The sequence below is a fragment of the Xenopus laevis genome, chromosome 2L (assembly GCF_017654675.1).
Source record: "Xenopus laevis strain J_2021 chromosome 2L, Xenopus_laevis_v10.1, whole genome shotgun sequence".
Lineage (NCBI taxonomy): Eukaryota > Metazoa > Chordata > Amphibia > Anura > Pipidae > Xenopus > Xenopus laevis.
Window position 1 is genome coordinate 140,745,213 of NC_054373.1, and position 144,179 is coordinate 140,889,391.

At 39.0% G+C, this 144,179-nt stretch overlaps 6 protein-coding genes across 8 annotated transcripts; 1 reads left to right on the forward strand and 5 right to left on the reverse strand.

Annotated features, from left to right (window-relative positions):
* Window positions 1-3,220: 3,220 nt before the first annotated feature.
* cpb2.L (carboxypeptidase B2 L homeolog) lies at window positions 3,221-16,076 on the reverse strand. Its single transcript, XM_018247334.2, has 11 exons — window positions 15,953-16,076; window positions 11,342-11,417; window positions 10,960-11,084; window positions 10,754-10,862; window positions 8,789-8,890; window positions 8,594-8,698; window positions 8,022-8,135; window positions 7,308-7,398; window positions 5,444-5,646; window positions 4,866-4,950; window positions 3,221-3,517 (listed from the first exon to the last, which is right to left on the reverse strand). The coding sequence occupies exons 1-11, from the start codon at window positions 16,021-16,023 to the stop codon at window positions 3,333-3,335; spliced, it is 1,266 nt and encodes a 421-aa protein (XP_018102823.1). The 5' UTR covers window positions 16,024-16,076; the 3' UTR covers window positions 3,221-3,332.
* A 3,698-nt stretch (window positions 16,077-19,774) lies between these two features.
* LOC108707736 (type-1 angiotensin II receptor) lies at window positions 19,775-21,142 on the reverse strand. The gene has a single exon (XM_018245721.2). It carries the CDS (start codon window positions 21,126-21,128, stop codon window positions 20,094-20,096), a length of 1,035 nt encoding a protein of 344 aa, XP_018101210.2. The 5' UTR covers window positions 21,129-21,142; the 3' UTR covers window positions 19,775-20,093.
* Window positions 21,143-25,645: 4,503 nt separating this feature from the next.
* lcp1.L (lymphocyte cytosolic protein 1 (L-plastin) L homeolog) lies at window positions 25,646-51,297 on the reverse strand. Its single transcript, XM_018247335.2, has 16 exons — window positions 51,167-51,297; window positions 42,145-42,234; window positions 40,263-40,426; window positions 38,598-38,727; window positions 37,617-37,749; window positions 36,772-36,853; window positions 36,341-36,506; window positions 35,018-35,160; window positions 33,552-33,647; window positions 33,048-33,243; window positions 32,532-32,610; window positions 32,178-32,292; window positions 30,130-30,263; window positions 29,021-29,144; window positions 28,171-28,295; window positions 25,646-26,531 (listed from the first exon to the last, which is right to left on the reverse strand). Exons 2-16 carry the CDS (start codon window positions 42,209-42,211, stop codon window positions 26,402-26,404), a joined length of 1,884 nt encoding a protein of 627 aa, XP_018102824.1. The 5' UTR covers window positions 42,212-42,234; window positions 51,167-51,297; the 3' UTR covers window positions 25,646-26,401.
* A 6,834-nt stretch (window positions 51,298-58,131) lies between these two features.
* On the forward strand, window positions 58,132-72,033 carry LOC108708530 (leucine-rich repeat-containing protein 63). Its single transcript, XM_018247337.2, has 10 exons — window positions 58,132-58,331; window positions 60,194-60,319; window positions 61,009-61,413; window positions 62,739-62,783; window positions 63,128-63,279; window positions 64,166-64,264; window positions 66,517-66,653; window positions 67,683-67,766; window positions 70,107-70,346; window positions 71,513-72,033. Exons 2-10 carry the CDS (start codon window positions 60,196-60,198, stop codon window positions 71,697-71,699), a joined length of 1,473 nt encoding a protein of 490 aa, XP_018102826.1. The 5' UTR covers window positions 58,132-58,331; window positions 60,194-60,195; the 3' UTR covers window positions 71,700-72,033.
* Window positions 72,034-75,595: 3,562 nt separating this feature from the next.
* Window positions 75,596-116,825, reverse strand: rubcnl.L (RUN and cysteine rich domain containing beclin 1 interacting protein like L homeolog). Of its 2 annotated transcripts, XM_018247338.2 has the most exons (16): window positions 116,620-116,825; window positions 104,294-104,387; window positions 103,789-103,863; window positions 101,870-102,433; window positions 100,049-100,134; window positions 98,159-98,366; window positions 96,206-96,592; window positions 95,159-95,222; window positions 94,927-95,059; window positions 94,099-94,235; window positions 92,466-92,530; window positions 89,502-89,740; window positions 88,470-88,531; window positions 86,937-87,090; window positions 79,363-79,453; window positions 75,596-78,782 (listed from the first exon to the last, which is right to left on the reverse strand). In XM_018247338.2, the coding sequence occupies exons 3-16, from the start codon at window positions 103,859-103,861 to the stop codon at window positions 78,658-78,660; spliced, it is 2,388 nt and encodes a 795-aa protein (XP_018102827.1). In that variant the 5' UTR covers window positions 103,862-103,863; window positions 104,294-104,387; window positions 116,620-116,825; the 3' UTR covers window positions 75,596-78,657. The 2 variants fall into 2 exon arrangements, with proteins under 2 accessions (XP_018102827.1, XP_018102828.1); XM_018247339.2 differs by lacking the exon at window positions 104,294-104,387.
* Window positions 116,826-131,305: 14,480 nt separating this feature from the next.
* LOC121400044 lies at window positions 131,306-138,537 on the reverse strand. Of its 2 annotated transcripts, none has more exons than XR_005965505.1 (2): window positions 131,530-138,537; window positions 131,306-131,352 (listed from the first exon to the last, which is right to left on the reverse strand). XR_005965505.1 is itself a non-coding variant. In XM_041582475.1 (2 exons), the coding sequence occupies exon 2, from the start codon at window positions 137,821-137,823 to the stop codon at window positions 133,972-133,974; it is 3,852 nt and encodes a 1,283-aa protein (XP_041438409.1). In that variant the 5' UTR covers window positions 137,824-138,103; window positions 138,281-138,537; the 3' UTR covers window positions 131,306-133,971. The 2 variants fall into 2 exon arrangements, 1 of the variants encoding a protein (XP_041438409.1); XM_041582475.1 differs by having other exon boundaries at window positions 131,306-138,103; window positions 138,281-138,537.
* Between the last annotated feature and the right edge of the window lie 5,642 nt (window positions 138,538-144,179).

Here is a 144,179-nt window from a genome sequence, read left to right on the forward strand (position 1 = left end):
TACCACGGCTTCTTCAGGGGCATAAGTGGCGAGTGCGCGTCCAAAATCAGTTTAAATAGGTATCCATTACCGCTGGTGTAGAAACGCACGTTTGCGTCACTTCCATAACGTCACTTCCGGTTGCGCTTAGTTGCTTCCGGTTGCGCTCAGTAATTCGCCCACATTTGCCTCAAAGCACAACCGCGCATGCGCTGCCCCTACTCTTGCGCAAGGGCGACTTTCCCCATGCTAACTCATCTGCTGGGTTGATCCAATTGTGTGGTAATGCACATGCGCGTCCTCAGACAGTCCCTTCAACTTAAAGCGCAGTAAACCCCCCAGCCTGCACTGCTAGCTGGATGGATCTAACAAAGGGGGATATCCTAGACTAGGCGTGACAATCTGGACACTTATAGGATACCTAAAATAGAGTCTGTTTGACACTGAATGAATTTCTATAATATAAGAAACAGAGTCAAATATTTTAGTATGTATCTGACAGTGCAGAAGTTGGGAAGTTTTTGTACCCCATATCACTAAATTTTATAAACATTTTTAAGGAGTAGGGGAGAGGGTAAAGCCTGCATTCAGGCCATTAACAAACTTTTTACACACATTTTTAAAGAAAGGAGGAGAAGGTAAAACCTTCGTTCAGGCCATTAGGAGCCCTTGTATTAAGCCAATATATCCATTCTCGCTGCAACAATTTTTTATCTATATCCCCGACTCGTAAAGTGGGTTCTATTAGGTCAACTGCTGTGAATTTTAACATTTCCAGGCTACCATTGTGGGTTTCGTTAATGTGTCTAGCTACTGACGTATTTCTCTTATGTTTTACATCTCCCACATGTTCTAGAATTCTTCTCCTGAATTCTCGTTTCCCTAAGAAACATAACAAGGCCCACAAGGCGAACAAGTCCACTAAAATAATAAGATTTATAGGAAATTATTCCTTTGAACATAATGAGATTCGCCAGATACTAACCAACCATTGGCAGATTCTAGAGCAGGACAAAGATTTGTCCAGTGTAATAGGAACTAAACCCACAATCACGTTTAGGCGTAGCAAAAATCTGCGGGATCAACAATTGTTATGCGATGGGCAGTACCTGCGCCCCCACGTACGCGAATAAATACCTAGGATGGTGGGAACACAATTTTGTGTTTCATGTAGCTTTAGTGGAATTTACTGAGAACATTGATTTGTGGTTACGCTACATTGATGATGTAGTTTTGATATGGTCAGGCACCCCAGAAAATTTTTTACAGATTTGTAGACAAACTTAACAGCAACAGCATCAACCTTAAGGTCACGGCAGAAATTAATAGGGATGCAATTAATTTCCTGGATATTCGCATTTATAGAGATAATAACAATGACGTACAAACTACAGTTTTTAGAAAAGATACGGCAACCAACAATTTGCTACATGCTAAAAGCCAGCATCCATCTAGTCTGATACAAGGCATACCCACTGGCCAATACTTAAGGGTGAAAAGGATTTGCAGTACAGAGACGGATTTTAAAAAAGAGGCTGATAAGCTATATCTAAGATTTAAACAGAGAGCTTATAGCCATAATTCCCTCAAGAGAGCATACAAGAGAGCCTTAGGGGCAGATAGGAATCAGCTTTTGATCCCTAAGAAACATAACGAGGCCCACAAGGCGAATAAGTCCACTAAAATAATAAGATTTATAGGAAATTATTCCTTTGAACATAATGAGATTCGCCAGATACTAACCAACCATTGGCAGATTCTAGAGCAGGACAAAGATTTGTCCAGTGTAATAGGAACTAAACCCACAATCACGTTTAGGCGTAGCAAAAATCTGCGGGATCAATTGGTACATAGTCATCTGAATAATAAGGGGAAACCAACACGGTTAGAAAATAAAACTAAAGGTTGCCATAAGTGCGGGAGTTGTCTGGCCTGTCCGTACATTGAAAAGGCTTGGGTATATGTGGGCAGAGATGACAAACCAATATACACTCTAGAGCATTCTATGAACTGTAAGACATCAGGAGTTATATATGTAATGACCTGTCAATGTGGAAAATGCTATGTTGGCAAAACGAAACGAGAATTCAGGAGAAGAATTCTAGAACATGTGGGAGATGTAAAACATAAGAGAAATACGTCAGTAGCTAGACACATTAACGAAACCCACAATGGTAGCCTGGAAATGTTAAAATTCACAGCAGTTGACCTAATAGAACCCACTTTACGAGTCGGGGATATAGATAAAAAATTGTTGCAGCGAGAAGCGCAATGGATATATTGGCTTAATACAAGGGCTCCTAATGGCCTGAACGAAGGTTTTACCTTCTCCCCCTTTCTTTAAATATGTGTGTAAAAAGTTTGTTAATGGCCTGAATGCAGGCTTTACCCTCTCCCCTACTCCTTAAAAATGTTTATAAAATTTAGTGATATGGGGTACAAAAACTTCCCAACTTCTGCACTGTCAGATACATACTAAAATATTTGACTCTGTTTCTTATATTATAGAAATTCATTCAGTGTCAAACAGACTCTATTTTAGGTATCCAACCGGAAGTGACGTTATGGAAGTGACGCAAACGTGCGTTTCTACACCAGCGGTAATGGATACCTATTTAAACTGATTTTGGACGCGCACTCGCCACTTATGCCCCTGAAGAAGCCGTGGTACACGGTGAAACGCGTAGGGCGGGTGACATAGGTGGACAGTGGGCGAATAGCTCCGACTTGTTCCCCACGTAGCTAGGTAGAATTGGGGTTGGGGAATGACTGGAAGGGAGGTGTTGAGAATGGCTACAAATACATGGCTATTACTTTAATTACTACTGTGGTCAGGCGGGAATTGACAACGCTGACTACAATAATTGTCCACTGTTTCACCCTATGCCTTTGATTAAAAGTTATGTTTTAAAATATTTTTTCTTCTATATACTTTTTGGCATGATTCATCTGAACTGGTTAGCTTGGAGATAACAGGGTTATGAAAATTTCCTATTTTCCCTGTTTCTCTGGTGGTTGTTTGGATTTTGTTGGTTCTTTAATGAACACTAAACTGCAGATAAATTAGGTCTGAAACTTGACCACACTCACCTTTGTGAATTTACTCTTTTCATACCTCAGATCATAAAAGCATTGCTGGTTAATTTATCCTGTATTTTTCTGAATTGATCATCAATACATTTCTTGTACAGGTAATTTTAGTTTAAGGCAGGTTTGAAAAAGCCCAGCCGGTACAGTTTACAACAATTTGTACAATGTTTTTATTGCATTCATAATTTCAGTATACAGACTTAACTTTGTAATGCCTTGATTCAAATGACAAGCAATACGCTCCTGAATATATACTGTACATATTACAAATTTTTAACAATATGGGCTGCAATGATTTTTACAGCAGTTATAGCTTCACTGCATGTTGGCTTTATTAGTTGTGGAGGAAGTAGAAACCCATATGCCCCTCTGTCCCGTAGTTCAAATGTAAAGGAATACTTGATCCCCAAATCATAAGCCCAGTCATCGGATCCTCCAGGAGCCAAATCTGTCAAATTTCAAGAGAGTTAAATGAATATTTTACTAAAAGCAAACTGGCTATACACAGAATGATTTACTTCTTTGGTGAGGTCACAAAACAAGCAGATCTTTGCCTGATTTGGCCACCCAGGTGATGATGGGTTCAAGTCACAGCGCAAACCACAGGGAATATTTTATTGTATCTTTTTATAGATTTTATAAGATTTATATTATAAAAGCAGAGTTACTTCCACTATACAGACAGCAATCATAGTGAGCAAAGTTAAAGCAGGGCACATGTGCAGAATGAAAACCATGCAGGAATTCTATATACTGCACATACTTATATACCATATATTTTTGTTCTGTTGGTTTTGTTTGTTATTTTATGTTTTCTTCCTCTCCATTTCCTAAACTTTTTTGGAAATTATAGTCTGTGTAAACATTGTCTGGTTCAATTTCATCAGTAGCCAGTTAATTCTGAATCAAACTCAGGATGCGCTTTTGGCTCATCACCCAGTTTGTTTTATTACCTAAGGTTTCCATTAAAGGAGAAGGAAAGCTCCAAACCAAAGGGGGTGCCACCCAAGGATTGTGATGACTTACCTGATACCCTGGACTGGTGCTCCTGTTAGCAGAAAACTGCACTGCCAGGGGCACTTGCAAGCGAGTACAGGCCCAGGTTTCAGATAAGTCATTACAATTACATTTGGTAGCCCCTTTGAATAGGAGCTTTGTTTTTACTTTAAGCATGAATCATACAGGATTTAAAATGCTACTGAAATATAAGTTGAAACTGTCTCTAACCCATGATTTAAACGTGTAAATGCAAAATGCAATTTCGGACACATTTTCCCTTGCTTTTTTCATATAATGCAGCATTTTCCCATATTTCCAATGTATTTGTGGCTGTGAGGAGTTTTGCTTAGTGCAGTTGCGTCCAATGCATCAAAACACATGCAGGTGCACTTGCATTCTGACACAGATTGGACACAATTATGCTGAAAATTGTGTGAATTGGGATGGTGTCATGTTTAGCCCTCAGCTTCAAAATCTGTGTGTCATTTTTTTGCACACATTGATGCAGCCTGCAGTCCCAGCTTGAAAGTGGAAGTAGCTTCACGGTTCCCCTGTATCAATAGGTGCATTTACATGCTATTTGTAACAGGAGGCGGGACTGAGGTCTCTTTGCAACTATAGAGAGGTGCAAGAAGGGTTATTTGCAGACAAATTCCTTCAATGAAAGTGGGCACAAAAACAGTATCCATTTTAGTGTGGATGTAAATGAGCCCTATTAAGTTTTGCACTGTATGGGTTGCTTTGTCTTCATTTGCAAAAACATTTGTCAAATGTGGATGTTTATAAGAATTACTTACAAATGGTTTCTGCTCCTGGACCATATATATATTTATTTCTAGATGTTGACCTAATTCCTTCAGCAACCTTTTTTGACAGGAGTAGCTAAAAAAATAAAAAAACAATTATACAATTCTACTATTCAAAAAGAAAAAAAAATTAATTGCATGTGCATACTAGTTGCCACTAGTATTTCCCCAACTTAGTCAGTGAAACGCCAGTGAAGGCTGGTATTTTGACCATTAAATTTGTAGAATTGTAATTACCCAGCCCGAATTCTGCTTCTAGGTCTGCCTCTTCTCTCCTGCCCCTCTGTATTCCCTCCCAACTCACCAAAGTTTTGTCAGATTATTCCAGGTTTGCCCCATCACATCACAGAACTGGCCCATTAAGTAATCTCTCCGACCCTTTAATAACGTCACTTTCCCAAGATATACAATTTCACACCCCCCCCTCCACTGTAGACGCCACCAGAAGTTTTCACTGAGAAAAGGGGCAAACTTAATCACAGGATGCACATCACCGTATTGCCTCATATATTCAGTATTTCTGGGCTTCTAGTTTACCTAGGGGCAATATTGTATAATTAATATCTTACCAGCTCATCATGGTCTTTTGATTTCTCTTTTGTATATGAATATGGAAAAAGCACCATTTGGGAGTAAGAGTGTACAGTTATATAGCCCTTGACAACATCTTTATGCTTTTTTATAAAATTGACAACAGCTACCACTTCTGGCTCAGATTCAGGATAAGGTCCACAGTATATTTGTTGGCAGGGATCATTGGAAGCACCAATACCTGAGGAACAAGAATAGCCAAAGTGAAGATTGTACAGTATTCTCTGATCTGATGACTAGTCTCATGAGGCTCATTGATACAGTAAGATCTGTTTGTTTGACAAAGGGGTCATTCCCAAAACATGTTGTGTAGAATGGCACAATAAATGCACATTGGCAAGGAATGAAGTCCAGCTGCTGAGCCTGCTTTTGTTCCTACTGCTTTTCCTGTGTTGCAATAACCATTCTGGTGGTAGGGGTAAAGAAACTACAACTTTGGCTTTCGACTTGACTGCAAGTAAGACTGCGTTATTCCTTTTGTCTGAAAGGACAGATAACTTACGAGTGCCCTTACATAGAGCTATATTTATCAAACAGTGAAGTTAGAGATCGCCACAGTCCTCTAGAATGAAATTCTGCCACCCTCCATTCATTTCTATGGGATTTTTAAAAGAGTATACAGTATTCAGTGGGTGAAAGTGAAAGTTCATCCTTTGATAAATACGTCTTTCAAAATCCCATAGAAATGAATGGAGAGAGTGGAATTTCATTCTAGAGGACTGTGGCAATCTCTAACTTCACTCTTTGATATATATACCCATAGTCTTGGCCAACTTTAAAGGGGTGGTTCGCTTTTAAGTTAACTTTTAGTATGTATACTAAATACTCAATAAATATTTTAGTATTCTATAATTCTATTTTCAGTTTATTTTCAACTGACCCTAGGGTCAGACTGGAGGGACAGGACGCTGGTAAAAAACCCGGTGAACCCTCATAAACCTGCGCCAGCCCAGACCTGCTCCCCAAAGCGGCTAATTATTTGTTGTTTTGCGTCTTTCCAGCATGTGCATAGTGCCGCATCTTTTGCGCATGCGAGTGGCATGAGTTTAGAGGTTGGCAGGGGCCCCCGGGGACTACCAGGAGGGACCTTTGCTTTGCAGCCCCGGTGGGCCACCAATGCTCCAGTCCGACCCTGACTGTCCCCATCTAAAAAAGAAATGGTCTGTGAAGCTACACATTTATTGGCATTGCAACTTTGTATTATGCATTAATAAAGTATATTAATATCCCAGTCTCTTATTCAAATCAATGCATGGTTGTTAAGGGTAATTTGAGCCCTAACCTCCAGATTGCTGAAATTGCAAACTGGAGAGCTGCTGAATTAAAAGCTAAATAATTATAAGTGCAAATAATGAAATGTGAAAACCAATTGCAAATTGTCTCACAATATCACTCTCTACATAATAATATAAGTTAATTTAAAGGTGAACAACCCCATTAATTGCTCTGTTTGTTCTCTGGAAATAAATACTGACCTTTCTGTATTTTTATCTGTCTTCCCTATTATTGACTTTGCATTTTAAAAAACGACCTTAATAGGAAGTGAAGAAGACCTGTAGCTCCTCCTCCTTACTTCGTTATCTGCCAATGTACTGTGCACTTGCCGACAAGGCACATCTGCAGATGACAATATTAATCATGAGATCTGGATAGATAGTCTGTTAAAACTGAGCTCTAATGGGCAGGCAGTTGAAATCTCAGAAACAGTCCTACTAAATCTAGGCAAGTATGCCAGACAGTTATGTTCTGTTTCATACACACAATACTGTAATGAGCTCTTGCCTAAAATAAATTACTGCCTTTTAATGCATTTAGGCCAAAGTGTGGTTAGTAACTACTTACCACACCAGCCAGCATCAAAGTTCCTGTTTAGATCAGTTCCGATGCAGTTACTGTTAGCGTATTTAGAGCGATTCTTCCTCCACATTCGGTTCTGCATGAATCAAAAGAAGCAAAAAGTGAAAGGTATGCAACATAGCAATAAAATGGGAAGAGCTGCTTTATTTGGTTATTTATAATTCAATTCAAAATTCACCCCATACAATTAATATTTGTACTGCCTTGACTGAGGCACTTCCCATACTAGGTATATATGCGACATTAACAGCCCCTCCTACTGGTCATAAATATAATCGGGCTAATGTGTACAGGAACTAGTTAACAATAGCAAATAAATAGTCTACTAAAAGCAAATGTGCTATTGAGAACCACATATTGGCATCATTTAGCACTTGCATTTCCTGTTCTTCCTGGTCTTCAGTAAATTCCTAAATTGAAGCAGACTATATGGAAACTTACCCCAATATGTATTAAACATGTAAATTAAAGAATGCATAGAAGAAATGATCAACCAGCACACCAAGCTTCTTTTTCATTTTTGACTGTTTATTAAAGGTAAATTATTGGTTCATAAAATGTTGGTCTGACTACATAAAGGTCAGTTATAAGTGGTTTGGGCCAGAAATACTCCTTCTACACCTTTATATGTAATGTAATATTAAGTTCAGCAGTCCAGGAAGTATGCCAATAAACATAATGGCATCATAATGTACTCACTTTAGCTGACCAAGAAAAGTGATATCCATCCACATTCATCACAGGAAGGATATAGAAATCAAGATAGCGGAGCAATTTTGTCATGGACAGATCCACTCCATAGTATTCAACAGCCTGGGCAGCACAAAGAAACAGTAAGTTATGATCACAGCAAGCTACACATATTAACAAACAGAGCCTTTATATCACAACTTGGATTTACAAAGTAATATGTAAAGATTTTTAAAAGTTAAAACAGTCTAACTTTTCTGTATACATTAATTAAAGAATAATTATTAATTTAACTAATGGTTAGAGTTGTACTTGCTGTGCTATATTCTCTGCCTTTTTATTCTTTGTACTGCTGTTCTGACTCTTGAAACAATGTAGCAGAAGCCAGCTCCACCCCGACTGCAGGCGGAAAAGTAAGTATAAAATATATGGTGTAGCCCTGGTTTTCCTGGACACCCCATTACAACTAGACATGTATTATTGAACTATATAAGACATATATTTCACCTGCTATTATAGCTGTAAAAGAACTACAGTTAGGCTATTCTGAATGGAAGGGGGACTGTTTAGATGTTACGCACATGTCCAACAAACCATAAACAGAATGCAGGAGAAATCCACTCCCGTGCATGTATCCCGCAGTCAATCCATACTGCATGCTTTGCTGTCTTCTCTTTTCCTGACACCTAAGAGTCAACTCACAAATAATTAGAAAAGAATCCCTATGCACAAAATACACATTTGTTACAGTCATTAAAACCAGGCTAAAACTGTACCTTCAACACATAAAGAGGACGATTTTCGAATGAATATCCAATGTTAATCATTTGCAGCATGTCTGAGTGCTTCTCTACAATGTGTTCCATCCAATAGTATATCTGATGAGAAAACAAATCTACGTGGGAATTCTCTGTGGTTTGCTTAGTCTTTGTGCTCTAGTAGCACATATGCAATCAAAAACTGTTGCCTTGCTCTCTGCTATACGCAAAACATCAGCAACATCAACATATACGAACCATATACAGGTATGGGATCCATCATCTAGAAACCTATTATCCTGAAAGATCCAAATTATGTGAAGGAAGTCTCCCATAGATTCCATTTTAATCAAATAATTAAAAGTTTTTTTTAAATTATTTCCTTTATCTCTGTAAAAAAAAACAGTAGCTTGAACTTGATCCCAACTAAGATATACTTAATCCTAATTGGTGGTAACATAATCCTATTGGGTTTTATTAATGTTTAAATGATTTTTTAGCAGACTTAAAGTTTAGAGATCCAAATTATGGAAAGATCTCTCATCCAGAAAACCCCAGGTCCCAAGCATTCTGGATAATAGATCCTATGCCTGTATAACCATGGGTCAAAATTAATAAACCCACTTTAAAAAACATAAGGATTGATAACTATTTACAAGTAATTTTCCACTTATACAGAAAACCCCAGGTCCTGAGCTAAATAACAGGTCCCATACCTGTATATCAATACTTATACTAACTAACCGTATATCTTAAAGGAGATATATAGGATTAGTGACCCCCAATCTCGTATGTTGCTAGTTTTACTTTGGGATAAAAATCAGTATTACCTTTAAAAATTGCCCCTTTATTGAAGCTCCCTATAGATCTGCTACAACCTGTATCCGTGATTAAATGAGAGGTGAATGTGTCCTAACAAACCCTGCCAGAAACACAGTAGGAGGGGGATAGCCAATCACAGCTCTGCAGTCACATAAATAGGCAAAGTAAGGGTCCATCTCCCTATCGGTTCCACCTAGCTGTTGACTGGTTCCTAACCTACAAGTGCAGTGTGCTGAGTGCCGCTTGCTCCCCTGCACAACTGGATAATTCAGCCAGCAGGAAGCAGAACAGATGGGCAGGACTAGTGGGATTTTGGAGGAACTTTTCGATAAATCTGCCTGAAATATATTTTTCAAATAATCCTTCTATATTTAAAAGAGTATAATTTACTGACACATTCTTGTGTTTTCACACAATATGTCTCAGTCACTATCACAAGAGCCTTGGATATTATGCTTTCGATTAGTTAAATTAAGCATTCTCAGTGTATATAAATGCTTATAAAAACAAACCTCTCAGCAAAAAAAGATCAACATGACCTATAGGTAACTTATAATGTACATTCATATTTTAAAAATTAGTTTTTTAGTGTCAGTATCACTTTAAGAGGTCACTCTAGGCGTGACAGATAGTTAGGCTATTTAGCCAAGCAGCTTGAGGCTCCTCCAAGGAGTTGAGTGGGATGCTGGGTACTAATTGCCCAGATGTAGGGACTAAGTGTTCAGATCTAGGGATGTAGAGATTCCCCTTAGGTTCCACTTAGGAAAAGGGCTAAAAGCTGGGGTACCGTCTTGCTGCTGTACATGTTCTCTTTCCTGGGGGACTGATACTGACCAAAGGTGCTGTGAGCATATACCTATGCACTGTTGCTGTATGATCTGCTTGCTCTATATGTACACTCCATTGTGGATGATCCTGTTCAATAAATACTGTATATCCTTTGGTTAAGTTATAAGAACCACTGGCGCCCAATTATTGCACTCTGCACAAAGTTACAGTTATACTACACCCTGCCTCCACACCATTGTGAGGGCTTACCCCTGAATAATTAAGGTCTCACCCGGAGCATAGTATAGGGGTGAAGCCTATAGATAGAGAACAGTGCACTCTATTTACTATAGCGCTACATAACATAAGCAGATAAAAAATGATTATGCTTACATCATCAAGTGCATGGTATTGCTCATAAAATGACTTAGCACTGCGTTGATTGCTTGTATCATTAAATGTCTGCTGTTCAATAAGTTCTTGGGCATCGTTAACCAAAACCCTAATGACAAAAAACAAAATGCAATCATAACAAGTCTTATGAATTAGATTTATCAAATGACAATGTTAAATCACAAGAGAAGCTATGTATGACTTACATGTATGTGATTGAAGATTGATTCAGCTGTTGCTTCACCGTGTCTACGAAGGATACATTCACATAAAAGTGAACTTCTTTATTTTTCATTATGTGTTCAGAAGAATCAGGCTTCCACAGAACAACCTAAGATAAAATGATTAGTGTGCCCACATGGATTTATTCCTAAAGAAATTTCGGGCAGTTATTCTCTGTTCCAGGCAATTCAAATCAAAATGTATTGTAACAATAGCACCTGTGATTGTGGGCTGAATCTGCATTAAAACCCCAAAATGTATTGTACTACCATTTATTGTTTGCCTCCACCCTTACCAGACCCCCTAGCTCCAAGATGAAGGGAGCAAATAAGGTGACTTCTGACACAAATATAACAACATTTTTACCTCTGGCTGAGAAGTTATATTCTTCAAAACTTCAGCCTGTTTGTCAGTTCGTGGAAGGACATATATCACCTGGTCACTGTAAAAACAAAAATGTCTCACAAACAAACCACAAACTTTAAGGGGGTGGTTGGGATATTCCATAGATTGTACCATTTATTTCCTGCAGACTGAAATAACAACATCCCTAATAGTTATATATGAATCTCTTTTTCTATCATTGCTAAGCCATCATCTCCCTTTGTATTCTTAAGAGGCCTCTCTTAGGTATCTCTTAACACTTGAAGGCAAATACTCTGTTACTAAATCTTTTTGGATTGTTGTTAAGGTTTTTGAAATGTTACTTTTTGTATATTGTAATTTTTGTATAATTAACTTTTTATTTTTTTCTAGATTATATGATTCATGGGACAACAGGCTTACAATCTGTTTTGGGCTCACAAACAAGAGATGGCTTTATCAATCTATGATTCAATTTTGCATAGTGACATGTGATATGATATATGATTATTATGTATCCACGACAGTAAACAGACATGATGCTTAGAGTCTGGGTAGTAACAATATGGATTCATATATGTGTGCTAATGGAGGATACTTATGTGGGACGCAACCTTTTTTGAATATTCTGCGAGTTAAAAGCGCTGTTTTTGAATATATAAAGAATGCGCATGCGCATAAGTGATTGGAATGCATGTCCGTTCCACACAAGTATTTTTTGCGCACACTTCCTGTCATGGCCTGCAACTAGGCGGAAATGACGTCACACGCCGAACATCGATTGTTTGTGAGCTTTCTCAACATGCCTTAACTTATTTAAACTGCACAGCACATGCAATCTTTCTGCCTTTTTGATCCACTTTGTATTGAGAAGTTTTTTTGCCCCTGATGAAGACCACTGCGTTGGTCAAAGCGCGTCAGGTTTTCTGCAATGTTGTACTTTTTTACTGAGATGATATAATAAATTTTGACTTTTTATACAAGTCTGATGTGCAATCCATATATTTATTTATTTACATGATACCTATCAGGAGGCTGTGATTGGGCAGCCCCCCTTGGATTAGCACCTCAGCATGGCCCTCAGGGTGTGCGCCTTCCAAATTCTAATGGGTTAATACTTGAAGGCCACTGTTTCATGAACTGATCCTTGGTTCATGGCACCACATGGCACATGGCACCACAATGGAAAGGATATATGAAACTGCTTGCACACCCAGGCCTTCCAAAATTACTAGCCTGGTGCACGGTGGTAGATGGCACCCTCCTAATCCAATAGATCAAAGAATTTCACTGGCACTCAAAGACAAATGCAAGCAGGGATGAGTCCTTCTATGTTTTTTGCAGTTGGGCAACGTTGACAAACATGACATAGGGGTACAAACCTGAAACGTTCCACGACTGCAAAAAACACACAAGGGCTCGTCCCTTCTTGCATTTGCCTTTGAGTGCCAGTGAATTTCTTAGACCACAATATTCTTTGCCAAACCATCTGCCATTGACACTGCTGGTCCAGGCAAGTTTAAGACGAAGATCACTAGTCAGGTTTATTTCCATTCTAATCAGTAACAGATGACATGGCCAGGTTCAGATATTGTTTTCTCTAAATCACTTTTCCTTAACAATAATATTTTTCCATACCTACTTTGCAACCCATGAAATCCACTTTATCTTAAATTCCTTGTTTCTCACCATTAGTAGAATGAAATTCTAGAAATCTGACCTGGACATGAACAGAGGTGCTTCAAATGAACAATAAGATGATAATAATGTGCACTGGTTATGTTTTTGAACCACTGTGCTTTAGAATGTTTTTGTAAAGCTGTTTATCAGGGATGGTCAACTTGTGCCTCTTTTGCTAAAGCAAGCAAATGTATGCCTTGAGTGAATAATGGAGAAGCATAAGATAAAGCAGGACAGCTGTCACATCATCTGCAGAAAGTGAACAGCGATGGAGTTTTGTAGTTTCCTGGACAAGATTTGGTCCAGTTTAAGAAAGCCAACTGTTCATTTTCTGCTTCAGGTTACTGGACCAGGGCAGTACGACCAGAACTATGGGTAGACAGAAAAGACATGTGTCTGGATTGCAAAAGAGGGGTGAGAGCTAAGCATGTAGCTCTTCTGCCTGCCTGCCCCGAATTCCGGACATACTCTAGCTCGTCACTGCTTCCTCCTGCTCCTCCCCCTGACACAACTACGCTTCTGTAGCGTGGGTATCATTGCATTGGGAGAAATCAGGAAAGTTCATTACACAGGGCGAATGGGGAGACAAGTGGGTGGTAGATGTGATGAACAAGGGACGGTGAGAAGACAAATGTTTACCGTGACTAGCTTTCCCAGAAAGAAAATAACCAACTTGTCCTGAGTACTAGGTGACTCTTTTATCAACCATATCCCTTTAATGCTTACTGTTTTGACAGCTTATCTTCTGGACTAAGAATTGCTTAACATCATCTGGTTAAATATTTACATATTAACTCATATGTCCGAAAACAAGTTATTTAAGACATACAGGGCCAGATTCAATGCAGTGAGAAAAGGTTATCTCACGGTTTACCACGTGAAAAAACTTTTCTCCAAAATCACTTCCAGTTTTTTCCCCATAGACTTCAATAGAATTTTCCCGTAAACCGTGAGAAAAGTTTTTCTGAATTGAATTTCATCTCAAATTGAATCATGTCTATGACCTTTCACGTGATAAACCTTTTTCTGGCACCATAATGTGAAATGTTGTGTCATTTGTAGATTTATACAATTTACATATTGATATATTTTATATTTACTTTGTATTATTTTATATATTTACTATTTTATTTTGTATTTATAAATCTCATTTTCAAAAATAACTTAGCAATATGTGTAGAAAATTGTGTTTGCTGGCTGATTTCAGAGTAAGAGCTAACTTAAGCTGGCCATAAAACCAAAGATAGTATTGTACGAAACAAAGGTTTGTACGATTTTCAGACTGTGTGTGGAGTGTCCCGACATTTTTAGTACCATGGCAATTGGTTGTTCAGTTTATCGTACAGGTTAAAAGATTTATATCAACTATCGATAAGATCTCTGCATGTAATGCCTATATGACTATATCAATGGGACAGTGGCGTAACTACTGGGGGAGCAGGGGGTGCGATTGGGCCAGGGCCCGCACCCCCTCAGGGCCGCCCGGCAGCTCGCGCCACTGACTCCCAGGGGGGCTGGGGGCCCAGCTGCAGGTCCCATGCCAGGGCCCGCCCCCCTCTAGTTACGTTACTGCAATGGGAGTCACTTCTATTTGTCGGACATAACTTTGCTTTCTGTCAATTAATGGTCTGAGCATTGTGTGAGTTATTCTCTTTACTACTTTATATTAATATGAATGGTTAGCTACAGGTTGGAAGATTGGAACGGAAATTCGTTCATCCGACAGGGGCAAATTCACTAAAGGGTAAATTTTCACCTTCAAAGGTTTCGCCACATTTTGCGCCACTTTGTCAGGTGCAAATTCGCTACCACTATGCTAATTCACAAAAATGCGAAGTTGTATATTAGCAGCCGAACGCTAGCGCAGTTTCGCTTGCATAAATTCGTCGGCGCAAGCTTTCATATCGAACTTTCTCTAATGTTTATTTCTGCCTAGCGAAACTTTGTTAGTACACTGTATGCTTAGGTCAATTTGTATAGGGCAGGTGCATATAGGTCGTATAGATGTCATTATTAGTGGCCACTTGTTAAAAATGTTCAAGGAAGCAAAATAAAGACAACAGGGATTCTCTAATGTCCTAGACATGAGCCCACCCTAAAACAAATATGGCATGCCCCTCAAATGGTTTTAAAAAAGATGTGAAAACAAAAATTTTCAACAGTCGCAATTTTTAACTACAATCCCACTTTAAAATATGAAAAAACGCCAGCATTTTTTATAATTTCTATAACTTTTCGGCATACAGGATATGATGTCACTGACATAAGATTGAGGAAGATGTAGCTTCACCTTATCAGTTTGGCAGGTCTAAGCTGGCAAAGGAAACTTAGCAAAAGGGGTAAGTTCTGTAAAATTTGCACTTTAGTGAATTTGCAGAGTAATGATCATTCGCCTGAGCAAAAATGCGCCTGGAGAAAGGGAGAGAAACTTCACTAGTGACGGTCTCTTTCGCTGTCGAATTGTCCTCTACGACTGTTAGTAAATTGTCAATGTCCCTGCAGATTGGATTTATGCCGCTTCGTCCTTTATTAAATCTTTAGTAATCTTTAGTAAATCTGTCCCATTGGCTTTATTCTGCACGTCTGTGGCCAGCTTAACAGTGGAGATTTGTATGTATCCCAGTTGCTGCTACATTTGCATATGATTAGGTTTCATTAGTCAAAAGGGACTGTTAAAACTAGTGACTGGGACTGCAGCAGTGAAATTGCACAGTTGTGGGATTCTCTTTGATTAAATCTGATGTTGCGAGAAGCAATAATGTCCCGTATAGTTTTAATTACAATGACCATTCTGCATTAAAAATCTTAAACCAGACTAGACATTTATTTTAATTACAGCCCCCAAAAAGTGGTTCAACTATGGTCAGTTTCATTTCTTTTTTTTTGCTATTAAATCAAAGGCAGAAACATCATTTTTACTGAAATAAACATTACCTGTCTTCTGCAGAAACCCGATCATCCAAAACAAAAAGACCCAGTATAAAAATGATTAAAAACTTCTTCATTTCTAGTATCAGTCTGTGTAACTCGGGAAGCTGGAAACAAAATGTCACAAACTTTTCACAATCTCCAGCCTACTCTGAGGGGTCTGTAGGAGTGTTTGCTCAATGGTTAAACTTTAAAACAAAGTGTCCAGAGTTCTATAGAGAGGATCTAGTACCAAACCAATCAGTGCTTTGAAACACGAAAGGCAGAAATATAAATACACAATTCTTCAAAATCCCATTGGCCCTGAAGTCTAGTCTGGTAAATGAGTCTATAAATCGTTTAATGGTCCATAGTTTACAAGATATCCAAAATATAAAAGATGGAGAACATAACACATAATAATAATATTTCAGCTAATGCAAGCAATGTGGCAGCGCCAATTCAAATGTATAAATGTCCAAAGAAGGGAAGTTCTGTATTAGTATTGAGCCACACTCTTTAATTACATTGTCTATGAGACCATAAAATACAAACTAAATATATAAAAGTAAAAAGTAAGTCCTACCTATGAGATCTGCTGTTTAAAATTTTAAATTTAAAATCAAGTCTGATTCAATTATGTGTGTACAAATGAGACCTTTATATTGATTTATTTATCATCAATAAATAACATATTTAAATGCATATCTCATTAGTGTATTTGTAAATCTCCAACCGAATCGATTTGTCTGGTACACAGAACACAGAAAGGTCACATTGCTCATCTTAAACAAATGTTTGAGAAAAAATCAATCTCTGTTCCGTTTAACTCTGGGCCCTAGGGAAAGCTGAATCACCACGTCTTCTTATTAGTTATTTGGTAGTAAGTCTTAAAAGTGGAAGTGGATTTCTGCTTTCTTAATAATTGAGCAGGCACTAATTTCTTTGAGCACACTACTATAATCTGCATGCAGTATTGCAGCAATTAAAATGGATGAATACAGCAGTGGTGCACACATTATGGGGCCGATGCACTAAAAATCTAATTGTGTTTTTTCCCACAAATCTCTAAAAATTAGTGGTTTTCTATTTCTTTAAGAAAAAAACTCTAAATTGTGAGATTTGTGAAGTGTAAAAACCACGAAGAACACTAATACAAAACATTGCCAGGTAAAAGTTGTCATGGTCCTATAGAAGTCAGTGGGAGCTGCGTTGATCCTTTTGGACCGTTTTAAATTTATTCGGACTTTTAGAAGTATTCAGATTTTTTTTGGTAGGAATTATCAAAAAAAATAGCATTTTTAGACGTTTTAACGTTATTTGTATGTTTTAACGCATTATTTTCCATTCATAATTTTTTTATTCAGACCCATTAATAAATGCCATGAAATTTGTTGTTTAAGAGTTTGTGAGTTTAGTCATGGTTTCAAAAAACTTCTAAAACCACTTAAATTCTACATTTGATAGCTCCACATTTCATGTTGGTCATGCTATATATGCTAATTTGGTAAAAATTCTTTGCTACATCACTTATTATGATAAATATGTGTCTTTTTACAGGTGTCTAATGTTCACTGGCCATCACCCTAACATTAAAACTGCCTGGAACTCTAACGCCCCTGTAATTGAAGATGCAGAGGACTGATGGAGGCCCTAGTCTATAAAAAATAAAGAAAATACAAGGAAAACACACTTGTACACCTACAGAAGTGGAATGGAAGAGAGGGAGAGAGCAAAGCCAAGTTGTGGTATCAATGATTTGGAAAGTTGAACTTTATGTGACTTTTGCGGTGATCTTATCACATGTACCGTATATACTCGTGTATAAGCCGACCCGTGTATAAGCCGAGGTACCTAATTTACCTAAGAAAACTGGAAAAATGTATTGACTCGTGTATAAGCCTAGGGGCCCCATGTCAGATTTCAAAATGTGAATGTGTAAATGTGTAATCATGTTTTATGGCATAGAAATCTATCTAATCAGGAAGAGACTTCAGGCAAAAACTAATTCACTGCACTGTGATGGGTTTAGTAGTTTCAGGACTCTCAAAAGTTTGGAGCCAAGGAGGACCAACATGTTGAACCCCTAAAAATAAAAAATCAGCTCTTATTTAGTTCTTGTGCTAACTCTTAAAGTACAAAAGTTGCTTTTTGCATAATGAAAGACTGGAAGGTTTCTAAAAGCTGCATTGGTTAGGTACTGGTGCTTTTAAAGGAATACCTGTATTCTAAAAGTAACATTTGTTTATCTATTTCTGAAGCCCTAACATACGAGTTTCTTCCTTATGAAGAGAAACACAAAATGATGTTAGGCCGGAAATCCCACTTTAAAAGAATAGAACACGAGTGTAGCCGAAATAAGGTCCTCCTGGGAATCAGTTATTTAACGCACAACATTTTGTAGCAACGCATAGAACTACTTAAGCCAAAGCAAATACCTGTTGTGGATCCCGGCGAGCCAGGCTCTAAATCAAACCGTGGTCCCACATCATCGTTCTTATCTTATCTGGAGTCGAAACTACTACAGAAATCAACACGGCCAGAACAACCCCAGTAGTAAGTTGTATGTGCGGCAGCCAAGACAATAAACTCTTCCGCCAACCATCCCTCGCTTTGCAATCCTCCTCCATTGTCGCAAGAACTTGAGTCCGCAACAATGTGCCGCGTTTACCTTACTTCCGCGTTCCACGTGCGTTCTAATTCGCCGTCGTGTTGCCTTGACGTTTCCGGGTTGGGAGGGAGGTGTGTTGGGGCCGCGGAAGGAGCGTATCTGCGGCCGGTGACCCGCGTATAAGCCGAGGTCGAGTTTTTCAGCACATTTTGGGTGCTGAAAAACTCGGCTTATACGCGAGTATATACGGTAATAAAGCAATAGCCTATATAAACACATCTAACAAATATTCCTGCAAAATTAAGTAAAGCTCCCCAGCAGGAAACAATTCATATATTAAAAGTAATATGTGCAAGTGGCATAAGGATCAGATGAATTTTAGTTGGCTCATCCTCCATTCTGAAAAATCCCCAGCTGTCATGCCAGTGTAATCAGTAGTCTGCAAATCCATTATATACTTCTAGTGACAATTACAATTTTGACACGGGTACAATGAAATGACACCAACTTTCTCAAGAGACTGAAGATAGTGAAGAACTGATATTCTGATTATTGTGCACATTGCATAAGAGAAATATGCCTAAGAGTAGTCTATGGGGCTAATTTACTAAAATTTTGATTTCTGTTTTTTTCATGATTCGTATTTTTTCTCTCAAAAACTCCAAATATTTGAGATTTATAAAGTGAAAAAACCATGAAAAACTCGAATCCAAAACTTTGCCAAGTAATTATCCTAGCGAACATCTTACTAACCATTCAGAAGTTTAGAGGCTTTTAGGATTTTTAATCGCTAGTGATTTCTGAAAAATTCCAATTTTTAGTTGTTTTAGAGATATTTACATTTTTTTCTGATCATTCAGTGTCTTTTTTCATTTGTGCTTTTTATATTCTGATCTTTTAATCACTTTCCTGGTATTCGTGGTTTTAGAGAAAATTAGTTTGTGGTATCAAAAACCTCTAATACCCCTAAAATTCAACCTGTTTTTGGGAACTGAGTTACAAAGCATTCCTGAAGCCATGGTGGGAAACTCATAAACATGAATTTTATATGTAATTATATAGAAGCATCACACACACATTGAGATAATACAATTGAATCCAAATTCTAACAGGATTGTCACAGTACATGAAATACATACATCTATGTTTTATTAGGGTAGGACTACATGGACGTTTTCGGCACGATCCGACGCGCTGCCCGTAATTTTTCATTAATTATTATGTTAATTATGTGGGCCTTAAATTGAGGAGTTGGGAGAAAAGGTTTAAGCCAAGATTTAGTGATAAGTTATTTAGCCGCTGTAAAGATAAAAGTTATCCTGGTGTTATTATCAATGTGGGACGGCTGTAAGTTGAGGACATTTTCTCAGGGGAACATGGGTAAGTGATTCATTAAAATTTCCTATTGATGAGTATTTATACAAGTTAACATATTATTGTTTGACATTATTTGTACAATGAATATTAGCAATTCTATGTAAAAGAACAATAAGAAATGGGAACAGTTCTAGCAATTTGATTCTCTCCGGGAAACAATTTTAAGTTTACAGTTGTACATCATCTTGTTCTAGTAGTTCTGTAGCTTTGGGAAAAGGACTTTCTCAGTGCTATGGCTAGCTGGTTTCGGAATCTCTTGCTAGCAAAGAAGTAAAGAATGGGATTGACACAGCTATTGGAGAAAGCAATACACACTGTAACTGGCATTACTGCGTTGATAATCTGAGCCACTTTGCAGTTACTTATCCAGGTTATCCGAACTAAGACTTTCAGGAAGCTAGCAATCTGAAATGGCAGCCAGCAAACTATAAAGGCAGACACCATTGCCAAAACCACCTTTAGAATGTTGTCACTTTTTGCATTCTTAACCTTGCTCTTTTTTGATGCTAACACGTTTTTATATATCAGACAGTAACAACCTCCTTGGATAAGAAATGGTATCACAAATCCAAATATGTTTTTCATCAAGTCCACAAAATTTGGCCAAAACACACGTTGTTTTGGGTATTTCATAGCACAGGTGATGATCTGGTGCTTTTTAGAATAGTAAGTCTCACGGAAATACATGGTAGGAAAGCTGGCAGCACAGGCTGAAGCCCATACAATAAAAGTTACTATTTTAGCTTTGGCCTGCGTTCGCCACTTGAGCGATCTCATTGGATGGACAATACCAAAGTAGCGATCTATACTGAGGCACGTAAGCAGGAAAATACTGGAGAACATATTCATCGATGACATGGTGGCACAGAATTTGCACATGAAGGAGCCAAATGTCCATTCATATTTTGCTGCCATCGACACTGCCCAGAGTGGTAATGTGGCAACAAATGACAAGTCTGCAATAGCTAAATTCACTATATAAATATTTGCAACGGTTTTTGCCTGAAGAAAACAAGTCAGTCCAATGACTATGATCATATTGCCAAGAATCCCAACTATGAAGATTATTATGTAAAATATAGGAACAAGTATAAAAATAAATTCAAAATCATCTGGAATGGATGAGCAGTGGTTTCTGGGAGATTTTTCAGAAGGTGTAAGGCTGGTTATATTGCTAATTGATCCAATGGATGCATTCAAAGCTGCAGTATCCATAGTCTGTGTGCACCTGAAAGGTGAAGTTCAGATTGTGTTAGCAAATATATTAAACACGTTTATATAATGGAACAATGAATCTGAGTAGTAGATGTTGTGTCGTTATGGATGGTGCATTCACATTGTCCAAAATACTAGAAAATGAATCGCCTGATTAAAGCCTTTGGAACAGTTTTTTTTGCATAATTAAAACAAATTAATTCGAAACAACTTTCTTATACTACATTTGGTTAACATTTTTAATGGTTTTGAAGTTGTTTGTCAATGTAATTGCTATTAAAAGCAGAATTTCCTTTCCCCTTTCAGGTTCTGTTAGTCTTAAATCAGTGTAGCAACATTCTACTACAGGCCTTTTATTGGCTGCCTTCTGCTACAGGGTGTGCAGAGAATATACGCAGCCAGACAGTTACAGTTACAAATTAGTTTAAGACTACTGACAATATTTAAACAGCCACTTTTAGTATCTTATAGAATGGCTAATTCTAAGTAACTTTTCAATTGGTCTTCATTTTTTCTTTTTTTAAAGTTTTTTAAATGATTTGCTTTCTTCTTCTGACTCTTTTCAGCTTTCAAATGGGGGTCACTGACCCCATCTTAAAAACAAATGCTCTGCAAGGCTACAAATGTATTGTTAATGCTACTTTTTATTACTTGTCTTTCTATTCAGGCCCACTCCTATCCATATTCCAGTCTCTTATTCAAATCAATGCATAGAGTAATTTGGACTAGATTGCTGAAACTGGAGAGCAGCTGAATAAAAAGCTAAATAACTCAAAAACCACAAATAATAAAAAATTTAAATTGAATGCATAATGTCTCAGAATATCACTCTCTACATCATACTAAAAGTTAAATTAAACTCCTTTTTTAACTCCTTTAAATAAAATTTTTTGGAAAGCTGCTTCATATATGGTCATTGTGGAAAAAAAAAGTTTTTAGTAATAAAGATTGCACTTTTGATTTTTCATTCCTATTATTTTATCTGAACGTACCAGCCAAAAGTCATATATATATATATATATATATATATATATATATATATATATATATATATATATATATATATATATATATATATTCCTTAGACCTATTATGCATCATTTAAAACTTACACTTGGTCCTCACTATTCGTGAGCCCCTGTTAGCTGCTTTTGGTGTACTCTCTCTGTACTGTACCCCAGTCTGTAATCATTATTTTACAGCTGAGTACATTATTATGTGGCCTGATGATCATGATAATTTGCCATATTAATTACATATATTATACAAATACATAACAGAATCTGCCTCAATATCTTTAAAGACATTTCATACATAATATTATTCTAATTGTTGCCGTAGACACCTATGCTGCTTATGAATGCATAAAGTGATTAAAACAGTTACTACAGGTATGGGATCTGTTATCTGTAAACCCTTTATCCAGAAAGTATAGAATTACGGAAAGGCAGTCTCCCATAGACTCTCCAATTAATCCAAATGTTTAAAAATGGTTACCTTTTTCTTTGTAATAATTAAGCAGTGCATTGTACATGATCCAAACTAAGATATAATTAATCCTTATTGGAGGCAAAACCAGCCTATTGGGTTTATTTAATATTTACATTATTTTCTAGTAGACTTAAGGTATGAAGATCCAAATTACGGAAAGATTCTTTATTTGGAAAACCCCAAGTCCCAAGCATTCTGGATAACAGGTCCCATACCTGTACTAATTTAATGTTTGGAAAAACAGAAATATTTTATTCTTACCAAAAAGCTCAGTGTGGCTCCTCTGTGAGTGCTGCAGGGCAAGTGAGACTGTGTCTATGTTTTCCCTATCGAACAGCCACATCCCATCTGGACTGCAATGATTACTTAAGAAACAAATGTATTTGCTTTGCTTTGAATACCAGTCACTGTTAAATAGTAAATAAAAGGCAATATTTACCAGTAGCTCTGTATCTTTTTTCATGTTTAAAGAGATATTGTCAAACCTAAATGAAAATTGCTGGTGTGGCATAGATTTTATCTCCTGCATGGAATAATACAGCTAGCAAGTGTAATGTGTTCAATAATGTACCCAACACACACCAAATGGGAAATGTAATGGTGGAAACTGTTTAGGGATAGCTGCATTTTACTTTTGTTGCCTGTAGTTAAAAGCACAAAGAGTAGTCCATGGCCTGCAATCATTTCTTTGATACAAAAGGAGATGTACATTTTTTTATACAGGTGTGGAATCCATTATCAGGAAATCGGTTATCCAGAAAGCTCCAAATTATGACAAGGCCATTTCCCATAAACTCTGTTTTATCAAAATAATTAACATTTTTGAAAATATATCCTTTCTCTCTGTAATAATAAAACAGTAGCTTGTACTTGATCCAAACTAAGATATCATGTATCCTTATTGGAAGCAAAACAATCTTATTGGGTTTATTTAGTGTTTAAACTATTCTTATACCAGACTTAAGGTATGAAGATCCAAATTATTGAAAGATCCATTATCCGGAAAAACAGAGGTCCTTAGCATTCTGGATAACAGGTTCCATATCTGAAGTTTACAGGCATAGAGCTTTGGCTGCGTTGTTCATACAAAAAAGAAGATCCAAATTATGGAAAGATCCCTTTGGCTGCAGTGTTCATACTACCTGTGTGTGCCATAGATTTCTCAGAGCCCATAAACACAGAAGTCATTACTCGGGTACTGGTTTTGAATATATATTACAGCAGGGCCTTGCAGGGTGCAAAAAGGAATATTTTTATACATGCCCCGAAAACTTTCCCAGCATATTCATCCAGCTTGATGATTTTGAGCCTTGACAGATCTTGATTATTACTATTTGTCTGTTTATCCTTATTCATTTCTTGAGATGGTGTATCGTTAATAATGAAGTATGGTAAATAGTAACCAAATTTAGTCAATTGACTTTTTGTAATGCTGCCCTTATTCATTAAACCATTTACATTTGAACTATATTCACTGAAATGGAGAACTGGCCAGCAAACTGCCAAATGGCATTCAGTGTTGATAAGTGCAAAGTTATGCATTTCAGTAGAAGTAATAAAAATGTTAATTATACACTAAGGGGGTTATTTATCAAAGTCCGAATTTATCTCAATATTTTCTGAAAAAAACAGACCAATCCGCACATCATATTTATTAATACACTTTCCCGAAAATTTTATTTACGGGAAAAAATCTTAAAAAATTGTGAAAAATATGAATTTTACAAAACTTTCAGAATTTCCACCGAAAACTTCATATTATTGCACAAAACTCAGTGCAGATCAAAAATCTTTGGGACTTCTCCCATTGACTTAAATGCAACCTCGGCAGGTCTGAGATGCCGGATTTTCGGATTCTGACTTTTTTCATCCTCGGGATATAATAAATTCCGAAAAATCTGTGTTCCGATTTTATACTAAAAAACAAGATTTATTTGGGATTTTTTTTTTGGGTGCTTGCGAGGTGACTTGATTGCTCTTTACAAGTACATTAGAGGAAAATATAGACAGATAGTGGTTAGGGAGAGAGAAAAAGAAGCCACCCTGAACTTTCATTTGAAGCGGCACAATAAGTCAGTTTCATGGTGAGATCAGTGAGGTTCTGATGCCACATTTTAATGCCTTTAAGAGTGGCTTGGGTGACTTCTTGGACAAGTTTAAAATCCAAATCTATAGTAATATCAAGATCAATGGTTATTTTAGTAAAGGTGCAGTATGTGTATATATATATATTTATATGTGAGTACAAGCCTGTATAGATACAGTATATATATGTGCACTAGGCTCATTTATGGGATGAACTTGAATGACTTTTGTATTTTTTCAACCCATATAAACTAGGTAACTATGTAATAGAAATCTGCACAGCTACTTGAAAAGACGAACATCAATCAGTTTAATGTTTAGGGAAATCATGATGCGAAATGTGAGGTAGAGTCCTGAGCGGAACCCAGACCGGCAACCTGCATACTTACCCGCTTGGACCCGCTACTCGACCCACAAGTACCTTATCCGCAACCCGCTGAACATCAAGAAGCAGGAAGTGCTGTCATTGTAAACCGGAAGTGACATCATTAAAAGTAGGCGTTATCAGAAAAAAAGGAGTAAAACTCACTATTGAGAAGACCCGCGACCCGTCCCGCAAACCCGGAGAAACACAGACCCACGTCTATACCTGCTCCCCAAATTTCTACCTGCAACCCGCAGGTTTTTGCGGGTAACCCGTGAGTACTCGACCCCCTGCAGGACTCTAGTGTGAGGGTTATTAATAACAGCCAAGGTATAGCATAAAGTTGCTACTAACTAGACCTTGAGGATTTCAAAGGTTTTTCTTATGTGCAACAATTTTTCCATTGGTTAAAAATGAAAACATTGTAACAATTTACGAGCCAATAATCGGATGCCTAGCTTTACCTTATGGCACATAATTGTATTTTGCTTCACTGTATAAATGAGAAAAGCAGCAGGAAGGAAGGTAAAATGTCTCAGATTAAAAAAAACCACACTGGTTCTTAATAATAAAGAACTTGATGAGAAATGTCTTTTTTTATTTTTACAGATTAGAAGAAACTGAAAGAATATGCAACTGAATGTCTTGCTTCAATAGTAACAGAGCCCATGAAATATTCTATAGACTGTAAGGCACACAAGCCTGTAACTACATTATGCATTATTTTTTAATAACACAAACAGTTTCATATTCAGCCTTTGATACAAAATGTACTGCTTGCTGTACTTTTCACTTGCTATGAGAAATATTCATTTGCTTCCCTTTAAAAGACAGTAAAATCTGAAGGCTTGGTTTATTGTGTGCGCATAATAGATATTCTCAGGTTATTTATAGTTCAAATGTAAGAGCTGGAGCTCCTATATTTACATTATAATAACCATGCAATAGATGCATATTTTCAGAGATGCTGTTCTATAACTACAGAAAGTCTTTATTGAGGCACATTAGAAAATTTGCCCCCGTACAGTTCTGTCTAATTAAGGAAAACAAAATGAAAAACGACTTAAAAATAGCTTTTAGGTAGAGCAAAGCAACATCTAGCTACCACATTCTTACACCAGTAAACAGTGGAATAGAACATTTATGCAAAACAGTATAACATTGTTGGTAACAGCAGGATAACCTTGATCTGATGCTGTGTAATAGGCAACCAGTTCCAGAGTAAAAAACCCTATGTCTTAATTTTGAATAGCAAATAGAAACCAGACACATTCTTTAGAATGTGAATATCAGTGCACTGAAGGGTTTGTAGGAGGCTCAACTTTCCAGCTTTTTAAACTTTAAGTCCACGTCCCATAAGGCAAGCAAAGACTGTCATAACCATCTTTGGTTTCACTTCCACCAGATCATCTGGAAGGGCGTAAACCCTTGCACCAACTTTCCTTGCCATGGAAATAGCGTATCTGTGTGGAGAGGAAAAAGATTATTGCACTTCTGTAGTACACCTATATTCATTAAGAGGCATGTGGTATAATTTTATGACCAGTGAAATTTACAGCTAGACTACATAATATCTTTATTATTGTTTTATTATCCAAACATCCTTTCTGATGTCTCTGGGGTTTCTAAGACATCCAGCATATGTCCCACTATGTATACATTTACTCTCTGTGCAGTAAATATAAGGATCATGGCAACACAAGCTGTAGAGCTCACAGTTCCTGCAGGGCCAGAGAGATAGAGAGAGAGAAAAGCTAAAAGACTAGGGTAAAATTAAATAAGCCAAAAATTCAAGAAAGAAGGTTGCAGGTTGGACCTTATTGATTTACGTTTTTTACCCTCAATAGCCCCTCTGTTAAGGGCCCAGGGCAAATGTGCTTTCTGTGCTACTGAAAAATATGTTCTGTGCACCTGGTAACCACTAGTATCTGCTTCCCATTATGGTTGATAACAATGTGTAAAATTATGGACAACAGGAGATAATATCACAGCAACAGAATGGGATAATTTATATTATCTTACATGCTTGCTCACATATACCCTGGGAAGATAATGTCAGGAGTCCCAGGTATTTTGATCTTCCTTGGTATGAATGCAGCAGTTAGGACACATGGTGTGCCAGTTATTCTAATTTGCTCATGATATTTCTTTACACATGTCCATGCATAACAGATTAAGAACCAGTCCATACAATGTCTTGGAAAACGTTAGAACCATGACAGACATAGCCACTATTTTGTGTCTTATATTATATTAAAAATATATTATTTTTTCTTAAGCAAAGTCATCCAACATTCAGGAGGCTATTTATTAAAGGCCAAGCTGTTTTTTACCCCTGAAAAAGAGTTTTCAAGGGTAGTTTTCAGTAAAAAAATCGATTTTTTTTATTGGGGTTAAAAAAAACACGTTTTGTTTGGTTTTTAGAAAAAAACTAAAATTTTTCAGGATTTATTGTACCCTGAAGCAGGAAATAGCTGGAATCTGAAAAATACTCCAGCTAAAACCTGTTGAGTTCATGTAGAAATCAATAGCAGAGGTCCCTTGAACCATTTGAAGGTGTTTGTAACCTTCATGAAGTTCAGAGTTTTTTCCAGTGGTTTTCACTCGAAAACTCAATCAATTTGAATGATGAGATTTTTTTTTGCTGAAAACTCAATTCGAATATTCGAGTTTTTTACCCAGCTACACTGTTTCATAAATTAGAAAACATTTGAGTTGTGAGTTTATACGGGGTATAAAAAAAACTCACAAACTCGACCTCCAGTGTCCCTGTGTAAAAAAGTAATAGCCCCAATAGTTTCAGTTTGGCAAATTAGGTTAAATGCAGTATAATGTTTGTTGATGAGTCAAGCCACATTCTTTTGCACCATGCAGTATTCAGCTAAGGTTAAAATGTGAGGATCACAAGGGAAAAGCCATCATTCCTCTTCCTATAGGAATAACAAATCACTTGTCTTTGGTTGAAATTGGGCAAAAATCTATAGTTTGAATGAAATTCTGATAGTTTGTACTAAATTCTGCAGGTGCATTGTATAAAAGTGCATTATATTCGATACAGTACTGATACAGCTCTCTAAAGAATTATATACATGTGGCACATACTTAGCGTTGTTGAGTTTCTCTGTCTCATCCAGGTCTTCTGTTTTCAAAAGATCATAGTTAATGCAGCCAGGCTGAATTGCATCGATTAGGTCTAGAACAGGCATACTTGTGCTGATTTTACCATCCTTCGAAAAGAACAGTACTGTTAATATGGTGAGCAGGAATTTTAGAGAATCAAAAACAATGATACAGATTCACTATCTATAGCCATTTGTAAATTAACATTTCGGGGCACATTTACTATTGATCGAATATCGAGGGTAAATTAACCCTCGATATTCGACCGTCAAAGTAAAATCCTTCGACTTCGAATCTCGAAGCTGAAGGATTTACCGCATTTCCTTCGATCGAAAGATCGAAGAAAAAATCGTTTGATCAAACGATTCAAAGGATTTTAATCCATCGATCAAACAATTTTTTTTCGATCAAAAAAAGCAAGGAAATCTTATGGGGACCTTCCCCATAGGCTAACATTGGTGCTCGGTAGGTTTTAGGTGGCGAAGTAGGTGGTCGAAGTTTTTTTAAAAGAGACAGTACTTCGACTATCAAATAGTCGAATAGTTCGAATCGTTCGATACAAAGTCAAAGTCGTAGTCGAAGGTCGAAGTAGCCAATGCGATGGTCGAAGTAGCCAAAAAAATACTTCGAAATTCAAAGTATTTTTTTATTCTAATCCTTCACTCTAGCTAAGTAAATATGCCACTTCATGTTGTTCCTTTTTATTCTTTGATAAATATTCTTCCAATTATCCATTTTGACTGGAGGTGAGCGGCAGTTAAAAAACAAGTTTTGTGCTGTGTTTTTGAGGGATTAAACCAATTTCTCATTCATGCTCTAGTCAATGTTTTACCTTAAAACTGGATATGGAGGAGGCTTTTCCAGCTTCCTTCAGTGTTTCATTCACCCAAGAGATAATTGTTTCATCATTAACTTTCTGCCCTCCTCCAATATCTTCAAGAATATTCAGCGTATACCTAAAAACAAAACAAATTTAGCATTGCAGGTAAACCTTGGTTTTTATCCATTCAAGTCCAGAAAAAATATTTCCCACAATGTTAGTGTGCACATTTAGGGGGTTATTTATCAAAAATCAAATTTGTGAGATTTGGGAGGTTTTTCAACTCAAATAAACTCACAATTTAAACAAACTCAAATGTTTGCTTATTTATGAAGAATATAAGGATATAAAAAACCCGATTGAATGCAATAGGGTAAAAAACTTCAATACCTCAAATTTATCAAGTTTATAGGCTTAAAAGACTCGAAAACCTCGAATTGAATGAGTTTTTGCATGAAAACCAGCATAAAACACAAATTTGTGTTTTTAGTGAAAAAAACAGTTTTCGAGAAAACAAAAGTCGTCCTTTAATAAACAACCCCCTTGATTTCTGTGGACAAAGGCCCTTGTACGGGTCTGAAACTTTGAGTAAGTAAACTTAACACCTGCAGATTTCTTTACAATCTGTGACTGTGATACTGCCTGTTTGAGATGTTTTTTAGTTTGACATATATATATATATATATATATATATATATATATATATATATATATATATATATATATATATATATATGTAGAACAGGACAGCTCCCACCTTCAATTAAAGCTACCTTGTAGCTGCCCCTGTGCCCGGAGTAGAATGCAGATATAAAAAGAACAAAAAACCAGCACCAGGGGTCTTTGCAGTGAAGAAAACTTGTATTGTTACATTGTATTGTTACATTAGGTTGTACATACTAATGTAACAATACAAGTTTTCTTCGCTGGTTTTTTGTTCTTTTTATATATATATATATATATATATATATATATATATATATATATATATATATATATATATATATATATATATATATATATATATATATATATATATATATATATATATATATATATATATTGCAAACTAAAAAAAACCTAAATGTATATTTTGTTCCTCATCACATACAGATCATTACCTTCTCATCAACTGCCAGAGTAAGGCCAAGGTTAGGGTACGATTTCCTTCATTCAGATCTTGCCCAGCAATGCCAACCAGTGAAAACTTTGCCTTGTTCTTTCCCAATTCAACAGCATAATTGCAGTTCTCAAGCTGTACAAAACAAGTGTAATTATTATCAGCAACTGATGCTCTTAATTTAGGTTTAGTATTTTAATACCATATATACTTTTTATTTTTTAATTTTCATAACACATACAATAAGGATTTCCAGAGGATAATTGCCTTTATCACAGCCAGTTAATTAAAGGCAGATTCCATGTTCAGCGTCTGGTCTTTTATTAAGTCTTAGCAACTACATTTGGAAAGAGACAGGTGTTTGCAAATGAAGGTCAAGACATTGTTGCACTATATGTATAAGGAATTGAAAAATGTGAAAATGGTATTATGTTACTATATATGTGCGTGCAGCAGTTTGTTAATTTTTTTGGAAGAAATACATCATTATAATCACTTAATTTTTTTTTAGGTTATCATATCAATCGCGATGAGGTGGATTTTCACTACAATATTTTGGGGATTAAGGCTCCCATATATGAATTACTACTTTATTGGTGGTTAGGGTTCCACTTCTATCACTTTAGTTGCAAAAAAGAAGGCTAGTAGGCTAGGAGAGGGTAGTTTTTCCATGAGTCAAGGAGATAACCTTCCATCAAATGACACTTTCAAGCAAATAGCTGCCGCTGGTTACTAAAAGAGCCACATTCGTTTGGTTGTTTTAGCGCAGAGTATGTACTTGTACTATCTGCACTAGAAATGTGACTCCCCTCCATTTGGTCCAAGCACTAAATCAGTAAGGGGCAGATTTATCAGAATGTGAATTTACAGCTTAATAAATAAAATCTCACCCGCATTCTATAAAATCCTATGGAATTTTTAGAATTATAAGTATCAATGGGTGAAAGTTAGAACTCAGCCTTTGATAACATAACTATGGTTCTAACTATTTCATAGGAATGAATAGAACATGGGTGAGTTTTTATTTCAAGCTCTAAACTCATATTGAGTACTGATAAATCTGCCCCTAAGTGTGCGTGGGTTGTACGACCTGTTGGTTTGAAGGGGGTGTCTTAACAGGCACTCTAGATAATTAATCTTATTAATGATATCTACCCACTGGCTATGAGATGGAGCTTTGGGGGATTTAATGGCTTGATGCAAAGTGAGTATGTTTTCTTTGATCCTTCAGTAGTAGTATTAGGTTGTTTCCTACACATACACAGCATCAAAGGCTTTTATTTTTACAGCCCATTAGTCTACATTACTTTGTTCCCAATTTAAACATGGAACAGCATTGTATTTGCCTATGTCTTTTTCAAAAAATCAGAAGAGGCACTTACATGGAAGAGAGCCTTTTAAAACAGTGGCAGAAAGCAGGTTTTTATGTGGGGTTTTCTATGAGTGGGAGGATGCCCAAAAATGTTAGACACGCTAGTAATATCTGGAACAGGTCACTTGTAGACAGGGGTTGGTTTACAATGTTCGGTCTGTATTTTCTGAATATGTATCTTACTGTGCATAATAATGTAAGAGTGAAATTTCATATGCCCAGTTAATTATATGTTATGTATAGCTGACTGCATACCTCCCAACATTTTGGAAACAAAAAAAGGGACTAAAAGATTTGCCGCGCAAAGTGCAGCAAATTTTTGTGACCAGCCCATTTTTGTGGCCACACCACCTAATGTACATTTTACAATATTTGCCAGGTTATGAAAGTTTGAACATATTTCTGTGGTTTTTATGTGTTGTTACAGTTTTGCTAATGAAGGTGAATTGCCCTTTAATATGTGAGACTTAGGGTGGTGGCAGATGGGCAGAAAAGTCGCCCAGAGGCAAATCTCCTCTTTTTCGGGCGACTAATTTCCCTGAAAAGCCTTACCACTGTAAAGAATTTGAATCACCGGCGGGACGGCACTCGGATCGCTTCTGTTTTCCGAAGTCGCCCGAAGTTGCGAATTCTGGCTATCATGGCCATTACGACATGTAAACCAGAAAACAAAGTACCTTTTTCATATTTCCTCCCAGTTTAGGGTAGGGTGGTTTGTTTACTCTGTTCCAGTCCACTGGAACCTTAATCTTTTCATACAACTGGAATATGACAAGGGCATCTGACAGGTCACTAAATAAGAAATAAACAGCAAATGTTTAGATTACAAAAGAAGATCAAATACATTTATTAATAAGTAAAAGTGTTGAATGTTAGACCATACACTACTATGAATCACTCTGAATAAATGAGAGATCTGCAAATTGGCAACAGGGCCAAATATTATGAAGAAACACAGTGCTAAATTCTACCTTTATTTTTCTATCCTCATATATATAAGTTTACCCACCTCTTTATTATTGGCTGCTTACCTATACAAGTGATTTACTCGTGGATTAACTCCCAAAGAGTTCATCCAGTTGCGGAATGTCCTTTCTTCTCTTGTTTCACCTTTTCAGTAAAATCAGAAAAATAATGTGAAAAAACTCACAACCACATAACATTCCAAAAAATAGAAACATTTTTGACCATGTCCTTAGCATTCTAGCCCATGCTCAGTTACCCCCAGCCATAATATTGATTCTCCCCCCACACATACACACTTTCTGACAGTTTCTGCACATTTTGGATCACCCAGTCAAGATTTTTAATTACTGAGCCCCTTAAAACGCTTTTGCCTACATCTGCCTACACTGTTTTTGCCCCTGAATAGTTGTCAGTGCTGTTTGTTCTTACTAAAATATGCTGCCATTCAAGATTATTCCCAAAAATAGAGACAAATGGAAGCTTTGTATCGGGACAACCATATATTACAAATAAAGCTGCATTAGTGCAAAAAATCTGATGATTATAACAATATTCCAGCACTATTTTCTCTTTCTTTATACCTTCAATAGAACTCCAGTCAATGTCTTGGTTTTCTGGTTTATGTAGGGCAGGATATTTGTTGAAAAGGTTAGCTATAAAAGCCAAGTTTAGCTTTGGATTTCCACGAACAACATCCGTGGCTGTAACAAACTGGCGGCAACCTAGTCTGTCTGCTTGCACTAACATGCATTCTGCACGCTTCACGTCTTCTTTTTCCTACAGGAAAATGGGGAAAATGTATCAACAGGGTTGAAAAAAATAACACAAATTACTTGTTTTCGCATACAGGTGCAGATTTAAACCCATGAATATTCCCAATAGTTCAATATATTTAACAATTTATTAAGATTTGTGACAACTTTGAATGTGTTTAAGAAACTGAAACATTTATGATGCCTGTGTTAGTTTGCCAGAATGTGTTTGACGGCACCAACATTATATTACACCCATCAATATCTATGTATTTCTCATTCTCATTACTAATTACTATGTGTAAAGTACACCTAGATGAGTTCAACTCTTACCTTTAACCCAGTCATGTCGATGTCAATAGCAGGAATACCTTCTTCATCACCCTTCGGAGCTACTTGGTTAATCAAATGGTAATATGCTTTAGAGTCCTGCAATAAAAGAAAACAAAATACAACATTTTCATTTATAATAGTGGTAAAACCATGTGACACCAACTCAATCAAAAAAGCAGAGTATCTGTGTTGTGCATTATTATTGTTTATTTATTCATCTCAAAGCTTGTCCTATAGATCGGGTAATGGAAGTGAAAAGCAGCATGGCAATACAAGCAAATTAAATAAAGGGAATTATTCCAAAGAGCCTAAGTTCAATAGAAGGTGCTGCGCTAGAAGTTGATCCTTGAAATTTGTGTCTTGTTTTACTTTAGTTGTTACAGGCAGGAAGTAAATCTTTCCATTTTTCATTTGTTCTATCACTGTCAGTGTCACCTACCAAAAGCATTATTTTCAAATTACATTTCCTTTTGAACTTTGAAACCATTATGCACAATATTTCTTAGTTGATTTTCCATTCTATTTCCTGAGCTCATTCAACTAGGACAACCACAAATGTTTTTCTTAGCAAGGGTTCATAGAATAATAGACAAAAAGGTTGCTATGATTTTTAAAAGACTTACATTTCCAATGTAATTCCAATTATCTTAGGGTATGTCTATACAAAGCACATACAGTGTAAGTCCCATTAGTCACCCTGTAGTGTGTAACCAGTAGTAAGATATAACATAGTTATATACACCTTTTCTCTCTCTATTTTAATTTTTTTGTAAAATAATAAAGGCAGCCTATTTGAATGTGCAGACAGGTATTAATAGTCTTAATAGTCCTATATTATATAATATGAATAAGGCCATATGGTTTCCCCAATGACCTTGTATCCATTCAACTACTGCTGAAGCCCAAGGTGTAAAGCTCTTTGGACATGCAATGGAGAGAGCAGGACTTGGAGTTTTACAGCTACAAAAACAGGGAGAATCATTCCCTACTGCACCTAATTATATGCTTTAAACGAGAAGGAAAGGCTGAATTTACTTGGGGTTGCTAAAAGTTAGGCCCCCTAAAATTATTGTATATATTTACCTGAAACCCTGGGCTGGTCTTCCTATCAGCAGAAAACTGCACTGGTTCTTCTAGAGAGCACCACGGAGCAATCACTTCCTTTCCTTCTTTTTTTGCGCATGTGCAGTAGCGCAAAAAGCAGAATTTTAGTGAAGAATTTGGCTATTTCATTCTACTACGCATGTGGCTGCCCCGGGAAATTCGAAGAAAGCAGAAGAAGGCAGCTGATCGCTCCATGGCACTCACTGGTAGAACCCCCTGGACCGGTGTCGTTTTCTCCTGATAGGAGCACCGGCCCAGAGTTTCAGGTAAGTATATACAATCACTTGGGGTGCCTAACTATTTGCACCCCAAGTAAATAGGCCTTCCATCTCCTTTAAGCAGGTACCTGTACGCAGACCCACCTTGATATCTGAGCTGAAGTTGTTGATTTTGTTACAGCCAGCAATCTCCAGATGGTAGTTTGCCCACCTCAGCAGCAGCTCTTCCGGGGACAGCTTCATTAGGTCCTCCAAGCTCTCTCCATCCCTCAGAAGGGCAATTAAAGCTGTAGGTAGCAGAATACATCAAATAGAAAAAACACTAAAATCAGACACTGACAGTACAGGAATGGTTGGCAAAGTAGGGGTGTTAATGAAACAATAGTATGAGATGTAAGACGCTTTAGAGACCATGATACATCTTTCCATTCAGTGAACTATAACAGATGAATATCCAACTTCCCACTGTCTGCCTTAATTTAGATGGCTCATCACTATATAGCAATAAAAGGTACACAATAATAAAACTTATATTTTTTATGGGTCTAGTACAAAGAATAATATGCTTTTAAAAGAAATCTACCATCAGCAAAAATACTTAACCAGCAGATAATTTATCATAATAAGTGACCTATAAAATAATTTCACCAAATTTCCATATACATATCAGTAAACATAAACCCTTTTACACCTTTTCCTTTTGTGATGGTCTGTGTGCTCCCTCAGAGATCACCTGAAATAATACAGCTCTAACTGTAACTGTATGAGTAAAATGTGAGTAAAAGATATAGCTCTGTCCATTCACTGGCTAATGTAACCTTTCATATATGTGTGCTAGGGTTGCCACCTGTCTTGTTTCAGCCCGACAGCTCGGTTTTCCGAATTTTCCAAATTAGGAGAACCGGCCAGGATTGTCCCCGGTTGACGCGGCAATCAGCCAATCCACTGATCACCATGTCATAGTCCCGCCCCTCACGTCAACACACCACCCACGCAACACCATTACACCACCTCCTCAATGTCATTGTCCTGCCCTTGTAACATCACCTCCTGCCCCCCTGTCTGGAAGGGGGGATGGAGCAAGGTGGCAATCCTAATGTGTGCTCTTGGATTGTTTGCATGCCCAGTGAATTGAAAGAGCTATTTAAGATTATCCAATGGAAGATACCACTTAAAAAGTATATTCTTAAGAAAATGGTTTCTTTCTATAAAACATTGTTTTCTATATGGGCTGTTTTATGCAATATAATTTTATAGAGCCCTGCAATGTACAGGGACATAGTTTTCCTTCACTAACAGAGGTGTAAGAAAAAGTGTTATTAATATAATGTAATATATAATGGTGTAATATTTGTTTTCCCTGCCCATACATAGCATATCTAGTATATGGCTAGTATGTCTCTGTATATTTTTGATTCTGCATTGCCACCAGTAAAAGGGTAAATTTTGATAGCTGAAGCACCTCACCTTCATTCCTGCTGAGCTCAATGTCAGCAAACAATCCAATCTTGATGATTTGCCACAGGAGTCCCAGCACCAGATGAGGCTTCCCTTCCTTCAGGTCCTCAGCCCCAATGTTGACTACATGGCACCCAATGGCAGAGGCTGAATTCAGAGCTAAATTCAGATTTTCCTGAATACAAAAATAAACATCACATTGTTGGGAAACAGCTAAAATAATACTGCTATGTCACTAGGGTGGTAGTTCCTAAACTGTGGGGCTTCTGCCCCCAGATGGGGCACAGAGATTTGTGGTAAAAACATATATGCTATGCTGGCTGATACAGCAAATTTTCTATCTATTGCTAAGGGGCTTGAAATTAAAGTGCTGTGACCTTGAACCACAAATTGGAAACCACTGCAATAGGGTGCACTGCAAACTCTTTTATGACCTGTACCTGGATAGTGAAAGGTGTTAACTTCTTTTTGTTGATGGCTCTTTCATCAATGGTCTCTGCTACAGAAAGGTTGATCATTTTGCTGTAAATGAAGTAAACAAAAGTATATAACAGTGATCCCCAACCAGTAGCTCGCGAGCAACATGTTGCTCACCAACCCCTTGGATGTTGCTCCCAGTGACCTCAAAGCAGGTGTTTATTTTTGAATGTGGCTCACGGGTAAAAAAGGTTGGGGACCCCTGGTAAATAGTGTATCCAGTTGAAGTAATGTCAGATTTATGTATAAAAAGTTATATTTACACTGTATAAACTGCCTGTACAGGTATTTAACGTATTTTATAGTGAATAATTCATAGACAACTAATAACTAATCACTAATATACAGACATTGAATAGAATAACAAAAAAAAAAACAATGTGAACAAACTGTCCCTTGATACTGAAAGTAACAGTCTGGAATGCAGCACATATAAGCAGACTGCTTCATACCATGCAGTAGCACCTATGGACAACAAATATGTATAATAGGGAATATCTCAGTTTGCTCTTTACCTATTTATAGTTTTATTAACTTGCCATTATTTTTTTAGATCATGTGTGGTCATTGATGGAAACCAAAGAAAGTGCAGTTTTCAAGCAATGCATGCTATGGAGCAGATTTATCAATGGTTGAATTTCAAATTTCATGTCAATTTTATGTTTACTCTAATAAATACGAATGGTTAGGATTTGGTCAAATCCCAGCACTGTCAAAAATGCCAGGATTCACCAAATTCCAAACTGATTCCTGCTTAGGATGTTTGTGACAGAGAAGAGAGATGGGAAAGCATGGAATCATAACTTACCAAAGTACAATGCCATCACCAACAGCTTTAAACAAATCATCCGTGTCTGGATTCATGGGAATAACATGTTTGCAGTCCTGGTCTTTCTCCAAGGCCTTGTTGACCCAGTTTACAAAGGCATATTTTTCCTCCTCTGCAAACAGATCATAGTATAACTCTTATAGATGTGTGGTACCTGAACTCCAAAATACATTGCTGACACACAAAAATACCATGGGCCATATTAATAAAGAGTTGTAAAATGTTTTATGCCTAAAGCGGTGTAAATAGTGGCATGCAATAAATGCCATACTTATAAAGATTATCCCTTACGGTATACAACAGAAATAATCTAATCAAGAAAATACCCATGGTGGTTATTTTTTCTGTGTCCAATTAACACCCATTTTATGGCCTAGGGCTGCACCCAATGATGGTCAATGAGTCCTCTCTTATAGGAACTTTGTATTATACCTTATTTGCACTGTCAAAATAAGGTTTCCAACATTGTCCATCTGCATAATTCCCAGAATGCCAACATTATTGTCACAGTTTACAAACAGGTAAAAGTTTTACACCCATGTTGTTGCAGAGTAACTAACTAGTGGACACAATTCTTAGGCCAGTTTGCAGTGGGCAAAATCACTCTGGAATTCAGATATAGAGCATTGCATCTAGGGATGCACCAAAGGAAGGATTCATGAAGGATTCGGCCGATTACCAAACCGAATCTGAATCCTAATTTGCATATGCAAATTAGGGATGGGAAGGGGAAAACATTTTTTTTCCTTGTTTTGTGACAAAAAGTCACGCGATTTCCTGCTCCGCGCCTAAAAGATTCGGATTCGGTTCGGCCGTACAGAAGGATTCTGCCAAACCCGAATCCTGCTGAAAAAGGTTGAATCCCGAACCGAATCCTGGATTCGGTACATCCCTAATTGCATCATTGCTAATTGAGACCCAAGTCTTGCAGCCCAACAAAATTCAATGCTAGACCCTTACCTGAGTAAGAATGTTGAGTGCCGGCACTTGACTGTTCCGAGGTACCACCAATGGCACAAATGCCTTCTTTCTTGTTTATAGCCTTTCTAAATGTCTTGGCAACATCAGAACTTTTAAGGTCATTAAAAACCTAAGATGAGGAAGAAACAAAATATATAAAAATAACATAAAGACTTTTGTCTGTAAATTTAATAACTCGACTAGTGAAGTAGTATTACATAGACCATATGCAGTCCTCTTGTAGGTAACTGTCAGCCTTGAGAGATTGGATAGTAGATGTTGAGTACAGTTTAAGAAAGGGTTTCAGGATTTTTGAATAATAAATTACTTGGGCTTACTGTATAACACCTATTTAGCAGTAAGGGTCTTCTGTTTAGCTGCTGTTATACAGACCGAACTCTGTACATATGGGCCTCTAGACCCAAGCAAAGTGTTAAAGGTCACCTAGGCCTGGACTACGAGGATCAAAATGACTGGATCACCCAGGTTTTTCCCACCCCTTGGGTGGTCAAATCAAGCAAATTGCAGGTCTTTGACACAGTTTCTCCACATATGACCATATTGAAACCTTTAAGAAGTAATTTACAAAGTACTGGGCAGAATGAAAAGTGCAAAACTTTTTACTTGTGTTTCCATAGAGAAGAACAGCAAAGTGGCATCACTCTTTTTAAAAAGGTGACAGTTTAGTACACATTATTATTTTTAAAATAGAGATGAATTAATGATATACTGACATCACAAAAGTTTTTTTACATCTATCAAAACATTGTCTTTGCATGCTATTTATCAGTGGTGTAACTAGACTCCGCCGAGGGCTCATCCGGACTCCGCCCACGCCCGACTTGCTTCCCCCTTCCTTGCAAGTCTATTATTATTAGAAACTCCTCTAACAGTTGAAGAACGGCAGTCAGGTTGGCAAAACAGTCAGGTTTAGGAACTTTAAATAACAATTACATAAACACAAAAGCAAGTCTTTCTGGTTCAAGAAGGTCTCATCTGTATTTAATGTGTAGGTTCACTTTCCAAGTTGTGGAAATGGTATGCATTTTACTGCACAGCCTATTTTACAGCTCAATAAGAAGAGTCTTGAGGCCTGGGACCATGAAAGTGCTTGGTCCCAGACTTTGTAACCTACCATTTTTCCCTTACCCTGTGACCTAGGATTTATTTTAATCCAGTTTGCAATTAAGACAGATGTACATTTATTGATCTATTAATTGGTAAGTCGATTTCAACTATGTAGAAACACATTAGAAATGCATATATTTGCATCATTGTAGATATCTGAGAAGCAACAAGATATTTTGCTAGTCAGCTATAATTCTTTCAGCATGTGTATTGTGGTAGTTGTAACTAGAAGACAGACATTGTGATCATCATTTTGTTGAAATGTCTTTGCCTGTTTAGTACAAACACTGCTGTCTAACTTCTGTAGAGAATGCAGGATACTGAATAGACCTAATGGAGAAATCTGTGGAAAGTATTGCAGTGGGTAACCACTTCTGCTCATCAGATGATGTAATCACAATATACAATGAATGATACCAACACACTTCTTGATAAATTATCAGATTAGCCTTTAGAAAATGCAGCAGAACACCACCACACTGTGTAACCTTTATTCTTTTTAGTAATGGTGTATCTCATTACAATTGAACAACTTACCGTGATAAATTCATCAAAGCTAATCTTCCCGTCCTTGTTTTGATCACCTACTTCCATAAAACTCTGGACAATTTCTCGCAGTCTGTAGCCAGGGAGAGGCAAATTAGCAGCTTTAAACAAGTCATTCAGTTCATTGAGGCTTATGAAACCATTTCCATCAGCATCTGAAAAATATGATGTTTGTTAATCAATGAAAAAACCTGTATGGGGTTGTAACAATCTACTGCCCTGCTTGCAATCACAGTGATTTGTATACAAATGGAAAGACAGACATATTCAACACATATAGGAAAGGAAAATGGGACTTTTTACCTCTATGGGCATCAGGTATACAGACCATCAAAAAGTACCATCAAAGACATGCCTTTCTAATACGGCTGTCAAGAATATTTATCAAAATCCAAAGTAATGCCTTCATCATCCATCATCGTTACTAAAGCATTTTTTAATACAATTATTTGTATATGAGATCATATGAGATTTACATGGACACTAGAGGCAATAGGTCTTTAACTGAATACAGGGCAAAGAGGGCATACCATCTCTCTGTGCAGAATGCAGTGCCCTGTCTTTACTGTCTGCTATAGAGTAAGTACAGTCCTCCATTGCAGCCTGCACCCACAAGTTTGGGGGTGGGTATGGGCAGAAGATAGATGCTCCTCCCCCTATCACCCCCCCCCCTCATACATTTGCTGCTGAACACAGTGCAAGTTATTGTGTTCCATTTCGGATGACAAGGATGGCTCCCTTGGTTGCTCACCTTGGAACAGGGTTCAAAATGCAGCAAAAACTTGCACTCTGCCAGGGGTAGTAAATTATCTAGAAACAAAGATACCGGCACACAAGGCTTGCTTGCAGGGAAACCTTTGCTTTAATTCAAAAGTGCGGAAGTGCAACGTTTCGGGGACACGCCCCTTTCTCAAGCAAATGCTTGATGCTTGAGAAAGGGGCGTGTCCCCGAAATGTTGCACTTCCGCACTTTTGAATTAAAGCAAGGGTTTCCCTGCAAGCAAGCCTTGTGTGCCGCTATCTTTGTTTCTAGACTATATTTGGAGGTTGCCGTACCCTCTATTACTGAGCACCAGGCGTTATCTTCAGGAGATTGCCGTGGGTGTGCGTCTGCTCTATCTTGTTCTAGTAAATTATCTATACAGTGTAACATCCAGGTTCTTGTGTAATATATGATTTGTACTTCCCAAGTCCCTTATACTAGATGTTAGCACATTTGTGAAATTATACACTGACTGTAATGGGAAGCAGTTGCAGTGATAAGCACCTCTGTGGTTTTATCTGAGAAGAATGTGAGAATAAAAAACTTGTTGTGTCCATGACTTAGGTAGAAATTGATTAGATAGAAACTTAGGGGGTCAAAATCCAAATTTATCTCATTATTTTATAAAACATACTCCAATGAAATCTGTACGGGTTACTTCCCCTTATTCATCAACACAATTTCCCGAAAAATTCCAGTGCGGAAAAAAACTATTAAAAATCGTACGAAAATTTGAATCGTACTAACTTTTGGGATTTTTGCACTAAACCCAGCACAGGGGATTCATATACAACCTGAGTCTGAGGTGCTGGATTTTCAGATTCTGACTTTTTCCATCCTTGGGGTACAATAAATCACGAAAAATGTGAGGTTTTTTTTTCACTAAAAATTTGGATTTTATATTAAAAAAAAACTAGAATTTTTCTAGTTTAATGTCAGCAGGATAAGGCTAGTAAAAACGTAGACTTAAAAAATAAAAAATTTGAGATTTCAAAGAAGAACAGCTGAATAACTAAATATTAAATCGGATTTAATGTTGGTGTTAAGTTGCAGAAAACAGCAGTAAAAAGATATCATTATTGCTTGACAAGTATGAGCCAACATACATACCAACTTTGCTGAAGGCTTCCCTTAGCTCTTCCATCTCTTCCTCAGTGACTTGTCTGGGTGCTGCCATCTTGTGTTATTATTCAATCCAACCTGTTAGCAATGAGACATATTATTTAATGTTTTTACCAATAAAAATAGAATAAACTGTATACTCTATAACTGCAGCATATGATCTGCATGAAATAAACCAGTTAACTGGTTATGTTGCATTAACCTGGATACTGATGCTATATAATACTTTCCACATTTACAGCAAGGTGGTACAGTAGCTTTGAATATCATGACCAGGTTTAATATCCTGGCCCTGGGACACAAAATAAACTTGGTAAAAGTAATTTTGCGTAAGAATTGGTTTGAAGACATGTCAGCTCACGTGGATTTCTCAGGAGTCAATCTGTTTTTCTCTTCCTTACATGGTCACCCATAGTAACTGTGCAGTATCCCACTCCCAGTAATTGGCACCTGAATTACAGTTAAACTCTGCCATTGAAAAACACTGAAATGGACCCGAATTACCTTAGAAAACAGGCAATGTTTAGTACAGCTGGGAAGCAATCTGGGGTCAGAAATGTACCAAGGAATCTCAACATGCACCCCAAGTACGAAAGTTGTTGGTTGGCGTCTCTCTCTGAATTTGAGTATGCAAAGGTTTTTGTATCTTAAATTGGTGCCTTTCTGTCTTTTTTACATTCCTTGGAGCCCCTCTCCTATAATTCTGACCCTGATGATATGTAATCAGGGGCGATTTAGGGGCTGCTACCGCAGCAGCCCAGGTCCCGTCCCTGTCTCCCGATCCGCGCTTGAAAATCAGCGTCACAAATGATTGGTCCTTTTTTATTTAAATATGACTACATGGTCTAATGTTTGTTCAGCCTATAACTAAGTGATCCTAAGGCACAAAATGCGTAAGGCTTTGCTGTGATGTTTTTTGCTTAAATAAATACCTTTTTACTACATCAAATTACTGAGTGTTTTTTGGTATGTGCCAGCCCTTCATTATCTATCTACAGTATTTGCCTCCCTGAGCTAAAGGTCTGGGGCTTGAGCACCTGGAACACCCCCCCCCCCCTTCTTCCTGGGTAAATTAACCCCATCATTTACTGCACTCGACACTGAATGCCCCTTTTTATGTCTCCTATGCTGTCTCCTATGCTGACTACTAACCCTGAATATGGCAGTAATTCCAGGGTCCCCAACGTGATGTGCATCGATAGGCTTAGCAGATTTACACCAAAACAATAAATGCAAACATAATTTGTATGCCAAGCTCCAGAAGTGACACAATCCAGACTATGAAAACATTAGCTGCAACTTGCATCCAATTTGCTACCACACACACAAGTGCATTTGTTCTGGCACATTGGGAGCCATGCGTAATGCTAAGACATTACAAAAGAACAATATATCTTTATATCTGAATGTAATCCAATGGTTGTTATAACTGCACTTGTATTAGTAGTTTGGGTTGTATATATATATATATATATATATATATATATATATATATATATAGGCAAGAGAGAAAAACCGCACCAACAGGTCTTTATACAAAAATAGAAAACCTTTTATTCAACGTTTCGGCTCAAACCGCTGGAGCCGGCTTTTTTCGGTTATCCGTGTGCACTGTACTCAAATTTGCTATATATATATATATATATATATATATATATATATATATATATATATATATATATATATATATATATATATATAGTAATGCGGGGTTCTGAATGGGTGCTATAGAGTTTCCAGTCTGACCGCTCTTGCTAAGTTGTGCCATGACTGTCTCATGTCTGTTTGGGGAAGTTCAGATTTAGATTTTACAATGTGCTGTTCTTGTGGAAGAAAATGTTTACTTCTCTTCGGTTTCTAAAAACAATCTGCTTCCTTTAACTTTTTTTATTTAGCAAGGCTAATTTTATGTGAATGTTATCCAGAAAGCTTCGATTTACTGAAAAACCATATCCCATAGACTCCATTTTACTCAAATAAACCAAAATTTTAAAAATGCTTTCCTTTTTCTCTGTAATAATAAAACAGTAGCTTGTGCTTGATCCAAACTAAGATATAATTAATCGTTATTGGAAGCAAAACCAGCCTGTTGGGTTTATTTAATGTTTCCATGCTTTTCTAGTAGACTAAGAGACACATTTATCTAGGGTCAAATTTTGAATTCATGTGAGGTTTTTTTTAACTCGCATGAATTAGAGTTTACTCGAAATTTGATTGGGGGGGTTATTCATTAAAAACATCAAATATGCCAAACTCGGATGAATTTTAATGACTCTAAACTCGAATCAAATTAGATTAGAGTTTGACCAGACTCTATTTGAGTGTTTTCTCTGGAAAAAACTCAAATGTCAGGACGGCTACAAACATCTCCAAATTGGTCACTGGACCTCTCCCATTGACTTATACATGAATTCGGCAGTTTTTAGGTGGCGAATAGTGAAATTTGAATTCTTAAAAGGTCAGAGTATGATAAATCTCGAAAAATCTAATTAGATTTTCTTAAAAAACTTGAGTCAAGTTTGGATAATTCCCTAGTCGAATTTGACCATTAAAAAAATGCAAAATTTCGAATATTCAATTCAACCCTTAATAAATCTTCCACTTAGGGGCAGATTTATCATGGGTCGAATTTTGAAATAATGGGAGTTTATTTGAACTCCCATAACTTAGAAATTCTAATAAAAAAAGACCAACCAAATTTTTTGGCGGGTAAATAGATGTAATAGATTGTTCGAATCGAAGTAAGATCATATCATATTTCTTTCGAAGTATTTTAAAAAAAACTTGGATTTTTTAAAGTCCACTAATTGTCTCCAAGTAGGTTCTAGGAGTTCCCCATAGGCTAAAACAGCAATTCGCAGGTTTTAGATGGTGAATGGTCGAAGTTGAATTTTTAAAGAGACAGTACATGATAAATTTCAATATTCTAATTTTCGATTTTTTTTCAAATTTGAATCTAATTTGGGCTATTCCCTAGTCGAAGTACACAAAAATATCTCGAAATTTGATTTTTTTTTTACTTCAAATTTTCAATTCGACCCTTGATAAATCTGCCCCTAATGTATGATTATCCAAATTGCAGAAAGATACGTTATCTGAAAAACCACAGGTCCCAAGCAGTCTGGATAACAGGTCCCATACCTGTATAATTATATCAGTGGGAGCTGCATGTAGTATATCCATTGCAGGGGGCTTTTGCTAGGTACACGATCCATTACCTGACACCCATTATCCAGAAATCTCTGAATTACGGGAAGTCCATCTACCACAGACTACATTTAAAAGGGGCAATTCACTTTTTTTGTTATAGAATGGCCAATTGTAAGAAACTTTTCAATTTGTTTTCATTATTTATTTTGTATATTTTTTTTTTTAATTATTTGCCTTTTTCTTCTGACTCTTTCCAACTTTCAAATGGGGGTCACTGACCCCATCTAAAAACAAATGCTCTGTTAGACTTCAAATGTGTAATTTGCTACTTTTTATTACTCATCTTTCAATTCAGAGTGCCTTCTATTCACAGTCCAATCTGAAATTCAAAACAATGCATGGTTGCTAAGGTAATTTGTGCCCTGGCAACCAGATTGCTAAAACTGCAGACCAGAGATCTGCTGAATAAAATGCAAAACCATAAAAAAATACAAAAATATAAATTAGCAATATTAGCATTAAAGTGTTTGTTAACCTTGAAACTAGCTTTTAGTATGACATAGAGAGTGCTATTAACAGAAAATTTGCAATTGGTTTTTATTGTTTCTTATTTGTGGTTTTTGAGTTACGGTATCTCTTCATTAAGCAGCTCTCCAGTTTGCAATTTCAGCATTCTGGTAGCTAGGGTCCAAATTACCCTAGCAACCATACATCGATATAAATAAGAGGCTGGAATATGAATAGGGGAAGTTCTAAATAGAAATATGAGTAATCAAAAGTAGCAAGAACTATAAACCTGGAGCTTTACAGAGCATTTATTTTTGGGATGGGGTCAGTGACCCCTATTTGAAAGCTGGAAAGAGTCAAAAGAAAAAGGCAAATAATTAAAAAACTATAAAAAAAGAAGAAATGAAGGCCAATTGAAAAGTTGCTTTGAATTAGCCATTCTATAACATACTAACAGTTAACTTAAAGGAGAACCAAAATATCAAAATACCAGTCAGGTGATGCTTAGGACAAATCCAGCATTCCTGACCAGGGACGTGTAGTTTACACAGGGCTGGGGTGTAAAATGAAAGTTGGATGGCATTGCTTTAACAATCATAATGAATCTTTGCCAGGATTCATAATGTAGTCATGTTTAAAAGATAATGTTTCAGCAGTAGCATAACAGGGTATCGTCAGTTTTGAATACCTTGTACACATCCTGTTATAGGAACTTCTTGCATTTCCTCTTGGCTGCTTCTGCTTTTTTTGACTCTACTACTTTGTCTAAAAATCACTTCCTTTTTGGAGACAAAGAGTATACAAATTGCACTTACATTGTAACTCTGCTCTCAACCATCCATCGTTGCATTTGAGATTTTATGTTTAACTTAAGAATAATTACTCAAAATGTCATTTTATGTAAGCCTTGAATTTAATAAGTTTTAAAGTTTTCTTGTCTAAAGCACTGCATAATACCGCCTTCATCTTGCTCTTTTGTCTTCACCTTGCGTTACTGTCACCATCTAGTCCTACTGTCCCCATTATGCCATACTGTCTTCATCTTGCCCCCATCACCAACGTCTCCTAGTTTCTCTATATTGTCATACTGTCCTTCCCTGCTGTCTCCATCTTGCCCTAATGTCTACATTGTGTCCTACTGTATCCATCTTGCCCCAATGTCTCCATCTTGTCCTGCTGTCTCCATCTTGCCCCAATGTCTCCATCTTGTCCTGCTGTCTCCATCTTGCCCTGATGGCTACATCTTGCCCTACTGTCTTCATCCTTCCTACTATCGCCATCTTGTCCTAATTTCTCCATCTTATCCTGCCGTCTCCATCTTATCCTGATGTCTACATCTTGCCCTACTGTCTTCATTCTTTCTTCTATCGCCATCTTGTCCTAATGTCTACATCATATCCTGTCGTCTCCATCTTGCCCTGTTGTTTACATTTTGTCCTGCTGTTCCATCTTGTCATACTGTCACCACTGCTCACAATGTAAAAATGAAAATGTTAAACTTTTTAAAGGAGAAATTACTTTTCAGCTTCATGTCCCCATTCTCCTGTTGAAATGTTGGGAATTAGTGGTTTAAAAGTTTAATCTTATTTCAACTTTAACTGTAGGCTAAAATAGATTTAAAAGACTTCACTACCAAAGGAAGTGGTGTTGGGGTTCATTGCTTTGGTTTATGGTCTAGGTGCATTTTTTCTAACTTTGCCTGGTATCCATGATACCTTACTGCCTGGATCCTACTACACCTTGACTATTGTAGCTTTCGTGTATCCTTCTCAATTGCATAGGCAGTAACACATTTAATGTGTATGTAAGCAAAACATATTTGGAGGAAAATAGAGGTAATCAAGGATTGGTTGGGCAGTTTTATTTTTTCTAACAAATGGACTGTGCTTGCTACTGACATTAGGTATTTGTATGGTGCTAGTCCATAAGAACATTTTTGTATATTGCTTGACCCATGCAGCTGCTTACCACTGAGAGTGTGTGTGTGTGTGTGTGTGTGTGTGTATGTATGTATATATATATATATATATATATATATATATATATATATATATATATATATATATATATATATATATATATATCTCATTCTGCTGATCTCTTATGTTGTGTTGTTCTCTTATACTCTGGTCCTTGCCCCAGCCACTCCTGTCTCAAAAACTATGCACCTTATTCCTCTTACCCTTTCACTTAATGAGTCATTTGGCCACCTCACTGCCAACTTTGCAATATTCTTATACAGCTGTTCAGATCATAGTGCAAAGTGCAAAACATAGGCAAAAAAGGGGAAATGTAATTAAAAATGATGTTTAAAATGGTATTTTTTAACGCTACTCGTAATGTAAAATCATTCACTGGCGAATATTACATCACTAAGCAAAGGTTAGTATTAACACCTGCTCTGGAGTATCATTAAGTATTTCATCACAAAATATGCTTTGCTATTTTGAAATTTATTCCATATACTGCAAATGTTCGCAAAAAGCCATTTGGTCGCAAACTTTGCAGGGAAGTTGTTGTAATCGGTCAAAAAGGACCCAAACATGGTCGCTAATGTTACATTGCATTCCCCCAAAAGCATCATGTTATTTGCACTTGCCCCTACTCAACATGTTGCACACTTGGGTGCAAGTCTGCACTCTTGAGGGGCAGGTTGGGGTTTTATTGACATTGCATTGGATGGCCCATACGACTCTTGCACTTGTGCCTGTGGGATTAATAAATGAACCCTAATGTCTGTTTTGACCAAGGAGGTCAAATATATATATAGATCCCAATCTGTCACATGCCCTCATTGGGTTTAAAGGAGAACGAAACCCTAAAAATTAATACAGCTAAAAATGCCATATGTTATATGTTGAATTTATTGCACCAGCCTAAAGTTTCAGCTTGTCAATAGCGCAATGATTCAGGACTTCAAAGTTATCACAGGGGGTCACCATCTTGGAAAGTGTCTGCGACACTCACATGTTCAGTGGGCTCTGAGCAGCTGTTGAGAAGCTAAGCTCAGGGGTTGTCACAAATTTGTCAACCAAAAAATGAGGTTGTCATGTAATATAAACTGATGTTACAGGGCTGATTATTAAATTCTGATGCTAGTTGCACTGTTTCTGTGCTGCCATATAGTAATTATCTGTATTAATAACTAACCAGCCTTATATTGTGACAATGCTGGGTTTTCATTTGGAGGGGTTGGACTTGATGGACTTTGTCTTTTTTCAACCCAATTTAACTATGTAACTACTATGTAACTAGTTAAACCAAGGGCTGCTTCCTGATCAATCCATTTGGCCAGCCCATTGGATGCATAATATGATTTCAATTTCATTACACATTCGGACACAAGGTGCAGAATGGAAGTGCAAAGCCTGGATGCACTACTGGCAGATACAGGTCTAATAGCATTTAGCAGTGTCTAAATTCACACTTGATTCACACTTGAAACAATGAAATGTAACTTGTTTCTTGTTTGCCCCAACCCAGTGCATTACATGTGCTGCAGAACTCTCTTCTTCAAGATGTAAACCCTACTACTAGAGGAATAGAAAAAGCTTACATTCTATAGGGGGGGGGTGAAAAACTCACTTTCCCTACCCTAATGCATGTGAACATAATGCTATAGGTCTTCAACTATTTATCTGACTCTGATTAGTGATGTTATGCCATAGAAGACATATTAAGTAATGAGTTTTCTGCAAGTTCCTGTCTGCATTTTGTGTACAGGGCATTAGACTGATCTGTTACTGATAGAAGCACAAAAGCTATATGCATGAATACGTTTCCTGCAATAAACTGTTACAATTGACTACTGCTAAATTCCAAATAAAGGCTCAAATGAGAAAAATGTAATATATATTTAGTTCTCCTATCCACCAATAGTCTCTAGAGGGGTAAGGAATTTATGCTTCAGTAGACCATAAGGGGCCACATAAATTGAGGGTGCTGAGCTAAGCACAGTTGAACGGTGAATAAAAAATTTACATTTATCTATAATGAGCCTCTTCCAAATATAAATGTGGACTGGAATATACAGAGAGGTTGGAAATTCCCATGTTGCTTGAGTTCACTGTTTATTAACTATTATCACACATTATTGTTTTTGAGTGGTTTTACCATGTAACACAAGAAAGTCCCTTCCATTTGTCTCTTGCTCGAATTTAGGTAAGAAAGTCACTCATTTACTTGGGTGTTGTTCCTGTCATGACTTGGCCCCACCCAATTACAACTCTGCTACAGCTTGGTTTGCCTCTACTATCCATTGCTTACCCAACCAAACACTAAAGCTGTTATACATTCCTTAAACCCTTTTCCTGGGTACATCACATTCTGTGGATAGAAATAGCTGCAAAGCTTGCCCTAATATTTCTGTTTGCCACTGGCGTAACTAGATATCATTGTCTAGAGGTTGAACTGTTTTACCAATATTTATTGAAATGGTATATGAATTAGGGCCTCATGGGGCTCCTATACCTCCTGAGCCCCCCTGCAGCCACAGGGTCTGCTTCCTCTGTAGATACGCCCCTGTTGCCAACAATAACATGAGAGGAGCCCCATTAATAGGTAGGGCTGTATGAAATGAATGGGCAGAGAGACAGATCAAAGAAGAGTGGCAAAAGAAAGACCAGAGTGGGTGACAGGTTAAATAAGAGAATAAAGAAGGGAACATAAGTGAGTGGTAATTGAGCTCTCTCATACCTTCCATTTTAAAAGTGGCACGCAGACAATGTGCTTATACCTGTGGACTGTGCTACAGAGCACAAGAACACAATGAGCTAAAACAAAATTATGCACGGTATAAATGTATATAAAATATGTAGCAGTTGAAATTCAACAAGAGGTAATAGTTCAAAGGTTTGATGCACTAGTCTAGCCCTTAATATTATAGTTAAGGCAGCTACTTGTATATCTTACAGATAATTCCTTCCCATGGAGTGTAATAACATATAACTATTAGGTGCTGCATATTTTTTCTAGAAGCCATGACATTATTTTATCTTCTTATCAAATTGAATTGAGTCCATAAAACCTTAACAAAACCATTTGCTATAAAATACCCTCTGCAATACCTTGATATTTGTTTTGCAAGAAACATTACAGACATCTTTGCCTTCAGATTTATACTCACTCTATGCTGGTGCACTGACTGACCACAGATTTCCTGTGTAGCTGCTGAAACTCAGCAAATATGGCACAAAGGGAGCAGTGAGGTGCCTGGCTCTACATTACTTCTACCATGTATCATACTGTCCTTTAATAATACCAATAATATGGCACCCACGTGCATATAATACAGTATTTACCTTCTTTAGGTCACAATACAATAAAATACAGAGGTTGTCTCATTGTCCCTTACCTTTTCTATGCTGGTGTAAGTGGTAAGGCAGAGCAAGAGGTATATTGGTGCAGCTCTTCTGTGCTCTGAAACTCTAGTTTAGCTTTAACTTGTGGTTAGAAAAAGGAAGTGACTGACAAATGTGACATATCTGAAAAACGGTTTTGTCTTTATAAGGAAATGTTAGATGTCATTTAACCCTTCCATTTTTTTCTAACACCACCTGATTAGTCAAAAAGATGTTCACACCATACCCACTTCCTAAGCAGATCGAAGGTGGAGGTCTTTTGCAAGTTTGTATTCAAGCCTATTTATAAAAAATGAAGTGGAGCAAAGATTAAATGCGATTGCTGTATGGTTATTTCTTCACTTATTAGCAGGACTTCCAAGACTGGAAATTACTATTGGCAATCATATTAGAGGATATTAGAGGATTTATAAGGGTCAGTTGGTTTTCATTTTGGCCTGATCCTTTTAAATATATATGTGCCTCTGATAAATACATGTCAACAGGGGCGTAACTACAGAGGAAGCCCAGGAGGGGGCCCAGGAAGAATAGGGGGCCCCATAAGGTCCTAATTAATAAGCTATTTCAACATACAGTATATTGGTAAAACAGGGCAACCTCTTAATATGTTGGGGCCATAAACTTAATTTGCTGTGGGGCCCAGTTATATCTAGTTACACCACTGCATGTCCAGCTTAACAATTGGATAGTTTATGAGGCTGACAATTTACAAAAAGATTTACTGTTCTGATGAGTTCATAATACCAGTGACTGTGAATTAAGTTGTTCCTGTGTTCATCTGCAAGACCATATACTTGTCCAAGTAAAGGCAGTTGAAGTCCTATAGAAGGCAATGGGAGCTGTGCTAATCCTATTGGGCAGAAGATAGCAGCTTATTCCCCAGTTTTCTGACTCTGGTAGCTACCAAAAATAACAGCTGGAGAAAATATGCTCAACAGTGTGAGATATTATTCTGAGAAGATTTCAGAGAAAGGGTGACTCTAGCACTAACACTAACCATACTTTTTTCATGCACAAGCGAGGCTGGAATAGCTGAAAAGAAGAAGTAGCAGGTTTATTAAAAGCCTCATAAGACTTGATAGAAGCTGGGAAATAGACAGATAATAGAACTCTATAAGGGTTCTCTTATCCAAGATAATAATTGTGTCTCCATCCTTATAAATTCACCAAATGGGTTGTTTGACTCTGAAACTGTGCAGGGCTTTGTAGAAAGGTGTAGTAGCAAAGGATTCACAGGTCAAGACAATCACATTCTGTATCGACTGGACGGAAATAATCAAGTAAGGTAGAGTTAATGAGGAAGTATATGTATTCTAAGTGGTAAATGGTTAGTGAATGTATAACGTGGTAACATAGGTTTAAAAAGACACGTTTCATTGAGTTCAGCCTGTTATATCTAAGTAAAACCTGCCTAATTGCTAACTGTGATCCAAAGGAAGGCAACTTGGAAAAGAATGACAGTCAGGTTATTAATAAAGACAGATGACAGAAGTAGGAGAGCACTAAAGCACAAAAATACTCATGCAGAGAGGTATAGCTGTGCTCTGGCCAACCCTGTATTTACCACCTGATAAAACAGAGCAGCAATAGAATACAATACAGACAGTGCTGCAAATAGAGGTTTAGCCGGTTCACTGCAGTGTGAGTTTACATATTTTATTACACTAATGCCCTGAATTTTATTTTAAGAAATTTTAGTTATATCTGACCTGCTTGCAAATTCAAATCAATTGCGATATGTAACATTTATTTAGAATATCCTCTTTATCACTAGTGTGGCAGGTGGCAATTCTCATCACTTATCAGCCACGAGACAAAGCGTACTGACAATTCTCACTAATGGGATTCCTTTTTAGCCAAGGTATTCTTCCTTTCCATCTCCACTTAGAGAATATATAAGCAAGACATATATTTTCTAGCATGTTTGGTTTCAAACCACTTCAGTAGGTTGATCAAACCATCATACAGGGAAAATACAACTGTGGCAGAATTTTCACATCAACAAGAGTATTTCATGTAAATGAGGAACTATCAATCTCCTAATTATATATTGCAAAATCAGAAAGCAGAAGGAGGAAAACAGAACAAGAATAGTCTGATAACATGGTGCCCTGGCATAGAAAACAATAACATTTAACTACTATAAATTGTCTTTCCAGGAAAATAATGGGCACACATGGGCATAAGTATTTTGAAGGTGCCAGTTTTTTTGTCATGCACCTAGATGTTCTGGTTCGTTTTCCCTCAAGTAATAACAATGATATTTTTGCTGACCATCCCCCAGTCCTATGCTTACTCCCAGTGTAAAGTAAGGTAAATCAGCCAGATCTTCTAGCTCCCCCTATTATAAACAAATACAATCACTAGCTTGGATTTTCCAACATATCCAGCAGATATTTTAACCTCAGGAGATGAGCAGATGTCCCTCATGTGACTGGAAACTGGCCAAGCTGGGGAACATTGCCCAGGGTGTACCAACTCATGGCAAAAGCTTTCCTATCCATTTGCAGAGCCAGTATGAGTTGACATTGAAGCAGTGAGACTGTCACTCTGCTAAATAGCATGAAGTTGAATATACAGTATGTATTAAGCCATGTACCAAGTACTCCACGTATCTACGCAAAGCTATATTTCATCATAAGAAGGTAATTTCGTTAACTTCCTTGGCTAAGCCGAGAGTTGGGCAGTGAGAGGAGACGCACATATAGGGAAATGAAGGCAAAACTAAAAGAAGACAAGAAAAAGAGGAAGAATTATCTATGGGAAGGGAAGCAGCCAAGCCTACCTCCTCATTTGTACCATTTGTATCGGACTTTTAAAAAATCACTAATTTTTCTGAATTTATTAAACCCAGAGGATGGAAAAGTTTGAATCTGAAAACCCGACATCTCAGACCAGTCGAGGTTGCATATAAGTCAATGGGAGAAGTCCCAATGATTTTTTGATGTACGCTGGGTTTCGTGCAATACCCCGAAGTTTTCTGGTGAAAATTCGAAAAAAACCATGAAAATCTTGGAAATCGGATGAAAAAATCTCATTTTTTACAGCAAAGCAAATTTTAGCGAAAATATAATAATGAAGAAGTGTAAAAAACCCGAGCGGATTTGATCGGAGTTTGTAGCAGAAAATATTGAGATAAATTTGGACTTTGATAAATAACCCCCTAAATTTGTGCCTCTGGCTCTATAACACCCATGACTGAGTTCCAGGACCGCCATCAGAAATCACAGGGCCCCATATGACAAAATTTCCTGGGCCCCCTGGGCTGCGCCCACCACAAGCCCCACCTACAGGTCCGCCCCCACCACACAGTAAAAAAACAAAAAAATATTGGTGGCTAGGGTTCCCACATGTTAATAAAAAATAAAAAGATATTGGTGGTCAGGGCCCCCCATAAAAAAAACATTTGTGGTCAGGGCCCCCCCCCATTAAAAAATATTGGTGGCTAGGACCCCACAGAGGCATGAATATTCCATCCCTCCTTCACCTCACAGCTAGAGAGAGGTTTGTTGTACTCCATGTTAGATAGGAAGGCAATGCATATGGCTGTGTAACATGGAGTTCATTAAACCTGACTGATAGCTAAACAGATCAGATTTTTTTCTTAATCATAATCACTTTGCAAAAAACATTGATTTTTGAACTATTATTGTAATTTTAAAAAAGAAAGCATATTTAGTATATTTGCTTAGTGACACTGGAATGACACCTGGTGTTCACGGTTTATACTGCAGCAGCTAAATGCATGTGGTAAATGCTTAGGTTTTTCGCCAAAAGCAAGAAAGGCTAGTTACGCATTCTGTTTGTTCACCTAGTGCAGCAGAGCCCACATTCCATAATATATATTTCCATTTCAAGCCATATTTGAGTATTGTGAACCCTTCTTATTTTTGCATTCATCATATTTAAGATGGCTCATAAATATGGCTTTATTTTCTTTAATTGGGTGGTCCGTCTTTAAGTTAACTTTTTAGTATGTTATAGAATGCCCTATTCCTAGCAAGTTTGCAATTATTATTTATATTTCTGAATTATTTGTCTTCTTCTTCTGCCTCGTTCCAGCATTAAAATAGGGGTCAATTACCCCAGCAGCCAATAATCTACTGCTCTGTAAGGCTGTGATTTTATTGTTAGTTTGTATTAATTATCTTATTTTTTATTTACTCTGTTATTTATATTCCAGTCTCTCATTCAAACTAATACCTGGTTGCTAGGATAAACTGGAGCCTAGCAACCAGACAGCTGTTGAACTCCACACTGGAGTGCCGCTGAACAAAAAGATAAATAAATGAAAAACCTTTAAAAAATGAAAACCAATTGCAAATTGATTTAGAATATCAGTCTACTAAAAGTTAATTTAAAGGTGAACTACCCCTTTATGGCAATTATAGCTAAGCCATTTTGTAAACAACATAAATTAAATATTCCCAATAGTCATTTGGCTGATCTGAATGAAAGTTACAGTTTACAGTTCAACAAATGGAGCATGTATGTTGCACCATCCCTGATTAAAATGATATAAATATTATTGCTCAATCTGACCTTTATACGTATATCTAACTGAGAAGTCAATTACCCCATGTGATTTGCTTGATAATGATACATTCATTGTGACTGTGAATAAAGGCACCAGTGCGGCAGTTTTTGCGCCTGATGGTATTCTTTCCCCATACTTGTTTACATTCAGTCCATTTTTGACATTTCATGCAGCCATTTAAAGTTGTGGTTCCCAAACTGTAGGGCAGCCTCCCCCACACTGGAGCAGTGTCAGAGATTCATAGAAGGGAGGCCAGGTAGGATAAGCTTTGGGGAGAATGCCTATTAATCTCTTTGTAAACCCATCTGAAAGGTCATTTATGGTGAGATTTACAGTGAACATTTTTTTGCTGTTCTACATAGAAGAAGGTGTATGAAAGAAGACTAGATGAAAGAAGTATTGAAGTATTTCTATATCAGAAGCAGAGGGACATTGCCTAAAATGGCAACTTTAGAGGGCAGCTGCCATACATTCGCAGGTAATCTGGCAGCTGAGATACAGTGAAGGGGAAAAAGCAATGGTTTACTATATCTGTAACCTTATTATTATATGGGGGCCCTGACCAAAGTGTGTTGTTTTAAGGTGAAAAAAGTCTGAGAAACACTGAAATATATGGAAAAGGAATTAAGATGGATTATGTAAAATAACAGGCACAAACATTTGAGTTTGCCTCAGGGACTCACACCCAGGGTTGTCATCAGCAGTTTTCCCGGAACCAATGAAATTTCAAACTGAATATGGCCTAGCTGTGTAGTGTAAAGTTACTAAAATTATGTACAAAAGTTCAATAAAACTTGTGCAATTCACATAAAATCTGCAAAAACTGTCTAACCTAGAAACTTACATAACGTGCAAAGGAACTTATGTGAGCTGCCAATAAAACAATGACAAGGCAGAGCAGCTTGACAGTGGCAGGTATGTTGGCAGGGTTTAAAGTTAAATTCTCTAGATCCGTGTCAGCACAATACTCCCCTGGTATGCAGGTGCACCTTCTGTTGTGGCCACCAATCACTGCAGAATATCCAATAATATACTGAACGGCACCTTTTGTTAGAGTTAAAAAGCCTTTATTTAGATATGGCTCAGACCAAAAACAGCAACTTTAAACAGGGTTTAAAGTTAAAGCAAACCCCACTGAACCCAAATGATTCAAAAACTTTAGGTAAATTACAATGACCCCGATAAACCGTCTGACTTTATTTGCACATTGATAAATTATACTATTTATATGAACTAGTTATTATAGAGTAACATCAACTGTTTACAGTGGGATCTATTTACTGAATGATATGCGTGTCTCCTATATGAATTTCTCAGTGGTGGAATGATTGGTTATTGGGGCCCACAGCAAGATCATTGCGCCCCTAAACTTTCTATGCTTATCAGTTCCACTGGGCCCCAGCAGTTGCAGGGTCTGTTTCCTCCACAGCTATAGCTAGGAGAACCCATGACCCAGACCACAGGGACTCAGGGCCGGATTTGTGTCCGAGGCGCCCCGAGGTGCTATCAGCCGCCACCCGAGGCTTTGAGATCCTAGCGCCCGCGGTCCGCGGGCACCCCCTACATGAGCGCAGGAACATACCTCCTAAAATTTTGGAAGTAAAAAGAGGGACAACATTTTTTTTTCGCACGTAGCGCAGCAATTTTAAAACTCACCCCTTTCTGTGACCACACCCCCTAATTACCATGTTTGTTTTACAAAATTTGGCAGGTTATGAAAGTTTGAAAATATTTCTCCTTATCTAAACTGTGTTTTTGTGTCTCAAAATTGTTAAAAAGTATCTTATTTGCACCTGTTAGCTGTTCTGGGCTCTCTGCTAAAAGCCAATTAAGTGAGAAACTTTGTTTCTTTTTCTGGCTGTTCAGTGCAGAGAAAAGAGGGACTTTCCAGTACAAATGAGGGACTGCGGGTTGAGATGTTAAAAGAGGGACTGTCCCTCCGAAAAAGGGACAGTTGGGAAGTATGCAGGAACGATGAGTTCCTAATGCGGTTGCATGGCATGCCACCCCTAAAACTTTGCCGCCTACCCCCTACATGAGCGCAGGAACAGCGCAGGAACAATGCGTTCCTAATGCGGTTGCATGGCATGCAATTTAGGCTAAATAGATGGAACAATATATAGTGTGTAAAGAAAAGAGACTAGGAGAATAGAGGTTGTGTGAGGAGAGGAAAAATAATACTGAGGGTGGGCCCCTGGATTAAGGTTATTTGGTGGGCCCCTGGTGTCCCAGTCCGACACTGACCACAGTAATAAAGGTCACTGGCCGCTGCTAAGTAAGATTTTATGTGGTGGAAGTACAGTAGGTCCTAGTTAACATGCTTTTCGGTAAAAGGTGATTTTGCTGAGGTTGGAAAAAAATATCTGTCAAGTTCAACCTTTTTTAATTCTGATCAAAACCTGCCTAACTGGTAACTGATAATTGGGTGGGGGGCAGCAATGAGGACACCAAAGTTTGTGACAGCCCTCTGCTCTGCCACAGAGGGCCTTCTAATCAGCAACGCGCTTCCTATTGACTCCAGACGCTGTTAATCCGCAGCACGCATGCGCACTAGAGGAATGTGCGTTGCTAAGGACTCTTTCACTGCTGTGAGTTCCCATGTCCGGAGCCCTGTGCTGAGAGTGAGTTAGTGATGCGGGAGACACTTCTCTCAAGGGATTGTGGTGACATGGGGGGCGGGTTATTAGTTATAATAATGGGATTTTAGTGGCACTTTAATCAAGTCTCAGCTCGGGGCAAGCAAATGCTCGGTCGCCACAAGTGTCGTGTATGGGGGGATTGGCATGTTAATAGTAGGTTGCTTTACGGCCTTATGATCAGAGGGAGTGAGTTGTGTTCCGACAGAAATATCCATGTTGATGGGACAAGGGAGATATGTTGCATAGGGTTGTTCTGTTACCTCATAAGAGTATGGCAGTATGTAGAGAATAGAATATATATTCACATTAACATATATTGTTTCTGATTCTTTTCTACTATGGTTTTGCCATGTGTAAGTGCTTCTATATCTGCAATAGTATTACAATACCCAAGAGAACAGAGAACTGTGATAGTCTGTCTCTGTGATCACAGGGACCTTAGGCTCACAGTGTATTGCAATTCATCACCATGTTCTACTGTGAAGTGATGGATTCTGGGACTTGAAGTCCAGTTTGCTTTCCATAGTGGGTGTTGCACAGATTCTATAAAATATATCGAGACTTTAAAGGGGTTGTTGACCTTTAAACTAACTTTTAGTATGATGTAGAGAGTGATATTCTGGGTCAATTTGCTATTGATTTTCACTTTTTATTATTTAAGGTTTTTGAGTTATTTAGCTTTTTATTCAGCAGCTCTTCAATTTGCTTTTTAAGCAATCTGGTAACTAGGGTCCCAATGACCTTAGCAACCATGCTTTGATTTGAATAAGAGACTGGAATATGAATAGGAGAAGGCCTGAATAGAAAGTAATAAAAATTGTCAATAACAATACGTGTAGCCTTACAGAACATTTGCTTTTTAAAAGGGGTCGGCGACGCCCATTAAAAGCTGCAAAGAGCCAGAAGAAAAAGGTGAATAACCATAAAACTATAACAAATAAATAATGAAAACCAATTGAAAAGTTGCTTAGAATTGGCCCTTCTATAACATACTAAAAGTTAACTTGAAGGTGAACCACCCCTTTAAGTCTCACAATCCATTCCTTCACAATGGGAGAAAGTGAGGGAGGGGTTGCATTACACTGAGAGCCTAATGGGTAGAGAACTGGTCCCAGTCATCACATAGGCAGACTATCATGTTTTCCTTTTAATCTGTGGACTCAGGTACATCCATGTAAAAATGTTATTTCTGAAAGTTCAGATATTTTTTTTCTGCAGAAACCCAATTGAATAAGCTCATGTTAAAAAGCAGGATAACTTGTACAATATTTATCTGTTTATCTGTTAATCAGTGTTTTATTGTGACACTTTATTATGTCACTAGTCATTGGAACTTATGTGTTATAAAAATTTGTACCGCCTGTCAGTGGTGGGTCCCTGTACTCGTGGGCCCCTCCACCCCAGATACAGTGTTTATTGCAGGGCCACAAACAGACAGTGGCAAAGAAGAGGAAGTACATGGTGCGGGGAGAAGGTACTCATTGGGGAAGGGGTGAGACATGGAGGTACTCTTTGGGGAGGGTGGTTCTGTGGGATTTGTGATGGTATGGAGGGCCTCCGTGGCTGGGGTGGTGGGCTCTAAAGGTGACAGCCCTGCTCTTCTCAGTCCAACTCTGCCCTTTAGTATAAAATATGAGAGTATCAGAAGTTAACAGAGAGTTTCTTGTCCTAAATAAGAACACTTGCTCTGTAGCCCCTGCCTTTATATGGTCAGGGAACAATTTAGTGACTGCTCATATTCTTATAATTTATAATGGGGAGATAAGTTGTTCCCTATATATTGTTCTCTACTAGTACTCTGTGTGTGTGCTGATTAGGGTTTCTCTACTTATTCCACACTACAGAAATGGAAGCACAGTCCTTAACGTTAGAAAGTTTACTGGAGCCCCCAAAACTGCTACGCAGACCTCTTCCTCCCAAGGTCTTGCCTTCCCTCAATGAGCAGAGGCCAAAAATCTGCAGAAATGAAGGTAAAGTAACACAAGAATTATGTTTTGTTTCTTAAGGTTGGAAGGATATTTTACATTTGTGTAACCAAATCATGCATGCTCACAACCTTTCTATGTAGTAGACCTGAATAAAGCCGAGCACAAAGCTTCTTCTTAAAGATTTTTATTCTGCATTTAAGGTAAAGGAAAATGTAATTAGACATATCATTAGGCTACATAAGCACAATGCAATATCTGAACTTCACACCTCTTTTGCAGCTCCGGTTCTTGTAAATTCACTTTATGAATTCATGCAAATCGAAAGCACGACTTTCATTATTGATCAACAAGATCAACTTTGAAAGGGAGTGCTGTTCTTTCAGTGTTTGCCTTATTTTCCCTCTTAAGTCTAACATACTTTAGTTAAAGGGCTATCAATGCTGTATATAAGGGGATATAAAATAAAAGTCATAAACAGAAAAACATTTGCACAAATAAAAATTGTCTGTTAACGACTTTTATTACATTCCACTGATAGTACAATACTGATCCAGTTACTGGTCCAGTTTTCCCATGCCCAAGCAAATAAGGATTTTCACCTTCCTCAAACAGTAGTGAAGTAGGATTGAATTTGGTAGAAGCTTGAACTTGATGTATGTATGACTTTTTTAAAAAATCTGCTGTCTTATATGTAAAAAAAAATGTATTCTTGTTTTCTTTCTTCTGTTTAGATAAGCCTACACCAGCCACAGCTCTATTACACAGCCAAGATCTCCCTAGGAATCTCCATAACACAGTGTTAAGAAACCATATCCAGGCAGAACCGAGTGGCTTGCCCAACTTCCCCAAGAGAAGCCATAGAAAACCGCCAGTGAAAATTCCTCCTCTCGATGACTTTTACTATGACCCTCCATCAACACCATTCACTCTGAGTGGCCTAATAAGACAGACGGTTTTGCTCCCAAACCCTGATACCCTGCGCAAACCAGTCCTGTCTCACACACACTACAGCAATATGGAAAATTGTATTGCTAAAATGTTGAGTGACAAGCAAAGCCAAATGAACAGTGTCAATTTGTCTCCATGGGATATTCCAGAGGTGGCACAAAGGGTTCCAGAGAAACAGAGGATCCTGGGTAAATATTTGTCTGCTTTTTATGGCAGTGGTGGTCAGGCTTTTATTTAAAAAAAAAATGTTTGACTATGTAGGAGTAGTCAGTACAGCATCTTTAGGATCTTTTCAGGTGCATAACGGCCACCACCCAGTGGGCACAATCACAATCTTAAAGGGGAACTATTGCGTAAATAAAAATGTAATATAAACTTCAGCATACTGAAATAAGAAACTTTGTAAATACAAGCAATTAAATATTCTGCATTGTTTCTGAAATAATTATGTTTATTTTCACTATTCCTCTCTCAGCATCTGTTTCTCTTAATTCTCTCTTCATGCAGCAGTTGGTGAATGATCCAATATATCTAATAGGGGGCTCCCTTTCCTAGCAGATGTATTAGAGCTCATTCAAATAACCGATTCCAGTACAAACAAAATCTAACAAAATAACTGCCTTTTGCACAGATTCTGCATGTAGAAAGACAGGATTTCTGGTGATTTTAATAGAGCGAGCTCTAATACATCTAAGCAAACTGAGCCTACCTATAAGATATATTGGATATAACTATCAATGAATATCTGGCACCCAACTTCTGCATGAAGAGACAATGAAGAGAAACAGATGCTGAGAGAGGAATAGTGACGATGAACCTTATTATTTCAGAAACAGTACAGATTGTTCAATTGATTGTATTTAGAAAGCTTCTTATTTCAGTGTTCTGAAACTTGTATTAAATTTTTATTTTCGCAATAGTTCCCCTTTAACAATAGAACAGTAATGATTTTCATCTCCATTAACTGCCTTAATCAAGGGCACATGCAACATGGTGCCAGGGAACACACAACAGTTTTCAAACCAATTTTGGTTGGCATAGGATTCTGGGAGCTGTAGTACAGTGAATTCCTAAAAATAAATACATTGGCACAACTGTATCATATCAATATAACAAAAAGGCATCGGGAAGAGATGGTTATGGCAATGTCATGGTGTAGAAAAAGTAGACCTTTAGCTGGTAATCAGTAGATCTCAAGACAAACAGCTTGTCTAAATCACCCTCCTATTTCATGCTTTTCATTCAGATATTTATTATGTTAAGGTTACATAAGAAATAGTTGTTTGTTAAATATAACAATAGATATTTTCTCAGAAATCAATATTTAAGTGATATTATCCATGGAACAGAATGACAACAATGCTTTTATGGATGTAGATCATAATGGGACAACATCAGTTAAAGTAGATAGACCCTGCATTAGTAAAGTATGGGCACTTGTGGTGTAGTACAACTAATTCAGGAATACAGTCTGCTCAGTTCTATGCTAAAGGGTGTGTTTGTTTTCCCACAGAACTTCAGCTTGAGATGTCCAGTCTGGGAGACAGGAAGATTACAGGTAAATCTGTATGTGGTTATTATTTAGCTGTACAAGTGAAGATTCAGTGTTTTGCAGTCTGCCTCAGTTATTATATCATTTATTATATTAGATAATAATGACCCAGTAGCTTCTAGTTACGCCTTTGCTTTTGAATGCTTCTGTTGCCCAGTGTCGGACGTAGAAATGTGAGACTGCTTTAGAAACTAAGTAATTTGCACGTGATAAAGTGTTTTGCGATCGTTAACAATGGGCTGACTCATTGCAATGACTTCTTTCTGTCCTTTCTTACATTATGTCTGTGCCAGTAACAGTGACAATTATGTGTGTGTGTTTTTTGTCCATTGCCACGGCTGTTTTTAAAGTGAACCAGCTTGTTAGATCACATTATTGGCAAGACTCAGATTCCATGTATGATGATACTGGCCAAGGACAGCTCCAGCAAATGCTCGTATCTCGCAGTAACTTTGCAGTGATGGACAGCCTGGTACACGGAGGAAGCATTTTGAATCTTAAGGTATTAATTGCTTTTTATGCTATTACCTTATATTCATTTTTCAAAAGCCTGCCTTTTTGTTGGTATCATTTTACTTTTCATGTCACAGTCCCTCATATGGGGGCCATACACGGGCAGATTTAAGACACCAATGCAGGCCATTCATACAGAGTCTGCAGCTTATCTGCCCTAGTATGGGGCAGCATGGGGCCTGTATGACCGATATCTGTCTGAAAATCAGGCAGGTTTAAAAAATGACCGATATCTGTCTGAAAATCAGGCAGGTTTAAAAAATCCATTCAAGGCTTGTTGCTGTGGTCCTTGCTCCAACAGCTGCCTGTATCCCCATCATTATGTTCCAGTCATTTGGCTCTAGGTCTAAACAATTGGATCAGCCCAATACTGCCCACCTCAATATTGGAGAAATATTAGCTCACTTGGTAACTACTCCAAACAAGCGTGACCAGCTTTACTTTTGTGTAAGGTAGATCACCACAGGAAAAGATGTAAACTATAATGATAGGAGAATTAATGCTAGCTCAGAGTTATATGACTAAAAACCCATTGTATTATGGGTGAATCCCATGCTTTTATAGTCCTGTTGTAAAATATGCATGGGCTAGTGATACTAAAAGAATTTGTGCTGAGAATGTGTCCTAAAACATAAACTGCACTTTAATAATTACTTGAACAATTGTTGAACATTGAACAGAATATGGGTAAAATATGTTTTCACATAAAGAAACAGCTATTTTTAAAGCAGGGTTTCATTCAGTTCATTCTTCCCACCTTATTGCCAGTGGGTTTTGGTTATTGAACTCATATTCAGATAGGGTCATAAAATATTTAAATTAAAAAGTGGCAAACAAAATTTCCCCTGTAAGTAATGTTCCATTTTATCTTCTAGGCATTTTTTATATCAAAACTTCCAGATGTGACGCCTCTCTATAACACACTGGTCTACCTCAACTTGTCTTTCAATGATCTGCGACACTTTCCCAAGGAGGTAAGTTATTAGTGATCAGCTTGTGTAAGACTTGAGGGTTAACGCCTGCTAACCTCAACTAAAATAGCAGCAAGGGAATGGCAGGTTACTGGCAGGGATACTGTCACCTGTGTGTAACAATGCGTTTTTTCAAAACGTTCATTAATACAAAATACATATATTTTTTTAGAAATTTGCCATTTTCTTACTTTCCCAAGACCCCTCAGCTTTGTGACTTGATAACATGGGAGCCTTTTTATTGTATGAAGTACAGTACAGTTGTAGCACATTGCAAAAGGAGCTTTTCTTAAAGGAGAAGGAATGGTCCAATCAATGTTAGGGCACCCCCAAAGATTGTATTCACTTAACTGATACCCCGGGTCAGTGCTCCTGTTAACAGAAAGCTGCACTGGCCCAGGCTGCTTGTGTCCGAGGGATCTTCTTCTTCTTTCTTCAAAAGCCCATGGCTGACGCATGCACGGTAGAATTAAAAAAGCTATATTTTTTTGCGCACATGTGCGTAGGAGGAAGAGGATCACTAGCTCAAAAGTACCCCGGCCCAGTGCTGTTTTCTGCTAAAAGGAGCACTGGCCCAAGGAAAGTGATTCCAATCCTTCAGGGTGCATAGGGGTCCCATGGTTTGAGAGACCTCTATTCCGAAACAAAACAATGTAAATATAGTTACATATCATTCAGGCATGTGCATAGCATCTCTAGAATAGAGGGAACAAGTTGAACTGTCACCAGGAGGTTAAGTGAAAAGTTTGGATTGTTATAATATTACTTGCTGCTGTACCAATTCACATATACTGCAGCCTTAAAGAGATAATGACATCAGAAAATAACCTTTTTTATTATCTATCATAACATTATCTTTGAATGCTTTTTATAATTTTGCCATAAAAGTATTTGCCTGATGCTTTTACATTACCTTTCTTACTACCCTGTTCCTCTATGTGGGGGCTGCCATATTTGTGCAACAGTAGTCTGTTAGCATTAGAAACTCTTACTGACAGGTTAAGACAGGTTGAATTTAGGAAATTCAAGTGACAATTACTTACAAAAGCAGAACTATCAGCGTAACTATTCAGGTAACTAAGGGGCCGATTCATCAAGGGTCGAATATCGAGGGTTAATTAACCCTCGATATTCGACTAGGAACTAAAATCCTTCGACTTCGAATAGCGAAGTCGAAGGATTTAGCGCAAATGCTACGATCGAACGATCGAAGGATTATTCCTTCGATCGAACGATTAAATCCTTCGAAACGAACGATTCGAAGGATATAAATCCAACGATCGAAGGAATATCCTTCGATCAAAAAAACTTAGGCAAGCCTATGGGGACCTTCCCCATAGGCTAACATTGACTTCGGTAGCTTTTAGCTGCCGAAGTAGGGGGTCGAAGTTTTTTTTAAAGAGGCAGTACTTCGACTATCGAATGGTCGAATAGTCGAACGATTACGACTTCGAATCGAAGTCGAAGGTCGAAGTAGCCCATTCGATGGTCGAAGTAGCCCAAAAAACACTTCGAAATTCGAAGTTTTTTTACTTCGAATCCTTCACTTGAGCTTGATGAATCGGCCCCTAAATGTCGATTATATTTTGAAAATTTTTTTTGTGTCAGAATCACTTTAAGTAAGTAATATTGTAATAAACATCCAAATATATACAAGTACAGTAGAACCAGGGGATCAGAAAAAAATTATGTAAAATCCAGGAAAATGTAAAATCAGGGAAATGTATTATGCATAATATATAGGTGGGACCACAAAACAACGATGTAAAATGAGGGGAAACTTAAAATCAGGGGATGTAAAATTGAGGTTCCACTGTAATTATATAGTGAATAAAGTACCCCCTCTTGTAAAATATAAGGATATTATAAGTTACCGAGGAGTTTCATGACCATATAAAAACACGAGGCCGAAGGCCGAGTGTTTTTATACAGGTCATGGAACTCAGAGGTAACTTCTAATATCCTCATATTTTGCAACTGGGGGTACTTTATTTATTATAATACACAAGTTTCAGTGAGTCATGTGACATAAATGACATCAGAACTCACCGTTTATAACTGATGACATCAGAACTCACCGTTTATAAGGATATAATTTACAAGATATTCATTGCTTTTGTGTATTATAAGAGAGTATGGTTGAATTTGATAACTATGTAATTAGCTGACTTATGTCCTTGTCTAAATTCAAACACATATAGTCTCTCTATAACTACAGATCATTTCTCAGTTACTGACTCTTGATGGTTTTTCAGGTATACAAGCTGGAACATTTGGAAGTGCTTAAGCTAAGAAACAACCCTTTAAAAGAAATCCCTTTTGGAATCCACAGTCTCAAAAAGCTCCGAACCTTCATTATGTCATTTTGCCTTCTATCTTCCCTCCCTGAAGGGTAAGCTGTCCGTCATACATCATTCAGTTGCCGCTTTATATACCACTGACTTTTGCTATTGATGTTTAAGCATTAAATATAATTTCCATTTTGTAACAACTGTATGTTATGGAAAGGAACTGACACAGATTTCCTTAGTGGGTTGTTATTAGTAATACTGTAGTGCTGTAGTATAAGCAAGTAGTAGCTGTAGAGCAGGACTTATTATTATTTGGGCAGGATCCACAAATAGACTGTGCTTTTTATTTCATGGGTTTTTTTCCTCATTCATAAGGTATGGTATGTGACCTGATGGGCAGATGTATGTTAGTTTATTGTGCATTGAAAAGATGAGTAATTCTTACTCATAATGAAACATACATTTAAAATGTATTTTTATTGTAATTTGTGTCATCGCTGCAGTGTTCCTTCCTGTTTTTTATGGAAAGTCTCAAGTGCTGCAGCATGAAACATCATTGCCCTTATGTGCCATTTAGAGAGGAGCTGATTTTTCTTGACTAATGTTTTTTTTTCAATTTCTTTCTTGTTTTCTTGGGAAAATTGTATCATGTTATTAGAAGTGAAAATAGTGACTAGTGTTTGCATCTATATAAAACTATACTTTTATGTAATAAATAACACCTGTTGTTGGTACCCACCCTTTTCTATAATTCCCCTAGAGATGCCTTGTCATAGATACATGTGTACAGAGTAGGGATGCACTGAATCCAAGATTCGGTTCGGGATTCGGCCTTTTCCAGCAAGATTCTGATTCGGCTGAATCCTTGTGCCTGGCCGAACTGAATCTGAATCCTAATTTGCATATGTAAATTAGGGGTGGGTAGGGAAATCACGTGACTTTTCATGACAAAAGAAGAATTTTATCCACTTTTTCCTTTCCTGCCACTAATTCGCATATGCAAATTAGGATTTGGATTCGGTTTGGTATTTGGCCAAATCTTTCACCAAGGATTCGGGGATTTGGTTGAATCCCAAATAGTGGATTCGGTGCATCCCTAGTACAGAGTGCTCATTTACTATCTTCTTCAGTTTGTTCCAGCTGTCGTGCCTCCAGGTACTGGATGTTTCCTACAATAGCATTTCATCAATTCCCAATGATATCCAGAACCTGAGGTAAGAAAATGCAGAGCTTTTTTAAGTAAAGGTGGAGAGCATCATTCATAATACAGTAAATTCTAAACACATTGATATTAAAAAGTAACCGTTAGAATATGTCTGGGAGTGATTGAATGTTTGCGAATGAAGGGTAATGATGTTTCAGTGTAACACACCCAAGGGCTCGTTTACACTCTGGAAGCGCAATGTGCAAAATGCACTTTCGGACACAATTGCCCTTTTTATTACTCACAATGCAGGATTTTCCCCATAATTCATGCAGACACACCCCAAACAATATGCAGACCCATTTTGGGTTCAAACCCAAGGGGTTAACTTAAGGTATATAAACATATGCATTCGGGAACTGGTTGTGATGAGGTTTGTGCAGTGTAAACAATGGAAGGCTAAATTGGCTTTGCAAATATTAAAGAAGTGAACACAAAAATTTTTCCAGTAGTTCCTGCATTTCTGCACACATTTTATTTTGCATATTCAGCTTCCCGAAATATGGTTTGTCTGCTTCAAAGACACTTCTGCTGCCCAGAAATGGTGCTGCTCTGAATGTGGTGATGTAGCAATCAGTAAAGAGTGGGGATTGGCATCATGTTGGTCAGAGGTGAAGAGCAAAGGGACACTGGGAATCAGGTTATAAATGAAATAGAAATTCTCCCTGAGATCTCATTCCTACTGCTGGAGGTCAAAGACTTTGGTACAAAATGTATAAGGGGAAGAACTTAGTAAGTACCATGACAGCCTGAAACTAGGGCCTGACAAATGGAATAGTGAGCTGTGTTCATATTATTAAAGTCAATCTAAACCCCTACAAATAAGCACTTTTGCAATTTACATTCATTTTCTGTTTTGGCTTAACTAAGAGTCAGCAGCCCCAGGGTTATCTGAATTCAGGAAGTGCATAGAACATGCTGTTCAGTAGCAGTCTAATGCTGTCTAAAAGTGTTAACATCTCTGAAACCAAAAATAGCAAATTACTGTAAATGTAAGAAGTAATTATGGGTTTAGATCTTCCAGAAAGAGTGAAAAAAAAGGTTGTATTCGGCCCAACCCTCCAGCATAAGAGTGCGCTGTCGCTTAGCTTATATTTGGTAAAAGGAGCATTATAGACCCCTAGCTGGTATTACTTGTCCGAACACCCTTTGTCCAGAAAGCTCTGAATTAAGGCAGCTCATCTTCCATAAAGTCCTTTTTAATCAAATCATTTTAAAAAATGAATTCCTTTTTCTCTGTAATAATCAAACAGTAGCTTGTACTTAATCTTAATTATGCTGTGTGAATCCATATTGCTGGCAATATAGTCCTTCTGGGTTTATTCAATGTTTAAATAGTATTAGCAGAGTTAAGGAAAGATCCAAATTTTGGAAAGATTCCTTATCTGTAAAACCTTGGTCCCAAGTAGATTCCCCTGAGATGGCCTTCCCAATGGAGCCTCTCTTCACCATCTGCTCCTACAGGAATGAGGAAGGGCCACATTACTAGTGCGGATGATGGAATTCTGCTTTGTGCACTAGAAGAAACAAAAATCTTGTTTAAAAATGTAACTTTGTTCTTAAAGTTACCAGGAACAGGTTTTCTCGAATTGCCTCATGTCAGGAATAGAGTCCTGCATGGGACCAATCAGGCAGACCCTTGCCCAACCCGGACCCACTGAATTGCAAGCCGACCAGCACTCCAGCCTACTATGCTCAACTACCCAGACCCAACCCAACCTGCAAATGCTGTCCCCCGACCTGGCACCCGCAAAACCAGTAACCGGAAGTGATGTCACGTCAGAGTATATTCCGCTAGGGACGGCAAGGAATTGTGCCACAAGCTCAGGGGAGGGCGGGACTAATCCTGTAATGTAGCCGGGTCACCTGCAGACTACAGGTTCTGGGCAATCACAAATTTCTGCCCAAAACCCAACACCTTGCAGGTATTCTGCAGGTACCTGACCCGATGCAGGACTCAGACCCTATACCTGTACTATAACTGAGATGTAAAATGTACACCTTTTCCAGCCTAAAATGCATACATAAATATTTGGGTAAATTTTAAATAATAAAAAAAAGGTAAATATGGGGGTTATATAATAAAAGGCACTAAGTTTGCCCAGGTGCAGTAACCCATAGCAACCAATCATCAGTTTACTGGTCACCTGTTAAAGCAAACATCTTATTGGTTGCTTAGGGTTACTGCTCCTTGGCAACCTTAGTGCCTTTTATTACATATGGGGGTATGTATTTAAATATATTTATGATTGTTATATACTTATATAAATATACTGTATATCTATACACACATGTACATATACTTATGACTGTTACAGGGTATATTATTACTTATGCTGTATCTTCACAGGGGGCTTGAGTTCCTAAATGTAGAAGGAAATAACCTGGCAGCTTTACCCTGTGGGGCACTGAAACTTCAGCTGAGATGCGTGCGTGTTAGGAACAATGCCATGCACCCACTGTTCTGGAGAGAAAACAGCCATATTGCACCCCAGAGACTTACTGACATGGCAGCTGCTTCCCTGGCCAGAAGCAATAAGCTCCCTCAGTTGCACAGTATTCCATGTGAAGCCAAACAGATACTGGAGAGGTAAGGAAGGGCTTATTGTCTGGCTTCTGCCTGCCCAAATACACCAGATAACATGGAACTGTGTCTGACTTTGGAATATGCCACATGCCTTGTTGCACCACGTGGTACAAGTGATTAACCCTTTATGCACAGCTTATTGTAAAATCATAAGGCAGCGATTGAAAAGTAAATATTCCAGAGCTGTTGATTCTATATTTCCAGTCGTTTTATGATCTATGGCACACTGCACATTTACTGGCAACAAGGGATACAAGCACTCAACACACCATGGCTGGTTTAATGGGAAAATATATCCCTTTACTTTATGGGGCAGATTTATTAAGGTTTGTGTTTATTAATCAAATATTTTTTTAGTTATTTCCACAAAAACTCACATTGACCAAATTGTTTGATTTTTTTTAAAAAAAACAAAAACTAGAATAATCGAGATTTATTATACCCTAACCCTGGGCATAGGTGGAATCCAATAATACACCATCTAAAACTTGTAGAGGTCATGTAGGAGTCAATGGCAGAGGTCCCTGAAACCATAATAGCCTTTTTGATGTTCGGGTTTTTTTCGGAGTGCTTTGTCCGGAAACTTGAATGATTCCAGTGATCCAAGTTTTTTTTCACCAAAAACTCGATTAATTTGAGTTTTCAGGTTGTTGGACTTGAACTCGCATATTCAGGCCTCTCGTATTCCAGTCTCTTATTCATATCAATGCATGGTTGCTAGGATAATCTGGACCCTAGCAACCCGAAAGCTGAAACTGCAAACTGGAGAGCTGCTGAATAAAAAGCTAAATAAGTCAAAAACACAAATAATTAAAAATGAAAACCAATTGCAAATTGTCTGTACATCATACTAAAAGTTAACTCAAAGGTGAAAACTGCTTTTTTTTTTCTTTTGAAAAATGTCCCTAAACTGCTGAGGGCTGTACAATGCTTCTATAGGCTGGAGTGGAAAGGTTAAGAGTTGCTCAGATTATTTAAGGATCTTCCTGCCACCAGCCCAGCAACAAAATGGCCGTCTATTCTAAGCCTGGTTGCAGTGGTGACAGTCAGGCAATGGAAATGACAGAGCACTACATGTGATGTTCTTTGTGGTTATTAAACAAGTTTATATTTCTTGTAATCTTGAGGCGCAGCATTTAAGTACAAAACATTTTCTTCATTGTTTTTAGTTTCAGAGTGTGCGATTGCTGCAGAGGACGACTATACGGTGAAGGACTTCGCTTTATTCGGCCTGGCGAGAAAATCTTTGGCATCCGCAAACTCCCATTCATGTTCCGAGCCTGCTCACCAACCTGTTATAGAAACTTCATGAGCCAGACAGAGACACTTGTGGAACAACTATATGAAAACTGCTAGTCCCATGTTGTTCTAGCTATTCCCCTACAACTGCATCTCTCCCAGTCCTGCATGTGTCACCTAAATATGGCCAGCCTTGCAGAGGGCTCTCTCAATAACTGTCTCACTTCCTAGCATGCAACATGGCTTATAACGTCACCAAGATTACAGACATTTTAGGAAACTATGGCTTTTTTTTTTTGTTTTATAAGGATATGTGGACTTTAGTTCAGCAAGTGGTGCTGATAGATGGAGGAAGATGCACAATATGTGAGGCAATCCCAGCCTTTTCCAAATGTGAAATTTCTGAGCTGTCTATTTTTTTTATAAAGATTAAATACAATGTATCACTGTATGTGCCATGCATCTTGTTCTGTATATACTTTTATGCTTTATGCAGTTACTATACTGGGTGTTCAGCTTCAAGGTAAGAATTATTTGGGTAGCAGGGTATAGTTACACGAGTGTCTTCAACGCGATTCCGGGGGATCCGACGTGGTGCGTCCAAAATGCAGGCGTCAAATCAGATGCAAAGGAAAATAAGGTAAGCTATAGCAATGTCGGATGGTGTCGCAGCGTTCATCCAACGCTACACGGCTGTCTGTGTCTGCATCTGACACTTGTGTCGCATCGAATGAACGCTGCTATTTTCCGTTGCTTCCGACTTGACGCCTGCGTTTTGGCACATCTCGTCGGATCCACCAGAATCTCGTTGAAGATGCTCGTGTAGTTGTACCCGTAAACTTGAAGTAGCCATGGTGCATGGGTCAGCAAGCTTCTAGTTGACTCTTTACTTTCTGGGTTGGTAGTGGGTCAAGATCCTCCACACTGCTTCCCTTAACCAGCTGTCTCTGACAAACTGCCCTGGTCTAAGACCCCTTCCACATTGAATTTATATACTTGCAACAGCCTCTCCCTGCTCTTGTCAGTAACATCAGAAGTGGCTGAGACAGATGCAGGTATAGAAGTAATTATAGTGTGTTGGGTTGGCAGATGTTAGGTTCATCTTATGATCACTATTAGGGAAGCCTATGGGGTAAATTTATCAAAGAGTGAAGTTCCGCCACTAGAGTGAAATTCCGCAGCTCTCAATTCATTTCTATGGGATTTTGAAAGGCGTATTTATCAAAGGGTGAAAGTGAAAGTTCACCCTTTGATAAAGACGCCTATAAAAATCCCATAGAAATGAATGGAGAGTGGTGGAATTTCACTCTAGTGGCAGAACTTCACTCTTTGATAAATATACCCCTATGACTCTGTGCTGAGGCTGAAGCTTCTGACAAATTATATATGATCCATTGAATATATTAAGTGAAGCAGAATTGGCAAGCACTCCTTTTGCCACTTGTTGAGATAAAAAAAAATTTTTTATTTCATCAATTTAAAAATAACCACATTCTGACGCATTTCGTACACAAAGATACCTAGTAATAGGCATAAATCAAACTGCTTTTTAAACTTCACTACAGGAAATGACTTCATTAATTTATCTGGAAACAATTATTAACCCTTTAGCATACCCATAAAAATGTTTAAACCTACAGGAAACAAAGCCTAAATACAATAAAGAGTGCCTAAACCTGAACAATAATGATTAGTTTGGTTTTCACATGTTAAACATACATTTGCTTGGATTTGGAATGATCACATTCTGATAATAAAGTAATCAGCGCTGTTCTCAAAAAGAATCTGCAGGGAATTCACTAATTAGGGCAGATTCGTGGCATCCACAGCATGTGTTTAGGGCCGTACTGATTGGCCGATTTCAGCAGCTTCTGCGGAACTGCAGTAAAGATAATGGAATATATATTGAAGTTAGTTTTTTTTGTTCGAGATTATCCATTTGACTTGTTGGAAGCGGCTTTTATTAAAGCGTTTTGGGAAGATAGACCAGATTTACTAAGGGGCAAGAATTGGAGTAAAAGAGACTCGCAAGGAAAAATGTCAATGTTTAGCTTATAGTAGGCAGTATCAGAAGCATAGGTGGATAATGAATTAATACCTCCCCATTTTATATGGTGATGACAAATTGCAATAAGTTTTGCAACACGGATGTCATTTTGTCACATGTTGGGGCAGCTGGGAAACTGACAATATGTCTAGCCCCATGTCAGATTTAAAAATTAAATATAAAATAATCTGTTTGCTCTTTTGAGAAACGGACTTCAGTGCAAAATTCTGCCTTTAGCAGCACCAATAACCGATGGGTTTTTGAAAAAATTTTTTTTTACCCAATGACAGTATCCCTGTAAGCTACTTTGTATTCTACGAGATAAAATGTAATAGTTAATTTCCTAAACCATAGAAGAAAAGCAGATATCAGATAAAAGCTTTCGCTGTAAGGAATATAAAAGGAATAGATTCTGAGAAGGTATAGACTGTTTCACGTAGGTTTAAAAAAATTGTATGGGTACATCAATTTTTTAATAATTGTTTCCAGATAAATGTATGAGGTCATTTCTTATATTGAGATTTAAAAAGCCGTTTCATACTCGTGTGATTTATGCTCATGACTATATATATCTTTGCATACGAAATGCGTCAGGATGTGGAGGTTTTTAAACTGATGAAATAAAGTCGTTTTTATCTCAACGAGTGGCAAAAGGGGTGCTTGCCAATCTTTCATCAATGCACTTCACCTCCAGTTACGGGTTTGGGGTGATGCACCTGGGCCACTCGACTTTCTTGGTGAGTGCGCTTTCTTCTAAAGGTTTTATGCATTGCTGAGTTTTCGTGAGCGTGGGATCTATGGTTTATACACCCAGGTCAGAGTCCATAGGGTGGGCAGTTTAAATTAATAAAGAGGCTATCGCTATAAACATTGAGCTCAGGGCTTAACATACCGGAGTTAGGGATCGATTATAATTAGCGTCCCATGTTTACAGTATGAGCTGAGCCATATTCGTTATTATACTGAATATATTTACCCAGATTCCAAACACTTTTCTGGAGTGACATAATAATTGATGCTTAAAAAGGAAAACCAAAGCCAAGGTGGCCATACGCAGAGAGATCTGCTCGTTTGGCGATGTCACCAAACGAGCAGACATTAAAGTGGGTGATATCGGGCTGATCCCTAGGGCTCACGATTGGATCAGAATGGAGGCCAAATGGGCAGTCGGATCAAGGGACCACATCAATGAAAAAATGCAGGCGCCGATTCCAACGGGATTTTTTTACCCCACATGGGCCAATAAGCGGTCTACTCGGCAGCTTTTATAAGCCCCTGTAAGGGGGCCTTAAAGTGGACCTGTCACCTACACATAAAAACTGCACAATGAAAGTCCTTTCCAAATTAAATATGGAACCCCATAAGATTTTTCAATTAAAACATCTATACCTGTTGTAAAGGTGTTTAAATATCTAAACTATCAATCAAATATTACCTGCCCTGCCCTTGGCATAGAGGAGGGGCAGTCAGTTACTTTCACTTTCCATTCAGCACTTCCTACATGTCACAGCTCTCCCCACATTCCCCCTTCCCTCCTCAGGCTCTATAATTGTGTAGGGCACTGCACATGGACATTAGGTCCCTCATTCTGGTTCATACACAAGATTTTGGGGTGACACACAATTTCCCTTAATAACCTTGTCCACAAAATTGCAGCTGCCTGCTTGCTGTGATTGTATAATTCCAAAACAGAAGGAAACAAAACTTAAAGAATAAATACAGTGTAAGTTAAGTTTATTTTGCTCAACTAACATGATAGAAAATAATTTGAAATTATTTCTTAGGGTGACAGGTCCCCTTTAAGAAAGTATATATGCTGCATTCTATATTGTGAACTTTATAAGGCTGCTGCCCAGCGGTTCATGCATTCAAGGGTCTCCAGATGAGTAGCTCAGTGTTGCTTTTGAGAAGAAAAGTTTAGATGTTGTGCGAAATCATCAAAATATTAAGATAAGTCGAGGTTGCATATGTCATGAAAATCAGCCTTTTATTATGAATTGTAAATTGTATGTACACAGTATATGGTGAGTTGGTTCCTAAGCTCAGGTAACGCATGTGCTGTGAATAATCAGGAAAAAAAAGTTGGTAGAGATATTCTGCATTTCGAGCCTAATGACCTGACGACATTTCGTTTCAATCGAGAGCTTTGATGCAAGAGACACAAAGCAACTATTAAAAGTAATCCCTGCAATAAGAGAGCATGAAGTACTCCTTCAAACAAATACGCATGGCATGGGGTGTGATCATACTCATTATTTAACCCTAGAGGAGATCTAGTGCCCAAAACAAAAATCCATTTTGTGTAACAATTTTTTCATGAAATCACCACCTCTCTGGTCAGGAAAGATTCCTTGTATATCTCATATAGTAAAGAAGACTAAATCATCTGAACCACACTCCATAAAGTGTTTGGCCTCATTAGTCTCAGATTTATTCTTAATATTATAAAGTTCTTGCACATGTTCTTTCAGGGTCCTGCTAGTCTGTCCTACAGACTGTTTGTCACATCTCCCACAAGCGATGAGGTAGACTGCGTACCTGGAATTACAATTAATATATTGTTTTATTTTAAAACCTTTATTGGTAGTGAGGGGGGGTGGGGGAAAAAGGGTATTCGGCTGCTACAAAGTTGCATGTTAAAAATGCCTCTTGATGGGTGCACTCCCTTATTGCAAACTGAGATTGGTTTAGTTAGCCTATGACTAATTTCGAGATTTATTATACCCTGAAGCTGCTAAAACCTTAAATTCGAAAATCCGCTATCTCAAACCTGCAGAGGTCATGTAGAAGTGAAGTCAATGGGAGATGTCCCTTTTACAATTTGAATTTTTATCTCCACTGGGTTCGTCCGATAATCTGAAAATTTTTAGGCTTCAGGCAATAACCTGATAATTTTGCGGGCAAAATAGGAAAAATTTGTATGATTCGAGTTTTCCCTCGATTTTGTCTTTTCCCAACCCAAATTTTTTTTTATTTGATTGATAAATGAGATAATGAGTATGGTCAAGCTTAGTTTAATATAAAGATTAGATTTGAGGTTTAGTAAATAACCCCCTAAGTGTTTGTAGCACGAAACGCATAATGCTGCTCAGGGTCGGACTGGGGGGCCCGTGGCCCACCGAGACTGCTGTCCAGGGCCCCCCTTCTAAGATGCGTTGGCTCAGTGAGTGAGCCATTCAGCGCGCATGCGGCTCTGCGCCGGAATTTTTTTTCCCGATTTTAAATATCTGGAGAAGAGCTCTGGCTCGGCGAGGGCCCACCGGGTTTTTTCCTGATGTCCCACCGGGCCAGTCAGACACTGATGCTGCTTATCCATGACATGAATAAAGTCTTCACTTGTTCTTATCCGCCTGGTTTAAAATTTGAGTGCCTGCTCAACAGATATTCGGTAATATCACAACAGATCCAGTATTTCAGTCCATGGGGACAAGCCAGAGCAGTGTTAACTTGCCTTCAATTTGCTCATCCCATAAAGGACTTGGATAGATTTCTGGATAAGGGATCATATTGCAAATGGCCTTCCGATAACTCAAAGCTTTCTGGGCAAGGGTTTCCACACAATGGATTCCATATCTATATAAGAATTCTTTTTTTCCCTAAGTTAAAATATGCAAATACAAAACAGCTTGTACTTTAATTTTTTAAAGGCAACCGAATTCAATATGATAAATGTTGACTAATAACCAGGATCCACAAGGCCATTGATTTTTTTCTTATTTTTTTTTTTAATAATTCAAAGTTGCAAAATGTATGACATTTTTTTAAAAAAACGCAATAATTTGTTTTGTACACATCAGCAGAAATAACCAATGGAAAATAAAAAATATTTGGGAGAACCCCCCCCCCTTCTATTGCAAATAAGTTGGGGCAAAGAGTAGGAGGTGGTGTCATGGTGTTTCGGCAGAAGATAAAAAAAAAGTGTCTGCTGTTAATTACTTAAAATAAACTGTACAATGATTGTGCAAAAGAGAAGAAACATTATTTTTTTAAAGTTAGCCTAGACTGATATAACCATTACCCGTTCCTATGCTGCCATGGGGCTACTGTAAACTTCCATTAAAAGTATTACTGCTGATGCTCGACTTGCTTCATGTGTATTCACTCAGATCAAGTACAAGGAAGTCAAATTGCCTTCCCATAGTCATGTAAGTGACTGAGCCAGAATAATGTCTGGCCCGTGTGTCACACAAGAGGGGTTCGGAAGAGATAACTTCCTATGTTATAGTCTGGATTAGATCCCATGAGGTCAGAGCAGTGGGGCAGCTAAAGCAATGTCCTGGAAGCTTACACGGGAATGGAGTCCAAATATGTTTAGCAGTTTGGATTATAAAATATGCCACGTAAATAGGTGTCCTAATGGCCCCACAGTCAACTGACTTGCACGTTTATTGTAGGGATGCACCAAATCCAGGAACCGGTTTGGGATTCTGCCTTTTTCTGCAGGCTTCCGCCAAAACCTTCTGCCTGGTCAAACTGAATCCAAATTAGCATATGCAAATTAGGAGCGGGCGGGAAATCTCATGACTCACAAAACAAGTAAAAAATGTTTCCCCTTCCCACCCCTAATTTGCATATGCAAATTAGGCTTTGGTATTCAACCAAATCTTTGACAAAGGATTCGGGGGTTCGGGCGAATCCAAAATAGTGGATTCAGTGTATCTCTAGTTTATTGAGGCCCTTAGTAAACCACCAGTGCAGTTCAGAAGCAAAGCAGAAGTTTAGAGATCTCCAGTTCCCCACTCTGCATGTAACATCAAAAGAAATCATTTCAGCAGTTCATTCTACTCAGATGTGCTCATCCTAATGGTTTATTATCCAATAGAATCAGGCAGCTCAAGCAGGGCAGGTTCGGACAGAGGCTTGCGGTTATTCCTAAATATATTCAGTGTCGGAGACTTAAAAAGGCTGTTAAAATATGAATAAAATATAAAACCCTCAAACTTCCACACAAAAAAAATTCTGTTACTTTCTTAAATAAACTGCTGTGCATAATATACAGATTGTGGTATAAAAAAAAAAGGAAACGCATCATTGCTCTGGTTTCCTTTCAGTCTGCTGTAGACTTCTCTTCAGGGCTTTTCTCCTTTCGATTCTGCAGCACTTTGGGCAATCGCGGGTGCTAAAGCACTTCTTGTGATAACAGGTTTTGCAAACTAGAAAAGAAAGAAAACAGGCAATGGAAATAAATAGGTGCAGATATTTAGGATTCAAGCTGGATGGTGGTTGATCGGAGGAGAGATCTCTTTATCCAAAATCTACAATTTCATTAATGAAATGTGCAAAATAATTGGTAGGACAATATTAAAAAAACAAACCCAGAGAAGAGAATTCCATATTCTGGAAACCTATGACTAATCAAGTGGCATGATGCCATTTTGAACATACCGTTCCAGTAGAAAGGTAATCCATCACATTCAGTATTGGGTGCACCCCCATAAAATGATAAACGTCCTTGTTTTGTGACAAAAAAAGTCACGTGATGCAAATTAGGATTCGGTTCGGCCGGGAAGAAGGATTCAGCCGAATCCCGAACCGAATCCTGGATTTGCTGCGTCCCTACCTAAAACATAACAACTGGCTTTATATAGGGCGTTCGGCTAAATCCGAATCCTGCTGAAAAAGGCTGAATCCTGGGCAAATCCCAAACCGAAACCTGGATTCGGTGCATCCCTACCCAAAACATAACAACTGGCTTTATATAGGGGGTAAGGTGCATGTGTTAGAGAAACTTACCCTCACATCTTCTACACATTTCCATCTGGAAGGGAAAGAGGACGTCGGGGCCATGGCAAAACTCACATATAAAACCCTTGGCTTGGCACAGCTGCAAATAAAATCAATGTGTTATTACAGTATTAACATTTCAATCTACTGCAAGTCTTCATATGTCTATTCCTCTTTAATCCGACGAATATTCTGAAGTGAGAATACCCTATATGGATCTGATATATATTCCGATTGAGATGTATGCACATATATCGGTGATATTTACGTATAACTCGTTTATGGTTTCTCGCTTGCCAGTAAAATGCAGGAGAATTCAACAAATTAGAATACAAAAATAGCATCACTATTTATAAATAATCACTTTGTGATGTCACTAGGACTCAAACAGACTGTGGAATAAACATCACTGTAGAATCACGCCATTAAACTTGTTTCCTTTCAGCCTGTTGTAGACTTGGTTTTGGACATCTCCAGGGATTTTTTCCTTTGAATGCTGCTGTATTTGGAACAATAATGTGTGCAAACATATTGCTTTGTACAGGGGCGGGGCTAGTTATCCAGAATGCTTGGGACCTGGGGTTTTCCAAATAATGGCTCTTTCTGTCATTTGCATATTCAGATCTTAACCCTTTAAGTGCCAACAGAATTTCACATTTTGGTTACGCGAAATGCCAGCCGTTTTTGAAACATTTTGTGCTCTCTCACTTTAGGGGCATTTTCTGAGGGGAAACCTATAGTTTACCTAGGAAAACTATACATTGTTTTTTTCGGTAGAAACTGAGCTTTCTAAATCTGCCTGAGTTTTCATGTATTTCCACCTGTGCAAAAAAATTTATAGTGCTAAATACCAAAAAAAAATGAAAAATTACCATTTTTCATCGTATATCAATTTATACCAGAAAAATATTTCATTTTACGGATGAAAATCCAACTGATTTGGAAAGCCTTATGTCTCTCGAACGTGCCAATACCAGATATGTATAGTTTTAGGGAGATTTAGGACTTCTGTACCTCAAAAACTCCCGGCAGTATATTGCCGAATTTTGAAAGCACTAAGGCAGAAAACGGCATGCTTTAGATTCCAAGGCAAAAACTCCTGAAACCGTAGGTTTACCCCAGAAAACCATACATTTTTGAAAAGTACACATTCTGCCGATTACAAAATGGGTAACTATGTCTCTCTAATCCCAACTACCAAACATAAAAGCTTGTCTGAACATAGCGGTTTTTCAAAAAAAAATTCAAAATTCTGAAAAATCATTGCAAAGGTTTTATTTTGCTGCTCCGCATATCCCAAACTATATTAGGTACCAAGAAAAAGCACCTGAAATATGATTGCCAGGGGTCCACTGAACAGTTTGACACCCATTATGCATAGGTTTACCAAAGTATCTGGCATTTAGAGACACCAATATGAAGTTAGCACATCCAAATTGATCAGGACTTTACTTCAGCTACTGAGAAATCAACACATTGACTGCATTTTTTGTGGGGTAAAAACACAGAAATATATGTTTACCCCCCAAACCCATATATTTTTGGAAAGTACACATTCTACAGAATCTAAAATGGGTACCCATGCCTTTCTGCTCCAAACTACTGAGTCGCAAGGCTTTCCCAAAATTGTCGGTTTTGGTGAAATATGTGAAAATTGCCTCAAACCTTCAACTTCCCAGCACCATATCACCCATGTATCATTATGTACTAAGAAAAAGCACCCTAAATATGATTGCCAGGGTTCCTCTGAACATTTTGGTGGCCATTGTTCATAGGTTTACCAAAGTATCTGGCATTTAGAGGCCCCAAAATGAAGTTAGCGCATACAAACAGTCCCGTGGGTAACTTCAGCTAATGAAAAATCAACACATTGACTGCATTTTTGTGGGGTAAAAACACAGAAATATATGTTTACCCCCAAAACCCATATATTTTTGGAAAGTACACATTCTACCGAATCTAAAATGGGTACCCATGCCTTTCTGCTCCAAACTACTGATTCGCAAGGCTTTCCCACAATTGTCGGTTTTGGTGAAATATCTGAAAATTGCCTCAAAACTTCAACTTCTCAGCACCATATCACCCATGTATCGTTACGCACCAAGAAAAAGCACCCTAAATATGATTGCCAGGGTTCCTCCAAACAGTTTGGTGGCCATTGTTCATAGGTTTACCAAAGTATCTGGCATTTAGAGGCCCCAAAATGAAGTTAGCGCATACAAACAGTCCCGTGGGTAACTTCAGCTAATGAAAAATCAACACATTGACTGCATTTTTGTGGGGTAAAAACACAGAAATATATGTTTACCCCCAAAGCCCATATATTTTTGGAAAGTACACATTCTACCGAATCTAAAATGGGTACCCATGCCTTTCTGCTCCAAACTACTGAGTCGCAAGGCTTTCCCACAATTGTCGGTTTTGGTGAAATATCTGAAAATTGCCTCAAAGCTTCAACTTCTCAGCACCATATCACCCATGTATCGTTACGCACCAAGAAAAAGCACCCTAAATATGATTGCCAGGGTTCCTCCAAACAGTTTGGTGGCCATTGTTCATAGGTTTACCAAAGTATCTGGCATTTAGAGGCCCCAAAATGAAGTTAGCGCATACAAACAGTCCCGTGGGTAACTTCAGCTAATGAAAAATCAACACATTGACTGCATTTTTGTGGGGTAAAAACACAGAAATATATGTTTACCCCCAAAACCCATATATTTTTGGAAAGTACACATTCTACCGAATCTAAAATGGGTCCCCATGCCTTTCTGCTCCAAACTACTGAGTCGCAAGGCTTTCCCAAAGTTGTCGGTTTTGGTGAAATATCTGAAAATTGCCTCAAAGCTTCAACTTCCCAGCACCATATCACCCATGTATCATTACGTACTAAGAAAAAGCACCCTAAATATGATTGCCAGGGTTCCTCTGAACATTTTGGTGGCCATTGTTCATAAGTTTACCAAAGTATCTGGCATTTAGAGGCCCCAAAATGAAGTTAGCGCATACAAACAGTTCTGTGGGTAACTTCAGCTAATGAAAAATCAACACATTGACTGCATTTTTGCGGGGTAAAAACACAGAAATATATGTTTGCCCCCCAAAACCCATATAGTTTTGGAAAGTACACATTCTACCGAATCTAAAATGGGTACCCATGCCTTTCTGCTCCAAACTACTGAGTCGCAAGGCTTTCCCACAATTGTCGGTTTTGGTGAAATATCTGAAAATTGCCTCAAAGCTTCAACTTCTCAGCACCATATCACCCATGTATCGTTATGCACCAAGAAAAAGCACCCTAAATATGATTGCCAGGGTTCCTCCGAACAGTTTGGTGGCCATTGTTCATAGGTTTACCAAAGTATCTGGCATTTAGAGGCCTCAAAATGAAGTTAGTGCATACAAATAGTCCTGTGGGTAACTTCAGCTAATGAAAGATCAACACATTAACTGCATTTTTTGTGGGGTAAAAACACAGAAATATATGTTTACCCCCCAAACCCATACATTTTTGGAAAGTACACATTCTACAGAATCTAAAATGGGTACCCATGCCTTATTGCTCCAAACTACTGAGTCGCAAGGCTTTCCCAAAGTTGTCGGTTTTGGTGAAATATCTGAAAATTGCCTCAATGCTTCAACTATCCAGCATCATATCACCCATGTATCATTACGTATCACAAAAAAGCACCCAAATTGTGATTGCCAGGGGTCCTCCAAACAGTTTGGTGCCCACTGTGCATAGGTTTACCAAAGTATATGGCATTTAGAGGCCCCAAAATGAAGTTAGCACATACAAATTGTCCTGTGGGTAACGTCAGCTAATGAAAAATCAGCACATTGTCTGCATTTTTGTGGGGTAAAAACACAGAAATATATGTTTACCCCCCAAACCCATACATTTTTGGAAAGTACACATTCTACAGAATCTAAAATGGGTACCCATGCCTTTCTGCTCCAAACTACTGAGTCGCAAGGCTTTGCCAAATTTGGCGGTTTTGGTGAAATATCTGAAAATTGCCTCAAAGCTTCAACTTTCCAGCAACGTATTGTCCATGTATCATTACCAGCATAAAGCATCCTAAATATAAACATAGGGGTCTACTAAATAGTTTGATGCCCAATGTGCATAGATATACCAAACTATGTGGCGCACAGAGACCCCCAAATGACAATACTGTATATACATTTTCACGGCTGACGCGCTGGCTGCTGCAATATAAGCACCTGGTGTGTGTATTATGCGACATTAGACCCCCCTAACAGTACAGAGACCCCAGAAAACCATATATTTTCAGAAAGTACACATTCTGACGAATCCAATATGGGTAAATAAGTGTTTCTACTACAAACTGCCAAACTGCAAAGCAATGCTGAACATAACGGTTTTTATCAAATTTCTGAAAATCATCACAAAGCTTGAATTTTACCCCATTATATGCTCCACGTTTCGTAACGTATCAGCATAAAACATCCTAAATATGAACGCCAGGGGTCTACTGAACACTTTGATGCCCAATATGCATAGATATACCAAACTATGTGGCGCACAGAGACCCCCAAATGACAATAGTGTATATACATTTTCACGGCTGACGTGCTGGCTGCTGCAATATAAGCACCTGGTGTGTGTATTATGCGACATTAGACCCCCCTAACAGTACAGAGACCCCAGAAAACCATATATTTTCAGAAAGTACACATTCTGACGAATCCAATATGGGTAAATAAGTGTTTCTACTGCAAACTGCCAAACTGCAAAGCAATGCTGAACATAACGGTTTTTATCAAATTTCTGAAAATCGTCACAAAGCTTGAATTTTACCCCATTATATGCTCCACGTTTCGTAACGTATCAGCATAAAACATCCTAAATATGAACGCCAGGGGTCTACTGAACACTTTGATGCCCAATATGCATAGATATACCAAACTATGTGGCGCACAGAGACCCCCAAATGACAATAGTGTATATACATTTTCACGGCTGACGCGCTGGCTGCTGCAATATAAGCACCTGGTGTGTGTATTATGCGACATTAGACCCCCCTAACAGTACAGAGACCCCAGAAAACCAGATATTTTCAGAAAGTACACATTCTGACGAATCCAATATGGGTAAATAAGTGTTTCTACTACAAACTGCCAAACTGCAAAGCAATGCTGAACATAACGGTTTTTATCAGATTTCTGAAAATCGTCACAAAGCTTGAATTTTACCCCATTATATGCTCCACGTTTCGTAACGTATCAGCATAAAACATCCTAAATATGAACGCCAGGGGTCTACTGAACACTTTGATGCCCAATATGCATAGATATACCAAACTATGTGGCGCACAGAGACCCCCAAATGACAATAGTGTATATACATTTTCACGGCTGACGCGCTGGCTGCTGCAATATAAGCACCTGGTGTGTGTATTATGCGATATTAGACCCCCCTAACAGTACAGAGACCCCAGAAAACCATATATTTTCAGAAATTACACATTCTGACGAATCCAATATGGGTAAATAAGTGTTTCTACTACAAACTGCCAAACTGCAAAGCAATGCTGAACATAACGGTTTTTATCAAATTTCTGAAAATCGTCACAAAGCTTGAATTTTACCCCATTATATGCTCCACGTTTTGTAACGTATCAGCATAAAACATCCTAAATATGAACGCCAGGGGTCTACTGAACACTTTGATGCTCAATATGCATAGATATACCAAACTATGTGGCGCACAGAGACCACCAAATGACAATAGTGTATATACATTTTCACAGCTGACGCTCTGGCTGCTGCAATATAAGCACCTGGTGTGTGTATTATGCGACATTAGACCCCCCTAACAGTACAGAGACCCCAGAAAACCATATATTTTCAGAAAGTACACATTCTGACGAATCCAATATGGGTAAATAAGTGTTTCTACTACAAACTGCCAAACTGCAAAGCAATGCTGAACATAACGGTTTTTATCAAATTTCTGAAAATCGTCACAAAGCTTGAATTTTACCCCATTATATGCCCCACATTTCGTAACGTATCAGCATAAAACATCCTAAATATGAACGCCAGGGGTCTACGGAACACTTTGATGCCCAATATGCATAGATATACCAAACTATGTGGCGCACAGAGACCCCCAAATGGATATATAGTAGATAAAATTTACAAGGCAAAACAAAATAAGGCAGTAAAGAGTGAAATGAAAAAAAATCCAATAAAACCACAAAAATCAATGTTTTTTTTCCAGAATAGTGTTATCGGCCATCAGAATCACAGTTTGAATATTTTAGCTGGGCCAAACAGGTTATACGGCTAGAAACAAGTGAACACAACATATGCAGAGCTGAAAATGCAATAAAATGGCTAAAAATTCAATAAAATGGCTAAAAATGCACCAAAATACCCAAAATTGCAATATAATCACCGAAATAACATACAAAAGATATTGCACAGTACGGTTAGCGAATACGCTATTCGTAATGGCAATAAAACATTTTTTTCAGCCAAAAAAAGAGACGATGCGATAATAAAAAAAAAAAAGGCACAATGCCATGTATGTGCGTGTGCGTGTGTACAAATGGTAAATTACATGTTATGTGCGCGTGTGTGCACATGTGTGTAAGTGCAGTGAGTGTAAGTGACCCCCCCAATCCCCAAAAATGTATGTGTAAGTGTGTGTAAGTGTGAATCTAAGTGTGTATTACTGTAATAAGTGTGTGTTGGTGTGTTTGTGTGTGTAATTGTTGCACTAACCTGAAAAAGTCGCTGAAGACTGTTGCACACGATGTGGAGGGGTCCCAGGAAGACATCTGCGACGATCCTCGTGTTCCTGTGCTGTGGGGGCGGAGATCAACGGCGCAGTGCAGGCTGCAGCAGCAGGACACGTAAGTAACACGTGCCTGCTGCTGCTTTTGGGCCCCTGGGCGATCGCGCCCCAGGGGCCACTCGATCCCCTGCTCTGCTCGTTGCCTAGGGGCAGGGGATCGAAGCGGAACGGAGCGAGCGGCTCTAACAGCCGCTCCTCCGCTCCACAACCCGGAAGTGCTGCAGAACGTAGAATCTACGTTCTGTGGCATTTCAAGTTACTTTTCCACAGAACGTAGATTCTACGTTCTGTGGCACTTAAAGGGTTAAGGTAACGCTACTAAAAATCACGTAAACATTAAATAAACTCAATAGGCTGGCTTTGCTTCCAATAAGGATTAATCATATCTTAGTTTGGATTAAGTACAACGTACTGTACAGAGAAAAATTATTATTTGAATAAAATGGAGTCGATGGACTTTAAATAATTTTGAGCTTTCTGGATAACAGGTTTCCAGATAATGAATCACATGTAATAGCAAGTTCTGCAAACAACAGAAGAGTTCAAGGGCCTTTCTATAGAGTCACATAAGTCTATGGTAATACATATTTCAAAATAGGATGGGACATAATCTCCTACATTACCCAAGGCTTATTTTATGTCCAGGTCTATCAAACATCATTTCAGTTTGCCGAGCTTTAACACCGACACACAACCCCCTGGTATCTAGAGGAAAGACATCTCTGCCCTACAGGAAAGTGTTTTCCATAACACATACCTCACAATTAGCAACATGAGCGACAGCAGACGCCGTAAGCTCCCGAAGGGCAGGAAGAAGCAGCTTCTGTTTAACATTAAACAAGTCACTTAATGTGAACAGGTCGAGCTCTTCAGTCAGGTGATGGGGGAGGTCTTTAAATTCCTTAAGCACACTGTATGGATCAGATGAGAAAAGCATTTTATTTCCTTTACATTATCACCAAATCGTAGAACATGATAGCAAAATGCATTAGACCTGGGAATATTCCAAGCACCCTGTTGGCTTTTGGAATAATCCAATTCATTATGCAGCATCTATTGGCACTAATTCAGTAGATGGAGCCAAGGTAAATACGTTTTCAACTGGTCTTCATTTATTATTTTCTAACTGAAATGACTAGCCTTCCTTTAGCTCTATTAAGATTCTCATTCATCCAGCTCATGACATACAATATTTAGTAGATTCAAGTCAACAGCAGCTGGACTGAGTTTTCCTGAAAACTTTTCGACACTCATTCAAGTGGCTTCTACAGTTTGAGTGGTAGGGATTTCCCAGACATAAATGTCAGACATAAAAATCACAATGGTATCATTGAACTTAAACAGTTGGTGTTGGCTGAAACTCTCAGAGGGGTGAAAGTGTAATCTTGTCCCAATGGTACCATGTTCCTTAAAGTCAGGTGTTCATTTTTAAGTGCACATGACTGGAAGTGTGAATTGTTGTGAAACTGGCAGGGGTAAGGATGTCAAAGCTGCATATACTAGCCTTCCTATTTTGCCTCTTTAGAACAGAAAATGCTAGTTGTTTGCAAAAACGGATTTTATCTTTTTTTTTGTCTTTCTATTAACATACATACTGTACAAGACTGCAGTTTGAACTCTGACATACAGTTGCATTACAAAAAATAAAAAAAATTAACAAAATAACGTCAAATTGTCAGAATACCCTAGTCTATATCATATTTAAAGGAGAAGGAAAGTCATCCTGCACTTGGGGGCGCCAAATGTTAGGCACCCCCAAGTGATTGTATTTACTTACCTGAAACCCCGGGCAGTGCTCCTATCAGCAGAAAACTGCACCGGCCTGGGGTTTTACCAGTGAGCACCATGGAGTGATCTTCTTCCTGCTTCATCGTTCCTCACGCGGCTGAACATGCGCAGTAGAACGAAAAGCTGAACTTTAACTAAAAAGTCGGCTATTCCGTTCAACTGCGCATGCATTTGCTCCAGCAAATTTGAAACAAGAAGAAGCCAGAAGTGGATTGCTCAGTGGTGCTAACAGGAAGAACCCAGGCCGATGCAGTTTTCTGCTGATAGGAGCACCGGCCCGGGGTTTCAGGTGAGTCAATACAATCACCTGGAGGTGCCTAACATTTGGCACCCCCAAATGCAGGATGACTTTCCTTCTCCTTTAACTTAAATTCCAATTCAACTTGCAGGACTGCTTGTAGAACTGGTATTATCAGTTGATTGAATTCCTATAGTGCGAAATAATGCATTTGTTCCACATATTACTCATACAAAGATCAGAAGTTGTTACACAGTGCATTACCTGTTTGCAAGTCTACAAGTACACAGAAGTCTCTTCATAGGAATCAGTTTCTCCTGAAGTTCCTGTGAAAAATGAAAAACATCAGGAAAATGCAATTTCTGCAGAGCACAGACCTGTCTGATTGAATACTTAAAGGAGAACTAAACCCTAAAAATTAATATGGCTAAGAATGCCGCATTTTATATATTGACCTTATTGCACCAGCCTAAAGTTTCGGCTTCTCAATAGCAGCAATGATCCAGAACTTGAAACTTGTCACAGGGGGTCACCATCTTGGAAAGTGTCTGCGACACTCACATGCTCTGAGATGTTGAGAAGCTAAGCTTAGGGGTCGTCGCAAATTATCCAGTAGAAAATGAGTTTTGTCTGTAATATAAGCTGATGCTACAGGGCTGATTATTAAATTCTGATGCTAATTGGACTGGTTTCTGAGCTGCCATGTAGTAATTATCTGTATTAATTACTAATCAGCCTTATATTATGACATTTCTATTCTGTATCGTTTGTGAGTTGGTACCTAACCCCAGTAAGTGACAGCAGCACAGAGCATGTGCAGTGAATCAGCAGAAAAGAAGATGGTGAGCTACTGGGGCATCTTTGGGGGCACATATCCTTACTGCTAAAGGCCAGAAGCCCAAAACATAATGTACAACATTTCTACCTACTTCTTTAGTTAGGCTTTAGTTCTTTAAGTAAGTTTTACTTTAGAATACAGGCTGATCAAGTATTTTCCTTTTAACTAGAGATGTGCAGCTCATTCAGTTATACAAGCAATCATTAAAAAAAAGCCTCTTTCCTTTAATTATGAACTTGTTCACTCTGCATCTATGTGCAAACTGCAGGAGCAGTAGAGACATCAGTGTGGAAAGCAAACAGCCCATGGCCATTGTAACGTGACAGTTGCTAGTTACTGCCCAGAAGATCAATTGCTTATTCCAGCAGAGATCACTGAATAGATGCAAATACCTACACTTCATAAAGTATTTAAAAATAAATAAATAAATTAAAAAAAAAAAAAGGCACAGAACTTACTTTAATTCTGCTTAGATCTTTGACTTTCTTGTAGATTTCAGGGTTTTCAGTAAGGACGTTGAATTTGTGGCTCTGCCATATACTATCCACAACATTTTTAGAGAAGTTGCTGACGTGGTATTTGCCGAAGTTGAATTTCAACAGAATCCGGCCGGGTATACAACTCACGGAGTTGCTGTGACAGCAGTCGCAGAAATACTTTCCAAGGTACTCACAATACCGCAGCCTGTTAGTGTACCCTGAAAATACAAACATGTCGTCCTTAGGATTCTTAGCTCTTTCCAGTGGGGTCCTCTGATCCTATTTTTATTCTGTAAGCTTTTTTGTTAAAGGGGTTGTTCACCTTTGAGTTAACTTTTAGTATGATGTAGAGAGTGATAGTCTGAGATAATTTTCATTATGTTTCATTATGTTTTTTTTTTTGAGCTATTTAGCTTTTTATTCAGCAGCTCTCAGGTTTGCAATTTCAGCAAGCTGGTTTCTAGAGTCCAAATTACCCTAGCAACCAAGCATTCATTTGAACAAGAGACTTGAATATGAATGGGAGAGGGGCTGACTAGAAATATGAGCCATAAAAAGTAGGAATAACAATACATTTTATAGCCTTACAGTGCATTTGTTTTTTAGATGGGGTCAGTGACTCCCATTTGGGAAAAAGGCAAATAACCACTTGAAAAGTTGCTTTGACTTGGCCATTCTAGAACATACTAAAATTAACTCAAATGTGAACCACACCTTTATATTATTGCGAGAGCCTTGTTTGGTATAGATCAATGTAAAGTGCTACATAACTTGCTGCCACTAAATAGATGATGAGGATGATGATCTTGCTTGCCTAAAAGGAGCCATTTATGATAAATTAAACCTTGGTAATTTGGTAATTTTGTAGACAATAATGGTGCTGGTTTTACTTTTGGCTGTAAATTATTGTTGTCTTCAAAATTAGCCCCTTTATTTGCGCTCCCCATATATGTTCTCTGGTCCCGGTTTCAAAGGAAGGGTGGGCGTGTCCTAGCAGTCCCTGCCAAGGGGGACAGCCAATCACGGCTCTGCAGTCACAAAAGCAAAGACAGGCTTCAGTTCCCTATCAGGTCAGCCTAGCTGGGGATTGGTTCTTATATTACAGTGCAGAGTGCTGCCGGCTACCCTGCATAGACAATTCAGCAGGCAGGAAGTAGAACAGATGGGCGGGACTAGTAGGGTTTTTGCAAAATATGTGCGGGACTAGTAAAGTAACCATAAAACACTACTTTTAAAAGCGCATTCCTTCTATATCAAAGAGTTGAATGTAGGGGTACATTCTTGTTTTTTTACACAATGTCTCCTTTAATTGGAACTTCCAATAGCAACAGCTCCCTAGAATGTTCTATTTTCTGCAGAATGCTGATGACATCGCTATGGCCATTAGGGATGCACTGAATCCACTATTTGGGATTCGGCCGAATCCCAGGTGAAAGATTAGTCCGAATACCGAACCCTAATTTGGATAAGCAAATTAGGGACAGGAAAGGGTGGGAAAAAAAATTCTTCTTTTGTGACAAAAAGTCATGTGATTTACCTACATGCCCCTAATTTAAATATGCAATTAGGATTCGAATTCGGTTAGAATCCCGAACAGAATCCTGGATTTGGTGCATCCCTAATGGCCAGTTATAATTATATACACGCTGCTTCAATGTTTTCCTAATCCATCACAAGGGTCAATGATTTACATAGTAATTAAATGGGCTCCTTGAAGTGACAGTACTGTGTGCATAGGACAGCACATTGCTATGCAAGTATATGGCATCAGAAGGAGGGAACAGAATAATAGCACACAGGAAGTAAGCCAGCAGGGCATGGGAAGGGATTTCTTTTTACAGGGAATTGCACCAAACAGCACACGACTAATGATTCCCAGGGAAAAATGCATTTTTCTCAATAACTGTAGCCTGCCTGCTACAGATAAAGAGACACATTTCTAACATCAACATTAGTGAATCTCAAGTCACATCTGCATAACATGACTGTCATTCAACTCGTGTCTTAGAAAATAAATACCCTGTGGTAAAATGAGGATATACCAAGTCACCCTGGAGATCGGTTAGCTACGGACTATGTCATGAGGTTTTGGGACTTTAAATATTCTTAGATAGAATATCCCTCAAAGCACGACAGGCCCAGTGTTTTACTAAAACCATGAAGAAGTAGAGGAGGTCATGTGACTGAAAGCAAAGACATTTCTCCACGCAATCAGAAATCAAATTATCCAAAATTAAAGAAAAACTAACCCTTCCCCCCCCCAATATTTAGAATTCTCTAAATATTTTGAGAGGATTTCTCTTTAAAGGGAAATGTACCAATTTTTCAAAATGATAGTCATTTATTATTTAAAATTTGCATACTCAAGATTATGAGATGCCCACTTGGCCAATCCATGAGGAGTATTTTACCAGAGGCTAAAGGCCTGAATAAGCCTGTCTCACAGACCTGCATACATGCAAATGCCCACACATAAAAACAATATTCACCCCACGCCCAGTCAGGCCAACTTTCTGAAGGAAACACACATTAAGGTGGCCATAGACTTAAGGATCTTTCCAAGAAAGATCGTTTGTTTCAATAAACATGTGTAGAGCGGAATCGTCAGATATACAGGTAGAAACAATAGAATTCTACCTGTATCTGATGATTCCGCACTAACAATGGCTGATGTTTGGGTGCCTTCAAAGGCACCTGATCAAAATTTTCTGTCCAGCCCGATTAATGAGCCGACTGATATCCAAGTCTTCTGTCAATATTGGATGGCTTATTTCCCACCATACAAACACGAATATCGTATGGAAATTTGTTTTGTACGATAGTATCTGTGTGTCTATGGCCACCTAATGAGTAGACATGAAGATAGCCTCACCCTCCCCAAACTACAGCCAGAACAAACATCTTTTTTTAACCCAAGCACTAATAATGGGTAATCATACTTACTTGGCTCTACCTTTGTTCCACAGCCAGTGCACATGTAATTTTGGGATGCTACAATTACATCTCTCCTGAAATCAAAACAGAAGATTTAAATTGTAATACTTTCATCCAGTAAGAGAGGGAAAACAAAAGTAGCATAAACATGCAAGTTAAATGTGCTTCTCCATTAGAATCCTGTACCTAAATCTAAAGCAAGCAATTTTTTTTTATATTCACTTTTGAATTTGACATGAGGCATACCATTTTCTAACTCAGCCATGTGACTTGTGCTGCAACAGCCCATACGTGCTCTGATGGCAGAAGTGGTATGGAATTTTGAAAACGGACTAGATAAAATTGCTCAAGAGTATGCACATTTTAAAGGGTTTGTTCACATTTGAGTTAACTTTTAGAATGATGTAGAACGTAATATTCTGAGACAATTTGCAATTGGTCTTCATGTTTTATTATTTGTGGCTTTTGAGTTATTTAGCATTTTATTCTGCAGCTCTCCAGTTTGCAATTTTGGCAAACTGGCTACTAGGGTGCAAATTAGCCTAGCAACCATGCACTGATCTGAATAAAAAAACTGGAATATGAATAGGAGAGGGACTGAATAGTAAGACGAGTAATAAAAAGTAGCAATAACAATACATTTGTAGCTTTACAGAACATTTGTTTTTACATGGGGTCAGTGACTCCTATGCAAAAGCTGGAAAAGATCAGCAGAAGACAGTAAATAATTAAAAAACTATTCGAAATAATGAAGACGAACTGAAAAGTTGCCTAGGATTGGTCATTCTAAGCATACCATATAAAAGTTAGTTCAAAAGGTGAACCACCCATTAAAGGGCTACTTGCAGAATCACTAGATATCATAGTCCTGAATTTAAAAAAGGTGAAGGAAATCGATACACTGCACCCGGTTGGGTACCAGCAAAGTTATCGGTTTTTTGGCAAAAAGTCACAGACTGCCAGGGTGTGCGGGCAATCCGCAGATAACTAGGCTGGGTAACAGGCAAAGGTGCGGGTTTGAGCACTCCCACTCTCCCCTGTGGCTCCAGCAGCTTTCTTACATTTTCGTGCAGTTTTCAGCAGATTCTGTGGTACCCAACCATAGACTCTCCCAGGATGACACAGAAATGAACTTGCATTACATATATAATAGATGTATAAGTCACACTTTTGTTTTGTTGTTTGTTAGGATAGAATTGGGTGGCAGAGAGGCCCCACCCACATTTTTTGAAGGGGTGCGTTTACATTCCATGAACTACACCTGGTTCTGTCTGTATTTTGCATTTTAGCAATGATGTCAAGTTACACTCAGCTGCTAGTGTCTATTTTAAGATTTGCTGAGCAGAAAGTCTGTGGTGTAGGGACCTGCTAATTTTGGACATGGATAAACCATTACTAAGAAGATATATACAAGTTATATATATAGGTTGCAAGTACCTCCCTATTCACTTGCAACAAAGTGGCTCCTCTGCTATTTCTGAGCAATATCCTATGCTTCTGTCCAATATTATCTGCAATCATAGTTTATATGTGCTCCCATGCGAAAGATTGAAATCTACTAACTCCTGCACTGATGTGTATGATCAGCAGTGAGCAAACGGACATATAGCTTTTAAAAGTTAACTGTGCAACTCTTACTTACTTAGGAGAAGGGTGAATGGCATTTATTATCTGAAATCGAGGTGGGGCCCATTCTTCTGCTTCCCTCTTCCTGGACTTTTTTATCTCCTCTGCCAATGTCAAACTCGACTCAAACTCTTCTGGCAAAAAGTCCTTATTCTGTATTAAAAATAAACAAAATAGTCATTAAATAGCCACATTAAGTTTCACTATAACAATCATTTTTTGCAGCAGATAAAGGACTCATCCTTTAGCAGCTATAAGCAATCTGCAGCACAATGCTTCAGCTATACTACAGTCAGAACTGTTTTAGATTATGGTGCCACCAGTAATGCTAAAAAATGGACTATTGGGTCATTTTCCCTGTTTTACCATTTATATGTGTGAGAGTTGTGTTCCTTCAAAAAGCTAAGTTAAAAGCTTTACAGGCAAAATATACTCTTAGTAAACATTACCTAATTTATTATGCCTTCAAGGGACCAGAAAATATGCATTAATAGAACATTCATTTTTTAGATTTTTTGGGGGGTGTAATTTATCTCTGAGCTGTTGAGGCATTCTCAGAAAACAAAACAAAAAAAAAATAGTCTTGACATTACTGGGCCAAAGGTGAAAGCCTAAAAAGCACATGAACGCAGTGGAAATTCCCCTTGAACTACACTCTAGTAAAGAGGAGAACATATATCCCCTAACAAAATGTATATTCCTCTATAATGATGTAGCAAGATTTAAACAGTCAGGGTTAATACCAGGGGTATTAGAAATAATTAACTTTTTTGCTATAATTTTTATTAATAAATCAGGGCCAGATGAACATAATACAATGTCATATCAGTCTTGCAATACTTACATTCTCTGTATCTAGGGTCACGGTTCCAGCCAGTGCAATTTTGGCTTCATATTGAAGCCACTGATGACGGAAACCCCTGAACAGCTTCTTCAGTGTTTGCTCTGCAGAGTTGGAGCCTGCAGCAGGGATCTCCCTGAGAAACAAATGAAAACAGCATGTTCAGTAATTTGCAATAAGTCACATTGTTGACAATTAATATACAGTATTCTTATGTAAACAGACGTGAGCATACCGCTCAGTTTGGTCACCCGATTCCATAGCAGCTTCCAAGGGGTATTTCTTGTCATCTACCATATCTGCAGAATAAACAAGAGGAGAGTTATAGTTTGTACAACTTTATAGTCATATTCACTCTGAATGGACAATAAGGGAAATCTAGTAAGAAAGCTAGTCTATAAAAAATATTATGTACCCTAATTTAAATGGTTCCCTGTGTATTTTGCCTTATGGAGCTTCCACATTTTCCATATTAAAGGAACAGTACCACCAGAAAATGAAAGTCTTTTAAAGTAATGATAATATAATGTACTGTATAATGATAATATAATGATATAGATATATATATATATATATATATAGAGATATATATATATATATATATATATATATATATATATATATATATATATATATATATATATATATATATATATATATATATATATATATATATATATATATATATATATATAACTGTACCCTGTACTTGAATGTCTGCCTCCATGACTACGTAGAAGCTTGTTTATATAAACTTTAGCTGTGTTGCTGAAGCAAACACACCAGTTTTACCAGTGCAGGAAAGGTGTGATCTGTTTAGTGAGTAGGTTTGGTTTACTAGTAGTAAATGAATGTGCATTCTGTCTAAACTGGGGACTGTGATGAATACGGTGTATAAATGAATTATGCATCACATTTTAGTAGTTTGGCTGCCAAGGGGTTATGTTCTTGGAATTTTGCCATTACCAGCTGGTTTTAAAAAGGCCCAAGGGGTTATAATGTTCTTGGAATTTTGCCATTACCAGCGGATTAGAACAGGCCCATGTGACAGCAGCATATCATTCGAGTTCCCTTTGTGACACCCCTTGCAACTATGTGAGCAAATAAGAGTTTGTGGCCAGTCAGTAAAAATACCAAGCACTGATGAGTGCATTTATACTGAAATTGTATGTTCTCTGTGCTAGGTGTCATTAAATGTAATAAGTAACATGAAACAAAAACATGCATATGTTTATTTTAACCCTTTCAGCATAAAAACACATGAAGATAAATAATTAATTACCAATAATGACAAATTCGTCAAACTCGTTACAGCCTTCACATGCCAGGCAACACTTGGTATTGTCATCTGCAGTATTGTTTGTCGATTTCTGCCACTCTGCATAATATCTTGTATTCTCTTCTACAACATCACTCGAAGGAGAATTTTGCCACAGTGCAGTATGTTTTGACTCATGTGTAGTGCTCATGTCGACAGGGGGGTTCTTCCAAAAAGCTTGATGTTTAGAGTCAGGTTCTAAATAATAATCCATAGGTGAATTGTGCCATACAGCAGGGTGTTCAAGATCTTCTAAAGCAGCATCTGTAAAGCTTGGCCATTCACAATACAGCTTAGAGCCGTGTTCTGTAAAGGATTCTGCAGGAAAATTGTGCTGCATTGCAAATAAACCTAAAGAACACACAGAATACACAAGATTTATATCCATTCCTACTAAGCCCATTTTTTCCCCAACATAAAAATCATGTCCTTGTAAAATATACAAATGTGATTAAGCACTAAAATCCCCTTAAAGGGTTGTTCACCTTTAAATTAACCTTTAGTATGATGTAGAGAGAGATATGCTGAGACAATTTGCAATTGGTTTTCATTTTTTATTATTTGTGGTTTTTGAGTTATTTAGCTTTTTGTTCAGCAGCTCTCCAGTTTGCAATTTAAGCAATCTAGTTGCTCGGATCCAAATTCTCGCAGCAACCACGCATTGATTTGAATAAGAGACTGGAATATGAATAGGGTAGGCCTGACTAGAAAGAAGAGTAATAAAAAGTAGCAATAACAAATGTTTAGCCTAACAGAGCCCCATCCGAAAGTTGGAGAGAGTTTTAAGAAGGCAGTAAATAATTTAAAAAAAAATAAAAAAAAATAACGAAGACCAATTGAAAAGTTGCTTAAAATTGTCCATTCTAGAAAATCCTAAAAGTTAACTTAAAGATGGACCATTCCTTTAAACTACCATGCCGGTTGTTATTTTAGCAGTTTTGTGGTTACTCTGCTCAGCCAGTGTATCATCTTGTGTGGCATCCTACCTCCACTACACCATGGGAAAGCACCACAAGTACATTGGTTTGTTAAATGCCGGTAAAATCTCTTACCGGTAATTATGGACTCACAAAATTGCTTAAGAAGGATTTATAAAACAAACCACCATGTGGACAGGTCAGACATGTAGACAGAAAAATTTATAAGCATCCCATCCGAGCCAGCAAGAGTAACCATAAACAAAATCATTGTTACAGACAAACTATTTTAGATCTATTAGGCCCTCTCAGGAAGAATGTGCCCATTGTTGTCCATTCCCTATGCCCACTGTTTCCCATTTATCACATCCCTGCACTGGGCATAGAACAATCTGCAACATAGAAAAGCCGCTATTCTCCCTGGCCAGGTGCTCCGTCTTCAGTGTCCCCACTGTTTCCAAATGACAAAACTCAGCAAATAGACGGCACTTCTGGACATAATTTATTGTAGAAAAACTGCTGGTAAAGGCCCAACGCGTTTTGGGATTGAATCCCTTAATCATAGCCTATGATTAAGGGATTCAATCCTGAAACGCATTGGGCCTTTACCAGCATTTTTGCTACAATAAATTTTGTGCAGAAGTGCCGTCTATTTGCGGAGTTCTGTAATCTGTAACATAAGCAAACTTTGTCGAGTTACTTTAGCATACTAACGGAAATCCGTTTCCCCTTAAAGATGGATGGGAAATCGGGATATTCTAGGGTGTAAGCTCTATGCGAGAGCCATAGAAATCCATTAGAAATTTCCCCATGTCTCTAAACCTTTGGACCAGTTTATAATGCAGCCTTATTAAGGAGCAACGTGTAATGTTTCTGCTGCTTGCTGGGAAAGACAGACTGTGTTATAGGTATGGCTCTTAACTGGATATTGTATGTTGTTTCTAAAGCATCCCATTAAAGGACAAACCGTAATGTACATTTCATCAAAACAGAAGTTTACCCTCATATCCGCTGTCAACAGAAGCTGCAGATTCTGAAGGCTTTTTCTGTCTGGAGGTGCCAAGGTCCATGGTGCGATTTTTACACGAGTGTGAACACATGGCTCTTCTATCCGCAGCCAACTGCTCATAATGCATACTCTGCAGTCCACTTTTCAAGTTCTCAACAACCGATATAAATATGTCCGCTATCAAGAAATGAGAATTCTCCTTGAGGGGAAAAAAAAAAAGGAACAGGTAGTAAAGTGTGTTTAACATTCATAAAATCCTATCAATATTTTCAAAATGGCAAACGCAAAGCACGGGTTTTTAGAATCGGTAACATTGCTCCACTCAGCACAAAACTGGGCTTGTTTACAAGTTCAAAATGGCTCCACAGCAGTATGACACTGTCTGCACGCAAAGTTTGCTTTTATTACGTTTACTTAAGTGGTTGCTGTAGTTTATTGTGCTGACACAAATGAGCTTTAGTTATCCAAGAGAAACAATATACCTATGTTAAACACAAACCTAAAACATAGGGTTTCTAGGTAACCTATTGCTGTATTCTGCATAAACACATAAAACCAACTTCCTGCCTCAGGTTAAAATCCTGTGACGAGTCAGATTAGCTCTCCATTACCAAGTTTGACCTTTTGGTACAACGTAAAATTTTACAGCCAAAATAATCAAATACCACACCTTTAGGTTTACTTCTTCGGCTTTGTTGTGCTCTCCCCTACTGCATCTACTACTATTTTCCCTTTTTTTTTTTCTTTTCTCTTTCGTTATCACCTTCCACTTCAGATTTCCCTCACCCCCTTCCTTGTGTTCACACATTCAGTATTCCTACTGTTGCGGTCTCCCATCCCCTTTACCAGTCACTATGATGGTAAAAAAAATACAAATTTGGCCTGTGTATCAGTAAAGGAGGAGTCCGTTATACCAGTTTTTTTTTTTTTGTAGGCAATTTGATAGATTTCTTTTAAAAAATATGGAAGATGCAACACATTAGTCCCAAAAGCTTTAATACTTGCCCCATTTACTGCAGAAATAAATCCTAGGCAAAATTAAAACCAGCATTATGGTCAGGAAGTTGTACGTTAATAAAGGGTCAGCTTTTTAAAAAATATTAAAGCATTTACATGATGTTACGGCTCATTTACTACAAGTGCAAAATTTCGGCAGTAAAAACACTATGCACAAAACTACTTAACATCTACTCATGCTCCTTTATTCTTGTACAATAATTAATTTTGTACTTTGCACTTGCATTACTAAATATCCCTGCTGTGTCTTATGCCAATGCATGAACACATTTTATTAAAAAAAAAAAAAAAAAAAAGGAGGAAACCCTAAATTTGCCACATATGACCATAACTAGTTCCACTCTTTCACCTGGGTTAAAGCGTTGCACAAGAAATACTAGTTTAGTAAGCTAAAAAGGTGTATGCGTCAGACCACTAGGAAATCACTCTGCATTCTGGGGCAACCAATACTGTTTCATCATCAAATAAACTGGGCTATGTGGTGCATTTCCTAACATGGGAGAAGTTTCAGGAACATATTGCATTTTTACAGATAAGGGAAAATGGTTAGTGTGTTTACTTTAAAGCTAGCCATGCACAGCCAAACAAGCAGATCTGGGTCGGATTAGCCAAACTGGGCCCTAGTGCATCACATCATACAGTGGGTTTATGCAGACCTGTCAGGAGAAGACAGATTTTCAAACCTGCCCAATCAGATATTTGGTAGATTTTTAGCCAATTAGTGCTTGGTGATGCCCCATACAGGGACATATATGCTGCCAACTTGGTCTGAAGGGGCCAAATCAGCAGCTTAAATCTGCCTGTGTATTGCCAGTTTTACATAGCAGCATACAAAATGAGATCCAAAAAAAACCCACTTCTTACATTTTCAAGGTTCACTGTAGGCTCAAAGATATTTTCTGTTGATTGGTGCAGTATTTCTGTACTTGTAGTCAGCGATGTATCTAGAGCTGATAAAACAGACAACAGTTAAGAGCAAACAGTGCAGCAATTAATGGTAAATACATTTAGCAATGTATTCAGACAATTTTATGTTTCAATTGTTAACTTTTAGTATGCTATAGAATGGCTAAGCATTCAATGGCTCTTCATTTATGTTTTTGAATTATTTGGCTTCATCTTTGGCCTCTTTGCAGCTACAATTTTATGGTTACAGTTACTTTTTATTATTATTTCTCATTGAAATTAAAGCCTGGTTGCCAGTGTAATTTGGACCCTAGCAACTAGATAGCTGCTGAAATTGCAAACTACTCCAGTTTGCAATTTCTGCCACATAAAAGACTAAATAATCCAAAAACCACAAATAAAAGTGAAGACCAATTACAACCCTGCAACAATTGTAGTAGAACAATTGGCATAGGTCAGCCATCTGACTATTAGCAAAATGAGAAATTGCAACTGGTGGAAGAGAGTTTATTTTTGTTTTTCTCCTTCACGAAGTAGAAACTCCAGCTGGTTTCCTGGGCAGCCAAATCTATTACATTTTTATCCTCTGAAAAGCAAATACTGAAGTGGATGGACTTAAGGTGTTTATTTCAAGTCCACTAATGGATTATTATGAAGAACAGGTTAATGCATTATCTGTCCCTTCAAACATTACTGCAGGGTTTTAAGGCATACAGACATCACACAATAAACTCAGTATCTTTTTGTTTTTTTTAATTAGCATTTTCTTGAATTTTTCCCTCAAATACATACTATACTATTTGAAATATGGACAGAAGGCAGCTTTATTTCTCTAAACAAAGCAGCTGTGCCCTCGTGTTCTAGTGTGAACAGAGCTAAAGCATTTTAAAGAGGAAGGTATAGCTGAACTGACACAAAAGCGGACATTATGAGGACACTGCAACAATTAAAGGAAAAAAAAAAAAATCTGTTCGGTCTTGCCTCCTATTTTGATTCAATCATTAGCCTATTCAGGCAAAAATCTGCCTGCAGCTACCTTGAAAAACAGATATTTACATGCATGGCCAAAATAATTGAAGCTGCAAATATCTGTATGAATGAACAAGGAATTTATTAATCTTTTTGTGACCAACTGGGAAGCATTTGCTGTGGTGCCCTCACGGAGGCGTGTCCTCTGTCTCAACAACCACACAATCTGTGTGCCTCTACCCTAAGATAGGCTGCAAAGACTGGTTTTTCAAGTTTAAATTACTGTTGTAGTTAGGCGAGCCATTACTGACAACATTTGAAAAGAATCTATTCAGACTTTGATGATCACCATCACAGAGGTGTGGGATCAGTTATCCGGAAACACATTATCCAGAATTTACGGAAAGACCATCTCCCACAGACTCCATTTTATCCAAATAATCCATATTTTTTTAACAAAAAAAATTATTTTTCCTTTGTAGTAATAAAACAGTACAGGTATGGGAACAGTTATCCAGAATGCTCGAGACCTGGGGTTTTCTGGGTAATGGATCTTTCCGTAATTTGGATCTTCATACCTTAAGAGTACTACAAAATCAAGGAAACATTAAATAAACCCAGTAGGCTGGTTTTGCTTCCAATAATTCCAGTCTCTTATGCAAATCAATGCATGATTGCTAGGGTAATTTGGACCCTAGCAACCAGCAACCCAGCATTCTGGATAACAGGTCCCATATCTGTATTTATTACCATTTGTATCACAGAATATTAATCTTCTCTGTTCAAAAAACAGACAGAAGTTGTGATTACCTTTTAGAATACTGGAAAAGGACTGTGATCTTCGACGCAACAGTTTAACATCTTTACTACACAGGTCAGCACCCGACACAGCAGCGCTAAGGGGTATATCCACTACGGCGGATGTACAGTTAATTATGCTTTGATCAAAGCTGAGGCTTGAAATATTTGGTGACGAAAATCTTCGTGCATCCTTTTGTTGACCTGTGCCAGAAAAGTTTCCTTGTGGAGTTTTATCAGGCAGATTTTGAAGTGCATTAGGAGCAGCAACATGTGATGGCACAGTGATTAGATCTGTTGGCACAGCTTCACTACTCTGTGTTTGCAGGTTGTCCCATGATATGCTGGAATGGAGTTGATCACAGTCAGAATCACTGTCAGAGTCATTTAAGTCACCACTGGTGCTGTCTTCCCAGTCCTCTAGATCACTGTCATCCTGTGGATCTGCTGATGTAGATTTTATACCACTAGGGATGTTTAAAACAGAAGCTAGAATTTCCTTAATGGCTGTAGCACTGTTGGGGTATGATCCACAACTCCCTGATAAACCTATCACAGCTGGTCTGGGCAATTCATCTGTGTAAGAAAGAACAACCCACACAGTTGCATTATGTTTAGAATGTTACAATGTCATTTTTATTCATTCATAATATAAAATTATTGATAAGCGACATTCTAGAAACTTTACAGTATTCTCGCCAGAATGGTGTATGTTCTTTTACCGAGCTACAACAATGCAGTCTTTGTGTTTAGGACTAGGATAATAAATACCTTCCAATACCTCACATCAGACATAAGCAGCTACACACATGGTGCACCGGGTCACCTGGGGGGGGGGGGGGCAGCAGTAAGCTTATTTTTTTTTTAGTTGCAATATTGGTGTGTAGGCAGCCATCTCAGGTCCTTTTGCTTGATCATGTGCTTTCTGAAAAAGCCAGAACTTTAGGATGGAACTGCTTTCTTGCAGGCTGTTGTTTCTCCTACTTAATGTAACTGAATGTGACGCTGTGGGACCTGGGTTTTACTATTGAGTGTTGTTCTTAGATCTACCAGGCAGCTGTTATCTTGTGTTAGGGAGCTGCTATCTGGTTACCTTCCCATTTTTCTGTTTGGCTGCTGGGGGGAAAGGGAGGGGGTGATATCACTCCAACTTGTAGTACAACAGTAAAGAGTGACTGAAGTTTATCAGAGCACAAGTCACATGACTTGGGGCAGCTGGGAAATTGAAAATGTCTAGCCCCATGTCAGATTTCAAAATTGAATATAAATAAATCTGTTTGCTCTTTTGAGAAATGGATTTCAGTGCAGAATTCTACTGGAGCAGCACTATTAACTGATTCATTTTGAAAAAAAATTTTTTTCCCATGACAGTATCCCTTTAATATAACTGAGACACTGTGGGACCTGGGTTTTACTATTGAGTGCTGTTCTTAGATCTACCAGGTAGCTGTTATCTAGTGTTAGGGAGCAGCTATTTGGTTACCTTCCCATTGTTCTGTTGTTAGGCTGCTGGGGGGGAAGGGAGGGGTGATATCACTCCAACTTGTAGTACGGCGTTAAAGAGTGACTGAAGTTTGTCAGAGCATAAGTCACATGAGTTGGGGCAGCTGGGAAACTGACAATATGTCTAGTCCCATGTCAGATTTCTAAATTAAATATAAAAAAAATGTTTGCCCTGGAGCAAGAAGTGATGTCACAACAAGCTAATATGGCACCCACTATCCTAAATAAACAAAGAGCTTCTAGAGCTGTTTTCTATGGTAAAGCTTTATGATAAAGCATTCTGAAGAATAATTGTAGTGTTATAGCTTGCACTATTATGGCTTATCCATTGGTAATAAACTGCTTCAGTAGCTTTCCTTCTATTTAAAAAAAAAAAAAAAAAAAATACGGATAGATAGCTAGATAGAGAACTGGAGAAAGAGTCATACCTGAAGGAAATTGAACTGTGGCCATTCTTGGAAAGATGTTTAGGGGTGAACTTGGAATATCCATGGTTTTCATCTCTGTGAAGATAAAAAGAAAACAGAATTTAAGTCTACTTTCTATAGGTGGTACAATGTGTGTGTGACTTCAGGGTGTTTCAATAAATAAAGTGAATCATCTTTCTGAAGATGAGGTGTCACAGACAAATACAAATTATGCCAGTTATGAATCCTTTTCAATGTCAGATATTAAGAAATGTGTTTGAGCTTTGTATATGTTTTTACACAAGACACATAAAAAGGTGAAATTCACAGGTACAATATTGTTCACTATAAACAATATGGGTTCTTAGTTTTGTTCTACTTTTAACTACCCTACTGGTCCCTGTATGACTAAACCACAAAACAACTTAAAAATGCTTTCAATAAAGCTCTATTTCAGGGAATTCTACATCACGGTATGCATGATATTACTGAAGTTCAGAGACTGAAAAAAATGGTCCCCCCATACCTTTCTTGCATCGTCTCAGTCTTCAGTTTTATCTCTTGAATACATGGTTAATGCAAGGGCATGAAGGGACATGGCAGAAGTCAGAATCAATTACCTAAAATAAAGGAGTGTAAATGTCTTAGCCTGAGCAATTAACACATTGTTCCAATAGAAAGCACTCATGTATCAAATATTTGCTTTTGTCAATTCCTGACTGTATGCACATCTCTCAACATACATTAATCACTGCGCTGATATTTCCAAGGTAATTTATGCACCATATTATTGTGCTTTATATGGAATGGCTATGAAATTTGCAAACAAGTTCTGTCCTAGAGAAGTGTGGTCACACCACTACCTGTTTATTTATTAGATTCATCCGCTGCCAACAGAATCAAATGCAGGCATAGTAATAGAGCAAGAATTTAGGAGACTGCAGCTAGAGAAAGTGTTTGAGCATTTTATTTCACGGGCTGGTTGACATTTTTAGGTTGAATCTGGTTTTAGGCTGTATGTTCCCACGAACTAAGGCAGTGTCTCAACAAGTTGCTCACCATCCCCTTGGACGTTGCTCCCAGTGGCCTCAAAGCAGGCGTTTTTTCTTAGATTCCTGACTTTGTAGCAAGTTTTGGTTGAATAGAAACAAGATGTATTGACAATCACAGCCTCCTTTAGGCCGACAATCCTCACAACAAAGGCTACCAAATAGCCATTTAAAGCCTTTATTTGGCAGTCCAAGAACTTTTATCATGGTTGTGTTGCTCCCAAACTCTTTTTACATTTGACTGTGGCTCAAGAGTAAGAAAGGTTGGGGACCCCTGGTCTAAAGCTGGCCATAGATGCAAAGATCTAACCATTCAGATCAAAGTCTTACCAGTCAGATTAGTTAAAGAACAGATCAGCAATGTTCTGCCCCTGACAGCAATCGTACGATATCTATGTCCAACCAAAGCTAGTGACAGTCTCCCACTGAAAATCGTACGATCGGCAAGACACGCAGAGATATTATCGGCAGCCGACAGAAATTTTCTAACCTGTCCGATCGACCAAACAACCGATCTCCGCCGGACGAAAAATGTCGGGACTCTCCACACACGGTTCGAAAATCGTACGAATCCTCGATTCGTACAATCAGATCTTTGCGTCTATGGCCAGCTTAAGGCTAGAGCCACACAATATAGAGAAACAAAGGCCGAGAATCCGATTCTCCGCTGATCAATGTGCCTGCACCAGGAAACATTGCCTCCGGGCAGACACGGTGAATTTTGTGCCAAAATGCAAGATTTCACATTTCACTAGCACCAAGCTAGTAATGGAACAAAGTATGATATGAAAACACTTTAGGATGGTGTGTTTGAAATTGAAAGTTGACCTTTGTACAGTACCCTCTAGCAACCAATCATCAGCAAGCTAGTGTGGGGCTGATAAATATGTTAACTGGTTGCTATTGGCCATGTGGATTATACAGGCATATATGCCTAGGTAATTGAACCAGTTGCTATTTAGGTGGCCCTATATGTACATCTGAGCATTCAGCCAACTGAACAATGATAAAGATCCTAAATGTTTAATGATTAAGGCTTTCAACAACAAACCTCTGTGGAAAGATTGTTTGTTTGCACTGCTAATGTAAGGACAAAAGTCAAGCAGATAGGTTACAAACAAAAAGGGCTGTACTGGGGGCAGATGGGAAACTGACAATATGTCTATCCCCATGTCAGATTTCAGTTGAATAGAAAAAAAATCTGTTTGCTCTTTTAAAAAAAGGATTTCAGTGCAGAATTCTGCTGGAGCAGCACTATTAACTGATGTGTTTTTAAACACGTGACAGTATCCCTTTAAAGGAGAAGGAAAGGTAAAAACTAAGTAAGCCTTATCAGAAAGGTCCACATAAATATACCAGTAAACCCCCAAAGTAGTGCTGCTCTGAGTCCTCTGTCAAAAGAAACACTGCATTTCTTTCCTTCTATTGTGTACTCATGGGCTTCTGTATCAGACTTCCTGCCTTCATCTTAAACCTCATTGCCCTGGGCAAGAGCATGCTCAGTTTGCTCCTCTTCCCTCCCCCCCTTCTCTACTGTAATATGAGCCCAGAGCAGGGAGAGACTCAGGCAGGAAGTGATGTCACACCACATTAATACTGCAGCTCCTATTCTAAACAAACAGTTTCTAGAGCTTTTTACTCAGGTATGGTAAAACATTCTACAGAATAAATATAACATTCTAGCTTACACTATTGCAGCTAATCTATTGGCAATAAAATGCCTCTGTAGCTTTCCTTCTCCTTTAAAGTCAGATTGAAAACACACCGACTACCAATTGTAAAGCTCCTTTAAGGTCGCCATCTAAAATGTTCAAATTTGTCCCAACTGACAAACAGCCTGATGTCCATGGTACAAAGATTTGGTCTGGACCACCTGCCCAACACACTCATTGAAAACTGTATGCAAATGTGTTTTATATGATTTTATTAGTACATAAATGGGTAGCTTTTAGCTTAACAAATTTTCCACTTGTCCAATCAATATCTAAATGAGCCTCAGCAGAGATCACATGGAAAAGGCCATTGTTTCAACTGTACACAATCTCCCTGTTTGGTTAAAGGTTTAAACGGTAGCAAATGTATTCTTGTGTACATTTACTGGAACAGGGAAACTTTGCCCCTGCATAACGCAAGGTCATTTGTAGTTGCAACCATTGAGAAAATACCCTATACACTACAACTACTAGCCATCCTGACTCGGTACCAAATGGACTTGTCAAAACACCAATAGGTAGGACGCTAATTCTGTACTGAAAGGTCACTTGGAGATTATGGTACTCAATGTATTTTTAGATCACTTCATCGTCCATGTGTGCTACTTGCAATGTGCCCACTAGCTACAAAAAAAAAGCAATCCACAGATTCCAGGTATTTTGTTTCTGCAAGTTTCCCAAACAAAAGTTGAGGGCATAGTCAAACACTAGAGTTTCTCAAAAAGACAAGAAATAAAAAAAAAAAAAAAAAACTAAAAAAAAAATAAACGGGGGATGATAAATACAAAATGTCACACATACAGAAACTACCCTTTTTTGCACCTGGCTCTGTGATGAATGACTAGCACATTGGCAAGTGAGCCCAAAATGGGCTTAAAGCTCAGGAGTATCAGAGAAACACTTTTTGGGTGGAAAAAAAAAACCTTTGTTGTTTCCAGGTAGCATGGATTCTCCAAGACATTGCTCAATACTGTAAAATAATATTAATTTCTCTAATAATTTAGGGAAGGTAATCATGTTTGCCTATAATTAACAGTAGAGATTTATAAGCACAACAGAACAAGCTCCTCTTTTTTTTTATTGCATTAGTGCAGTGATCCCCAACCAGTAGCTCGTGAGCAACATGTTACTCTCCAACCCCTTGGATGTTGCTCCCAGTGGCCTCAAAGCCGGGGCTTATTTTTGAATTACAGGCTTGGAGGCAAATTTTGGTTGTATAAAAATCAGGTGCACTGCCAAACAGAGCCTCAATGTAGGTTGTCAATACACATAGGGGCTACCAATAGCCAATCACAGCACTTATTTGGCACCCCAAGAAAATTTTTCATGCTAGTGTTGCTCCCCAACTCCCTTTACTTCTGAATGCTTTACTTCTGAATGTTGCTCACAGGTTCTAAAGGTTGGGGATCCCTGCATTAGTGTATTCACCCATTTACGGTCCTACAGAATGCTGCTTTATGATTATTATAACATATTTGTGAACACTTTTTGGTATACAACTGCCCTTTTATGAACCACTGCTTAGCTAGTCCTAAAATAATGCTGGACAGGGATGCATCAAAAGTTAATAACAGCAATAGTATAGGAAATATACAAATATCAAGGTTTGTGGAATCCCACTCCCTAAAATAAAGCTAAAGAAAACTGGTTTAGATGTCCCAAGGCTGTTCATATAGCATGTGCCTGCTTCTGTAGTATTCTTGCAACATAGCTATACACTGATTTTTTTTCTGTACCACAATTATAACAGTTGATGCTACAGTTTTTTTTTTACTAGCAGCAGTAAAATCCACTTTGTATTGTGGAACAAGCCACAGGTATATTACAGTCTGGTAGCATTCCATCTTGTGCCTCTCACGTGTCCTTACTTACTAAAATATAAGTAACATCTTTCAAAGAATGTAAAGAATCCCTGTTTGGGGTCACAAATGATTGAAATCCTTTAACTTTGGTTAGGATGCAAGTCCTGTGAGTTTGGCAACTAAATGAGCAACAAGTATAAAGCTGAAATGTTATAGGTCTCCCACACCATATATCGTAGCACTAACAGATGCAAAGAAACATCAGTAAATATAGGTTAAACCACTATTTTTTTTTTGTACTAGACCGAGCCACTGGTCAAGTTTCCCCATAAAGCTGTAGGAGAAGCAATTCTAAATGTTCATTTGTGCTGCAAATAAGACTCTGGGTTATAAAACAGAATAACAACTGAGGGAACGCATCTCCCAGAAAATGTAAATCAGTAAGAACCTACAACAAATGTTCATGAAAAATACAAAGCCTGTCTAAGACAACTGCAAATGTTGGGGGAATTTCTGATGTTACAGAGAAATAAGGCAGGAGGAATTGAAAACAAAAGTGTTCATATAAGTGGATAAAAACTTCTCATTTCATATAGGATTTTTTTACCTTTGACTAAATTAGAATACATTATAGAAGTCTGATTCAAGATTCACTTGTTTGGAGAGGTCATCAAATGAGCAGATCTCTGCCAGATGTAGGTATATTTGACAGGTCCCATGCCAAGTGGAGGTTTATAATGGGTGTCCAAGCAGACCTGCTGCATCAATGGCCGAATGCATGCCCTAATGAGAACGGGCTGATAATTGGCCAGATATCCGTTAGTACAAGTTTGCCGATACAGTCCCTTGAGACCAGTCCTACTGGATATCCTGTGAGATCAGGCAGGTTTAAAAATCCTCTAGGGGCGTGGGCCACATCAGCTTGTTGATGCGGTCCTCGTCCGACACCCTACTTTCCAGTTTCCAACAGTTTGCCAAATGAGCAGATTGCCTTTTCTGGGTTAGCAAAACGTGAAACAAGTAATCTAAAGTGGTCTCTAAATGGCATGAGAGAGAGCTAATTGTGTCATTTAAAAATAACATTTTTACATAAACAAAATAGAACAGTTTTATTTTAAACTGATAGCGTTACTGGTCTTTAATTTGCTGATAAACAGAGGTCAAAGTAATTCACAGCTCCTTACACGTGCACTGGATGAAACCAATCCTTATACAAACTATAGCAGCTAGCAATAAACCGGACACAATGTGTTAAGTGCTGCTCCTCTGTGTCACTTTCCTTATTATACCCATGCTTGCACAAACAATTACGGAACTCTGGCTTTAACTGACGAGAATTAAAGCATGCAGACCACAAGATGTTCTTAAAGGACAAGTAAAGAAACTAAAAAATGTTGTACGTTATGTTTTAAGCTTCAGTACCAGCCCAAGGCAACCACAACCCTTTAGCAGTAAAAATCTGTCTCTCCAAAAATTCCCCGTAGCTCCGAATCTTCTTTTCTGCTGATTCACTGCACATGCTCTGTGTTGCTGTCACTTGCTGACCTTAAGGTGGCCATACACGGGCAGATAAAGCTGCCGATATCGGTCGTTTGGACCGATTTGACAGCTTATCTGCCCGTGTATGGGGGCTTCCGACGGGTCTTCCCGATCGATATCTGGCCACGATATCGATCGGGAAGGTTGGATTTTTAACCGACCCGTCGGAGCCGCTTGGCGCATCGTAATTCGATCGTTCGGCCATACGGCCAAACGTTCGAATTAACCCCGATATAGCCACGCAGTTTAGTGGCATATCGATGTCGCCAAACGAGCGGATCTTGGAGTCTATGGCCACCTTTAGGGACCCACTCACAATATACAGTACACATTGAATATAAATGTCAAAATATAAGGCTGATTATTGATAAATACAGATAATTACTACATGGGAGCACAGAAACCAGTGCAACTAGCATCTGAATTTAATAATCAGCTCTGTAGCATCAGCTTATATTACAGGCCAATTTGATAATTTGCAACAACCCTCTAAATTTAGCTTCTCAACAGCTGCTCAGAGCCCACTGAGCATGTGAGTGTCGCAGACACTTTGTAAGATAGTAACCCCCTGTGACAGGTTTGAAGTCTGAGAAGCTGAAACTTTAGGCTGGTGCAATAAGTTCAGTATATAAAACATGGCATTTTAAGCCCTATGAATTTTTAGGGTTTAGTTCTCCTTTAATACACACAATGAAGACAACCCCTAAGCCTGTGTGTGGGCAACTGCAGAAACTTGCAACCCCTTTCCTCCAGAAACATAAATTAAAAACAAAGTATGAACATATGCAAGAACGGTCACACGTATAGCCAGGACTGGGAAATTTTTACACTGCTGCTGACCAGCAGATATTGGGATGGCCCACAAAAAGTCAGATTTTAAAAAAAAAAATGCATAAACGGTAAAATGCTGCCCTCTCACAACAGCAGGATAGCTGCATAGGCTCATCCCATCAGCCCAACCTGGTGCATTTTACATGACCAGAACGGTCAAACATCCGCACACATCTGTCACCCTATTAACCAACAAGCAGTTGCTCATGAATGCTCAGATTAAAGGAGAAGGTAAATGTCAATAAGTGATTGTAACTGCTTACCAGAGCACTTGTTCCTGTTAGCAGGACACTAGCCAAGGTACTTTTGTGCAAGCACTATTTAGCAATCTTTTTCTTCTCAAAATCTCAGGGCTGTTGCATACACAATAGAGTTAAAAGGCCAGCTTTATTGTTAAAGTTCAGCTTTTCACTCTACTGCGCATGAGCAACCACACGACAATCACTGCCTAACGGAGTGTTGGGTGGGTGTGTGTGTGTGTTTTGGCGCTATTAAAATAATATCGGTAAAAAAAACACATGGTTTCAAAGGGTAATGTCACACATGGAGATGATAAACATAATGATGTTTTAAAGACAAGAACACCTAGAAACTGAAAGACACACACTGGCCAATTCTGCATAGTATCTGGCCAATGGCAATGGCTCACAGGGAGAACCATCAATATATTTGTTTACACCTGGAAATACATTCAAACTGAAAGCCACACACTGGCCAACTCTCCACATTCATTCAATCACCAATTGGTTGCTATGGGTAACTGCCAATGGGCAAATTTGTCCTGTGTTGATAAATGGGCCCTGGATGTTTTTGTTGCCCGTGTTAAATCTGTGCTACTGTGAGTGACAGAATGTCCCTAGGCTCCTTCCCAATGGCAGTAATGCAAATCGGTGATGGAATAAAATACATGTTGAAAAGTAGTTTTTCCATGAGGCAACTTCGCAAAGCAACAGAGACACGTGTTTTTGCATCTGTGATTCACATTACTGCTGATGGGAAGAAAACTGGGGACAATAACTGCGGGTGACAAAAAGTACCATGTGACATTGCCCTAAATAGACAGATACCATATGACTAGCCATAGCAGATAACCTAAATGATTGGAACGTTAAACGATGCGCTTCTTAGACTGAGGGCACACCGTGTGCTGTCTTCGCTAATCTCAGCATGCGTTTTATTTGCAGGTTGAGAGAAGTGGATATGAACATTTCCCCAGCTCTGTATATTTGCACTAAAAAGTAAAACTTCACCGAGCAGGTAGATTAGTAGAGCATAGATCAGCACGAAAATGTCTGCTTTTGCGTGTTCAGGCCAATCTCTGCTCCACATGTCTGCACTCAAGTGGAAGCTTTACTTTTCAGTGTATCAGACATTAGACAGCAGTTGGAAGCTACCAGCAGCCGTTCAACAAGAAGACCCACATGCCAAGGAAGATTAAAGAGACATCAATCAGCTGATACCATCAAGCCTGCTTCCAGCAAAATTCTGTCAATGATTCAATTTAGTCAGGATAGAAAATGAAATCAGAAATATGGGGAGACAGTTTGCAATGTAAGGATGCCGTATGTGCAAAAACATTCTGATACAAAAAAAAAAAAAGCTCTGGCGCATATGAACTCAATTAACTCTGTACTGTCTCTGTTTGTTTGCAGTGTGTGTTCACTTGTTTTTGATCCTTGCTAGAACAGGTGAGCTAAGCAGTCTTGTGACGGGTGGTTGCAGTTTATTTGAAAGCCACTGAGCTGTGGGAGCAGCCCCGCCACACTCCAGCAGCCATTTGTGCATCCACAACCAAGAACTCTTCATCAGTATATGAATCAAGAGCCCATGAGAGATCAGTAGTTCTGTCAGCAGTTAAGGAAATTCTCCTACTGAGTGTGTTAGGATATATTTATTATTCGTGATAAACCCTTTTTATTTTACAGTAGAACCCCCATTTTAAGTTTTTCAGGGGACCAGAAAAAAAATTATGTAAAATCCCTGAAAATATAAATAACAAGGGTAAAGCATTATGTTGGGGGCATGTGCAAGGCCTCTCTGTCAGTCACATACACAACCTAAAGCAACAAGTGACTGGTGCAGGACTGTATAACAGGCAGACTAATTGGAATTGACCATTTACAGGCAGACCATGGAGAAATATACATCTGGTTAGTATTTGTAAAATCCAGGAAAACATTACTTAAAATCAGGGAAATGCACCCATTGAAATGCATTATAAATTGGTGGGGCCACAAATGAAAAATATAGAATGCGGGGAAACAAAATCAGGGTATTTAAAATAGAGGTTTCACTGTATTCACTGTATTAACAATTCACTTTAAAGGGATGTCATAGGAAAAAACATTTTTTTCAAAATGAATCCGTTAATAGTGCTGCTTCAGCAGAATTCTGCACTGGAATCCATTTCTCAAAAGAGCAAACAGATTTTATTATATTCAATTTTGAAATCTGACATGGGGCTAGACATATTGTCAATTTCCCAGCTGCCCCAAGTCATGTGACTTCTGCTCTGATAAACTTCAATCCCTCTTTACTGCTGTACTGCAAGTTGCAGTGATATCACCCCCTCCCTTCCCCCGCCAGCAGCCAAACAAAAGAACAATGGGAAGGTAACCAGATAACAGCTCCCTAACACAAGATACCAGCTGCCTGGTAGATCTAAGAACAACACTCAATAGTAAAAACCCATGTCCCACTGAGACACATTCAGTTACATTGAGAAGGAAAAACAGCAGCCTGACAGAAAGCATTTCTCTCCTAAAGTGTAGGCACAAGTCACATGACCAGGGACAGATGGGAAATTGACAAAATGTCTAGCCCCATGTCAGATTTCAATATTGAATATAAAAAAATCTGTTTGCTCTTGGATGGATTTCAGTGCAGAATTCTGCTGGAGTAGCACTATTAACTTATGCGTTTTGAAAAAAAAAACGTTTTCTGATGAGAGGATCCCTTTAATGTTCTCTCTGTGTGTTCGAATGACACAGACTCTAGTTGTTCCTCTATTGCAGCACCCCTGCTTCAGCAAGCCTAACTCATAACGAACAATGATTTTAGCACACATAACTGGGTACAAGTGCCAGGTACAGGTGTGGGATCTGTTATACGGAAAATAATTTTCCAAAAAGGTAATCTGTTATGTAAACCTGGGCCTTTTCTCCTTATCCAGCTTAAATGACTGCCCTCACGGTTGCACCGGAGCTTGTTAATAAAAACTATAGTAGTCTTTCTGAGGTAAACAACATTTTAACAAAGTCAACAGTACACTATAATTGAATTACTTTTAAATTTGCATCTTTCTGCGTTACTTTTTAAATATGTATTTGCTTATTTCTCTCCCGCTTTTTCTCAACGATTTACATAAATATCAAATATTGGCAAGCAACCATTTGCTGTAATTTGAAACCAACATTACATACTAATTTTTACCACGGACACATTACAGCAAGAAAAAATGTAACCAAGAGAAAGAAATGAAACAAGAATGAATTGAGGGTCCAGAAGGCAGTGACCAAAGAGCTGTCACTGCTGTTTGGTTTGAAGACAAAAATCAGCCGTTATACAACAGTGCCTGCAGTTAGCAACATCACTGACATTAGTAGCTACACCACAACTACAAACATAGAACACCCTGTGTCTGACAGGAGTACCTTACCAGTATTAATGCTGCAGCTAATTGTGGCCAGTGTATTGGTAAAGCCCCAAAGGTGCTTTATGCTGAACATCTAACTTTCCCCCTGTCCCTGAAGGCTGAATGTAGATACTGATAATTCCTCTAGCATTGAATATATATTTTAGGATTAATTCTCAGTGGCATCACAAGTCAGTCTAGTGTCCACATAGCCCAGAGATCAATTTAAAAAAGAATACATTTTCCTATGGGGTGCTCAACAGGTTAACATTTGGGTTCAGGTCCGGACTGAGAATTAAAATAGGCCCTGGCATTTCAGGTATACAAAGGCCCAATCAGCCCACAGAGAGGCCCAAACAGACGCCACCAGCCCACTAATTACTGACTTTCTATGGCACCTTATAACAGCCCTTCTGGCATTTGCCAGAACCCACAGATTGCCAGTCTGGGCCTGTTTAGGTTTCTGTACTATACCTGGCATTACACCTTGTTTCTAGTAACCCAGTAACAACCTCTTTCCCTTCATGTATCCCTGCTTTTCCCCAATGGCTGCATTAAGCCAATGCATTGAAAAATGTGATTGTTAGCTCTTAGGGAAAGCATTCCCTTTCATTGTAGCACTTCCCTAAAGGTCATGAAGGAATGCTTCCTGAATAGATAAGTAAATAATAAATCATCTTGCATCTGGTTCAGTGACCCTAGCCCCCAGATAGCATTTTTGAAAGCGTCAAACAGAAGATGTAAAAAAACACTTAATATATAAAAACAAATAGCAGCTTAAGTGTAGCTTTCGATTACATCCATATGCATCAAATACATTAAAGGGGTGGTTCACATTTAAGTTAACTTTTAGTATGTTATAGAATGGTTAATTCTAAGCAACTTTTCGAACAGTCTTTATTATGTATTACATAGTTTACTTTTTTACTCTTTCCAGCTCAAACAGGGGTCACTGTGCCCATCTAAAAAAATGCTATTTAGGGTTAAAAATGTATTGTTTTAGCTACTTGTATTGCTCATCTTTCTATTCAGGCCCACTCCTATTTATATTCCAGTCTCATATTTAAAGGGATACGGTCATGGGAAAGCATGTTTTTTTCAAACCGCATCAGTTAATAATGCTGCTCCAGCAGAATTCTGTACTGAAATCCATTTCTCAAAAGAGCAATCAGATTTTTTTTATATTTCATTTTGAATTCGGACATGGGGCTAGACATATTGTCAGTTTCTCAGCTGCCCCCAGTCATGTGATTTGTGCCTGCACTTTGGGATGGAATTACTTTATGGCAGGCTATTTCTCCTACTCAATGTAACTGAATCAGTCAGCTGTTATCTTGTGTTAGGGAGCCGCTATCTGGTTACCTTCCTATTGTTCTGTTGTTTGGCTGCTGGGGGGGGGAGAGTGAAATCACTCCAACTTGCAGTAAAGAGTGACTGAAGTTTATCAGAGCACAAGTCACATTTAACTAATGCGTTTTGAAAAAAAAAACACTATCCCTTTAAAGCAATGCATGGTTGCTAGGGTAATTTGAACCCTAGCAACCAAATTGCAGGAACCATAACCTGAAGAGCTGCGCAATGAAAAAAAACTCAATAAGCTACAACAGCAACTGCAAATTGCTTCATAATATAACGCTCTACATCACACTAAAAGTTAGACTTCCCCTTTAAACTGCTGACGGTTCGCATTCTCCTTCCTGTGTGTGCAGGTTTATGAACTAAAGCGATCGCTGGTATTTGTGGCTTGTTTTTCTCTCGTGTTGTTCAAGATTAAGGTACGGAGATTAAAGGTCTCAAAATGCCCAACCTCCCAGCCGGCGGCTCCTGCTGAACAAGCCCAGTGCCTCTGTCCCTCAGGGCTGCCCGAGCATGGAATGTGCAATTCACTGGGAACGCAGCTCGTTCCCTAAGGGTTTACCAGGTTATATCCAGGATGGTGGCCTTTTGGGCTCATTTTTCTATTGGTGCACTATATATGCAACTAAACCCCGGGTCACTGCCTTGATCCCGAGAAACGCACCAAGGGCCGCGACGGGGGACGCGGATAGTCAAATCCGCCACATAAAAGAAGCACATCATGCAGATCAGCTGCACTTTGGGTATCCTTCTGTGGCGAGCGGCCGGTAACCCTCCCTGTATGCAAATCCCCATACACCCCCTCCCCATGTTTATAAGCGCCCATACACCCCTATGTACAACGTGCCATTATACCGCCCCACGCATAGGTGCCTAGAAGTATAAATAAAGCCGGACTGTCTATTGTATTGTTCCACTCGAACTCTTACCTTAGTTACCAGTCCTCTCCTTTACGCACTGGGAGTCTGGGACGTCTCCGGCGGCTTCTCAGTTCATACTCCAGCAGATGCCACATTTACAACACCGGCAGATCCCGTTGAAAGAAGACTGGAGCCCTAAATTCACGTTCATTATAAACCGGCAGCAAGTTGTACTGGGTCATATAACCCTCCTCAAAACTGTCCTACACAAGCCCCGCCCACAGCCAGAGCGTGTTTTGCAACCCCCATTGCCCCGCCCCGTGGCGGGAGAGAGGAAGAGCTGTTTGTTTGGTGGAAATAAAGGCAGAGTCTGTGAGCAGGGCTTGTGGCGTTGTTTTATTTGTACTGTGTGAGCTGGCTGCCTAGTTGCAGGAGGAGAATTGCTTTGTATCATATTGTACCTGAACAAGTGGCCACCAGCAGCGTCTGGAAACCTTGGCCATGTTGCTTACCTCAGAGTTGTAATCAGCTTTGAAGAAGGAACTGCAATGTTCTGAAAGCTTGCTGAGATTCTCATTTTAAGGGTGCCATATGCCATCGTCAAACGAGCGGATCTCTCCCCAATGTGCCCACACTGAGGTGGGTGATAGGCTGATCTGATCGTGGGCCCTAGGACCCAACAATCCGATCATAATGCTGCCTATACGGGTGGTCAGATCGTGGGACTACAAACAGATGTGGCCGCAATCCAACGGGATTTTTAACCCTGCTCGATCGACATGGCCAGATATCGAATGGGGAAGCCCGTCGGATGGCTCCACACACGGGCCGATAAGCTGCCTACTTGGTCTGTTGGCAGCTATAATCGGCCCGTACATGGCCAGCAGGGGCGATCCTGGCCCCTCTGCTGCCTGAAGCAATAGCAGTTGCTGCCGCCCCCCTCCCCCGTGCACTTACCTCTTTGTGCCTGAGGAGGTCCACGAGGGCGTTAGAAAGGGCCAGTACGCTAGCGCAGAGAGCCTAATTGAAAACTGGAAATTCGGCTCTTAAAGTACCAGGAGTGGCACTTTTTCCCGCCCCTGGTAACCTAGTGGGGCACTGCCGCCTGAGACGACAGCCTCAACTCGCCTCATTGGTGAAGTGCCCCTGATGGCCAGCTTTAGTTAGGCAATAAAGGTATCACTTTTACACCATTTTTGTTATGCTTCATATCAAATGTTCTACCTTATAATCTTACCTCAGAGTTTTCTAAACTCTACTATAGGTGGTGACATGGCTGGGTCATAGTAGCTTGACTGTGGAGCAGATATAGACAACCTATCTTAAGCTGGCCATACACTATAAGAGCCGCTCGTTTGGTGACATCAGGCAGATCTTTCCCGATATGCTCACTAACGTGGGGCTATAGTCCGAACGTTTGGCCCTATGGCCAAACAATCGGATTACAGCGAGGAGAAATGGGTTCCGACAGGTCGATCGTCAGAAAAATTAAACCTTCCCGATCAATATCGTGGACAGATATCGATCGGGAAGACCCGTCCAAAGTCCCCATACACGGGCAGATAAACTGCCGAATTGGTCTAAAGGACCGATATCGACTTTAATCTGCCCGTGTATGGCCACTATTACTGACAGATTTATTTATAGGGTGAATAAAGTACCCTCCCATTATTCTAAAATATAATGATATGGGGTTTAAAGGGGTTGTTCACCTTCCAAACACTTTTTCAGTTGAGTTGAATTTTTTACGGTTTTTCAAAAATCTAAAGTTTAATGTCGCTGTCTCTAGTGTTTCAGTCTGGCAGCTCAGTAATTCAGGTGCAGATTCTTAACTGTTACAATTTTGCAACATTTAGTGGATATATTTCTCAGCAGCATCTCTGGAGTATTAGCAACTATTGTATCAATTCTAACAGCTGCCTGTAATGAAACCCAGGGATTCTGCTCAGCAGGGACAAAGATAAAAAATTGACTAAATATATAAATTTAGAAGTTTAAAGAGTCAGCGACCCCCATCCCAGAGCTGCTTTAAAAAGATGAAAAATTAGACTTACTCTTCAATTTTAGAAAATCAGTCACACATAGAATAAAGAAAGTAATTGGAAAAAGTCTTTATTTCTGGTGAACTATCTGAGACTAACTGAATTGAAAAAAGTATTGGAAGGTGAACAACCCCTTTAACAGAAATTACATCACTAAGGATATAGTTTTCCGGATATTCATGGCTTTTGTGTATTATTTTGTAATTAAGTCATGTTACCAGGTAACAACAACCATTGCGTCCCACAAGAGCCATTACATCTACTGTATAATGGGCTGTAATTAGAGATGCACCAAATTCTGGATTTTGTTTTAGACTTTGGCAATTGTGATTTGGCCAAATCAAAGTGGCTAGCAGAGTCAAATCGTAACCTTTGAAATAACGTGACTTTTTAAATACGGCTATGGAAACTGGTGTTTTTATTGACTGGGACTATTATTTTGTTTGGAACTTGACCAAATCTTTTCAGATTTTTTTTAAAAAGTGGATTTGTTCCATCTCTAGTTTTAATGAGGTTCTCTGTGAGGAATAATAATCTAGAGCTATGTTTTTATGGTAAGGCTAAGGCCCATAGTTGTATTAAGAGCAATTCTGTGCTTCCTATTTAGTTACAAAAGTTTGTGGAATGCTGTTTCAGCACAATAATGGCACAATGTACATTGAGGCCTCTACGGAATTGGCTTTCTGCAGAAAGCCCTCAACCCAATTGAACACAACTGGGATGAAACCAACTGCCACTCTGGGATCTCTGAAATCTAAGAACACTCAAGAACAGGAAGGCTATCTTCCATATAATCAATTTTAAGCAAATAATTACATTGTTTTAATATTTATTATTCTGTAATTATTATCTCAGTGATAAAACAGTACCTTACTTGATGATAACTAAAGTGCATGAATCCATATTGGTGCCAAAAATATCCTATTGGGTTTATTTAATATTTCTATGGCATATCTCCCAAGATTTGAAAATTGCAAAGAGTGACAAAAATATCTTGCATGGGTAGTGTGCCAAAATTTTCTAACCATGCCAATTTTGTGACCACACCCCCATATACCATTTCACAAACTTTAAAATTAGGTTACTGAAAGTTTTGACACGTTTCTGGGGGTCTTTATGTGTTATTAAAGTTCTGATAATAAAGGTGAAGAGCAATGTTCGAGCTTGAGATTTGTCACCCACGATAAAATTGTGCTACTGGGGGTGATAAATCACCTGAAAATGCTTAGGGTTTACCATTGGAGATTTCAATTATTGTCTGTGGAGAAGCATTTGTGGGAGATTTGTCGCCTGTAGTAGTGTAAATTTATCCCAGTCAACATTACCCTTAAACCACAAGTCACAGTTTCCCCAAGAGACTTGCTCATCCTTATTAGTTACAATTGTATCTAAGGATAGGTTTGAGTATTCTGAAAAAATCTCCGTATCTCATTCAGTTTGAGACTTTGTTACTTTTTCTGGCTGTTCAGTGCAGGAGATCAAAGATAAATACAGGAATTTGAATAGGAATCCAGGACAGCAAGCTGAGCTGACAGAATCTATGTTTATGGAGATCCAAATTATGGAAAAAACCCTTATCTGGAAACCAGAGGTCCCCCAGACTTTCCATATAAAAGATCTTATAGCTCTATATACCTGTCACGGTCGGCACCCAACACCAGGACAAACACCAGGCACCCTGGTCTCGGCTCGTGCTTCACCAGTAGTGTGACCGCCTTTGGGCCTCGGGAGGAGCCCTCGGCTTACTTGGATGCCACCTGGACTTAAACGAGAGGTGCAAGATGAGGGTTCTGGATAGGCAGAGGGGCACGACAGTAAAGCAAAGTCTTTGAACAGAAGATCGCTGTACAAGGCGTTTAGGCAAAGGAGTAGTCAGATCAGGCCGGGTCGAGGCAGGCAGAGAATAATCGTTATCAGACAGGCAAGGGTCAAACCAGGGAGTCAATCAGAGGGTTAATCAGAGGCGGAAGTCAGTAATCAGGCAAGGGTCAGAATCCAGAAATCAGAGTAGTCAAATAGCCAGGCAGGGGTCAAAAACAGGAATCAAAACAGGTTCAGAATATAGCAGAAGCTCAAAAGCACCAGGAAGAAAATCCTATCACGGGCAATGACAAACTGTAGAAATGCCCTTTATATACTTTTTGAATTTGGCGCCTCTCGCGCTGACGTCATTACGTCAGCGCGCATGCGTCTTTAAATCAGAAGTGCGCGCGCGCACTAGGGAGCCGGCACAGGAGCAGCGCGGCGTGACGGGCGTCCCTGCAGTCCCCCCACTAGACCACCAGGACAAGGTATTTTTATCACAATACCATTACACCAATACTTTTCAGTAGTAATAAGCAATCTGATTTTCGCTAAACTGCAGTGACTCACTATTTGTTCAGCCAGCAAACGTAATGCCTCAGGAGGAGTCAACTTTTCCCATTTGGGTTTTCTGGAATCAAAGCAGGTTAAGGATCTGCAGTATTTCCTAGTTGGTTATCCCCCAGTATTCTCAGCTGAAACCATGGTTCCTGTTGTACCTATAACACATTAACTGAAGGGTGGTGGATAGAAGACCGCTTGTAAGTGATAGGGGTTTAAAGCTGCACCATTAATACCGTGGATCCACAGGTCCACCGGTATATGACAGAAAATTGAGCAAAAGACAGTGGATACTTTGTATAATTAATTGAAGTAACTGCTTCCTATGTAACAATCTTGATTACACCAATTATGTTAATTGATACAATTACCCACCAACCTGATAAATTGTCTCGCAAGGTTGTGTGGGTAACTGCCCCTGAGGAAGTATTTTTATATACGAAGCGCGTTGGGCTAATAGTCCGTTCTTAATTGTCTACTACAATAAAAAATTTGTTTAAGTAAATACCACGGAACCTTTGTATGATTCCATAAAGTACCTAAGTAAGTACCAGCAGAATAAACGCTGAATTCCTTAGCGTTTGCCACGAGGAAAAGAGCCGCACTTCCGGAAGCACCAGTGTACGGCAGAAATTACAACCGCTGTCTGCAACAAGAGCCTTCCACCTCTGCATCAAGTGACTGGAACCGGCGGATTTCCCACTACCCGACCGGTACAGTGATAGAAGAGGGCAGCCGTACAGAAATACAACCATCCAGTTATAACACGCTCGTTTAACAATCCTTCCGGTAAGCAGAACTCTCACCCTTCTCTACTCACTTACCGGCGATTCTGCACTATCCCTGATTTTTTCCCGTTAGGTTACCACTACCGTAATCCGACCGACTAAGCCAAGGACACAGCTGCTAGGAACTCCAATGCGCAAAACCTGACAACCATATGTGAGTAATTTGTGTAGCGGAAGTTACCCTTAACACAAGGATAATACACTATCAGGATTTCTTCTTTTTCTACTTTAGGTATTTAAGTGAATCAATCCAATAGCGCACTGTCTTTTGCTCAATTTTCTGTCACATTAACTGAAGGGGCCTCTGGTGCAGTGATCTTCTTTATGGGTAAAAAGGTCCCCTGCTATTTTTCTATAATGTCCTCTAATGTACCTGTAAAGTGTAATCATGTCCCCTCGCAAGTGTCTTTTTTTCCAGAGAAAACAACCCCAACCTTGACAGTCTATCCTCATAATTTAAGTCTTCCATCCCTCTAACCAGTTTAGTTGCACGTCTCTGCACTCTCTCCAGCTCATTTATATCCCTCTTAAGGACTGGAGTCCAAAACTGAACTGCATACTCCAGATGAGGCCTTACCAGGGACCTATAAAGAGGCATAATTATGTTTTCATCCCTTTAGTTAATTCCCTTTTTTATGCAAGACAGAACTTCTGCCATTTAGTGTATAACTCGCATTTATATTATTTTTGCCAAAGTGCATAACCTTGCATTTATCAACATAGAACCCCATTTTCCAGTTTGCTGCTCAGTTTCCTAACTTGGACAAATCACTCTGCAAAGTGGCAGCAGCCTGTATGGAACCTATAGTCAAGGCCGCCATCAGAAATCACGGGGCCCCACACAAAATAATTTTCTGGGCCCCCTTGCCACGCCCCCGTAACCACGCCCCCATAACCACGCCTCCCGTAACCACACCCCCACCAGGTCACATGGACACAAGCACAGAAACAGTAAATAAAAGAATTTTGGCAAAAGGGCCCCCATGCAGGGCCCCTGATCCCCCCCATGCAGGAACCATAATTAGCATAGACGGTTCAGAGGCCCTGCATGGGGGGGTCAGGGGCCCTGCATTGATGGTTCAGGGGCCCTTCCTTGGGGGGATCAGGGGCCCTTCCTTGGGGGGCATCAGGGGTCCTGCATTGATGGATCAGGGGCCCTTCCTTGGGAGGATCAGGGGCCCTGCATTGATGGTTCTCGGGCCTTCCTTGGGGGGGATCTGGGGCCTGCATTGGGGGGGATTCAGGGGCCCTTCCTTGGGGGATCAGGGGCCCTTCCTTGGGGGGGATTCTGTGGCCCGTGCTTTGGGGGGATTCAGGGGCCCACATTGGGGCTTCAGGGCCCGCATTAGGGCTTCAGGGCCCGCATTGGGGCTTCAGGGACCCGCATTGGGGCTTCAGGGGCCCCGCATTGGGGCTTCAGGGACTTAAAGGGGCCTGCACAGTGGTTCAGGGGCCCCGCACAGCGGTTCTGGGGCTCTCATTGGTGGTCAGTGGCTCTGGCTCATTGGTGGGATCAGGGGCTCACATTTCAAGGGGCCCACATTAGGGCTTCAGGGGCCTGGGGGCTTAAGGGGCCCGCACGGCGGTTCAGGGGCTCTCATTGGTGGTCAGTGGCTCATTGGTGGTCAGTGGCACTTACCTGCAATTCCAGTGGCGACTTCTTCTCCTGTGCGGTCTTCTTATTCCTCCAGCGGTCTTCTTATTCCTCCAGCGGTGTCTTCAGCGTCTTCGGTGTATCCAGGAAGCCGTTCCGTCTCCAGGCGCGTCTTCTATCTTCTGTGTGCAGGCGGCTGGCTGCGGTGGTTTAAATAGTTGCGCCCGTGCATACTGACGTCACACGTAAACACTGGACGCTACCAGTGTAAATTTCGCCAGCTAAATTAAATCAGTGCGGCGTGGCCGGGCCCCCCTTAAAGTTAAAAATCCTGCGGGCCCGGAAAGGACTGTCCCCCCTGTGACCCCCTGATGGCGGCCCTGCCTATAGTTCTGCACAATTTAGTATCATCTGCAAAAATAGAAACAGCACTTTCAATGCCCACTCCCTGTTTTTAAACTACACCCATATACTCAACTACCATTTCTGCATTTAATTTTTTATACTTGCATCCGCCACACCTGCCTTTTGCAGAGTGTCCAGCCAGGCTTGGTTTGGGTTCAGAGAGGGCAAGTTAGGGTCTGCTCAGGTCAAAAATGTATTGACCCACACATTACTACACTACAGACTTCTGCCTCTATGAGAAAGGCCATATGCGCAACATTGCAGTGGATGTAACACTGGCTTGCCAAATGGCCGCGTGATTTGCTGAAACTGCAAATATATATTTATATCTTTCACAATACAAAGTCTAGTTCCATATGTGTTTGTACCAAAATTTACTGTTTTTTTATAGAGCTGTCCTATATTGGTGCCTTAAAGATGCCTGGGCATGAATTGTGAAGAGTAGTTCCTTTCCATTAAAGCCAACCAAAGATTATTTTTGGTATGAATCTACTTTATGGCATCACGCTCCTATTCCTCATGGGAACACATTAATCCTTTACAAATGTCTCATGGCTCATAAGTCTCAGCATGCAGATGCTTAGCATTCCTGAAATCACTTTGCCTACACTATTTTCATTGTGAGCTCATTTGCACTTTTGTTAGATGGATAATTTGTCATGCTTTATATTGCAAGTAACAGCTCACAGTAACCATTATATATATTTAGGAAAATCTTCAAATAAGAGGGCAACAAATTAAACAAATTAAAGTCATCATGATTAAAATTCACATCTGTGTTTTTAAAACCACAACATTATGTTACTTATAATTGCCTAAAATAAAATATAGGGATTCTGTCACTGAAAAATGTTTTTTTTTCAAAGAGCATCAGTTAATAGTGCTGCTCCAGCAGAATTTATAGCATTTTATTTTTTAAATCTGACATGGGTCTAGAATTACCAGACTCCCTCAGTCTTGTGACTTGTGCTCTTATCAACTTCAGTCACTCTTTACTGCTGCACTGCAAGTTGGAGTGATATCACCTCCCTTCCTTTCCCCCCAGCAGCCATCAACAGAACAATGGGAAGGTAACAAAATAACAACTTCCTGACACAAGATAACAGCTCCCAGGTACTCTGGTAGATACAAGAATAGCACTAGGGTAAGGGCACATGCTACTACTTCGGGAGATTAGTCGCCCAGGAAAAAAACCCTTCTTTTTTGGGCAAACTGCCTTCCCACCGGCTAGAATCTAAATTGCCGGTGGTATGGCACCCGGAACGCTTCGTTTTCCAAATTCGCCAGAAGTTGCCTCACGAGGAAACTTTGGGTGACTTCAGAAAGTGCAGCGATCCGACTGCCATCCCGCCAGTTATTTACATTCTAGCCAGCTGGAAGGCAGTTTGGAGAGATTAGTTGCCTGAAGAAGCGATTTGTCGCTGGGTGACTAATCTTCCGAATAGCAACGTGTGCCCTGGCCCTAATAGTAAAAATCATTAAGTCCCACTATGACTCCTCCAGTTACATTGAGTAGGGGAAATTATCTGAACGTATTTCTATTAGTGCTCTATTTCTGGGAATGCTGCAGCCTGAGGCAGCAGCCCTGATGCAGATTGCTAATGTAGAGATCGATATTGCGCTCACTACACTAGCACAGATGAATTTCCGGTTTGAATAAACTCACCTTGCATCATGGTAGGAGCAGCTCTGCCTAAAAGCACATGATCAGGCACAATGCATATAGATGGCTGCCTACACACAATATATTACAACGAAAAAAATGCACTTGTTGTTTCAGGCATAACATTTTATATGGTAGAGAGAATTATTTGTACTTTTACAGTTTAATTTAGCAATAAAGACTAGACCATAAAATCATGACAAAGTCCTTATTTATGTATAATGTTCGCATTCATAAACAGTAACATTACAAATTCCAGTGCTAAAAATAGTTCAAACAATAAATCATACATATCACAAAACTGTAGTCCACAATCTGAAAAATACAACTTCAAGCAATAGCTTCTCATTAAACCAAATCTACTATGGAACCACAATTGCCCAACCTCTGATTACATGATAGGAAGTAAGTAATGTAAATGTGTTATATGGTGAGATGAATCACCCTTGGTGTTTCACTCTGTCAGCAGGATGCATAACATGCAATCTCAAGTATCGATTACACTGAGGAGGATGTGTAAGGGTTGGGTGGGGACATAATGTTATTCCTTAAGATAGAGCATTGTTTCTTAACCCTTTTCTCAATAGAACCAAATAATGGGGTCCTGATAAAACACAGGTGTTTCTTGTGATCATCACACAGATAAGGTAATGTTCATGCTACCCCTGACATGGTTGATCAAGGTTAGGACCCCTAGCAAACACAAGTCCTTAGTATTTACCTGTGAGAGCCCTTTGCAAGCTCATTGTGATTCCCTCCTTCTAACTTCACCAGAGATCATAAAGTAGATCTATGGAAAGCCATAGATGTTTAGATTTTTAAAAGATCAGATCCTAATCGTGAGACCACGATCTTCTCAGAACGATCGTACGATTGTACGAATTTACCATCAACTAAAAAGACCAATTTGCCAGGAAAACTAAGGGGAGCTGCCTGCTTGGCCCTGCAAACATAGATAGATTGCACTGGGACCGACAAAGATTTTTTGACCTGGCCGATCAGTTTCCCGACAGATGTCGGCCGAAAAATCGTAAGATGTACGATCGTTCGAATACCACTAACCACACAATAATTTCGAAGGATTGGTCGGGCTTCCCTAAAATCGGTCGTTCGGCAAGAAGAATCGTCGCGTCTATGGGGAGCTTAAGCTTAGCTTGCAGAGAGCCTTAGCCATAAACAAGATCACAACAATCAGTAGCCAAATAGCTGAGAATGGCTTTTATTTAAATACATACTTGTGAAGTTGGCTGTAGTCATGTTTGGCTAACGGCAGGAGCAGAAAGTCCTGTGTTTTGAAGGAAAAATGAGGGGAGCCAAAACATTAGGCAAGCCCCATTGATTAAAAACACTTACCTGATACCCTGGGTCATTCTCCTGTTCACTAAAAACTGCAGTGGTATGGGGTGTTGCTGCAGAAGCCCACCATTGCCACCTTCTTGCACACTACTGCGCATGTGTCTGCCAATGCCCAAAGGAAAATAGAGGATGAGGAGGAAGATTGTGAGCAGATCCAGACTGGCAATCTGTGGAATCTGACAAATGCCAGAGGGGCTTCTGGAAGATTCCATAGGCAGTAGGTTGGTTTGGGGGCTGTACTTCAAATGCTAGGGCCTATTTTTGAATCCCACTCCAGACCTGATCACTGGGGATCAGCTTCTACAGAAGTACTCTGGGCTGGTGTCGTTTTCTGCTAACAGGAGAACCAAGTATCAGGTGAGCAATTATTATCTAACTCAATTTTAAGTTACATTTATTGAGTGAGGGCCTTAATAAAGAGCTGCTGTGGTCCATGGCGAATTCTAACATTCTTCAAATGATATTCACGCCTCTAAAAATTGCAAAGAAAATTAATAGATAACAAAGGAATTTTACTGTGGAGAGCTTTTATTTCACATTTTCATAAATCTGCCTTAAATCTCCCCTAAATAAGCATCAGTTCGGAGTCCATACAGTGCCGGATTTGCTGGGCGGGACCCAGGCCTGAGTCCATATGGCTTTCATACACTAACACTCCTTTATATAAAGCAGTGACCTCTGCCAGCCTAATTCCACAGTCATGAATGATCTTATTGTAGAGAAATGGTTTGGGAAACAAAAAGGGTTCATTATTAGTATGTAAGAGATATACATTCTATGCCCTATGGGACCTAAGGTTTTTTCTCTTTATTCTTTTGACATTTAAAGCAAATTATTAGTGCTTTCTTACTGTTATAGCTAACACTGTTTTACCAGTTCTTTTAGGGGGAAACACTCACATAAGTCCAACCAGATCAAGCTGTGGCTCACATGATGTCTGCTTTTCTTTGATCCAGAAAAAAAGATTGTATGAAGAAGGGGTAGCAAAAATGCTTCCTGACTCCAAAACAACAATGCTGTAAAATAAACATCAAAGTAAAGTGTAAGCAATTGTAATTCCCTTGAGGATAATGCCACACAGGCCTGATTCTCAGCCTGCATATATGCACACTTATGGATTTTACATGGATAGAGACTAACAGCTTCAAGTTGCTGGTAATCACATTTTTTTGTGGAACAAACAGATTGTGGTTCCCAAACTCAGATTTAGAAACCACATAAGATCAGAGCAGTCTGTGCAACAAAAATAGTAGCAGACGCTTTTGTAAACTATGCCCACTTCTGGTTTTATTTGCACATACCACCATAACTATTTTACTTGTTCCTTTCTTTTAAAATTATGTGGGCCAAAGACTTCCATTCTGGCTTCATCAGTGTGCAGCATTTGTTTCCAAAATCCTCTAGCTTGTCTAGATGCTGTTTTTCATACCTCAGACATTGACGTTTGTGATGAGGTAACGTTTCCTCCTGAAGACTCTTTCATAAGGATCATGTTTGTTCAAGGAAAGATGCAGAATTCAATGGGGCAGCCACTCATGCGCAACAAAAGCTTCCTGCAGGCCCTTTGCAGTAATATGAGGGTTTGTCTTTCTGGCCAGCATATGAGCATATGCTCATCCAGGTCTTGCCTTGACTTCCACAGTCCCCCTTAATTGCAATTTCTTGATGACAACACAGATGGTAAAAATTGCAAACTAGAAGCATTCTGCAATCTTTTATTGCCTTCCCTGCTTTGTAGGCATCAATTAGCTTAATGTTCAGATCCTCAATCAGTTGCTTAGACAAGCCATACTTTGTTGAATGACAGCCCAAAGTTTGGGGTGTCACAGATTGTGCTAAATTCTGCAGTTGTAAACAGGTGACAATACTTAAAGTGATACTGACACTAAAAAACTACTTTTTAAAATATGAAAGTATATTAAAAGTCACCTATAAGTCATGTTGATTGTTTTTTGCTGAGAGCTTTGTTTTTGTAAGTAATTGTTAGTTGGTTCCTAAACCTGACTGTTTTGCCAACCTGACTATCCCATCTCAGCCTGCCAGTTAAGGTTTCTAATGCTAACAGACTCCTGCTGCACAAGTATGGCAGTCCACTTATAGAGGAACACGGGGCATCAGACAGGTAATGTAAAAGCATTGCACGAATATATATCCATAGACAGCACTCCAATTCATTAAAACCGTCTTTAATGTTTACAAATATGCATAGCAGGACGCACCTTTTCGAGTGGCACTCCACTCTTTGTCAAGCATCAAAACCACAGGAGCACATGACCTTAAATAGCCTAAGGTACTATGCCCCCTTGTGTTACCACATATTATTACATAATATAACAATGTATCGGTATTGACATGTATTTTAGAAACAAATATATCAATATAATCTCTGAACAACTTCCTTTTAGTTTCTTGAGTTAATTGTCCACAACTTGTATCCATAAAGAAAGTTAACTTATCTGGATGTGAAATGTCCCATCAAGATAATAACCTGCTCCCGGGCAGAAAATACAACATGTTTAAGTGATACATGTAAAACATAAAATGAATCTTTTTAAAAACACTACTTAAATAACAATGGGCTCAGATCATATTCGTGATTCAAACCATGGGGAATTTCACCTTCATTAGCAAAACTGTTATAACACATAAAATATGTACCTAAATCTCCCAGAAATCTGTTCAACTTTCAATAACCTGCTAAATTAAATAAAATGGACATGGTATTTAAAGGGTTTGGCCAAAAATTTGCATTGTTGAGAATTTTGCTGCACTGTGCGTGCCAGATGTTTTTGTTTCTCTTTTCATTTTTCAAATGTTAGGAGGTATGCTTACGGTCTAGGTATAAGGTGTGAACAGTACAGGGCTTTACAATTGTGAACAATAGAAAGGATATTATAGGTGTGAACAATGCAGGGTATTGTAGTCTGGGGTGTAAACAATGCAGGGTTCAGTTAATGCGACACAAGGGGGGTCATGGGCCATGAGTTAAACAGCACTGATGTAAAGGTAGGACCAAAAGTGGGAGGAACTTGTACACAAAGGGCAGATGGGATTAGGAATTTGGTGGGTAGGAGCTGAGTGATAGAAAATCACTTAAAACGGAGGGTAAACTAGAAAACAAGAAATAGGGTCAGAATTCAGAATTACATATTTACAAGTACATTGCTGGCACATTTTGTAAACCTGGCATTGGCTGGTATTTTACCAGCTAGGCCACCAAAATACAGACCAAGTGGCAATTTAAGGTTTATTCTGTAACTTTTATAAAATTGGGATTTTTTCCATCAAAAGTATCTTGAAGTTACATGTTTATTTGAAGGTTCATATAAGCATAAAACATTTGTAAGTACCCACCCATTATACTCCCAAATCACTGTTTGGATAAAAGGTGGTACCATTAACCCAAGGGGCACCTCCCTTATAGAGTGTGAGACCACCTAAAAATGTATAGTAAAAGGTCAAAAATAATACACTATATTAAATAATATGTCTTTTTTATCTATCCTTGAGCTGTTTCTGAGCACTGGTCCATTCATTTAATACTGTTTGACTGAAGCTACATGTGCCAAGGCCATTAGTTTATTTAACTTACAATATAAGATCTTTGTTTCATTTCAGATGTATGACTTTAAGTGAAGGCACTGTTTCTATATATTTGTGTGGTCTCATGGTTTACTATATTGCACAAGTTCTTCACTAGGTAAACCTCAAGTTTTACTAAAGATCACTTAGATAGTACCTCTTTATAGGAGCCCACTATAAATGTGTCCCTGTACAGAATTGACAGACATAATTTGTAAAAAAAAAAGTTGTTTATATGTTCTCACCATAAATTTTATTTAGGTATGCCAGTTTTTTCCCACACTGTAAAAGCATAAATGCCAGATAAGTGACTCCTCATCTAAGATTTGCTGCATGATGTATTTCTCACTCTACTGGATTTCCAAACCAGTCCTATTAATAGCTGTCCTATCTGATATTCGGTGGGGAGACTGTAATTTTGGCCCAATAAACTGCCAAGTCAGTAAGAAGTGGCCAATCCGCATACACCACTCTAATGCCAAACATCAGAAACAATGCAAACTGAAACATTTTCAGCACAATTCTGTCAGTTTTAACACATCAGATCAAATAGTGTCAGACAAAGCTCCCCCATGCAACCACAACAACTCTGGCAGCATTGTGGGGAAAAACATGGTGATTGTGCTGTAAATTAGACTTTGCACACACCTATTGTCTCTACAACATTGAGTAAAGTGATGTTATTACAGAATGTTTCTGTTGGTGCTAATGTCCAACACTTGTGCAATAGTTTAATGTATGTTTGGAAAGAAAGCAAAAGCTACTGTTAGACATGAGGAAGTGGCTTAGCTCTGTGTATTGACGGTCTTACTTTGAAGTTGTGTGGTACGTGAAGTTGAACATTTTGGTAACTGTGCTGTATTGCATCAGCTATGCGTGATGTTGTCTACTGTTCTGTCCTGCTCACTGTCTGAAGTAAGATTGACAGGCAGATAACCCTTCTTCAAAGCACCACACTGTGTAAGTTGTTAACTTGTTTAATGGGTATTTAAAGATGAAAGGGTAAAACTGAAATACATACAAATAAAGAGGTATAAGTGGCTGGACTGGTGAAACAATATACATACAGTACACATGCATATACATTACACAGATGTAATAAATCTGCTACCAAACAGAAACAAACCTCTCTATCTAAGATGCAAAAGCTGAGTATATTAAGCAAATAGAACTGTATACACTCACCAACAATGCTGCATAGGGCCTGTTTAGCATGGAGAAAGCTGAAAGCACATGAGATGAACTGCACAGGCTGGAAACACCTACTTCCTGTGACCTGGAGTTATGACATCAGAGGTCAATGACTAACTTTATTAAACAAATAACTAACACCAGGAAATAGCTACAAGTGTCCAGTAGATGGAGCTGAAGGACTGCTCATACCTGTAATCAAATGAAAAGACATATAACTGTCCTAACAGTACACTCCCCGCCTGGTGTCTGTAAGATCACCACAATAATTCTAGTCCAATCAGGGAGCAGGGTCTTCAGACTGAAGAAGAAGGATGAGCTCTGTCACTGGTCTGAAGAATAATGTAGAACTCCCATCTCTGGCAATCTTTATTTCCACTTTGCGAACTTTGCCATCTTTATCAGGGAAAGTCTTTGTTACACGACCCATAGGCCATTCATTCCTCTTGGTATGTTGATCTTTTAGAAGGACAAGATCTCCTGCGTTGATGTTAGGTCTATCTGATTGCCATTTCCTTCTTACCTGCAGGGTAGATAGATACTGTTTGCGCCACCGGTCCCAGAAGACCTTGGCTAGGCTTTGAACCTGTCTCCATTGTCTTTTATAGAGATCTTTACCATCAAAGTTCCCAGAAGGTACAGGATGAGATGCAAACTTCTGAGTCAACAGTGTAGCTGGAGTAAGTATTTGTGGGTCCTCAGGATCTGATGAGACTGGGGTCAGAGGCCTTGAATTCACTATTGCAGTCACTTCTGCCATTAGAGTAATGAGAACCTCATGAGAGAGTTTTGAAGGTAACTGTAGAAGCATGGAGTCTAATATTCTTCTTGCAACTCCTATCATTCTTTCCCACACACCTCCCATGTGGGAGGCATGAGGAGGATTAAAGATCCAACACACCTCTTGTTTGGAAAGGAAACTTTCTATCTCTTCATAGTTAAGGTTGGAAGAGATTCCAAGTTCACGGCATGCTCCAACGAAGTTGGTACCACGATCAGATCTGATAGTTTTGACTTGACCACGTATAGCAAAAAACCTTCTGAAAGAATTTATAAAGCTTGAAGTGTCCATGGATTCTATCACTTCAATATGAATGGCTCTGATATTTAGACAAGTAAAAAGAACTGCCCATCTTTTGCTGTCGGCAGAGCCTCCTCGTGTACGTCTTGAGCAGACTGTCCATGGCCCAAACACATCAAGGCCAATGTGAGTGAATGGTGGATCTGTTCTCAGTCTATCAGGTGGCAAATCTGCCATTTTTTGTGTTTCGCAAGTATTTCTGAGCTTCTTGCATATGACACATTTAAAGATGAGACTACTCACACATCTCTTTCCTCCTGTTATCCAGTATCCTGCTGAGCGGACGGCTCCTTCTGTAATGTGGCGCCCTTGGTGTTGCGACTGGATGTGATAGTGACGAACAATGAGGGTAGCAATGTAGTGATGACCAGGCACAATAATTGGATTCTTTTCTTCTGGTCCTAGGTCTGCATTTCTCAAGCGACCACCTACTCTCAGTAGTCCATTTTCATCTATGAAAGGGTCCAATGCTCTGAGAGGACTATCATTTGGCATGCCTTCCTTTTCTAAAATGCTCTGTATTTCTTTTGCAAAAGTCTATTTTTGAACATTCTGTATGATGACTGTTCTAGCTTTCTTAAAGTCATGCACCAAGTTTAGTTCTTTGCAAAGGTGCCAGCCCTTACAATGATCAAGTTGGCTGTCTCTTTTTTGTTTGAACAGATGCGCTACATGAATGAGGCGTGCTAATGCTCTCGTCAAAGTATTCCAGCTAGAGAACCTGCAAAAACGTTCAGACCCTAGTTCTTTACCTTTGGATGTTGTACTCAAGGTTGTAACTTGTGGACGAATCTCTGTATCTTGAGCCGGATCCACTAATGTAAAGGTTTCAGTCTCTAGTTTCAAGTGGTGAGAATGACTCAAGAAGGGTGGACCTGTGAACCACATAGTATCTTTCAGGTGTGCTGCTGATACAGATCTTGTGGCCAGATCAGCTGGATTGCTCTCTGTTGACACATAGTGCCATTGTTCAGGGAGAGAGGATCTTCTTATTCGCTGAACTCTGTTGCTAACAAAGACATAAAATCTTCTTTTCTCATTGCAAATGTAGCCTAAAACTATTCTGCTGTCTGTGAAGTAGCTGACAGAGTCTATATTGGTGTCAATTTCTTTTGTTATGAATGCAGCTATATCCACTGCGAGGACTGCTGCACAGAGTTCAAGTCGTGGGACTGTAAGTTCTGGACATGGGGCTAACTTAGCTTTTCCTAGCACAAAACCTATGTGGACCTGACTTTCAGAATCTATCACCTTTAAGTAGGCCACTGCTGCAATTGCTTGCGTGGAAGCATCTGAAAACACACAAAGTTCTTTGTATTGAGCATTAGAACAAGAAACAGATACATAGGGTCTAGTTACTTCAACTGGTGAAGGGACTCTTTCCAATCTTCCCATGACAGTCTCTTACCTTCAGGCAGGGGTGCATCCCAATCTTGAGTCTCAGAGGTGAGATCACGAAGAAGAACTTTCCCTTGAATGGTTACTGGTGCAGCTATCCCCAAAGGGTCATACAAACTGTTTATTGTAGAGAGGACTCCTCTTCGTGTGAAGGGTCTTTTCTCTGATGACACTTGGAAGGTCAGGGAATCGCTTTTAAGATCCCAGCAGATGCCTAAGCTTCTTTGCATGGGTAAATCATCATCATTGAAATTGAGATCTTTTAAGTCTGTTGCATGATCTTCAGAAGGAAAGGCAGTCATTACATCACTGCTATTGGATGCTATCTTATGTAAGCGGAGATTTGAACATGCTAGCATTTTTCTTGTCCTGTTCAAGAGGTCAATGGCTTCAGCTGCAGTGGGTACTGACTTCAGACCATCATCCACATAAAAGTCTCTTTTCACAAATCTTTTAGCGTCTGCGCCAAACTCCTTTTCTTCCTGACAAGCTGCTTGTCTAAGACCATATATGGCCACTGCTGGAGAAGGGCTGTTACCAAAGATATGTACTTTCATTCTCCATTCTATGATGTCTTGTGTAGGGTCATTGTCTTTGTGCCAGAAGAACCTTAAGTAGTTTCTGTCTTCAGGTCTAACTAGAAAACAATGGAACATCTGTTGGATGTCAGCCATGAATGCAATGGTGTCCTTGCGAAAGCGTAACAACACACCAAGGAGGTTATTATTTAGGTCTGGGCCTTTCAACAGAATGTCATTCAGGGATACCCCACAACACTGTGCACTTGAATCAAAGACAACTCTAATCTGTTGGGGTTTCTTGGGGTGGTAGACTCCAAAGAGAGGCAGATACCAACACTCTTCCCTTGGATTGAGAGGTGGCGCTATCTCTGCGTGGCCATTTTGGATTACCTTTCCCATAAATGCAAAGAAATGCTGTCTCATCTCAGGTTTTACTTTAAGAGACCTCTGTAGGGACCTGAAACGTTGCAATACTTGTTCTTTGTTATTTGGTAGCTGCTTTCTTTGTGGTTTGAAGGGTAGAGGAGCTACCCAGCTACTGTCTTCTGCTCTGTAGAAACCCTCCTTCATTGTTTTCATAAAGGCAAGATCTTCCAGAGAAGGAGCAACCGTCTCATCTTCTGTAGTTCTCTGAAAGATACTGTGGCTTACATAATCCTCAAACTCTTTGCAAGAGGATTTGTACGTAGACACTGAGGATTGCATAGTTACCCATACATTCATGTCATAGTTTTCCCTCACATTGTAGAAGTATGGACAAGGTGGAAAGAGGGATCTGCAGCTCTCTTCTGAGGTACTGGTGTAAAGACAGTGTACTAAGTCTGGTCTATGGACTCCTTTCAGGCATACATTGCCCACTATGACCCATCCTGTGTCTAATCTGTGTGCATAGGGAGCGTTATGTGGTCCGTTGATCTGTTGCCTCACTTTATGGACCCTAATTATGTCTCTTCCTAACAGCATAAGGATAGATGCTGATGGATCAAGCTTGGGTATCTCACTAGCAAGTGACTTTAGATGTTTGTGATGAAGAGCCACCTCTGGGGTTGGGATCTCCGTCCTGTCGTTTGGTATCTCATTACATTCAATGAGTGTGGGTAATGGGATTGTGACTTTGCCATCAAGAGTCTGTAGTTCAAACCCTTGCGCTCTTCTTCCTGAAGTGTTAATCACCCCTGCACAGGTTCTGAGAGAATATGGAAACTGCTGGCCTTTTGAACCGAAGATTTCAAAGAACTCTGACCTGACCAGGGACCTATTACTTTGGTCATCTAGAATAGCATAAAGTTTGATTGCCCTGTCCTTTTGTCCGGTAGGATAGACACTGACTAAGCAGATTTTAGAGCATGATCTGTCTCGAAGATCTCCTCCACACACTTCAGTACATGTTGCAGTTACTGTAGCCTCTGCACTGTTGTCCTTTCCCTCCCCGCCATGATCACTCCTTTCTAGAGGCCTGATTGTCCATGGTGCAGGACCAGGATGAAGAGCAGACACATGCCTGTCACTGTTGCACTCTGTGCAGCTAACTGATTTGTCACAGTCTTTCGCAAGGTGTGCATTGGAGGCACAGCAACGGTAACAAATATTGTTTTGTTTTAAGAAAGTCTTTCTTTCATCAAGGGACTTACCTCTGAAGCCTCGGCATTTGTACAGAGGATGAGGTTTGTGATGAATCGGACATCCTTTAGTTAAGTCCATGGTCTTGGCATCAGTAAAAGCAGAAGAGTTTCCTGTAGCTTGAGATACTTCAGTCTTGTGCACCCTGATGGAACTTCTCTGAGGGGTGTTCTTGTAGCGGTATTTCTCTGGCTTGTTGTCACCAAAGGTCTGGAACGTCTGAGCAAACCCTGGGTCATTGTACATCTTTGCCTGTTGAGAGATAAATTGCACAAAATAAGAGAATGGTGGGAATAGTACATTATGTATTTCCTTGTACTTGGTCCCATGTGATGCCCATTTCCTTTTTAGAGAATCTGGCAGCTTTTTTACAAGGTCTTCTATTCCTCTAGCGGAATCAAGATTATTTAGTCCTAGAAAGCAACCTTCATTTTTTGCTGCCAACAGTTCTATTACCAGATCACTGAATTCTCTAAGTTTCTTGCTGCAATCTCTTTCAAAGATATTCCTAAAGTTGTCAATCCTGTCCCACAGGGATTTTTCTATCTTCTCTGGAGCTCCATAATCTTCGTTCAACCTTTGCCATGACATCTGTAGTCCTTTACAAGAATCATTGACATATACTGCCCGAATGCCTTTCACTTGTCTGCTGGACTCTGGACCTAGCCACTTCACTAGGAGATCTGTTTCTTCTTTGTATGAAAGGTGTAGGTCCTCTATAGCATTTTTGAATGACGCCTTCCAAGCCCTGTAGTTTTCTGGCTTCTCATCAAACTGAACAAGGCCTGATGTTATCATTTCTCTGCGTGCCATAAATCTCACTAAGTCTGACATCTGCTGATTGCCAGTAAGTTGGTCTGAATCAGGCTTAATAGGAAGCGCTGGCTTCACATCTGGTGTGTACTGGTATGCTCCCTCTGGGAAATGACTGCCTCTATCAGGAACCACTGGTTGTGTAACAGGAGGATAGCTGTATTTATTAGTAACAGGTAAAGTCCTCTTAATGTCATTATAGTCTCTGGCTGCAGGAGTTTCCACATCAACAGGATACAATTGTTTGAAATCCTTTTGTTCTTGTAACAGAGCACCATCTGGTGGTGAGGTAGAGGTAACTACGGGCACATTGTAGTCACATTGTAAAGGAATATTCTGGAGAGGTATACTATGATTTTGCTCAAATGATGGGATAACATCACTGTCTCTGTATTCACTAAGCTTTTCTAGGCTTGGCATTGATGGACTGTACTCCTGTGAATGTTTCAGTACATATTCTTTAGTACGTTGCATAGCAGTTTCTGGTTTTACATCAGGCTGCATAGTGAATTTCTGACTTGCTTGTTCTCTAGTGTCAAGAACTGCATCTAATGCATCTGCCTTGGCATTCGCAATTGCCACCGTCTTACGTAAATTAAGAATCTCTATTGAAGCTTCTAAGCGTGCCATTTGAAGCTTTGCCTCCACTTCTAACCTTGTCTTGTCTGCCTCCATCATAGCTTCTAAGCGTGTCTTCTCTAATTTTAGCTCTGTTTCCTTCCCAGTAAATGTGAGTTGAGCTAGTGCAGCGGCAGCTTCTGCACGGAAAAGCGCAGCGTCAGACACCTGGGAGCGGTTTGAGAGTCTGGATGAATGTGACACCCTAGATCTGGTCTTGATTGATCGTTCGGACATCTTGCCATCTAATCTTGATAAGAGTTAGCACGTGGTACTATGTTAACTGAAGCTGTACAGTATCTCTGTGGTATTTGCTAATCCACTCTGCGTGTGGGCCTCTTGATACCAGCTGTTGTTTTACTGTGCTGTATTGCATCAGCTATGCGTGATGTTGTCTACTGTTCTGTCCTGCTCACTGTCTGAAGTAAGATTGACAGGCAGATAACCCTTCTTCAAAGCACCACACTGTGTAAGTTGTTAACTTGTTTAATGGGTATTTAAAGATGAAAGGGTAAAACTGAAATACATACAAATAAAGAGGTATAAGTGGCTGGACTGGTGAAACAATATACATACAGTACACATGCATATACATTACACAGATGTAATAAATCTGCTACCAAACAGAAACAAACCTCTCTATCTAAGATGCAAAAGCTGAGTATATTAAGCAAATAGAACTGTATACACTCACCAACAATGCTGCATAGGGCCTGTTTAGCATGGAGAAAGCTGAAAGCACATGAGATGAACTGCACAGGCTGGAAACACCTACTTCCTGTGACCTGGAGTTATGACATCAGAGGTCAATGACTAACTTTATTAAACAAATAACTAACACCAGGAAATAGCTACAAGTGTCCAGTAGATGGAGCTGAAGGACTGCTCATACCTGTAATCAAATGAAAAGACATATAACTGTCCTAACAGTACAGTAACATTTGTCACATTTGCATAGCTAACTAAAAGTAGGAAATTATTCAGAAGGCAAGTCCCCACAGCACTGACATAAGCTTTAGACATAAGAAATAAAACAAGATTTTGTATCATTACAAAAAGTGTTGTATATAGAGTTCACACCGTGTAACAAAGCAAATACTGTACATGTTTTTAAAAAAAAAAAGATGAACTTTGGATTGAAAAATAAGAAGGCCACTTAATGTTTAATGGGTTTAATTTTGGCAGATTCTTAATGGAAGATGACTTGTGGAGAATGAACTTTACTGTTATTGTAGCATTGCCAGTCAGCAGCAGGAAGGGCACGAATTAGCGCTATTTATGCGGGTGAAAAACGGCACTACCTCAAAGGACAAATCTTCAAAAAATTCCTTTCCCCTTACTAACGTATGGATTGCCCCCCCCCCTTTACAAAGCATTGTTAAGTCATACTATGTAATATGCAGTGTGATTTTGGTCTTCTTAAAAGTGACTATTGAAAAACAGAAAGTCTAAAGAAGAGCAGCTGAGCATATAAAAGTTATGAAAGTCCAAACTGGTTATGTTTATAATGGGAAAGGGCACTTGGAGGGGAAGATCACTGTGTATAAATATATACATAGACCATAGATAACTTCTATAATTCCTTTAGATTTTACTGGTAATGAATTAGCTTTGATAAATATTAATAAATCAGATTGATGGATAAGAGCTAATATTTTCAAATTGCTATGTATGTACTACAAGGTTTAATATGTACATGTGATATTCAATTATCCAGTTGCAAAAGGCAGACACACAGGCATTCTTCATCTCTAATATAACCTGGACATTTTTTTATCATAAATGATTACTAATGTGGAAATATTTTAAAAAGCATCTGAACAAGTGGATGCTAAGAATATCCCATGTGAACCTCTAAAATTATCTTCTGCCTACTTCTAGCCGGGTTCGCACCCCTTATTCCCCTTCCTTCCCTCTGTCACCCACCCTCCTGTCACCCTCCCCTCCGCCGTGTTCCTCCCTCCCCATGTTTGCGTTGTCATCCCTCCCCCCCTATTGTCGCATTCTACTCCCTCCCGATCGCCGCTCTCTCCACCACTTTTGCCTTCATCGCACGGTTGAGCGGGGGGGAGCTCCCAGGTTGCTTAGGGTGTCCTGCCGGCCGGGCCCGGCCCTACCAGATGCAACGATAAGCATCAGAAATGATAATGCAGGTTCTGTATTCACAGTAGGTACTGCATGATTTATATTGTTTTTCAAAATAGCAAAATTCTAAACTAGAATGCAGTCACCTTGTTTATTTTATACGCTAGATAATGAAAAATGTTTTCTTGATGCGATAATCAAAAGAATTCAGTTGAAAAGTGTGGCATATAACTGAATTCATGAAATTTATTGTCAAGAGGCTTTATCTGGCATTAAAGAAGGGTAGATTCTCAAAAGAGGGGATTAAAAAGAGTGAACACTATACTAGGGATGCACCGAATCCACTATTTTGGATTCGGCCGAACCCCCGAATCCTTTGTGAAAGATTCGGCCGAATACCGAACCGAATCCGAACCCTAATTTGCATATGTATATGCAAATTAGGGGTGGGAAGGGGGAAAAAATTTACTTCCTTGTTTTGTGACAAAAAGTCATGCGATTTCCCTCCCCACCCCTAATTTGCATAAGCAAATTAGGATTCGGATTCGGTTCGGCCAGGCAGAAGGTTTCGGCCGAATCCTGCTGAAAAAGGCCGAGTCCATTCTTACACTGTATAGAGCACTTGTAAGGCCCCATCTAGAATATGCCATACAGTTTTGGTCTCCATCACTCAAACAGGACATTATTGTATTAGGGAGGGTACAGAGAAGGGCAACTAAGCTGGTAAAAGGAATGGAAAATCTTAGCTATGAGGAAAGACTGGCCAAATTGGGTATGTTCACGCTGGAGAAGAGGCGCTTAAGGGGTGATATGATGACTATGTATAAATATATAAGGGGATCATATAATAATCTCTCTAATGCTTTACTTACCAGTAGGTCTTTCCAGCTGACACGAGGTCACCCATTCCGATTAGAAGAAAAGAGGTTCCGCCTTAATATTCGGAATAGGAAGGGGTTTTTTACAGTGAGAGCTGTGAAGATTTGGAATTCTCTCCCGGAATCAGTTGTGCAGGCTGATACATTAGATAGCTTTAAGAAGGGGTTGGATGGCTTTTTAGCAAGTGAGGGAATACAGGGTTATGGGAAATAGCTCATAGTACAAGTTGATCCAGGGACTAGTCCGATTGCCATTTTGGAGTCAGGAAGGAATTTTTCCCCCTCTAAGGCAAATTGGAGAGGCTTCAGATGGGTTTTTTGCCTTCCTCTGGATCAACTGGCAGGTAGTTAAAAAAAAAAAAAAAGTTGAACTCGATGGACATGTCTTTTTTCAAAATTACTTACTATGTTACTATGTATGTTACTATGTATGTCCTGAATCCCGAACCGAATCCTGGATTTGGTGCATCCCTACACTATACCAACATTTAGGAGGGTATTTATTAAAACTCAAATTTATGTCTAACTCCATCTACGAATTTAACGCATTTATCAAAAAAAATCAGCTTAAAAAAGTCGGTGCAGGAAAAGTCTTGACAAGATTGTGAGACAATTTGAATCGTACCAATTTTTCAAGTTTTATGCCTGAATCATATGATTTTTGCGAGTTGTCGTCCGAAAACCCCAACTTTTTCAGACTGTCGTATGAAAACCAGCACAGATCACAACATCTTCAAAATCTGGCCCTACAAAGCAGAGCAGCGGAGCTCTAGGGTGCCATCTTCTGCCACTTTTTTCGGGGCTCAGTGCCGACAAGAAGCCTGTGAGAGCATATGCAGTTGGGCCAAGTCAGGAATCAGATTTAACTGTGCATGCTCAAATTGGTGTTGAGCCACGAAAGAATACAAAGTGGAGGATGACGGTGCTCGGGAGCTCCCCTGTGCTGCTATCGATTTTAGGGTCATGTTTTTATTAAGAGGTTGTTTTTTAACTAATGCTCAGTATGGGAAAGGAGAGAGAAGGGGGGCAATGGCAGGCAGTTTAGGGGGCTTTTGGTACAGGGGGGTTTAGTTTTAGTTTTAAAAACACGACCAGAAAAAAACTGAGGTTTAAGAAATAGGTCCCTTACCGATGAATAGCAGTGAATACTTGTGACAGGAGGAATACAGAGTATCACCTGTATTCAAACTCATTAAAGGAGAACTAAACCCCCCTATTAACAACAGCCCCCCTTAACTGCCAACCATCACCACCGGCGCCATCTTCTGCCCTTTTGCATTGTCCTACTGTCTCTTTGTCCAGGGTGAGACTGGAGGGCCAGGTGTCCCCCTGGGACTGCAGTCCAAGGCCCCCCTACAGGCCCCCGTCCCCCTACTGTGATGTGTCTTGCAGCACCCCCTCGGCTCGCATGTGCACACGGCAAAAAAAAAAACAAGCATTGGGAGAGGGGGTCTGGCCCAGGGGGGGCCCATGAGGGTCAGGGCCCACCGGGTTTTTTCCCGGTGTCCCACCGGGCCAGTCCGACACTGCTCTTTACTGACACTAAGCCTGCGGGAGCATGCAAAGTTGGGCCTAGTCAGGAATCGGCTTCAACTGCGCATGCTCTTGCAGGCTTCGTGTCGGCAAAGAAAATACCTTTTTTTTTCCTTAAGTCTCAGTTCCTATATCATATAGCATTTAGTATTGCTTATACCTGTGGTTAAGCACAAGTCTCCAAGGACCCTTACTGGTATGTTAAAGAAAAAATCCTCCTAACTTTACTCACTACAATGTGACAAGAATTAAGTAACAATGGTATTGTGGAATAACTGTGTTTCAACACTTCTTAGAGTCACAGACGCACATAGACCGTAATCTTTCATATGTGCAATGTTCATATGGGAATTTTGCTGATATGTCTAAAGAGCCCTGTTTGACGAAAACGTTAACACCACGTAAATACTGTTTCAGGTTTGTACAGTGCAGGAATTGGGGAGGAATGCACAGGGATGCCATCCCTCCATTTCTTTATTTCTGTGAAATAGTATCCCCTCAGGAGGGGAGTTTTGAATCCCAGAATCCCTTTTTTATTATAATACTGGAAATTTCCTTTACTCCTCCAAACTTCTGCATGCAATTAAAATTGAGAGGTTTTAAAGCTCAAGTTAAAAAAAAAACACATAGAAAAAAGGAGTAAAAGGAGAGAAGATGGAGTGTTATACACATGAAGAAGGCGGAGGCATCAGAGAGGGTTATAGAGAACAAGAAAGAAGAATATAGTAGAAACAAAAAGAGAAAGTGAAGGTAGAGTACAGTAGCAGGTTTATAAATGGTGAGAGAATGAAACATATGAAATAAGTGGGGTAATATCGAATGTGCTCTGGTTGTGCTGTGTTAATACACACAATACACAGGCATGGTACTGTATTTGCAGAAGCAGAATTGGCAGCCAAGAAAAGTCAGATGCACAATTTTCATTTTAAGGTCCCTACAGGTGACATACTTATGTAAAGCTATGCCTACTGGGCATCAAACTATTCATTTGAAAGAAATACCAAAATGAAAATAGCAAAATGGATTTGCATTAATAAGTTTGAATCCAGAAAGTGTTGGTGGGGAGGCTTATTGTACGTGTGGCCTATAATTGAAGGAGTGGCTTATTGTATCTAATTTTTCACCCCAATTCAAGTCCTGCCTAGATTTAAACCCAACTAGGCATGGTTGTTGTCCCAATGGGGCACTCTATGGAGTTTTACCCTCAAGCAGGTCAAGAACAAGTGCCACAGGGCCCCCTAATGATGGTTGAGATCTCAATAATTGTTAATTCTCTCCCTGTTTCCTGAAACATTGCAGGTGTTACATGATACTGCGGGTGTGTGAGAGAGAGATAAGTGGGGGGTATTTGGCTACAGTGCAGTGTTAGGAAAAAGGTTCTGACTCTGCTTGTTTCTGTGTTTGTCTGTTTGCTTGTGTCTGTTTGCTTGTGTAAGGAGGGGAAGACAGTGGTGTAATAAGATGCTACTGGGACCCACAGCAAATCCACTTTAGGGCCCCAAAAAAATGCTAAGTTGATAAATTCTACCAAGATATATAGAAATTGCTCATTAATTAGGACTTTATTGAGCTCTCTACCACCCCTGTAACCTTCCTCTGTATTTGCTCCCTTAAGGAACTATGGCTACTATGCCAAGTGAACCCACCAAACCACTATCTGAGCTCTCTCTTATTTAGGAGGAGGTGTTATTGGATATATGTCCTTTCCCTTAAAGGGATTCTGTCATGATTTTTATGGTGTCGTTTTTAGTTTAAAATGAAACAGTTTATACTGCAAATAATTCACTCTACCATGTAAAATTTCATTCTTGAATCAACAAGTGTATTTTTTTAGTTGTAATTTTGGTTTGTAGGTTGGTAATGTGATTGTGATTTCAGAAAGAGCCAGCACTTTACGCTGAAACTGCTTTCTGGCAGGTTGTTGTCTCTTACTCAATGTAACTGAATGTGTCACAGTGGGACCTGGATTTTACTATTGAGTGCTGTTCTTATATCTACCAGGGAGCTGTTATCTTGTTTTAGGGAGCTGCTATCTGGCTACCTTCTCATTGTTCTGTTGTAAGGCTGCTGGGGGAGGGGTGATACCACTTCAACTTG

Bases quoted from the DNA above. Each gene is read 5' to 3' on its own strand.
- cpb2.L (XM_018247334.2), bottom strand. From the start codon at position 16,023: ATGAAGAAGTTTTTAATCATTTTTATACTGGGTCTTTTTGTTTTGGAT. The intron at 7,399-8,021 runs GTGAGTACATTA...TGATTCATGCAG, and splicing joins ACTTTTCTTGGTCAGCTAAA to AACCGAATGTGGAGGAAGAA. The intron at 5,647-7,307 runs GTAAGTAGTTAC...CTTGTTCCTCAG, and splicing joins CTTTGATGCTGGCTGGTGTG to GTATTGGTGCTTCCAATGAT.
- LOC108707736 (XM_018245721.2), bottom strand. From the start codon at position 21,128: ATGGATACTGCAGCTTTGAATGCATCCATTGGATCAATTAGCAATATA.
- lcp1.L (XM_018247335.2), bottom strand. From the start codon at position 42,211: ATGGCAGCACCCAGACAAGTCACTGAGGAAGAGATGGAAGAGCTAAGG. The intron at 36,507-36,771 runs GTACAGGTCATA...TTTTGTATTCAG, and splicing joins TAACACCTTTCACTATCCAG to GAAAATCTGAATTTAGCTCT. The intron at 32,293-32,531 runs GTAAGCAGCCAA...TTTCTTATTTAG, and splicing joins CGAGTAAATCACTTGTATAG to TGACCTGTCAGATGCCCTTG.
- LOC108708530 (XM_018247337.2), top strand. From the start codon at position 60,196: ATGGAAGCACAGTCCTTAACGTTAGAAAGTTTACTGGAGCCCCCAAAA. The intron at 61,414-62,738 runs GTAAATATTTGT...GTTTTCCCACAG, and splicing joins AGAGAAACAGAGGATCCTGG to AACTTCAGCTTGAGATGTCC. The intron at 63,280-64,165 runs GTATTAATTGCT...TTTATCTTCTAG, and splicing joins GAAGCATTTTGAATCTTAAG to GCATTTTTTATATCAAAACT.
- rubcnl.L (XM_018247339.2), bottom strand. From the start codon at position 103,861: ATGAAAACCATGGATATTCCAAGTTCACCCCTAAACATCTTTCCAAGA. The intron at 96,593-98,158 runs GTAAACTTCTGT...TGTGTTCTTTAG, and splicing joins TGTTGACAGCGGATATGAGG to GTTTATTTGCAATGCAGCAC. The intron at 78,783-79,362 runs GTAAGTTTCTCT...TTTCTTTTCTAG, and splicing joins AATGTGTAGAAGATGTGAGG to TTTGCAAAACCTGTTATCAC.
- LOC121400044 (XM_041582475.1), bottom strand. From the start codon at position 137,823: ATGTCCGAACGATCAATCAAGACCAGATCTAGGGTGTCACATTCATCC.